At 42.5% G+C, this 103,871-nt stretch overlaps 2 protein-coding genes across 2 annotated transcripts; both read left to right on the forward strand.

Moving 5' to 3' along the window:
* The first annotated feature begins 5,912 nt into the window (after nucleotides 1-5,912).
* Nucleotides 5,913-58,752, forward strand: LOC102937323 (cytosolic phospholipase A2 epsilon). Its single transcript, XM_037900427.2, has 20 exons — nucleotides 5,913-5,960; nucleotides 21,750-21,822; nucleotides 28,208-28,344; nucleotides 32,060-32,191; nucleotides 33,475-33,515; nucleotides 36,047-36,089; nucleotides 36,956-37,013; nucleotides 38,646-38,812; nucleotides 38,931-39,017; nucleotides 40,967-41,004; nucleotides 44,079-44,226; nucleotides 45,612-45,748; nucleotides 48,492-48,714; nucleotides 49,607-49,721; nucleotides 51,313-51,450; nucleotides 54,580-54,687; nucleotides 55,334-55,525; nucleotides 56,163-56,329; nucleotides 58,027-58,213; nucleotides 58,544-58,752. Exons 2-20 carry the CDS (start codon nucleotides 21,750-21,752, stop codon nucleotides 58,750-58,752), a joined length of 2,400 nt encoding a protein of 799 aa, XP_037756355.2. The 5' UTR covers nucleotides 5,913-5,960.
* A 5,121-nt stretch (nucleotides 58,753-63,873) lies between these two features.
* On the forward strand, nucleotides 63,874-103,265 carry LOC102937553 (cytosolic phospholipase A2 epsilon). Its single transcript, XM_007055802.4, has 21 exons — nucleotides 63,874-64,491; nucleotides 65,129-65,215; nucleotides 68,726-68,798; nucleotides 69,551-69,687; nucleotides 70,079-70,210; nucleotides 73,189-73,229; nucleotides 73,963-74,005; nucleotides 75,007-75,079; nucleotides 77,690-77,859; nucleotides 77,981-78,067; nucleotides 79,258-79,295; nucleotides 79,986-80,121; nucleotides 92,913-93,049; nucleotides 93,499-93,721; nucleotides 94,526-94,640; nucleotides 95,040-95,177; nucleotides 98,090-98,197; nucleotides 98,829-99,020; nucleotides 100,459-100,625; nucleotides 101,022-101,208; nucleotides 102,144-103,265. Exons 1-21 carry the CDS (start codon nucleotides 64,378-64,380, stop codon nucleotides 102,350-102,352), a joined length of 2,607 nt encoding a protein of 868 aa, XP_007055864.2. The 5' UTR covers nucleotides 63,874-64,377; the 3' UTR covers nucleotides 102,353-103,265.
* The last annotated feature ends 606 nt before the right edge of the window (nucleotides 103,266-103,871 follow it).

The raw sequence follows: 103,871 nt of genomic DNA on the forward strand, positions 1-103,871 counted from the left end.
CTTGAATGCTGTTCTGTCCTCCAGTTCCCCTAATACTAAGCCCGATATTTACCCAGAAAACTGTGACATTAATTGTTTACATTGATGATCACTTTTAAAATTTTTGTAATAAGCACAGATCAATTCCTGGGAAACTTTAAACAAACTAAAAACTGAAAAGAAAGGGCCAAGCCTATGTGGTAGACAGCTGATCAAGGGCACCACACTTTTTTGTTCAGTGAACTTGTGTAACATGTACAACTGGAAGTTCGGGCACATGTTCACAGCCTGACTTGGGCAGCTGCTGGCAGTGACAGCGTGAGATTTATGGGCAAGAATGGCACTGCTGCTGCTACAAGTCCCCAGGAAAGAGAGACGTAAGGATAGCACTATCAGAAACAGGGAAATAGCATGACAAGGAAGAGGAGGTGGAGTGGGAAAGGGGGAGAGACAGTGCTATCTGGCTTGTTGTCAACATCATTACAGCTTCCCTCAGCCAGGGCAGGCAGTTCTGAATACATTGTACTGTCCCTGGACTTAGTGAGTGGGGCACACAGCTCAGGACCAGTTGCTTTCCTCCTTATTGTCTAAAAAAGCTTTCAGTAAAAGGAAGAGCATTTTGACAAGCTGATGATTCTGACCAGCTACAACATGCAGAATAACAGATGGCTAACTCTTCAGGCATTCGCAAAAAGAAAAGAAGTACTTGTGCCACCTTAGTGACTAACCAATTTATTTGAGCATAAGCTTTCGTGAGCTACAGCTCACTTCTGAGCTGTTTGCGAACACAGACTAACACGGCTGCTACTCTGAAACCTGTCTTCAGGCATTGCGTACGATAATCAAACAGAAAAGACAACAGGAAAAACAGATGCCATTCCAAGTGCCTTAATATTTTTTGAAAGATATTTGTATAACTTTTACCATAAGGAGGGACCAAAGTGTTCTGTTGAATGACCAATTCAGATCCACAGACTACTCGGATTTTCCTTAGATTGCAGTTCATTGACTGATTGGTATCAGTCATACCTAAAAAGTACTCACGTATTTGTTGTGGATACACATTGATCTCTGTATTTATAGGTAAACATATATACTTTAAAAAGAACAAGATTCAGTACAACAGAGGCCAATGAAGCAAGTGAAAAGAGTTCTGTAATCGTGTTAATAATTTAAAGGATTTTTAATTGAGATTCTATCTGCATTAGAAATAACGGGAGAGGTCATTTTAGAAGTGTCAAAAATACTTCAGCAGCATTTTATAAGTTGTCATCAATGATATTAACAGATTCCAAGGTAAAGATATGATGCTGGTTTATAATGTCTTTTTCAGGCTTCCTGGAAGGGCTAGAAAAGGCAGTTTTACAAGATATAGACAAGAATCCAAAGAAATTGCATAAACTCAGTGCTATGGATATGCTGTGCCTCTTTGTTTATAATTATTCAATATTTATGTGTTTGAGGAGGCACTGAGAAGACTATTAAACCCCCAATCTGGCAAAGCATTTAAACAACAGGACTTGAATTTAAAGTTAAGATGTACTTAAGTACTTTGCTAGATTGGACCTGCACTCTTGGTTGGATGCTGAGGGATAGTCATTAAGGGCCTGATCCAAAGCTAATTGTAGTCAGTGGAAAGATTTGAATTTGCTTCAATAAGCTTTGGATCAGGCCAGGTTTTCAAAGGTGTTGAGTTTCCACAACACCCATTAAAGTCAACAGGAGCTGCTGGTGCTCAGCGTCTCTGGGGAGCAAACAGAAATATGTCCATATATCTTTTAAAACAAATTGCTACTGTTCTTCAGAGTTACGGATGATAAATGGTAATGATACAAGACATGGAGAGGAAACTGAAATATATTAGAGATGAGGGAACTATTTGTGGCAAACTAATATTTAGAGAATTTCATCTTTTTCTTTTCAGGCAGCATTCGTGAACAGACTTGGATTTTTCCCAGTGTGTTCATTACTGAAGAGTATTCAAGGCCTGTTTCATTCAAATGTATTTCAGCCTATTTGTTTCTTGCAAAATTCACTCATAGCCTGCACTTGCTCTTTGTTCCTACCCTTGTCACAAGGCTGCCTTCTGAGGGCCAGCTTCTAAGTACTGTCACGGGAAGCATAGTGAGTGTGGGGCTGGTGCTGGAGGAGCATGTCACGGGCACAGCGGCGGTATTTTAGGCAGCTGCAGACAGCCTGCCATATCTTAGACGGGCCTCCAGAGTTATCTAAATTACGCCAGAGGCCGCAGCTGAGCCCAGTGCAGGATCAGGAAGGTGCCAAGGTGGCTTAAAGTCACCCTAGCCCCCACTCTCTCTCAGGCTACATCTACACTTGGAGCTAGGGGTGCGATTCCCAGCTCGAGTAGCCATACTAGCGCTAGCTTATAGTAGGGTAGCTGTGGTGGCATGGGCAGGGGTCTGGGCTAGCCACCCTGCATACACATCCACTGGGTCTGGGTGGGTTTGTACTCAGAGCGGGTAGCCCTTGCTTTAGCTTGCCACTGCCTGTGAGCCCATGGGTACACTTCTGTTTTTAGCATGCTTGAAAACTAGCATGAGGGTGTCTACTCAAGCTGGGAACCCCCATCTCCAAGTGTAGACATAGCCTCAGAGGCACAGCGCAAGCCAACGGAGTCTTTAATTCTCCCAGGGAGAGAGTAGAAGCATCTTGTGCAATTAGGACACGCTGGATCACTAGGATTTGGGAATGTTTTGGACTTTTAAAACCCATTCTTTTACCAAATCTCTAGTCAGGCTTTGCCTCAGAAATAACTGCTAGAAATTGTATATTGTAAATTAAAAGCTGGGGGAAGATTTAAAATTAACTTTTCTCTTCTCATATTTACACACAGTACTTGCATGTGATATGTGAGTGTGCTGGCCTAACTATGAAGGACATGGCCATACCCTTGTCTGGTCTATTTAATTGCCCCTGTGCTAGGGCTGCAACCAGGGTTTTTGCGTGATCTTAGCTGTGATGGATGTGGCACTCAACCTGTATGCTTCATTTACTTATGTCAGGGCCAGGGCTGTAGAGCCAGGTTTTTAAAGGTATCTAGGCACCTAAAGATGCAGGTAGGCACCTACTGGGATTTTCAAAAGCTCCTATACACCCAGCTCCCACTGATTTTAACACAGTGGACAGGCTAGCCAGCTCATCAGGGTTTCAGTGCATATGTTGCTATGTCCACTGACATTCTACCGGACTGACCAACCTGGGGATACCTGGTCAACTGCCTATAATCGGAGCACAGGTCTTTGTTTCCTCCTGGAGGGTGCTCCACAATCACGGGGCACTCTGTCTTTGTAGTGCCCCTATAGGGAAGCCCCACAAAGTCAGATTATGGCCTGGCTGTTTTTGAGTTCAGTTCCAGCAGGAGTTCTTACAGGTTCTGCTGGGAGTGTCCATGAGCTGAGGCAATCAGGTGCAGCTGAACCTAGAGTGCTGCGAAGCTTAAACAGGTGGATGGCTTGGCTACTTTTATACTGGATAGTGAGATCTATGTATGTAGGTATGCATGCCTGCCTAGCTGCCAAGGCAAGGAACTCTAGAAGCAGAAGAACGTACTGGGTTAATAGAGAGTTCTGTCTGTGAAGAAGGCTTTTTCTTTTTAATTGAAATTGCATATGCCCAGAGATTGTGGTGGATCTTTTTGTTTGTGTTCTTTTGGTTGAACAAGAACCTTCTAATAAACCTGAAACTGCATATAGCTTAATTTTTTTTATTGAATTTACTTTAGCTAACAGGCCTCCTGCAAAATAAAATAATAATAATAATAATAATTATTAATTCCTGCTTCGTAAAACCTGATCCTACTACATTGCCTTTCTGTGGAGACCTTAAAAACTGAGCTTCTGTCTGCTTCGATGTTATTCATTTACCTGCCCTTTCGGTCTAGTAGAGATTTGACCAAACGTACTCAGCCTAAATTTCCCCTCCTCTATTCTGAGTACTGGGGTGGTGGGAGGTTGTTTAACTCGCTCCACAACAAAGATAGCTGCATTTCGTTCTACAGACACATGCAGACACCGAGAGAAGGTTTTTCAGATCTTATTAGATTAAAAGTGCTTTACAAAGAATGGGGGACCCTTTTGGTCTGGTCTCCCATGCCTGCTAGAGCTGCTTGGAGCCTGGAATTCCCGTTTTGTGGGAAATTTGAAAATGTTGGAGAAATTTTCTTTCCACATCAGAATGAAAACTTAAAATTTCAATATTCCCTGTGGAATAGGGGGTTGTGAAATTGGGTTTGGAAAGAAAGCAAACAATCCCGTTTGTATTGAGCTTTGTGAAATGTTTCCCAGGCTCCCAAGCTGCCCAGGGCTCCAGATGCCCACCTTGTGGGATGCTGAGAAGCCAGGAGCCTGCAAGTCCAAAGAACAGGGCTTCAAGGGTACGTCTACACAGCAAGTGGCAGCCTGCAGCAATAAGTCTCAGTGCTTTGGTCCATGGACTTGGGCTTGCACTATGATGCAAAAAATAGTTGCACAGACTCATGCTTGGGCTGGAGCTTGGAAGCCCAACCCCTCGCTAGGCTTCGGAACCTGAGCTCCAGCCCGAGCTGCTGCGTTTGTACTGCTATTTTCAAGAGCCCGAGCCCGAGCCCGAGCCCGAGTCTTTCAACCCAGACTCTGGGACTTGCTGCTGCAGGCTGCCACTTGCTGTACTAGATGTATCCCCCCAGGGTCCTAGTTCCACTGGCAGCCCACCACGTGGGCTGCAGAGGAGACAGCTCAGATTTCAGGAAACCAGGTAGATTTCCCGCAGAAACCTGCATGATTTCTGTCCAAATTTTGCTGAAAACAAGATGGTTCTGCAGACCATTTCCATTCTGACAAATCAGCATTTTACAGTCGAAAAAAATTCCATTGGAAAATTTCCTACTGGCTCTATTGCCCAATATAGCTGCAAAATAAATCTTCCCAGTTTACAGTCATCCAGTGCATTCAATCACACTCTATAGTAGTGGGAGGAGGCTGGGAGAGGCCATCGTTCCTTGCAGGGATGAGATGGGTGGAGCTGTAAGTCAATTTATAAAACAACTTCTCACTGACTCCTACCAGTGTAAAGACTGCAAACATGTTTCAGGAGCCACTGCCGGCTCATGTGCCAGTAGTAACATATGACTTGCTTGCAACAGAGACCAAAAAGGCAGCATGTGCCAGTTCATCTCAGGTAAGAAAGCCCTATCACCAAATTTGTTTAAGGTTTGAATTCAGATGTGTACAGCACAAAGCAGGTAGTACGAGTCCTGCCTTATTATAGTATTTATGTACCAGCTGCTGTGCAGGATTCTTTCCAGATAGGAAGCAAGACAATATGTCCCAGCCTGAAGAGTGAAATCCTGGCTTCACTGAAATCAAGGGCAAAATTTACATTGACTTCAATGCAGCTAAGATTTCATCCTTGATGTCTAAACGAGACATGGTACCAGGCGATGGGGAAAGAAGAGGAAGGGAAACAAAAGAAGAGAGAGCGATTAGGAATTCAGCTCATCTGTGTTGTTTTGTTTTGCATTTTTCATCATTTTTATTTTTATTTTAAATATAAGTAGAGGAAGTAGGAAGCACAGAACTGAGATTTGAGATAAAAAGCAAAACTTTATTGCAGGGTTAGTCTACAGGAAGCAGGTTTGTGGTTGCTTTGATGTCCCACAGCTGAGAGGAGTCTTCCTCCATTGTTTCATAGAAAAGGGTGGCACTTACATGGGGTTTGCACCCCACTTATGCCAATTAAAGCATGTTTGTGCAAAATGACCAGGTGGTAGGGACACCATTGTGAGTACTGAAACATAGTGGGTCATAATGAACAGCCATTCCAATTTGGGGGTTCAGCAGCTATGAACTCATGATAAAGCTTGACAATGTTTTTATTTTTTCCCCTTCTCTTTTCAGGATCTAAACATTAAAACAAATCCTTTGGGAAATGTCAAAACTAAGCATGGGAGTCACTGTGCAGCGCAGGAGAATACTGAATTTAAGGTACTGTAAATTAGAGGATTTCAAAACCAGGCTCGTATAGCTGAAGGGAGGAAAGGTTGGGACATAATCGCATATCAATTTAAATTGACAACTCGTGACAACAATTCAAGTTTCGTGGGTGAAACTTCCTTGGGTTTAGCATTTGAAACATCTTATTTCATTTTGGGAATTTGAAAATTGCTCTCTGTATTTCTCTTTGCATTTGATTTGATGCATGGAAAATGTCCCCCCTCTCGTTACCTTTATTCCTCATAAAAGGTGGAATTTCTTCTCGAAAATATTTCTTGTTACTGACTCTGAGTCACATTCAGCAGTGGTGTAAGTAGATGCCACCTCATCAGCTTCAATAGAGTCATCTCTGATCACGTGTATTACTTTCATGACATGGTGCTTAAATGACTTTTGGGTGCTTAAACCTCGATTTCCAGGATATTTGGTCACCCTCAGCTCTTCTGGAAGGAAAACCAGCATAACAAAGGGCTTCAGAGGGAGGAGGATATTTTGGATACATCAGTATTGCTTCTGGGATTCCTAGGAAGTCAGTGATAGATCCATTTTTTACTTATCAGTGACACTGGTGAGAATTCTGCTGGGGTGCGATTCCCAGGGTGAGGAGACATACCCACACTATCTCTGATTGAGCTAGTGCGCTAAAAATAGTGTAGTTGTTGCAGTGCAAGTGGCAGGAGGGACTAGCTGGCCGGAGTCCATGCCTAACATCTTGGACAGACATGAACTTGGGGCAGCTAGCGTGTTTTCAGCACATGAGCTTGGTCAGAGCTAGCACTGGTATGTCTCCTTAAGCAGGGAATCACACCCCCAGCTGAAAGTGTAGACATACCCTCTATTACACTGTTTGCTGTCTGTCTGTGCAGTAATGCTGTAGTCAGCTCAAAACTGAATAAGAGGGATTTAAATGAAGATCTAATTCAGGTTCAGCAATGGTATACAAAATAGAACGTTACTGAGGACCCTGGAAACCTAGGGACATTTGTTTCCACATTCTATGCAGTTAAAAAGTCTGAGAAAATCTGTGCTGTTAAATGTTGCAATACAGCTATTGTACTAATAACAAAACCCTGATTTGTGAGTGGAAATATCAGTTTGGTTTCTTGTGAATCACAAGTTGTTCATTTGGTGGATGGTCAGCTGATATTATTGAAAATATTTATGAATTCTGTAAGTTTCACAAATGATTATCTGAAAAGTCATGCTGGAATTTTGTTATTCTACTGTTTAAAAAGTTTGAGACATCCAGTTGTGGAGCAGAAATAATGCCATTTGACTTTGATAACGAATCATGCAACACAAATAATGAATACTCAGAGAAAATTGGTATTTCACTGAACAATTTTAGCCTATATGTATATGTCTAAATAATGAATACACACACACACATCTGGATTTGTTTGCATAGAACTCAACAAAAACACTAACCCAGGAACCTATCCTTGCAACAAAGCCCGATGCCAACTCTGTCCACATATTTATTCAAGTGACACCATCATAGGACCTAATCACATTAGCCACGCCATCAGGGGCTTGTTCATCTGCACATCTACCAATGTGATATATGCCACCATGTGCCAGCAATGCCCCTCTGCCATGTACATTGGCCAAACTGGACAGCCTCTACGCAAAAGAATAAATGGACACTAATCTGACATCAGGAATCATAACAATCAAAAACGATAAGAGAACACTTCAACCTCTCTGGCCACTCAGTAAAAGACTTAAGGGTGGCAATTTTGCAACAGAAAAGCTTCAAAAACAGACTGCAATGAGAAACTGCTAAGCTTGAATTAATATGCAAACTAGATTCCATTAACTTGGGTTCGAATAGAGACTGGGAGTGGCTGGGTCATTACACATATTGAATCTATTTCCCCATGTTAAGTATCCTCACACCTTCTTGTCAACTGTCTAAATGGACCATCTTGATTATCACTACAAAAGTTTTTTTCTCCTGCTGATAATAGCTCATCTTAATTAATTAGCCTCTTACAGTTTGTATGGCAACTTCCACCTTCTCTGTATGTGTGTGTATATATCGTCTTACTATATGTTCCACTCTATGCATCCGACGAAGTGGGCTGTAGCCCACGAAAGCTTATGCTCTAATAAATTTGTTAGTCTCTAAGGTGCCACAAGTACTCCTGTTCTTTTTGCGGATACAGACTAATACGGCTGCTACTCTGAAACCTGATTCAAAAAAGGGTACTGAATTCATCACAAATAGTTTGACCAGCTGTAATAACCATTCAGTTTGTTCAAAATAACATCAATCAATTACAACAATGAAAGTATGCTTAAGGGGCAAATTTTTACTGGGGTATTTGCAGGTGTAATGCAAAGGATAAATATAAGGGTAATTAACCGCTGGAACAAATTACCAAGGATGTGGTAGATTTGTCATCACTTGAAATCTTTAAATCAAGATTGAATGTCTTTCTAAAAGATATCTATCCTTCAGCGTCAAGTTATTGGGCATGATTGGGAACCACAAAGTAAAATTCTATAGACTGCAATGAAGAAGGTCAAACTAGACCTTCTCCATAGCAGATCTAAACTAGATTAAAATAATTTAGAATTAAATTGCTGAACCCCCAAAATTTCAAAGCATGGACTGTGGTGGTTACCCAGAGCCTCTGGCAACATAAGCATGGCCTTCCAGGCCTCCCCAGGCCCTGCTTGCTCTTAACAGGTTAACAATAGGCACACTCTGGTGCTCAGAGTGTCTCCCTGGAGTGCCCAGCCCCAGATCCACTGGACACTCACAGAATTCCCAGATCCTCTGTTCCCAAAGGAATAGTACACTGCAGCTTATCGCTCGCTGGAGAACACAGCTCTGCATAACGCCTGACACCTAGATTTGTTCATAAAGAAATCAAATATAAGTTTATTTAACAAAGACAAATAGTCAAATGATAGCAAATAAAATATTAGAAACAAAGGGTTACATATAAAATAAAATCATGAGATGCATATCCAAACCTGAACTTAACTAACGAGACATTGTCCTGTAATATAGAGCCAAAGCTCACCCAAAATCCGGTCTGGTGTATTACAGTCAGGCTGTGACCTTCCATTCATGAGACCCCATGCTGTCCTCTCGACTCCTCAGTGGAAAGATTCAGAGTTTATCTCTGTCTCTACAGTGACAGTCCAAAAAGCCATCGTCTTGCTTGCAAACAGAATAACCACCCACTGCTTGTGTTCTCCTGTTTAGGATCTCCCCTGCTGACTTTGAAATCATTTGATTAGCATTTGGCGCAGGCTGTACTTAGGCATTCATTGTGAGTATACAATACTCAGTTCACATGTAGGCAGACTGATAGATAAACATCTTCTGGCTGAAAGAAACCTGTTCTCACTGTTTGGTGGCCAGCCCCAAGTCACAGACCTTAAGAATATAATTTTCAGTATGTATACATAACTCCTCACATATTATCCATACACACATACCAGACCCAGGTGCTCCTTGTAACGCTTATGCACCCTGTGTCCTCTGCCAGTTGGCACCAACAGATTGCTGGGTCACATGGACATCTGCAGTTAGGGTATTCAAAATATCCTAACTCTGTCCTCCTAGAGATCCTTTCTACTATCTTCCCTTCTTTGCATCTGGAGTATTATCAGTGTGCACTACAAAACATAGTTTTATGATTAGTTTTGTGAATTAGTTTCTCTGGGTATGTCTACACTATGAAGTAGGGATGTGATTCCCAGCTCATATAGACATACTTGTGCTAGCTCTCATCTGAGTTGTTGTGCTAAGAATAGTAGTGTAGCCACATGGCCCACGCAGTGGCATGGGCTAATTGCCCCGACTAGGTACCACAGGCTTTAGGTGGGTTTGTACTTGGGGCAGCTAGCTTGTGCCACTAATGCCGGTGCCAATGCTACTGCGGCCAATCTACTATTTTTAGTGCGCTAGTTGGGATGAGATGAGAGCTTGCTCAAGCGTATGTAGGTGAGCTGGGAATCTCACGCCTACATCATAGTGCAGACGCAGCCTCTTATACACGGGCCCGCCTACACGAGAAGGGTGAGTTGGCTCAACCTAAACAGATATAACAGTATCCACATAGCCTTTTGCACCAGTTTAAGTTAAGCCTTAATTTAAACTGATGCCACTTTCTCATGTAGACAAGCTTTAAACATGATGCTTTGTCACTATACTAAACTTTCTGTGTAAATGCTATAATCTCATAATCTGAATTTAGGTGGTTTGTATGTGTTCGCTCTGTGTTTCATGTCACTTGGATAATTGACTTTTGTAGTGGTAATCACACATATTGAATCTATTTCCCCATGTTAAGTATCCTCACACCTTCTTGTCAACTGTCTAAATGGGCCATCTTGATTATCACTACAAGTTTTTTTTCTCCTGCTGATAATAGCTTCTTTTAATTAATTAGCCTCTTACTCCACCTTTTCATGTTCTCTGTATGTGTGTATATATATATATATTCTTACTATATGTTCCATTCTACGCATCCAATGAAGTGGGCTGTAGCCCACGAAAGCTTATGCTCAAATAAATTTGTTAGTCTCTAAGGTGCCACAAGTACTCCTGTTCTTTTTGCGGATACAGACTAACATGGCTGCTACTTTGAAACCTTTAAAAAAGCCAGCGAACCCTCTGTTTTTAGGGTGCCATCATCAGAAGACTATTTCTACCAAATTGGATGCAAACTAGACAAAAGTCATCTGTTCTCTGATGACACGTCTGGAGTTTCTTCTTGCAGAGCCAGACCTTGTCACAGTAATCTGTCTTTGTGACTTCTAGACTGGGACAGTGCAGTGTGTTGTATGTGGTGCTACTTGAAGAACACCTATATTCTTTGCCTGTTTAATCTTCTGTCTTCTCTTTTCCTTTCTCTCATCTATGAGCTTTTATCTGGTGCTCCTCACTGAAGTATATGAGTACTTTCAACCGAATGCAGCTGCTTGCCTGTTACGCAGAATCAGTTATATGGAACCATATTATATCATATTCCTGGACCAGCACAGGCTTCTTATTTGCTTCTGGGCACAATTCAAGGTGCTGACTTTGGTCTTTAATGAAGATGTATGTTATCTGGGTCCTGACTGTTCCTTTCCCTATATGCTACAATAACAATTAAGGTCAGCAGTGGCATTCAGGCTAACAGTCCCTAGATTTAAACAGTTGAAGACTTGTGCAGAGCCGGCTCCAGGCAGCAGCGAAGGAAGCAGGTGCCTGGGGCGGCCAATAGAAAAGGGCAGCACTCCGTCCGTCATCGGGGTGGCACATCCGGGTCTTCGGTGGCGGGCCCTGCAGTCCCTCTCTTCCTCTTCAGTGGCACTGCGGCGGCAGCTCAACCAGGCTTGGTGTTTTGTTTTGTTTTTCCCTTCGCTGCCTGGGGCAGCAAAAAAGCTGGAGCCGGCCCTGGACTTGTGGCAGGACTTTCATAGTGGAGCGTCCTTTACTAAGGAGTTTCCTTCCGCATTTGTACAACAAAACTCTAGTTTATTGACATTTAGCACATTGTGCAAAGCCCTTCTTTTCGCTCAGTTATTTTGCTTAGGGAAGAGGGTTTTTGTTTTCATTTGTGGGACTGTCCTATTCTTTTTGCTAAAAAATAATAGATTAAAAATAGTTTTCATTAGATTTTGTGCATAGTGCATTTAATAGCCCACATTTTCAAATAGACTTGTACCCAGTTAGATTGCATAGTGTTTGCATACAAATTCTAATATGTGCATGTGTGTACTTAGTTGTCAGATTGGCTTAGTACATGCAATGTTTCTTGCACCTACATTATGCAGGGTCATGTGCTTGTGCATGCTATTTTGCAGGCATTCAAATGAAGATGGTTTGACAATTAGTAGTAAATCACTCAAAGAATAAATGTTTCTGTTTTATCTCAAGTGCAACTTGAATTTGATGGCAAGATAATTAAAGTATTGTACATCACTCCCTTGTTCATTCCACTTTAGAATTCTGTTTGGGACCCTCCAAATTTTGACTCCATCATTAAAGCCTATCTATAAAAGAAAAGGAGTACTTGTGGCACCTTAGAGACTAACACATTTATTTGAGCATAAGCTTTTGTGAGCTACAGCTCACTGAATGCATCCGATGAAGTGAGCTGTAGCTCACGAAAGCTTATGCTCAAATAAATGTGTTAGTCTCTAAGTCCTCCTTTTCTTTTTGCGGATACAGACTAACACGGCTGCTACTCTGAAACCTATCTATAAAAGAAAGCTTTTCTATTTGTTACCAATAAGTGAAGCATGATATAATTGTAGCGTTAATGGTGTGTTATGCAGATTAGAATGGACCTGAAATTGCTTTTCTTTGAGTTTACATAGGCAGAGTAGCACAATTCAAATATTTTATCATATATATGTATAACTGATATTAATATTCATTATAATATTTATGAACCATCTTATATTTTTATGAAACTAGATCAAAGATATTGCGTTACAAGTGTCATACTGATTGTTTAAGCAATTTTCCCCTTCTGTTGACTAATTTAAGGGAATAAGTTAAAATAAAAATAACATTTTACACTTCTGTGTGCAAGGAGGAGTGGCAGGATTTAGAACACACATGAAAAAAGAGCAGATTTGATGTAACAAAGAGTCTATTTGTCGTCTTAACTCACTAGTGGGATAATTTTTTAACACAAAATTTGGCAACCATGTGGATTCATGACATTATTTACTGCATTTAAACTGTATTGAAGAGTATTCATATATTTTGGAAAACAAACCGAATCAAGGTTTGTAAACTGGAATATTTGAGTGAAAACACCAAACTTAACTATTATTTTTTAATCTGTGGAGTTCCTGAGCTCATGCGATGCAGACAGTTGTCCTTCCAAGTACACTGTAAGGCTCATCTATTTATTTGTCCAAGTATGCGTTTGGTGTGGACTTAAGTTGGGAGGTCTGCAAGTGATGGGGTATGGAGGGACAAGAGGATGATTGCCTATTATTGTTGCTAGTCATTGTCATAGTATTTTTATTTAAATTAAGGTGCCCACAGGCTGTCAGATTGTGAACATAATACATTTCTACATAAATAAAATGTAAAGGCTTTAAATAGCCTAGTCATTAGTGTCAATTTGAAATAAAAATATCACATTTGTGAGGTATAGTCAGAGTATCAGTTTGATGCATTAGCAGACTGTTTTGAGAAAATTTGACTTCACTCTTTCAATTAATGCACACATTGAGTGAAGTTCTTCTAGCCTTTCTTCATCTGAAAATGTCTCGACATCTACTCTGCCTGTATATTTGCCAGCATTCTAGGTAGTCTGTGAAATGTTGTAGGAGACACAGATGGCTGCTTCTGTCTGAGCTGAAATCAGCTCATAAAAATAATTATGATCTAGGACAGAGTGTGACGGTGCCCCCCATAAGGCTTTATGGAATTATGCTTATGAATGTATGTATATGACATAACTGGAATATGTTTTATGCTACATATGCCATGTAACATCTCTGTAGAAGTTATGATTTACTGAATCTATTAATCCTATTTGTATGCATGTATCATTTTTGTATTCGAAGCTATGAATATTGGCTGTATACTTGTCCGATTCTAAGTAGGTTTTAGTGAAGCAGTTGGTCAGCTTCCTGAGAAAAGACTATTCTCAGTAAGTGCCCAATCAAGAAACCCTTAAGCCAACAATGAACTTGGAGATGCCAATCCACATCTGAGCTTTCCCAGGAATGTGGCTTGTCTGGTAAGGAACTCAGTCATGCTTGGACATGTGACTTACCCAGGTGACTCCAAAACTCCATTTTGTAGCTGGACTTTGCATAGGAGAGAGGAAGGGGTCTCCACCCACAAGAGAAAGTCTATTTAAACCCCTGGGAGACCCCTCCATTTAGTCTTCAGCTGGCTAAAGAGAGAGCCTCTCCACCCCCAAAGATACCTGAAAGAAACTGGAACAAAGGATAGTAACTACAGGGGTTGTGAGTGATTGCTGGACCCAGACTAGAAGGAGATTAGTCTGTAAAAGAAAGCTTACTGGAACTGGTGAGGTTTTTATCTGTATTCAGTTTTATTACTGTACTAGACATAGACTTGCGTGTTTTATTTTATTTTGCTTGGTAATTCACTTTTTTCTGTCTGTTACTACTTGGAACCACTTAAATCCTACTTTCTGTATCTAATAAAATCACTTTTTACTTATTAATTAACCCAGAGTATGTATTAATACGGGGTGGTGGTGGGGGAACAGCTGTGCACCTCTCTCTATCAGTGTTATAGAGGGTGAACAATTTATGAGTTTACCCTGTATAACCTTTATACAGGGTAAAACAGATTTATTTAGGGTTTGGACACAATTGGGAGTTGGGCATCTGAGTGTTAAAGACAGGCACACTTCTGTAAGCTGCTCTCAGAGACTCGTAGATATTAAGGTCAGAAGGGACCATTATGATCATCTAGTCTGACCTCCTGCACAATGCAGGCCACAGAATCCCACCCACCCACTCCTGCAATAAATTTCTCACCTATGTCTGAGCTATTGAAGTCCTCAAATCATGGTTTAAAGACTTCAAGGTACAGAGAATCCTCCAGCAAGTGACCCGTGCCCCATGCTACAGAGGAAGGCGAAAACCCCGCCAGGGCCTCTTCCAATCTGCCCTGGAGGAAGATTTCTTCCTGACCCCAAATATGGCGATCAGCTGAAACCCTGAGCATGTGGGCAAGATTCACCAGCCAGATACCCAGGAAAGAATTCTGTGTCGTAACTCAGATCCCACCCCATCTAACATCCTATCACAGGCCATTGGGCCTATTTACCATGAATAGTTAAAGATCAATTAATTGCCAAAATCATGTTATCCCATCATACCATCTTCTCCATAAACTTATCGAGTTTAATCTTAAAGCCAGATAGATCTTTTGCCCCCACTGCTTCCCTTGGAAGGCTATTCCACAACTTCACTCCTCTGATGGTTAGAAACCTTCATCTAATTTCAAGTCTAAACGTCCCAATGGCCAGTTTATATCCATTTGTTCTTGTGTCCACATTGGTACTGAGCTTAAATAATTCCTCTCCCTCTCCGGTATTTCTACCAAATTGGATGCAAACTAGACAAAAGCAATCATATCTCCCTGCAACCTTCTTTTGGTTAGGCTAAACAAGCCAAGCTCTTTGAGTCTCCTCTCATAAGACAGGTTTTCCATTCCTCGGATCATCCTAGTAGCCCTTCTGTGGACCTGTTCCAGTTTGAATTCATCCTTCTTAAACATGGGAGACCAGAACTGCACACAGTATTCCAGATGAGGTCTCACCAGTGCCTTGTATAACAATACTAACACCTCCTTATCTTTACTGGAAATACCTCACCTGATGCATCCTAAGACTGCATTAGCTTTTTTGCGGCCATATCACATTGGCGGCTCATAGTCATCCTGTGGTCAACCAATACGCCAAGGTCCTCCTCTTCCTCCGTTACTTCTAATTGATGCGTCCCCAGTTTATAACTAAAATTCTTGTTATTAATCCCTAAATGCATGACCTTACACTTCTCACTATTAAATTTCATCCTATTACTATTACTCCAGTTTACAAGGTCATCCAGATCCTCCTGTATGATATCCCGGTCCTTCTCTAAATTGGCAATACCTCCCTGGTTTGTATCATCCGCAAACTTTATTAGCACACTCCCACATTTTGTGCCGAGGTCAGTAATAAAAAGATTAAATAAGATTGGTCCCAAAAACGATCCCTGAGGAACTCCACTGGTAACCTCCCTCCAGTCTGACAGTGCACCTTTCAGTATGACCCGCTGTAGTCTCCCTTTTAACCAATTCCTTATCCACCTTTCAATTTTCATATTGATCCCCATCTTTTCCAATTTAACTAATAATTCCCCATTTGGCACCGTATGAAATGCCTTACTGAAATCTAGGTAAATTAGATCCACTGCGTTTCCTTTGTCTAATAAATCTGTTACTTTCTCAAAGAAGGAGATCAGGTTGGTTTGGCATAATCTACCTTTTGTAAAACCATGTTGTATTTTGTCCCATTTACCATTGACCTCAATGTCCTTAACTACTTTCTCCTTCAAAATTTTTTCCAAGACCTTGCATACTACAGATGTCAAACTAACCGGCCTGTGGTTACCCGGATCACTTTTTTTTCCTTTCTTAAAAATAGGAACTATGTTAGCAATTCTCCAGTCATACGGTACAACCCCTGAGTTTACAGATTCATTAAAAATTCTTGCTAATGGGCTTGCAATTTCATGTGCCAATTCCTTTAATGTTCTTGGATGAAGATTATCTGGGCCCCCCGATTTAGTCCCATTAAGCTGTTCGAGTTTGGCTTCTACCTCAGATATGGTAATATCCACCTCCATATCCTCATTCCCATTTGTCATGCTACCATTATCCCTAACCTCCTCATTAGCTTTATTAAAGACTGAGGCAAAGTATTTGTTTAGATATTAGGCCATGCCTAGATTATCCTTAACCTCCACTCCATCCTCAGTGTTTAGCGGTCCCACTTCTTCTTTCTTTGTTTTCTTCTTATTTATATGGCTATAGAACCTTTTACTATTGGTTTTAATTCCCTTTGCAAGGTCCAACTCTACTTGACTTTTAGCCTTTCTCACTTTATCCCTACATGTTCTGGCCTCAGTAAGGTAGCTTTCTTTGCTGATCCCTCCCATCTTCCACTCCCTGTATGCTTTCTGCTGTTTCTTAATCACCTCTCTGAGATGCTTCCTCATCCAGCTTGGTCTACAACTCCTGCCTATGAATTTTTTCCCCTTTCTTGGGATGCAGGCTTCCGATAGCTTCTGCAGCTTTGACTTGAAGTAATCCCAGGCCTCCTCTGTCTTTAGATCCATAAATTCTTCAGTCCAATCCACTTCCCTAACTAATTTCCTTAATTTTTGAAAGTCAGCCCTTTTGAAATCAAAAACCCTAGTCGCAGATTTATTTTTGTTTATTCTTCCGTTCAGTTTGAACTGAATTAGCTCATGATCACTTGAACCAAGGTTGTCCCCTATAACCATTTCTTCTATGAGGTCCTCACTACTCACCAAAACCAAATCTAAAATGGCATCCCCTCTAGTCAGTTCAGCAACTACTTGATGAAGGAATCCATCAGCTATCACATCTAGGAAAATCTGAGCCCTATTATTATTACTAGCACTCGTCCTCCAGTCTATATCTGGGAAGTTAAAGTCTCCCATGATCACGCAATTTCCATCAGTATTTACTTCATTAAAAACATTAAAGAGGGCTCTATCCATAACCAAATTAGATCCCGGTGGTCTATAGCACACCCCGAGTACTATCACAGGGGAGGCTCTAGTAGTTTTCTTCCCCAGTGTGATTTTTGCCCAGACGGACTCTGTCTTATCCATTCCATCGCTTCTTATTTCTTTACATTCTACCTCATCCTTGATATACAATGCTACTCCACCATCTTTACCTTTATTTCTGTCTTTCCTAAACAGCACATACCCTTCAATAGCTGTAGTCCAGTCATGTCTACTATTCCACCATGTTTCTGTTATCCCTGTAATATCTGGTTTCACTTCCTGCACCAGTAGCTCTAGTTCCTCCATTTTGTTACCTAGGCTCCTCGCATTGGTGTACAAACATCTTAATTTTTGCTGTTTGGCCTCACTCACATTCTTTACCCGATTAGGCACGGACATTCTACAGCCAGTATGACCTATTAGACTGGTATCCACACTGCCCTTCCTCCTTATGTCCATTCTCCTATCCACGGCTGTATCCTTTCTCACTTTGTTTTCTTCCCTCCCAATGCTAAAATTCGGCGTGGAGATTACCTGGACATCTCCCAACCATCTCCCCCAGATTCCTAGTTTAAAGCTCTCTTAATCAGTTGTGCCAGTCTCCATCCTAGAAGTCTATTTCCTTCCCTACTCAGATGAAGTCCATCCCGAGAGAACTGTCCTCTGTCCATGAATGCCTCCCAGTGGCCATACATCCCAAAGCCCTCCTTATAACACCACTGCCTGAGTTATCTGTTGATAGTCATAATCTTGTCACACCTTTGTTGCCCTTCTCTAGGAACAGGCAGAATCCCACTGAAGATCATCTGAGCCTCCATTTCCTTAAGCGTCTTCCCCAGCCTGGCATAGTCTCCCTTGGTACGTTCCAGTGAGAATTTACCGGTATCATTTGTTCCCACATGAAGGACAATCAGTGGATTCTTTCCCGCTCCCTTTAGGATTCTTTTCAACCTCAGGTCCACATCCCATATCTTAGCACCTGGAAGACAGCACACCCTTCTATTCTCTGGATCAGCTCTGGTTACAGGCATGTCTATTGTTCTCAGTAAGGAGTCCCCGATCATGTAGACCTGCCTTTTCCTGGTGACGGTGCGATTCTCCAGTCTATCCCCTGTTCCCTCTGGCTGCAAGTTCTTTCCATTCCTATTCTTCCTTGTAATCCTCTTCAACCCATCCTGTATCCTCCTGGGGCTCATATTTGGTGTAGTCTCCATTGACTCTTCCCCTTTTCCTATAGGACTAGCTGCTCTTCTCTTCTTCCTTGCCCTTCCACCTTCAGTGACCACCTGCTGAGCCCCTTCTTCATTTTCCAACTCTGCAAACCTGTTCTTGAGCTCTATTTCTCCTTCACCAGCCCATCTTTTCCTCTGCCTGATTCTCTTAGTCTCATGCTTCCACTGTCCATTTTCTTCACCCAGCAGTCTCCACTCAGAATTCCTCAGTCCTGCTTCCATCTGCAAGTCTGAGCTTTTCCCTTCAGTTGCCTCATGTCTTTGCTCCATAATCTGCTCAAACCCCCTTCTAAACTCAACCAGACTTTTCAGCTACATCTCCAATCCTAAAATCTTCTCTTCCATCAGCTTTATCAGACGGCACTTCATGCAGACCAAACTCTTTCCAAGTACCCCCTCCAGGATCATGTACATACTGCAGCTTCCACATCCAGTCATCTTCATTGTGTCTTCCACTACATGGGTCACTCCCACTGCTGCCTCTGTATCTGTCATAGCCGTCCCACCTAAATCCTGTTAATCTGGGAAACACAAACCACACCAAAACACCACCACCCACAGCAAAAACAAACCCCAAACAAGCACCACAAGACAAACTCCCCTTTCAAACTCCCACTCAAACTCCCCTGTTTACATCTCTGTTTGCTGGCTCCTGGGCCGCTGCCTGACTGGCTGGCTACCTTTATAGGACCCCTAGTCAGAGAAGCCCCGCCCCCTAATCAGGGCTCAGCTTCTCTCCCAGCACAAAGCCCCAACAAGCCTCTACACATACAAATAAAAAACCAAATACAAATACCTTCTCCTCCAACAGAACTCCCACGGAAACTCCCCTGTTTACAGCTCTGTTTGCTGGCTCCTGTGCTGTCTCAGTTAAGCCCACAGCTGTTAGGAGATGTGGTTCAGACCTGGGTCAGGGTTTGCAGCAGGCTAGCGGGTCTGGCTCAAACCAGGCAGGGCACTGAAGTCCTAAGATGACAGGGCAGGAAAGCAGGAGCAGAAGTAGTCTTGACACATCAGGTGGCAGCTCCCAAGGGGTTTCTCTGATCCAACCTGTCACACAGAGGTTCTCAAACTTTAGCAACCCAAGGACCCCCATGTTGATTTAAATTTTTTGCGGACCCCCAAACCCTACCACTCAGCCCCCCACTCCACCCCTTCCCCCAAGTCACCACCCCTTCCCCACCTCTTTCCGCCCCCTCTCCACCCATACCTCTCCTCTTCCATGCCTCTTTCCACCCCCCTCCCCAAGCACGCTCCGTCCCCGCTCCTCCCCCTCCTTTCCGATGCCTCCTGCACGCCGCTGTTCCCTGGCGTGCAGGAGGCAGTGGGAGGGAGAAGAAGGAATTGATCAGTGGGGTCCGCGGGCCACAGTTTGAGAAATGCTAGTCTAGGATTTGGATGTATTTGCTCACTGTGGGAGGAAGGGTTCCTAGGAGTATGAGGAATACAGCAGCATCTGGGCCTTATCACCAAGTTTCTTGGTCACAGGAAATACTGAATTGTTTTGGGGCTCTGTCAGAGTCGCATTTTGCCAGGATGACTTGACTCTATGCAGCATATTCAAATACACCATCAGGAAACACCTTATTTTAGAAAAAAGGAAATCATATCATCCTGTCTTCATGTAGGTTTGTCAGTAGCTGCAAAGTATTGGAGACTGGCTTGATAAAAGACTATGGCTAGGATTTTCAAAGGAGCTTAAGGGAGTTGGGCACCATAACCCCACTCATTTTCAATAGGATTGATGCACCTAACTCCTCTAGCCATAAAGTCTTCTGGAGATACTCCTCAAGTGGATTTCTGGGTCTTAGTCTTTGGTGGAATTAGGCATTTGGGGTATATGGTGACTACAAAAAGAAGGATAAGAAACAAAGGGAAACTTTGAGGTTTTGAAGACCAGGAATAGTTCCCAACAAAAGAAAACTCTCAATTAGCTTTTTAGGAGTTTGGGATTTACCTGTTAGTGGTAGTGCGTTGGAAGAAGACTTCAAATCACAAAGGGATGCTGCAAACACCCTATTAAGCTAGAAGAACTTTTTATGGTAAGGGTTTCAGAGCACCGAAGGCCATATTATGAGCAACGTTGTTACCTTCCTTCTTATTTTCTTATTGTTTCTTGTCCTTTTAATGATTAAAGCCTGAAAACGGAGTGCATGGACAACTGGGTTTCCTGCTGTAGTGCACCTCGTGGAGCCTATGGCCCAGATTCTCAGGGTATGTCTACCGCCAATTCGGAGATGTAATTTCCAGCTCGTGTAGACTTACCCATGTTAGCTCTGATAGAGATAGCATGCTAAAAATGGAAGTGTAACCATGGCAGCTCAAGCAGTGGGATGAGCTAGCCACTCCAAGTACGTACCTAGGATTTCAGAGGGGTTTGTCCTCTGGCGGCCACCCCATCCCTCAGTTTGCGCCACGATAGTTAACACACTTCAGTTTTTACTGTGGTAGTTTGATGAGAGCTAGTTCTGCTTGAGCTAGAACTTACATCCCTGTGTTGGCATAATTGTTATGTTAAACAGGAATAAACTTGCTGATTTTATTTGAGTTTCATTTTGATATTCTGGCTTTGTTTGAATGTAAAATTCACACAGAAACTCAAGCAATACAAACCCATGTGACTCAAAACTGAAGGAAAGATTCTCACGAACTTCTGTACACTCATCATTGAGTTTAGCTCAAGTCTACAATGCAGTTACAACAAATTACTTCAAAGCAATAAATGCACCGTGGTGGGTATCACGAGGGAGGTATCAAAGTACCTAATTTGAGGTTAGAAGCAACCTGGGGACCAGGGAGTAAGTTTTGCCATCTAGAAGGCTCCAACACACTAAAAAGAGCTTTGCTAAGAATACCTGCCACTTTCCTGACTCCTGTATCTGAGAAGACCAAACCCTGTGTACTGCAACTGTTGGCAGCTGGTTCCGTAGAATTAAAATTGTACTATTTGTAAAAAGAAAAAAACAACTGCAATTTTTCCTTCTTTCCCCTAAAAACTCTGTGGAAAAAACCTAAACTCACAAGTGTGCCCTGAATTTGTCAGAAAAACACAGTTGCGTCATTGTTAACAATAAATAAATAAAGGAATCAATTCACGATTTGTTATGATGATCCCTGATTTTGTGAATCTCTATATATTGTTTCAGATATCAGTCTAGAAAATGATTGATTAACATGTTTTTGCTGAACATTTTATTGTCATACAGTACTTGATTAGGTTCTTCATTTGTTTAAATTTAAATTTAAATTTAAATTTAACCTTTGTCTTTCATATATCATTCTTTTACAGATGGAATTATCTCCTTGTTACTTGCTTACTGTAAGAATAATACGAATGAGAAATCTCCGTCGGGCAGATACACGTGAGTGTCTCTACTCTTCTGAGAAATTGGTCCTAGTTCTGAAAGTAATCAGTGCACAACTGAACACTGCAAACACCCTAAGTCAGAAAAGAAAGTAATTGATGTTACTAGCGTATACATAAACAGCTATAGTATTGCAGTATAGTTGATCATCAGAGTATTACCTGAGAACTAGTAGTTATGTTATTGTGCAAGTATAACGAGTCAAATGACTTTCCATGTGTAGCAAGAAAGACAATTTATTGTTCAAAACAAATTAAGAAGTGTCACAAGGTGTATTGTTTCCCAGGAATGAAAAAGTACTAGTTTTTCTTTTACATATATATCAATATCATAAACCATGTGTTTATGAAATAATCCAGCACCTCATATAAATAAAACATGATGGGCCAAATGCATCTTTGTTATTATGTCATTGAAATAAATGGAGCTACATCCGGGTTGAGATTGCTCTGGTTGGTTTTAAAGACAAATGTTCCTGTACTGTCTGGAGTTTCCGGAGTGCATTGAGATAGGAGTTCACGCATTTTGGACAATCTTGATTTTAAAAAGCAGCATTTTCATGCCCATCTGGCAACCTATTTTTCTCTAGCACACTTAAGAGAATCATCTTGACCTGTGAGTTTAGATGCACTTCATAAAGTTTGCTAAGATGCTTATTTACTTTGGGATCTAATAAGACAGCTCTTTCCTTTTATTTTAGACATTTAAAAAAAATGCATTTGACTCTTAGGTCAAAATAAAGCAGCCATACAAAACATAAAGGGCCACGTACAATGTCTATTCAAATCAATGGGAGCCTTCCCATTCACTCCATTTGGACATTGGATCAGGCCCAAAGTTTGTTTCGGCAACAGTTTATTACAGCTGACCACCTCAAGCTTGTGATATCAATAACTAGCTATTACTATTCCTCCATGCATATATGAAATAGCAGGCCAAATCCTCAGCTGCCCCAAGCACAGGAGAAGGTGGTTCGAAGCCACCTGGCTATCTCCCCTGCTTCTGGGCTGCCCAAAGGTATCTAAGGTGATGACTACACTAGAGACCTTACACCTTACTGTGTGGCCACTCTGTGCCGACAGGAGAGAGCTCTCCTGTTGACATAATTAGATCACCCCCAACACGTGGCAGTAGCTATGCTGGTGGAGAAGCTCTCCCACCAACATAGCGCTGTGCACACTGCTACTTATGCCGGCAAAACGTATATTGCTCAGCGGGGTGTTTTTTTCACACCCCTGAGCGGCACAAGTTTTGCTGACATAAGTGGTAGTGTCGACATGGAGCAAGTTAAGCTGGCTGCAGTGGTCATATAAGATCAATTATACCAGCTCAGGTTTCAACAGAGCACTCTGACCCTCACCCTCCCACCCTGACCATGCCCCTTACCTGCCTCTGTGTCCCTGATGTGCCTCTTCTAAAGAGTGGTGAGGGAGCAGGTGGTGTAGCGCTGCCTACTCTGGGTCTAAGCCGAGAGCCCTTCTCTGTTCCTCTGGGGAAGCTTTCAGACCACTTTGTATTGAGCAGACCCGGAGTTGAAGATTGAGCCCAGTATGCCTATGCAGTCTCTTTCTTCCAAAGGTCTATACTTTTTAGTCACGTTTTCTATCTTGGCTTCATGCCTACGTGTGGTTTGTGCTCGGAATCTGAACACTCCCAGATTCTTTACCCTTCTTGGGTGTGCTTAGCTCTCTGGTTCTTCAAACTAAACCTTGCAGTATCTATCTGCAATGTCTCTGACACTGTACATGGGCGCAGGGTTGAATTCAGAGGCGAATCTGAGGGAGTCCAGTGGGAATCGAAATTGGGGTAATTTTCACTTTTTTTCAGGACCCTCAATATACATGTTACAGCAGTGTGAGCTCTCGTAGACTAAGTAGTTCTTGTTTACTTAGACTGTCTCATCATCACCCACTTACCTGTATATACCTTGTGCTCCTGCCCTGCCACATTTCTTTTGAATTTGGCCCCTTGAGTCAAAGTAGAAATTGTATAACTCTCACACAGGTGGGGCTAGAAGAGAGGCGTACAGCAAAAAATGCAATTAATACAAGAGCATGAGTGCAAGCAGATCACCTCTGATTTAACTGGCACCTTGCACCTTCCTCCATTTCCTTGACATTTCACTTACATCAATTTAAATCCCCCTGTGCTCTCTTATGCATTGGTAAGTGGGTGAAGTAGTTACAAGAGACTCACAGTTTCAAAAATAGGCACTGAGTTTGGTGCCTAGCTTGAGACATTTTTGGCCTGATTTTCAGAGGTGCTGAGCACCTGCCGTTCCAGAGATAAGGGTGCTTCAGCAGCTCTGAAAATCAGGCCCAAGGTGGACACTAAAAAATGGAAATACCCCAAATCAATGGCCACTTTTGAAAATTTAGGCTCCGGGAGTCTGTAAGTGTAAGGCAGTCTAGCTTGTATCACTTTCCACATCACCTCTCCTCTTTGGATCTGTACTTGCAGTATGTTGTTTTACTTGATGACAGCAGAAAGCAACTCTATTTTTGCCTCAGTTTTTACCTCTCTGATCTTGATTCTGATCCACTTACATTAAATGAATAACAGAGTCCTTTCTAAAACTATTGCCCCAAAGCTAATGTTAATATTATTATTGGATAGCAGTGGCTGCTGACCCAATGGTGAATTCTCTTTACTTTCAAATGCTTATCTAGCAATCTCATAACGGGGCAGCTATATATTATTCTGTACATGGCATCTTTTAAAAATTCATGTGGAACAGAGAGCGATGGAATGGATTTTATGAAACAGGGAGGCGAAAAGACCTTGCCACTTGCAGGCAGGAAATGAGGTCTACAGTTGTCTCTTATCTATATCTGGGAAACTATTTTAAAATACAGATAGCCTGTAACCAGAAATTTCTCTTTGAACCAGTGCAGCTATGCTAGCATAGATAAAAGGATGTAGGACATGACCCTGTTTACAGTGTTTTGATTACAGTATGGAAGCAAAATGGCTTGGTCTTGGGACCCAGTTTGGCTCCCCAACTTCCTCAGGAACTGAAATATTACAGAATATTGTGTAGCACAGAAACTACCAGCATACACATACGTACAGTAGAAAAGAATAAAGACAGCATTGCCTGCCAGGCCACACTGAGGAAAAAAATACATGAGCCAGGGTGAAAGTAACACAATGGCAGGGCAGATAATTGTATATTTCAGAGGACTCTCCAGTACATACCCAACCAATTTAATAAAGCCAATATAACTGGTCTGAAGGAATACATAGTACCAAGCTGCATCTCTACAAAGATAGGTAAATCCTAACATGATATGCATGTAGCCAAAACCACTGTGGGCAATGTGTCTCACTTTCTATAGAAGAGTTTTGTCAAACACTGGTCATATTGACCAAGAATTGAATTATTACCCAGATTAAAAAGACGTGCTTTGCACATAGAAGATTGCAACATGGAATCTGGAGACAGCATGGAGTCACACACAAAAGACCAAATTTTATTTTTCCCATACTGTAGTATCCTGCACTTACTCTGGGACTATGAAACAGCAATTCTGGCACATTAAATCAGAAGTGTTTCATCAAGGGCTCTTTTAAACTCTTATGCATATCAACTGGCATAAGATAATATGGTTATGGGAAGAGGCTGCAAAATAGTATCAAAGTGAAAGTTTTAAATACACAGCTTTGCTAGTTAGCTCAAATCTATTGTCTATATTTAAGTCCCTTCATTTCTGGTTTTTATTGTTTTTAAATTTCCTGGGAATTTATCAATGTTTAATTCAAAAAATGGGTGAAAATCAGGGCAAAAATTAATGTCACCATTTTCTGGGTAAATGTCAGGGTTAATACTGGGGGCTAGGAGGACAGGAAAAAAGCAACACAGAGAAAAGTAAGAGTTTATTGTTTATAAAACCATTATCTTTAATCCACATTACAAAAATTAAACTTCTTTTTAAACAAAAACAGTTTACTATATTTTGACTTGAAGAGTTGCCCTTGATGTAAGGGGCTTCAGTGTGAATTCCTGGGTAATGTGGGCTCACAGCGGCTTTTCCAAAGTGTTTTTTTCCCAAGGCTTTTTCCACTATCTCAGAAAAGCCTCTTTCCTGCAGCCCAAAATGGTTGCTATTACCTGAAGGACACCAGAGTCAATAGTAATTGTACAGAACCCCCATCCCCAAGTTGTCATCTTTCCTGTCACAGAGGTGGGACACAGGGGCTGGAAGCCAGAAGAGAGCCGATCCCAATCACTGAGACACGGAGCCATCAGCAACAGGTCCTGTTTCCTTTTACCGGCCCTGGGGCAGGAAGGGCTCTGTCTGGCGGGTGAAGCAGATGGGGCTCTGTGCCTTGGCGTTCATCTCCAGATGGTGACATGTCTCTAGGCCCAGATACTCACAAGGCAAAAGGGCCAGGGAGTGCCCAGTGCATTGGGGGGAGCAGGGTGGGGGGAGTTCCTGACACTAATGGGGGGAGCCCACAGGGGTGGGAGCCAGTGGGGGGAAAGGCTTGTCTCATAGTCACTTGCTTCCCTGCTGCGCAGCTACAGCAGCCACCCCCGGCACTTACCCTTCTGTGCAGATGCACACTGTGCTGTCTGCCAGGGAGTCTCCAAGCAGGGAGCCCAGGTCCTGGTAGTTCAAGCGGGGACAAAATTTGGGTCAAAAGGAGCTGTCTATAAATTACATAATATATTAGTGGTTGGTGGGGCCTTAGCTTTCCGTACTTGTTTCAGTGTTACTAAGTGTTACAAGGCAGTGGGTCGGACTTGAAAATTACTCAAAAATATGTTATGTAGTTTATGGCCACCCTCAAAGCAGAAAAATCCAAAACCTGGGAATTTTTGGAGGTTTTTGGTTAAAACAGGAAAACAAAGGGCCCTAAATATACGTTATTGGTAGCTTGATGGTAGCTTTAGAAAGCTACAATTTAAATACAGCTGTGAGTCAGCACTGTATTTGTGGCAAAGAGAATCATGATAACAGTCTTCAAGTATATTGCAGCGAAGGAGATTTTAGGTCTGGTCTACGATACAGGCCTACAACTAAGTCTCTCAGAGGTGTGAAAAATCCACATGCCCCAAGTGACGTAGTTATACCAGCCTAACCATCTGTGTGGACAGTGCTCTCCTGCTGACATAGCTACCGCCGGAGGTGGATTAACTAAGCCGATGGGAGAGAGCTCTCTCCCATCAGTTTAGAGTGTCTTCATGACCGCCCTACAGCAGTGCAGCTGTGTAGATGTGCCCTTTGACATTAGGAGAAACTTCTTAATTATAAGAGAGACAAGGTGGGTGAGGTAATAGCTTTCATTGGACGAACTTCTCTTGGTGAGAGAGACAAGGCTTTGAGCCATACACAGCTTTTCTTCAGGTCTGGGAAAGTTACTCCCAGCGTCACTGCAAAATGCAAGGTGGAACAGATTGTTTAGCATAGGTAGTTAGCGCAAGTTGTAAGGGACCATTCAAGATAGAGTGGCATGTTAATACCTCTGCAGTTGTAGGACAAAAAGAGGGGGCTAGTGGGTTATTATTATTGACTAAGCCATAAATCCAGTGTCTCTGTTCAGTCCATGATTCATAGTATCTCGCAGAATAATGAATTTAGGCCCCCAGGCTTGTCTTTTGAAAGCATTGTGCAGGTTTCCTTTGAGGATGAGGACTGAGAGGTCAGAGCGATCGCTTTGTGAAAAGTGTTAATCCATAGGTGATAGGGTGTTTTTGTCTTTTATCATTTTCCTGTGAGTTAACGGGCCGTTCTACCTTGTTGCAACTGAAGTCAATGAAAGCTGTGCTCTGGACATATGAAGTGCTATATAATTCTAAGTACTATGAAAAACCAGCTCCTGGGCATTTCAAATTGGGCACCCAATTGGGACACTTTTACTTCAATCGCTGTGTGTCTCAGTTCCCCATCTGTAAAATGGGGGTAATAGCATCCCTTAATCATACAGAGGTGATGTTAAAAATAAATTAATTCAATTTTGTGAAGCACTCAGATAATATAGTGGTGGCAGGGGTTCTGTGGGAAAATAGGTTTCAGAGTAGCAGCCGTGTTAGTCTGTATTCGCAAAAAGAAAAGGAGTACTTGTGGCAACTCTAGCTCACAAAATCTTATGCTCAAATAAATTTGTTAGTCTCTAAGGTGCCACAAGTACTCCTTTTCTTTTTGTGGGAAAATAGTGTGTGATCATGAAATTAAAGACTGCATCACAATGCATATGCACATGAGAACTGAATTAAGGCACAGGCCCATTGCTGAGAAGTGTTATATATAAATTACCCTAATCTCTGTCTTTAAATAAATACAATTTAATTTTAGTGCAGTGCACTAATTTCTTCAGTGCCGCTTAAGACGGGGAGTATTGATACATTAACAGTTATGCTGTACCTCTTTTTATACAGTAAGCCATTCTGACTGCTACATCAGCCTGCAGTTGCCAACATCTACATGTGAAAAGATCCAGACCAAAACCGTCCACGACTGCAAAAACCCAGTGTGGAACGAAACATTTTACTTCAGGATCCAGAGTCAGATCAAGGTAAGAAACTGAGAATTCCCTCTTTCAGTAGCCTGGAGATTTGTTACCACTTAAGCAGAAGTAGGATTTTCAAGTCTTCTACAACCTACAGTTTAACACCCCAGATGAATAAAATACCCCCAGTAAAACTCTTTTGAGGTCACTTTCTCATTTTTGATAGCCATTGGTTTGGATAATTCATATTTTAAGTATCCGGGGTGAATTAAGATAGCTAAAATTCATTCTTAATAAAGAAATTGTTATTTTTCTGAGTTAATAAAAACTACACTAGTAAACAGGAGCTACAAAATTCAGGCTTATTCTAAAACTCCATTACCACGCAATCCCCTACAGGCACTGAATGACAACATGCTCTGTGTAACATGGAGGGAAACAGTGTATCATCATAACAAATTCAGTTATCCTAGGAATTGTTACCTAACAATAAGTGCTGGTAAATATTCAGAATTTTGACCCCATAGGAAATTCTCATATTCTGACATTTCTTTTAATTCCAAATAAAGGGGGGGGGGGATCAAAATATTGACTCTTTTTGGTGGCATGGAAAGTCCCAAAGAAATGTGGTTCGGAAACGCTGAAATGAAACATTTGCACATTTCCACAGCAAAATGTTTCATTTCAGTTTGTTGAATGAAATCAAAACATGTTGCTTCAGGTTGGCTCAACATTAGTCTGTGTCCCCCTGAGCTACTGCAGTGCCTTATGGGAGTAGTAATTTTGGTGTCTCATGCCCCCATTCACCTAAAAGGGCCAAAAGCCCCAGCAGGAGGGCATCTCCCCATATGCATCATGCTTGTTCAACCAGGGTGAGTCTTCAGAGCATCATGGGAGATGGAGTCTAACCAGGAAGTCCAGTCCATAGAGGAGAATGGAGGTGCAAGGCACCCAAACTACAAATCCTATGAGGCATTGCAGCAGTTCAAGCAAATACAGATTAATGTTGAATTAAACATTTCATTTAGATTTTTCCTAAAAGAAAATACAAAACTCCAGAAAAATCTAAATTTTCCCACAAAAGTTTTGATTTTGTGGAAACCACATTTTTCATAAAAACAAAAAACAACCAAAAAATAAACAACCCCCAAAAACATTTTGATGAAGAATTTCCAATCAGGTCTATTAACTACTACTGAATTGACTGATTCTTTAGTGGATGTTATATACACTAATGTTTTATCTACTCAATGCCTGACAAATTTTGAACCATTAAAGCATTGAGATTCCTCAGAGATTTTTACTTTGCTGTTCTATCTGCCATCAGAGTGATTCAGTCTCAGACCAGAATGCACTCCATTCAGCCGTGAAGCTGAGCCGGGAGGCCTGAATTGGTGAATTGTGTGCATTACAACTAAACTGACAAATATGTAAGCCAGAAAACGGGTAATGTGGGAAAGCTGGTTGTATTGGGATAGAGAGAGAGGCCAGTGACTAGTGTCACATAAGGAACCTAATTTTCTACAATGAATGTAAGTTCCCATACACATTTTGCTCTCAACAGAGGGTGGTGTTCTTTTATCCATAGAATACTCTTGCTGGAGAAGCCAGCACCACTGGTAAGTTCTGTCAGCTGAACTGCAGTGATTCAATGAATTTACAATTGCCAAATACTATGCTATATGTTGTCTCATTGTACTCATTTTTATACCATATCTATAATCTTAACAAAATTACTCTGTCAGAAGAAAATAATAATCTACAATTTATTTATTTTTTGCATATTGGTGTTTTTAAATGTTTATTAAATGACCAAAGGGATTCCAAGACCCAAATCTTTAAAAAACCAGCTAAGGTAGTAATGACACTTCAATTAACTGATGGTGAAACTACATTGTTAGAATAGTAACAATAACACTTAAAAGTTATATGCCACTTCTTATGTTCAAAAAGAAAAGGAGTACTTGTGGCACCTTAGAGACTAACCAATTTATTTGAGCATAAGCTTTTGTGAGCTACAGCTCACTTCATCGGATGCATACTGTGGAAACTGCAGAATGCAGTATGCATCCGATGAAGTGAGCTGTAGCTCACGAAATCTTATGCTCAAATAAATTGGTTAGTCTCTAAGATGCCACAAGTACTCCTTTTCTTTTTGCAAATACAGACTAACACGGCTGTTACTCTGAAACCTTCTTATGTTCAAAGTGCTTTATAAATATTAACTAGTTAAATATTATATTAACCAACTGTCGGAACATTTAGTTATTAAGAAATAAATATATGAAAACCTGGAAAATTTAAAGTTAAGGTTAAAGATCAATTTAAAAATATCAAACATTTACAAGTCAAAAATGTTATAGTGTAGGTTAAAAAGCCTTTGTTAGCAGCTTGGTATCAAGCTAAAGTGCTGGGTAAACTGCAGGATATTTGGAATATTTCTTTAGTAAAAGGTATTTAATTTTACAGCACACAAATGTCATGTAAATATAATTTCCTTATATGTGACAACAAAAGATGTACTTGGTATTGCTATGCAATTAGGCATAATAATATAAATCCCCACATACAGCATTAGAATTACATTTAGTAGGTACTTTACAATAGTAATTACTATGTCATCTGCATGCTGATGTCTAGAAAATAAACCACATATTCTTATTACAGATTACATGGCATTTGCTTTGGATCACTCTACCACTCAATGTAATTTGACATTAAATGAATTCTTACGGTAATCACTGCTACACAATTCATAGGCAGTGTTCACCTGCCTGCTCAGTGAGACTGTATCAGTTCGACCAAGTATGTGGCCCTGAGCTTTGTGCTAGAAGACAGGTTTTGCTCTTTAGTTACAGGCTACCCATAGCGGTCCTTCCCCTGATCGCACTGAAGTCAATAGCATCATTTGCATTGATGTCAATGGGAGCAAAATGGAGCCCAATATATGTGGCCTGTAACTTAGAGGCAAATCCTTCCCCCTCTTCCACAAAGTGAAAAGTCCCATATGCAATGAAACTGGTGTGTTCATACTGCACAGGAGCGGGATTTGTGGGGGCATGGGGCCCTATACAGTCCCATGCAGTGGAGGTTGGGCATGTGGCCAGCGCACCCACTGTCATGCAGATCCAGCAATCATTTCCCCCTGTCCAGCATGGAATGCAGGAGCAGCTGGGATTTGGCTTCTAATGAATTTTCTAGATTCCTTCAGGTTTTCCATTGTCTCTCTCATGATATCTTTCCTATGCAGGGAGGGCAATTAGGTTCCTGGCTGTCATGAAGTGTTAATATCTGACAATTCATTGGAGGGGCCTGACTTCTTACCTATGCTGTGGAAACAGAATGAATTCACTCACATATCTAACTTATAGCATTTAAACTGAACTGGGGAGGAAACTGTATTACTTAGATTTTGAATAGGAGTACTTGTGGCACCTTAGAGACTAAGAAATTTATTTGAGCATAAGCTTTCGTGAGCTACAGCGATGAAGTGAGCTGTAGCTCACGAAAGCTTATGCTCAAATAAATTTCTTAGTCTCTAAGGTGCCACAAGTACTCCTTTTCTTTTTGCGAATACAGACCTAACACGGCTGCTACTCTGAAACCTCAGATTTTGAATAGATTTCTTCAAAGTTGGATATTTGCAAAATTTCTGTATCCCTTCAATTTTCTTCCTCTCCTCGCACAAGGTAAAAATAGACTATCCCCAGGAGTCCCTGCTTCCTTGGCTCTGTGAAAGCCAGAATGCAGGATTTCTAAACTCCCTCATCTCCCTTCCCAGAACGTGCTAGAGCTGAGTGTCTACGATGAGGATGCCATTACCCAGGACGATCACCTCTTCACTGTGTACTTTGATGTGGCTAAACTTCCACTTGGAGAAAGAGTTCTTATGTACTTTAAGACTGACCCAAAGGTGAGGTCTGAAATAACAGGCAGGGCTGGGTGAGAAAAAGACCCTTGCCTGGGTTTCCTGCCAGCTACTCATAGAATATAGAATATCAGGATTGGAAGGGACCTCAGGAGGTCATCCAGTCCCACCCCCTGCTCAAAGCAGGACCAATCTCCCATTTTTGTCCCAGATCCCTAAATGGCCCCCTCAAGGATTAAACTCACAACCCTGGGTTTAGCAGGCCAATGCTCAAACCACTACTACTATTTTTCCTTCCTGTGTAAAGGATTGGCCAGCTATTCCTCCAGTATGTCTCAGCTACCGCACAGTAAAACTGTTTCACCATTAGACAGAGCAGTTTGGCCTCAGCGTACTTGGCCAGTGGAGCATGGCAAACATATGATGCTCTTGGCAAAGACCCTTTCTCCTGGTCTTGCCACCAAGAATGAACCTCCCAGAGACTGTCAACCCCAATGGCAGTAATCAGAGATCCATTGTCTGAGCTTTCCATTGACCCAGCAACTGTGTCATCTAGATCTGGTGCTAGTCTAAACTCAGCTAAAAATTATATACTCGGACACAATTTTCAAATACTGGCATCTGAATAAGATTTCTAAATCCCACATTTGGTCACTTAAATTGGCATTTAATAACATGAATTCCCATTTAAAAGGTAAATACAGGATCTAAATATATTTAAGTATCCATATTTGGAAGACTGGACTCTGTAGTTCACAAAAATTTTCTAAATGATTACATTACAATATCACGTATAGCTGAAATGGAGAGTCATACAGCAGGAAAGCTTAGCATCTAGACATCTGGCCATTGTCTTTATGTTTAAACAAATATCGTGGCATATTGGCGCTGTTGCTGCAAATATAAGGAACATTGGGCAGGAGAGTTAACAATGTCCCTGAATCATTCAGTAATAGCAGTTGTTTTTAAACGTTCCTCAGAGAGGTCAAAGATATGAGGTAACAGGACATATAATCCTGTTAACCTTCCCATATTAATAGCAAGAGCAGCTACTGGGTAGTAGAATAATGTCAAGAACATAAAAAAATTAAGACCTTAGAAGATGAAGCAAACTGTAAAGTAACTGATTTTATACCAAAAAACAAACGTGCAGAAGCTTCATAGAGTTTTAGGCCAGAAGGGACCATTAGAACATCTCATCTGACCCTCTATATTTCACAGGCCATTAAATTTCACCCACTTCCCCCTCTGTTGCATACCAGAGGACTAACCCTATAGGGAGAGAATAGCATATAGTGACATCACTCTTTTCTATTTTTTCTTTTTAGGCACAGGAGGAACTAGAAGTAGAATTTACCTTGGAGAACATGTAAGTGAAATACAAATTAATTAGAAGATGCATTTCAGAGAGTAACAAACCAGCAGGAAACCTGCTTCATATAATTGTTGCCTCCAAAGGAAATTGCCAGACCCATTGGATCCAGACCTCAGTAAATTCCCCACTGGAATCATGTATACAGTTTATCTGTATCAGCAGAATCTGGCAGTTTGTTCTATAATCTGATCACCTTTAATGTAAAGAAATTATTCCTGGCATTGGTGAGTCTCAGCACAACATCAATTTGTGGCCTAGGTATACTCTTCAGAAGACTTGTTTGTATCAATCTTTTCATGTATGCTCAAGCTCAGATGTGGTGGAAAATCTCTTGACTCGTACTTGTAAATCGAATAGTTTGGTTAATTTTTCATCCTAATTCTTACTCACAAAGCTGAGAATCCTTTGATTGCTCCCCACAGCACTGCTTCAGTCCTAGAAATTTCTCCCCTATATACTAAATTGAATAATAATAATAAAAATTAATAATGATAAATAAAAAATACAACATAGCTTTTTTCATCCATAGATCTCCATATGACAGGTGGGACACGTTGAGGTCACTCTCCTGCTTTAAATAGCTTTGCATACAGTGGGAACCCTTTGTTTCCAAACTTAGTTCCCATGCCAGTCAGTGGAAAAACATTGGTATTCCAGGATGGATTCCAGTACCAGGTGACTTGATCACAGGACCTTGCAGCCATAACTCAAAGGCTAGTTGTAACATCCTCAGGAAGCCTTCCCAGGAAAATGGGAGATTAGCATCTTCAAAGGCCTATTGTTCTGTCTAATGACTCCTCACAGCAAGCCATCTAGAGCAGTGGTTTTCAAACTGCGGGTCACGACCCAGTACTGGGCCACGGACTGTAAGGCACTGGGTCGCGGCAGCTCTGGTCAACACCACCAACCAGGCCATTAAAAGTCCCGTTGGCGGTGCTGCCCAGCTAAGGCAGGCTAGTCCCTACCTGTTCTGACATTGTGCTGCCCCCTGGAAGTGGCCAGCAGCAGGTCTGGCTTCTAGGTGGGGGGGCTATGGGGCTCCGCGCGCTGCCCCTGCCCCGAGCACTGGCTCCCCACTCCCATTGGCCGGTTCCCTGCTAATGGGAGCTGGGGGGTGGTGCCTGTGACTAGAAGCTGGACCTGCTGCTGGCCACTTTTGGGGCGCAGAGTGGTCTGCAGTGCTAGGACAGACAGGAAGCCTGCCTTAGCACCCCCGCTGCGCCACTGACTGGGAGCCGCCCGAGGTAAGCCTGTGCCCCAACCCCGCACCCCAACCCTCAGCCCTGAGCCCCCTGAACCCAGACCCCCTTCCTGTACCCCAATCCCTCATCTCTGGCCCCACCCCAGAACCTGCACCCCAGCCCAGATCCCTGACCATCTGCCGCACCCCAACCCCCTGCCCCACCCCTGAGCACCCCCCAAACCCAGAGCCCCCTCCTGTACCCCAAACCCCTTATCCCCAGCCCCACCCGAGGGCCTGCATCCCACGCCCAGAGCCAGGACAGGCAGGAAGCCTGCCTTAGCACCCCCGCTGCGCCACTGACTGGGAGCCGCCCGAGGTAAGCCTGTGCCCCAACCCCACACCCCAACCCCCAGCCCAGAGCCCCCTCCCACACCCTGAACCCCTCATTCCTGGCCCCACCCTGCAGCCCTCAGCCCTTCACCCCAACCCTCTGCCCTAGCCCGGAGCCTCTCCCAAACCCCTCATCCCCAGCTCCGTTGAGTCACGGGCATCAACAATTTTCTTCAGCTGGGTAGCCAGAAAAAAACGTTTGAAAACTACTGATCTAGACTGATTGCATTCTGACTGGTGGGTGTTCCCCAGGTGTAAACCCACTTGTAATTGATACATAGTCAATATTCCTAACTTCAGATACAGAAATGATACATGTATACAAATAGGATAATCATATTCAGTAAATCATAACCTTTCCAGTGATATCTCACATGCCTTATCTTGCCCAAAATACATCTTAGTTATGCCATAACCACATCATAACAATATCTCTATGAAGAATATGGGGGTGTAGTGTCACACTTAGAATCAAGACACTTCCCAGCATGTATATCCTGGTGGACTAGCATAATGTTGGTAGATTAAATGTATTTAACAACATGGACTGTCCTGAGAGGTGGAATTTAACTGGCTAAACTAAGATTCTAATTTACATGGTTACAGGACTATGATAGCACTGTGAAAAACTACTTAGCCCCAAGCATGATTGAAATTGTTTTTAAAGTGTGATTACTTCATATCAGTCAGTTTTAGCACAATGGTCAGGCTCTGCTTAGAAGACCCCCAGAGCAAGAATAACAGCAGCTGTAGCAGCTGTGCATAGTCAAAGCAAGCCTTGTGAGGAACTTTGCATCACATGGCTGCCACCGTTACTCTTGTTGCCTGGTCTTCACTATCACTCCCAACACTTCCATATGAGTGACAAGCAAGATAAACATCCAGGGGGAAAACGAGTGGTCATTTGATTTAACCTAGCAGTGAAATATGTATTTTTCATTTTCTTTCCTAGTTCAGGCCCTCCTGAAGCCATCATAACCAATGGAGCACTAGTGGTAACTTTTTGTTCTGTGATCTTTCCTGTCCTATAGCAATACTGGTAATATAGGTGGGACTAGAGAAGCTGTGAGCAGCTCCACAGTCAGCAGGCCAACACCCTCTCTTTTCTGATGAGATAGGCTGGGAATGAAGTAACTATGATTTCTCTGCTATTGCGGTTTCACACTATTTCTTAGAGAGTATATCCTAGAGTGTCCCATGATAGGAAAGGCTCCGACTGGAGTAGCTGTGAGTTACCTCAAGCCAGTACACCTCCAGAAATGTACAGAGTAACTCCTACTTGCAAAAACTGGAAGTGGTATGATTGGGAACCCCCTCACAGCCAGTTCACCCACTCCAGTCCCTACAGTGGCAGCCGCTGAGATAGGTGTAGCTATCAGCTCCCCTCAGACATCAATCTACCATAATTTCTTACAGTGACATAGGAACTACTGCCACTAAAACATTCATAACAATATTTTAGACAAGGGCTGTTTCCACTAATGACTCCTGTGCTCTCAGTAGATTTCTCTGATTAAGTTTTTGCCTTGTTTGGTCTTTTGTGTCCTCGTTAGGACCCTAAAAGTGCTGCCATTTTGCGTCCTGACACACTTAACTCTAGACACCATTTAGTTTGTCATCAACCCTCACTGATGACTAGATATAACTCCCCCAGAGCCTTTCACTTTCACTCATCCTTGACTAGAGGGCTTACTGCCTAGCAGTGCCAGGCAATTAAGCTCTTCCAGGGACTGAGAGTGCTGCCTGCACAGTGTTCAATCCCCATAGCCAGCTCAGATAGTAATAGATTAGGATAGTTAATGTAATCTCAAACTGAGACAGTCTCTGTGATGAGTTGTTTTATTGTTCTTCTCTGTTACAGTCTCGTGCACTTTGCTGTTTGGAAGTTCAGGTGGATGAGAAGAAGCGGCATAAATCAAGTAAGGTTATTGCTTTATTAACTGGCTGTTAAGAACCAGATACTTACCCTGCTATAGCGATATGTGTTCTATAGATCATTACAATAAATGCATGGAATAAAATAATATTTTCAAATGATACAAACTTTTTAACAACTACTGAAAGATGCATGATCTCTGTTCTGGCTTACATTGACTCCATCACATACATCTATGTGGCTGTATGCAAAGAGACTACATTAAAACAACACTAAAGAGGAGATTTTAGTCACACAAGTGTCAGGACATTCAGAGTTATGTTTCTATGATAGTAGCCTTAATTTTGGTCCCTTGCATTAGCTGATGTATATTACAACACGGTTTTCATTAGCAAACACGAAATAATTCAGAGCCCTAAGTTTTTGCATCTTTAATTACAGAAGGGAGCTCAGGGTCTTTGTATTGTATTATTTTAACCAGTATTATGAGATCATGCAATAAACAAATCCATTGTAGAGCATACATGCCATGGTGTGGAACTGGGGCAAGACCAAACACACAAACAAACAAAACCCATAAAGTTAGGCTCCTAAATCCAGATTTAGTGCAAGAACAATTTTCAGACGTGCTGAGCAGTCAGCATTAAGATGCTATAATAACCCATGCAAGAACTATAGGGAAGATTATTATAATACCAACTTATTGTATGTGAAGGAACTAAATATAAAGCAAATGGACCCAAAGAAATTAGTCTATGAGTCATTTAACTAGAACTCTTGGTTAGTGTGTATGATATAAAATGTTATAGTAGAAATTTGCTTCACTGGATTATATTGCACAAAAATTTCCATTAAAACCCCATGTGTATGAACCCCTTCAATACAAATCTCCTTCTTATCCTAATTTCAGCTACATCCCACCTACGTATATCGTTTGTCAAAAATCTTGCTTGATTATTTTAATCCCTTTGATTCAAATATTTTTGATGTCTCCTTGACATATTGAATACATCGCTCTGTATTATATGGCCTACATTTTAAAAAGTGATGGTGATGTTAATGTTAAACTGAAGACATCTGAAAAGGACCTGATTTTCAGTGGGCATGTGCTCAGTACTTCCTAAAAGTCAGGCCCCCTCAAGGTGTCTCAAATTGGGTACCCAGAATCAGGCATCACTTTTGAAAATGTAAGCCTATGTGTTTTGAGAGAGAAAAGAGCTTATTTCATACATTACAATCATGGAACAAGGACAATAAAATACAGCGTGCTGTGGAAAAGCTTTGAAGAAATTGTTTAGTGTATCATACAGACACTTATTACTACACACAGAAGTTGACTATTTTATGCAGATCACATTTAGTATTAAGAATTTAGTAGATGAGCTACAGCTGTGAACTGGAATTAACTACGTCTAGTTTTTTTAGTATGAAAAAGCATGGTAGTTATTTTCCATGAGCATTAGTTCTGTCACACTTGTATACATTAGGTTTCCTGTTGTTTATCTGAGTAGTAGGTTTCTTTCTAGTGAGATTATGTTTTTCTTGGTTTATTAAATAGACTCTTTGAATGCAATATAGAGAACTCCTAAGTGTTTTCTTAAATTTGATCACGTAAGCATAATTTTGCAGTCAGATAATATTAAGGTTCTCTGTGTGCTTTGTCTTTTTCCTTCAGGGAAAGACCTCTCCCTTACAGTGAAAGGTTCCCACGAAGGAACACAGTATCTCAGACTGGGCCCTGATGCCATCATTAGCCCTTCGTTTCCTACCAAGTTCCACTATGTCAAGTATATGGAGCCAACACTGAATGTTATGCTACCGAAGAAGAAGCGTTACAATGCTGTATGTTATAACTGTCCTTTATAAACATAATAGTAACATGTAGATAACATGATCTATTTTGATGGGGGAGCAGGGTAACCTTTTCCTTTTTGTGCAAATAAACTTTTTTTCCCCCCAGCGTACCTGTACCTACATTATAAACACAGGCTCCCCCGTCATGATGCTGAATTCGCTCGCCATGGGAGAGAGAGTAACAGTAGCAGAGGTGAGTTCTGGCTGCCAACCCTTAGGAATTAACAGTGACCCATTAAAAAATTATAATGTAAGAATAAAGGGCTAGATTATCCCCTCCTGCAGAAAAAACCTGCAGGAGGGTACTAAGAGGGTGAAAAACTCTATGAATTTCTCCTCAGACCTTGGAGAAAGGAACTGCTTCCTTCTGCATGGAGTTGGGATCTGTGCTGCAGGGATGACTACTGCCTCTCAGGTTTCAGAATGGTACCTATGTTAGCAAAAACAACGAGGAGTCCTTGTGGCACCTTAGAGACTAACACGTTTATTTGGGCGTAAGCTTTTGTGGGCTAAAACCCACTTCATCAGATGCATGGAGTGGAAAATACAGTAGGCAGGTATAAATACACAGCACGTGAAAAGATGGGAGTTGCCTTACCAAGTGAGGGGTCAGTGCTAACGAGACAATTCAATTAAGGTGGAAGTGGCCTATTCTCAACAGTTGACAAGAAGGGGTGAATACCAAGGGAGGGAAAAATCACTTTCGTAGTGATTTTGAGGCCAATGCAATCAAGGTGGTCCATTTCAAACAGTTGACAAGTTCTTACACCTTCTTGCTCCATCTCCACCTCCCATATACAGTTTGCTGAGCCCCTTCTCCACTGAGCAAGCATCCGTAAAGGGACATTTTGTGGGGCCAGTGAAGAGGGATGGTGCCACAGCAGTGTCTTTTCAGTGTCCAGATCTCCAAGAGACAATCTGGGCTGATGCTATTAAAAAAATACTGGTGCTGTGCAAATGTGTCTTGAACTGTCCTTTAAAAAGAGGAAAGGCAGGCTGGCCAGCAGGGAGTCCCAGTTCCCCAGCCTGTATGCATTCCGCCCCCTTAATTCCCCAGCCGCACTCCCTCCCCATCCCCAACTCTGCCACTCAGAACAGCTCCTCATCTGTACAGTAAGCTGGCCAGTCTGCCTTCATAGATTTAGAGGCAAGTGTTGTCCTTTTGCTTTAGAAGGTGACCTATGATGAAGATGAGTTTCTTGGTGCAGTTTATAATATCTGTCTTGCCATCACTGCTATCCATCTAGCTCTCTCTGTCTCAGAAGGGTGTATTGATGTCAACCATATGTACGGCACATCGCACTAAACAAACAAAAAATACAGACACACAAAGAAATATTATAAGGACTGTAACAACCAGATTTTTAAACAATAGAGGCTAAGTTTCACATGCAATAGGCTTGCATATATTTGCGCACGGAAATCTGTCTACTGCAAGTACTGGTAGAAAATGTATATGCAAATACCAATTAGCATGGTTATCATGTGCAGTTAATTGCTTTGCCTGTATAAATGTGGGCACATTTTTCCCAAAAATATTACTTCTAAGAAAAAATGAAATGTTTCTCAGTCTGGCAAACCTTTTCGAAACAACCTGGCATCCAATATGCTTCCTAACCACAGAAACAATCTCCAGTACTGGTACTTCAGGCTTTTGAGACTCGTACGCTAGATTTCCATTCCCTGCCTTAATCATGAGCCTTTCTGCTGGGGCCTGGTATATCTTATTTTCATTTGTGCACTGTCTAATACACAATAGATCTTTGACTGGTTCTAGTCAAAATCTTGCAGTTATGAGACTGAATTTGGGAGCTCCAAGATTGCACTCTTCATTGCGTTTGATGGTTTGCATAATTGAATGGGCACTGGAGGGAACTGGCAGGTGCCAGTTAGGTCACAGTCAGGTAAATTGGTACAGTTGTCTGAAACCTTTGGGAAATACTGAGCTACTCAGAATAAATTCTACTACAAATAAATTAGTGGTTTTGAAGCTATATACATCTCTTGGATTAGTGGGGGACTCAATTTTGTAGCTGCTGTGTCTTGTTGGGGAGGGAATAAATCTCACTCTCAAGGCTGAAGGGAAGGAAGGAAAGCTTAAAACTATGATTGTACCTTCATAGTGACATTCTTGTTTTTCAGGAGAAAAGATTTGATCTGCATGTGAAGGCAGAAGACTGGTAAGAGCTCTTCTCCTGTTTCTTTGAGTGCTAGTGACATTGTCAGCCAAGCTTTGCCACTTTCTGCATTTGTAAAAAAAACCAAACCTCTTTGGATTGAAAACTAGAATGTATTTTTTTAAAAGAATGCACAACACATACCCAGTATATGACACTGGACATTAGATAAAAGCTACATTAGACAGGGTAGCTAGCAATTTATGCACACACTGACTGATCTGTTGCCCACTTCCTTAGTGTTATCCATAACCTTATATAAATATATAGCTTTGGCAGATTAAGATCCCAATTCAAGAAAGCATCCCTATTCAGGAGAGTACTGAAGTACCTACTTAAAGTTAAATACATTCTTAAGTCCTTTCCTGAATAGTGCCTTCCTGAAGCAGGGTCTTAATCAATCACAATACAGCAAAGTTCATTCTTTTTCAGCATTTGAAAAAGGCTTTTTTAGTTCTGTGTACAGCAGTCACTGCAGAATAGCACTCACAGGGGAGTCCCTCACCACCACTGCCTTCTTGATCAACTGGTCTGACAGTAAGGACCAGTTTCTGCTGCTCAGTTTATGAAAATACCTCTGGGCTGCCAAACAATAAACTTATCTATAACTTTTAGAATGTGTAACTAATTTCAAAGCAGTCAAAAATTATACACCCACTATACCAAGCAGTTCCTTTTAGCGTTACATCTGCTTATTAATGTATTTATCTTCCAGCCACAGCAACAATAACAGCCCTGCATTACTGAGTTCACTAAATATAATCACTAAGGGGCAAACCCTTTCCAACTGCACTGAGCCCAAGTAGCTGGGTTCTGCAAGTGGGAAAAAGGAATTATCCCTCTGCTCCGGACCCTGGTTCAGCAGTGTAAAGTAGCTGCTCCGTGTTTACCAGCGCACTTCTAAGGCTGTCATAGCTCATGCTGTTGTAACCCACACACCTTCTGGGTGTGGTGTTCCATCCCATCTGGTGTCACCGAGATAGGGTGACCAGATAGCAAGTGTGAAAAATCAGAACAGGGGGTGAGGGGTAATATAAGAAAAAGCCCCCAAAATCAGGACTGTCCCTATAAAATTAGGACATCTGGTCACTCTACACCAAGACCACTTAGAGAGAGATTAATGAGTCTCCTTCAGCCTTCATAAGGGGCATATGGCTTTTAGCTCATGCAGTAGAGGCTCATGCACTAAGCTCCAGAGGTCCCAGGTTTGATCCCGACAATGACCAGGGTCTGCCAGTTTTACACTGTTCTCTCTTTCTCCCCTCCCCCGCTTCTGTCATGAATGTTCTGGTGGATCTGAATAGTGATGGGTCCGTTGCGTCCAGCCTAGCCCTGTCCTGCCCCCATTCTTTGCTCTGTGAGCCAGTCCTTAGGATGCACAGCAGCTCAGATTCCCTGTATAGAGTCCACAGATCTCATCCTCTCCATGCAGCAGAACCTTACAAGTAGCATTGTACCAATGGCCCTCTGCCACCACTGAGCTAGGGACAGGATTTTCCCTTAATATAGCGGGTGCAGCTAGATATGGGGATCTGCATCTGATGAGGAAAGGATAATCCTACCAATCACCATCAAAAACTATGTTAATATAAAATGAAAAATGGTGTCGTGCTGCATGACTTCTGACCTGCATGGCACACCAGCACTGGACTCTGCTGCAAATTGTGACTTCTGCACCAGCACAACATAGATTCAGAACGAGTTTGTATTGCATTAAATATTTAAATGAATATTACAATCAGTGCAGTGAACTTCTAAAATTGTTTATTGCAAGAGAAACCTTTTTATTCATTTCATAATGCAGCAGAAATTGCAGCTCCGATGCAGAATTTAGCACAGAAATAAGAAAGTTGTGTTGAATAATTTAGGTCCAGACTGTGGCAGACTACACAGGATTCTGCTTGTAACTAATATTTTGTTGTTAAATTTTTCAAGCCTTTAGTCCAAAAGTTAATTTCATTTGAAATGCTGAAGAAAATCCACTTATCTGTTTCTGAGTTATCTTGGTGAAGGAAAAAAATGTTTTCTATACCCCTTTTCATCTTTGCACTTGGATAACTTTAAAACGAGTTTTGTTTTTAAAATTTAAATTTGACATGCCCATAATCTTCCTCCGTAAGATTGTGCTTTGCAATTTTTGACTAAAACTAGACATGAAAGAAATCCACTAGTGCTTAGCTATGAAAAGCCATGCTTGAGTAGGAGGGTTAGAGTTTCTAGAGTGAAATCCTGGCCCCATTGAAATCAATGACAATACTCCCATTGACTTCAATAGGGCTAGGATTTAAACTGGGATTCTCAAACACGTGGCCCGCGGGGTTATTTGCTGCGGCCCACCAAGCTCCCGCCCCCTCCTCCCCGCCTAACTCCAGGTGCTTCCCGCCGCCAAACAGCTGTTGCCGGCACTTAGAGCTTTCCAGGAGGGAGTGGGGAGGAGCAGGGAACCGTCCACTCAGGGGAGGAGGTGGAGAAGAGGCGGGGCAGGGGCGGGGATTTGGGGAAGGGGTGGGAAGAGGCGGGGAAGGGGCAGGGCCTCATGGATGGGGTGGAGTGGGGGCAGGGGTAGCGAGGGGAGGGTATGAGCGATGCGGCCCTCGGGCCAATGCACTAGTCCTCATGTGGCCCTCGTGGTCATTTGTGTTTGAGATCCCTGATTTGTATCCTGTATGGACTGCTGCCAGTAGAGGGCGCCATGATTACATGTTAAAAACGTAAATGTGATTCTGTGGTAGTATTTAGCCACAAGAGGGTGATGACACTCCACCAATTTTGCAGTCATCATTCAGGAGGCTCCTTTGAAAATTTGGCCTGTTAGGTTTTTAACCTTAGAGGTGAAGCAGAATTTCCACTTCAATAAATTGCAACAATATATAACTTTAGCTAATTTTAGAAAATAAAATTAAAATATCTGCTAATACTGACATTATCTTCTTCTCTGCTTATTATATTACATCAACCTGATTATACAGGGGTGTGGAAAAGCTTTGTCTGTACATATGTGTAGGATTTTCTGTAGTGTAAGTCCTGAAATTGACTAGGAATATTAATATGTAATAAAAAGCATGTGTTTGTCCTAGTCCTTGTTCCTGCCCGCAAGACCTAGATGTGCGCTTAGGTTATGACCTGTGTGCAGAGGAGAAGGATTTCCTGAGTAAAAGAAAGAAGTATGTTGCTGCTGCCCTGAAAAATGTTCTCCAGCTAGAAGAGGACCTGCAGGACCACGAGGTATGTGCAGTGGAATCCTGGGTGTCCGCTCCCTCCTTCCCTAGTGTGAGTGCTCAGCAAACTGGACAGCAAATGTGGCTAATAAACAAATAATAGCTGGAGCACATGCAACCCCTATAGCTAAGTGTTTCTGTTCCAAAAGACTCTTAAGTTATGTTTTTGTAAGTATAAAAATTATTGTTGTTGACACTTTTTCTGAACAGATGTATCCTCTCAGTCGTTTGGGAGGTAAACTTGAAAGCTGGGTTAGATAGTTCCTGGTGTCTGGTGAAGGTTTCCTCGATTTCCGTATGGCTATGATGACAACACTGTGTGCGGGTCCCAGAGTGTATTGGTTCACATACCACCTTCTTAAAGCACTGCTGTGAAGTGACTGGATGGAACATTAAGCTTACATGCTGCCAGTGGTACACATACCAGAGTTTCAGAACCTCTGAATTCTCTGAGGCCAACTGCAAAGACCTCAGTTACTTAGCTAATTAAAGACTACTGTATCTAAATGCAATCTGTGTCTCAGGAGTTTGTACACTGCCGTGGCACATGTGAGACACACGTAACTCCTGGCCTGGCATCTGCTTGCCCAGCAGAGGGTCCCAGTGCTGCAGAGGCAGCACAATGAGGTCTTTATAAGGAGGCATATGTGTCTCTCGTATGTCTGGCCATTTGGAAATGTGTACACCATCTCCAGTGCTGGGGCTCATACCTGTATGTTCCATTCCGGACCATAAGTGGTCTTGAATGATAAATACCCATGCACATTAACTAAACTAATGAGCAAGTATTTAATGCATTGCTTGAATTCCATCAATTGTGGCATGGGTGATAAACCCCTTCAAGGGGGCTCAGTTAACCTCTCCAGTGAATATTTTTTAAAACCCTGCCCTCTGTTGCAAGCTTGTGAATTCCAAAAGCAAAATTTCTGTTCGTTTAAGTAACTTAATGATCCTGGGGGGGTGGGGAGAAGGTCCCTGTCAGGGTGATTAAACAACATTCCCTGCGCTGTATGAATTTTCTCACAGGTTGATAAGGGGATTTAAAAAAAGAAAGGGGGAATAGAATAGAATGGAGCAATGAGGAAATGAGATGGCTGGGGGTGAATACTACATTTCTTGCATGAATAAAAGCACCTGAACTTACTATGATTCCTGCCCTTCTCTATAGAGGCGTGGTTGACACACTGGATTTGGATCCATATCTGATTCCAAACTTACCCCGAGGAAAGATGTATTTGGATTTGCTGTTTCAGTTCTGATCCAATAAACAGAGAAAAAACTATGAAATGTTGGAACTGAACTGGGTCCAGTGTTCCATTTCCAGTCCATTTCCAGTTCTGAGTAATCATGTGTGCTTGGTTTGCACTATCTTTCTGTCTTTGTGTTGAACAGATTCCAGTGGTGGCCATCATGACAACAGGTGGTGGAATGAGATCATTTACAACAACATATGGCAGTCTATTGGGTCTCAAGAAATTAAATGTCTTAGACTGTGCAACATACCTGAGTGGTTTGTCTGGCACGACATGGTAAGCAGGACTCAATCAGGGTTTTTATTTAATCTTTCTGTAAGATGTTGATACAAAGAGCTCCGGTAAAAAATATCATGGAGATGTTAATAGCAGCTCTCCATCATAAAGATTGTAATCCTATTTTTATTATGGAGAGCCAGTAGCCTCTCCATAAGTAAAGGTGCAACCAGCTTCTATTATAAAACCTTATTTTAGCCCTTCCCCATAAGTTGTCTTGACATTTTGGTTTGGTCTGAAAATTGCCAGAATGGCTGTGAAGATTCTGCAAAGTCTGAAGAAAATCTAACAAACTGCTTTTCAGTTACAGGTCATTAAATATTACCTTGATTTGAAAGTTTGACTTTGTCTAACATTTCTTTACCTGCCTCTTGCTCAAAATGATTTATTACATCTTCCAGCTTTCCATCTACTGCAGTTAAAATCCTTTAATAAGTTGCACCAGCTGTATTTGAAGAAAATGGGTAGTGTTAAGCACTGTTAGGGATTTGTTGTTGTTTATAGCTTTCAGTCCAAACCTGTTTCCACGGTTGTCCGTTGCTGGTTGGGGCTACCACTACTACGAGGTGGGGCTGGTTGGCTGTACAGAGGAAGCATGGCAGTGCAGCGTGCATATTTGTCCTGTACACCATACATTTGGGATGGGATCAACTATCCCTCCCAGAGTTCTCTGGGGCAGTGCAGTGCCATTTCACCCTAAACATTGGTCTGTCTGTCTGGCACCCTTTGGCCCAGTCTGGGCTGTAATAAGATAAATGATGGCCTTAAAGTGGGGTGGTAGCACCACTGTAGTTAAGACTGAGACTAGCTGAGGTGTGGCCTGCACTAGAAAGTTTAATCAGTATGGTTTAACAGCTGATTTTTCTCTAAATCCTAAAATTCTAAAATGCTCTAAAATTCACATGCTTATTCTAATTGTCTAATATTTCCTTTTGTTTGTTTTAAACCTGCTGCCTATTAATTTCATTTGGTGACACCTGGTTCTTGTGTAATGAGAAGGAGTAAATAACACTTCCTTATTTACTTTCACCACACCAGTCATGATTTTATAGACCTCTATCATATCACTCCTTAGTCATTTCTTTCCCAAGATGAAAAGTCCCAATCTTTGTTAATCTCTCCTCATATGGGAGTTGTTCCATACCCCTAATAATTTTTGTTGACTTTTTCTGAACCTTTTTCAATTCCAGTATATCTTTTTTGATATGGGGTGATCACATCTGCACACAGTATTCAAGATGTGAGCATACCATGGGTTTATATAGAGGCAATATGATATTTTCTGTCTTATTATCTATCCCTTTCTTAATTATTCCCAATATTTTGCTAGCTTTTTTGACTGCTGCTGCACATTGAATGGATATTTTCAGAGAACTATCTACAATGACTTCAAGATCTCTTTCTTGAGTGGTAACAGCTAATTCAGACCCCATCATTTTATATATATAGTTGGTATTGTGTTTTCTAATGTGCATTATTTCCATTTGTCAACATTGAATTTCATCTGCCATTTTGTTGCCCAGTTACCCAATTTTGTGAGATCCCTTTGTAGCCCTTCGCAGTCTGCTTTGGATTTAACTATCTTGAATAGTTTTGTATCATCTGCAAATTTTGCCACATCACCATTTACCCCTTTTTCCAGATCATTAATGAATATATTGACTAGTAGTGATACCAGTACAGACCCCTGGGGGGACGCCACTATTTGTTTCTCTCCATTCTGGAAACTGACCATTTATTCATACCCTTTGCTTCCTATCTTTTAACCAGTTACCGATCCATGAGAGGACCTTCCCTCTTATCCCATGATAGCTTACTTTGCTTACAAGCCTTTGGTGTGGGACCTTGTTTTCTGAAAATCTAGGAGTTCTATATTCCCTTGTACACATACTTGTTGACCACCTCAAAGAATTCTAGTAGATTGGTGAAGCGTTATTTCCCTTTACAAAAACCATGTTGACTCTTCCTCAACAAATTATTTTCATCTAGTTGTCTGACAATTCTGTTCTTTACTATAGTTTCATCCAGTTGCCAGGTACTGAAGTCAGACTTACTGGTCTGTAATTGCCGGGGTCACCTCTGGAGCCCTTTTTAAAAATTGGCATCATGTTTGGTATCCTCCAGTCATTTGGTACGGAAATGACTTGCCCATCGTCACACAGAAACCCTGTAGTAAAGCCAGGATTTGAACCCATGTTGCTTATGGCCTAGGTCACTACGTTAACCACAAGACTACATTTTATCTCTCGTTTTCCTCTCACAAGGCCAGTAAGATCAAATGGGTTGCTAAGCATTAAGAAATGCATCCAGAACTGAGAGCCATATACTAAGGAGCGCCATAAAATTGATGCTGACTATAATGTGATGCCAGGATACTGTCATCAGTCAAAACTAACTTATATTTATCGTGAAAAATAAACATAGAAAATAAAATTTCAACTCTTTACAATAAATTATCCAATCTATGCAAACTAAAGATTCACTCCTATTAATTTTACTCTTTAAAATGCGGCAGTCATTGGAAAAAGGAAATATCAAACACTAGAAAAAATGTACTCACATGGGCCTTTTACAGAACAGTCATAGACACCTCAAATGATATTTTCCCCCACAAACTGCTATAAAAAAATCGAGTAGTGCACAAACTACAAGAAACACTTAAAACTGACACTCTAACAAAAGGACAGAATTTTTGTAGATTATTTTTTGTTAATGTTTTTTTTTCTATATTACCCTTCCCCAGGACCATGTCATGCTTGTATAAAGATGCTTATTGGTCACAGAAGGATCTAGATGAGAAAATCCGTGAAGCCCAGAAATGTGTGACCAAATGCAAGATGAGTTGTTTCTCTATGGATCGCATGAAATATTTTAACCAGCAGCTGTGTCAGCGTAAACGAGAGGGATACAGGACATCATTTATAGATCTGTGGGGGCTGATCATTGAGTATATGCTGCATGATGGGGTACAGTATCTATTTATTTTCTCAGAGAGCTGCAGATGTTTTCTCTATAAGAATTAGGAGCAATAAATCTGTGAGAAGAGATTGCATGCCCTGTGGTGCTGTAGAGTTATCTGCATCAGGAAATTCTATTGGAATCAAATTTATTTTGGAATGGTTAGGTATAAATGCATACCATATATCGGGCTGGCCAAACTTACTGACCCTCCGAGCCGCATATGACACTGTTCAGAAATTCGAGAGCCATGGTGCGCCAGCCGGAGTGGGGCTTCAGGCCCATGGGGCCCACCTGACGGGGATTCAGCCTCACTCCTGGTGAAGCCCAGAGCCCTGGAAGGCACTCGCCACCAGGCTGAAGACCCGAGACCCCCCTCTCCACAGGGCAGAAGCCCCAAGCTCCCCCTCAGTCTGGTAGGTGAAGAATGGGATGCGCATGGGGGCTCCGCGAGCTGCACATTAACTGTAAAAGAGCCTCATGCAGCTCATGAACCAGTTTGGTCACCCCTGCCGTACATTAAATAAATTGTATTTTGGCTGCAGGAACACGGAAAGTGCAGTAGATCCCCACTCCACCCTGGGGAGCAAATTGCTTGAAAGGGGTTGGGGAGATGACAGGGTTGTGGCTCTTCCCTTCCTTCCCTTCCTTGCACCAGCTCACAAAGCAAAGGTGAAACGTCAGGAAGTGCAGACTGTGTACACCTGCGTGCATTGAGTAGCCCAGGGGGATTGTATCTGCCTGAGGAACAATCACTGCCAGTGTTTCTCCTGGGGTGGCATGGTTCTGTGCCACCCTGCGTACAGGGCTGGGGCATAAATGCTGCAATCTAATTCGCAGTAGAGAGGTTCCTGTGTCATTTCCTGCATTCTCAGGTAACTATTTTTCTTCAAAAAACAGAAGGAGAACCATAAACTCTCAGACCAGCAGGAAGCGGTGAATGAGGGTCAGAACCCATTGCCCATCTATGTGGCAGTCAATGTCCGGGACAAGTATAGCACTCTAGATTTCAAAGGTAACTTTGATGTTCAAGTGATGTGTTTGATTATAAATCTACCAAGGTTTGAGTTTAGTCATAGGCATACCTGTTCAGTTGTTGTTGTTTGTTCTTTGCACTCTGGAAACACTTATAGACCGCAGCCCTATTTCTGCTGTACAGACATTTGCAGAGGGTATGTCTGTACTGCAATCAGGACAGCACATGTAGGCATACCCAAACTAGCCATAATGGAGCTAGTTTGCTAAAAAATAGCAGGGTAGCCATGGCAGCATAGGCAGCATAGCATGGGCTAGCCACCTGAGTACGTACCTAGGGCCCTGGGCAGGACTGTACTTGGGTGGCTAGTCCATGCCACCACCTGCGTCGTCAGACCCACACTGCTATTTTTAGTGACCTAGCATGATCAAAGCTAGTTCGGGTATAAATGCATGTGCTGCATTTGCGCCTCATGGTTGTTGTGTAGACATACCCAAAGAGGCAGCCCATGCCCTCCAAAGCTTACAGTTTTGGTACAAGAGGAGAGTTTTGGGGATTCCAAATTTCAGGATTAGAAGTGTAGAAATATCATAAGACAGGCTGTTCTCAGAATATGATCTGGCCTGATTAGAAGAAGAAACCATTGGAAATATTTTGAGAAATTAATGCTGTTTTCATGACCCAAGAGGACTTCACTGAATCTTGCTCATCACTACTTCAGTATTTTTCTCTTCAGCCAAGAAGAGAGAAAAGCAAATCAAGTACTGGGCTTCCTTTCACTGCTGAATTGGAAGTACTACACCCTCTTGGATGAAAAGGAAATTAATTCCCCATGTTCTTTCAGTCCTGGGCTTTCTTTACACTGCCATTAAAAGACCTCTACCCTGGATTTAAAGAGAACATCCCTGCTAGTGAAAGAGAAAATATCTGCCTTTATGATCATCAGTGTCACATATATGGAATCAAATCATTTACTTTGAACCAGATTTTCTAGGTAAACACAGAGAGTTGCACATATACATTTGTGTACACCTAATTTATGCACACAATAGGCCTGATTCTGCTAACTCCACCAATGTCAGGGGAGTTACCCTGGTGTAAAACCAGTGAAAGTGAAAGCAGAATTAGGCCTAGCGTGCACACACAAAACAATGACAGGTTTCAGAGTAGCAGCCGTGTTAGTCTGTATTCGCAAAAAGTCAAGGAATACTTGTGGCACCTTAGAGACTAACCAGTTTCTTTGAGCATAAGCTTTCGTGAGCTACAGCTCACTTCATCAGCTGCATCACGAAAGCTTATGGTCAAATAAATTGGTTAGTCTCTAAGGTGCCACAAGTACACAAAACCATGTATTTATGTGTGCACATGCCCAGCTAGTTGCCTAACTTGCACATAAGGTAACTGCACATGTAAAAGAGGCACACACAAATTCATGAACTCAGCTTCGTGCATCTGACTTTGAAAATCTGGCCTAGAAGATGGTGGTTTGTAAATTATACTTTGCAAAGATCAGATAGAAAACAGAAGGCTTATTCCATCTCAAACTCTTTGCTTAATTTAGTAGCAGTATCTCTCTTTCAAGTCATTTGGGAGACATTTCTGAATGTCTTTTTTGTGGCTCTGTTTGCAGAATGGGTTGAGTTCACTCCCTATGAGATGGGATTCCTGAAATATGGAGCATTTGTTCGAACGGAGGATTTGGGAAGCGAGTTCTTTATGGGACGTCTGTTAAACAGGCTCCCCGAAACCCGGATCTCTTACCTTCTTGGTGATGTATTGTCCTGCGAAATGTCAACCTACTGTAATAACACAAAACCATAACCAGAAAGTGGATATTTGTCGGTCTGTAACATTCAGTACTAGTATAGTGCCTGCCAAGAGATGCGTGTGCGTTCATATGTGTATCGATCTATCTATCATTACATCCAAATAAGTATGCTAAAGGAATGTTAAGATTGCAAAATAAAGTAATCAAAAGTTAGGAAATGCTACAATTAAAGTTGTCTGTGCAACTATAATTTGGCCTCCTTGTTCATATGCAATATGATAGAGTTGTACAACAAGTTTCGGTTCAGTGGCGAAACAGAAAAATCAAAACCAAACCAAATATTTTTCACATTTTTTGGTGAAACAAAAAAGTCAAAACAATTTGTTTCAGGTACCATGAAACATTTTACTTTACCCAAAATGAAACATTTCATTTTGATTTTGGTTATTTTTTAAATAATGTAAATTAAATTCAAAAGAAGTCATTTTGAATAGAAAAATTGTAACTTTTCATTTTAAAAATGTCAAAACAATAGATTTAGATTTTTTTCAGTATTTTGTTTTTTACAGAAACAATTCAGCAAATTTGACTGTGAAATGTTTCAGTTGACTAGAATCTGCATATTTTGGTGAAAAAAGTTTAAACTGAAAAATTTCATCCCGCTCTAATTATGATAGAGACTTCAATGACATGTTTGCATACTACTTTTCCACAGGACCCCTTCCTCCAACAGTCCATAGGGTGGATGGTGCTCACTCAATGAGCAACTATTCAATATTTTGTTTTCTCCTCATTTTTCAGTGTCTGGCCCTAGGCCTTATTTGCTGCACACCATTCAAACACTGCTCTGGATACAGAATTATTAATGAACTCATGGGCTTTTCTATGGTGCTTATCTCTGAAGTATTTGAGTGCTTCAAAACCATCATTTGAATTAGTTTCACAATATCCCGTGTGAAGTGAGAAGATGGTATTATTCCCAGTTATTCCCAGACGGGGAATTGAAGCACAAAGAGATTAAGATCAAAAGCATCCACTGATTTTGGGTGCCCAATTTGAGATGCCTAAGGCCTGATTTTTCAGAGTAGTTAGCATTAGATAGCACTTCATGTGTTCAAATCAATTTCCAGTGACTTCAGATGCAGCTGTGGGTGCTCAGTGCTTCTGCAAATCAGATGCAAGAGTCTCAAGTTGGGCACCCAGAAAGTGAGGCACACACAATTAGTGACAACGTGTGAGTAGTTTGGTTTACGTAACTTGCCCAACATCATACAGGAACTTTGTGGCAGAGGCAGAGATAGAAAAAAATTCTCCAGAGCAGCATTCAATTGCCTTATACAGGAGACCATCCTTTCTCATTCTGCAATACTCTGCCTCATTCACTACTCACCTTTCAATTTCTGCACCAGACAAGACATGGACTCCTTCACTACATAACCCTGATTCATCCTCAGAGCAAGTCCATCCTGTACATGAGGCAGGGTTCTGTGGAAAAAATATTATGTCATCATGTAATTGAGGATTCTATCATAATACATATGCACAACAGGGCAAATTAATGTTCCTTTAACATAGTGTTTTTGTATATAATTTCCCGGGTATTTAAAAAAAGCAAAATTAAAAACAGTAAATCCATCAGAGGATGTCATATTGACTACCACCTGGGTCATCAGCAGTGCTGGAAACTTTAGGACCACCACACAAGTCTCTGTCACTTGACCTAAGGGAATAACTGGTAGCAGTAGTAGGTTGTCATCCTTTATGTGAACCAGCCACTCAAGGAGGATGAGACACATACTTTGCAAGAGGGTTTTCATAGATATTTGCTGATGGCAGAAGGTGATAAGACTCAGGAATATTGGGTTCTATTCCTGGTCTGGATGGGAATGTTCTCTATTGGTCACACATACCTGTCTGTCCTGTCCCTGTCTCAGTCCTGTCTCTTCTTCCCTACCTCATTCCTGAATCTTTGTCCCAGGCTCTGCACCTGGCTGGTCCCAGCCTTCACTCCTTCGGGATCCTCATCCCAGTCTCCCCTTCCAGGATCTTCATCTGTTGTCAGTCCCTCACTACATCAGAGTTGCCTTCCCCAGTTTCCTCATTCCAGTATCCTCCAGCTCCTCATTAGAATGGAGTGATTTGAAAAAAAAAGTCTGAAGTTCAGGACATTTTGAGTTCTCAGTCCACAGCCAAGTTTAGCTTGACCCCGTGTCTCTAGCCAGCATGCAGCTAATGGAGATATGGGTTTATCACCAGTATTAAAAATGAGACTGTAATACATTCTGTGTACATGCTGACTCCCATCTTCTCTTCCTTGGGAAGCAGTAAGGGCTCAGCCTACATATCCTAAAAGCATGTTTAAAAGGAAGTCAAATGGAGTGTTTTGCTCAAAGATAATGTTAAAATGGTAGATGTGGTTCCAGATGGGACCGTTTGCGAGAGCTGTTCAGAGCAGCTCCCATCTGAGATGCCCGAAGTGCGAGTCTGAGACATATGAGAGGGTGTGGGCAGAAAAGTTGATCTTAGAAGGAAAAAAACGGTGGGTGGAATGCAGGGGGATGAGGAGGGTTTGGGGAGATGGCAGAACCCTTTAACACGTCAGGGGGACTTTCCCTGTTGATAGGGTAAACTGTGGGACAACCAGAGAATCCCCATTCAAAGGGGATTCAGGGCAACTCAAGGCTGGGATGACCTTTGCAGAGACAGGAGAGCCCTGCTCAGTGTAGTTAGGGAACCGCCAGGAAAGGTAAGTGGATAGGATGATCTCAGGCTTATTGCAATAAAGCTCTATTCAGCTTCCTGAGAGAGTATTTCTACACCTGGGTTTCTCTCCCATCACTTCCTTGGTTTCGAGTGCAACGTTACTCATTACTTAACTGTGGTAAGTTAGAGATCTAACACTCCCTGTGGTTGACGTCTTCAATTAGAGTTAAAGTCAGCACCTTTGAAGTGTCAAATACATTAAAACTTGAAGGTTTAGAAATGTTTGAATTGTGCTCCTCAGGCTCCTGCAAAAATTAAGTGGAAGAAAATTGAACAAGTTGATGGAGAAAGCAAAAGGCAGTTTTCAATTAGATGCTTCCAAATGTTCACTAAATTAGTTTCCATAAAATCTCTTTCCCTTCACAGGCATGTGGAGCAGTGTGTTTTCCCTGAACCTGTTATACGTCTGGAGTTTGTCCAACAGTTCAGAAGACTTCTGGCACAGGTGGACTCGAGACAGAGTAGTTGATATTGGTGAGACCTTTTTATACCTCAGCTTTGCCTTTCATTCATGTTTAAATTGGAGATTCATGCCTAGCTGACATATGAAGCCTGTCACATAGTGTGAACATATTCTCTCCAGGAAGGTTTTTTAAATACTGCAGAAGCCACAGATAGACCCAGGGGAATGCCTTATGCTGCTCTGCTAAGTTCTTTTGGCTGGGCTAGGAGCAGCACTGATGGGACCCTCCTCAGCTGAAAGAGAATTACCATGATGCATGGACTTAAAGGAGGAGGATGCAAATCAGGGGAAAATATTGCCGCAATTATGATAACTACCAAAACTACAGAGTGTGTTAAAAAGGGTTAAGCTTCAGCAGGCAGTTGAAAGTTGCCACACATCCTGCAGATGAAAAGGATGCAGTATCACATTTGCTGTTGAATCTCACAGACCAGCACACACACAGACCAGAACCAGTTTCAGAGACCAACGCAGAGAATAAAACTGGGCAATATTACAGCAACAACGGTACCATGGTTACTTTAAAAGTTATTGTTTGTTGTTGGTTAAATAAATCATCCTAACACCTGCCTCAACCATCACTGAAATACAAGGACAACACCCCAAAAATGATTATACGAAACCAAAGCTTTTCTCTCCTTGTCTCCCCTTGTACAGAGGAAGAGCCTGTGCTGCCTACGAGGCCACATGAGGTGAATACTCACATGCTCACTCCTGAAGGCCCTTTTTCCACTGCTCTTCGAGATGCTTTAACAGATCGCCTGTCAGTTGCTCAATATCACAATTTTCTCAAGGGCTTCCAGCTCCATAATGACTATCTGGGGAATGAGAAGTTTTGTAGATGGAAAGGTAATAGCACTGGTTTTTAACTGTGTCTTTTGAGGTGGCTTTGAGTGTGGAATTTAGTGAGGCGACCTGGGCTTGGAGGAGAGTGAATGAGCATCCATTTCTAACCCACCATAAGTAGCAAAATTTGAATCTAATTTAGAAAACAATTGTTTGACCAATCACCTGAATTGTGCAAGGCTGAAAATCTGTATTGATATCAGTTTGGTAGGGCTTAACTTCCATCTCCTTGGGGTACAGTCACTGTGTTTAACTAATAGACGTTTGACAAAGTTCATAGTTTTCTGTGAGCAGAAAGAAAGGACTAAGGCCCCAATCCAGCAAAGTATGCAAGTATGCGTTTAAAGATAAGCATGTGCTTATGGGCTTTGCGGGATTCTGGCCCTATAGGCAGGCAGAAGGAGAGAGTTGGGTGCCCCCTGCAGGTCAAGAATGGGGTGGAACTGTTTAAGAGAGCCAGGAATAGAACAACACAGAGAATCAATCCTAAATCAGAGAAGGTTGTTCCTTTAGGATAAAGCTGAGCTATAGTGGTATGGCAATGGGATGAGCCCTTTCATTTTCAACTCTGTTTTCTTCAAAGAAGTTGCAGATTTGCTCATACACTGTTTTTCTTATGACAAAAAAATTTTCCTTTTAGATACTGTGTTAGACATGTCTCCCAACCAGCTGAGTGAGCAACCAGATCTCCTTGGCATGGTAGATGCTGGATTTTTCATCAATACCAGCTGCGCACCACTTTTAAGGTCAGAGAGGAAAGTGGATGTCATCCTGCATTTAAGTTACAATGCAGGATCGCAGACTTTGGTGAGAGGAGTCAATTTATCATTTGTTTTCTCCAGTGATAGCCTTTTGCCTGTAACCTTCCAATACTTAATAGCTAGAAATATTATGTTATTTCAATTATTTTAACTAATTTATTAAATCAATTACATTTTAATCCCTCTATTTCCATTTCCAAGCAGTAGAAGAGGAAGGTGATTCCAGGAGAGAGAAAATTCAGCTGCCAGTGTCAGTGATATGAATCCTTGTTTCAGACCATTGATCTACACACTGCAGTTTATTAAAACGTCTCACTTCCATCTTCATGTGATCTCATCATCACAGACCTCTAGGGCTTAGAAACTGTAAAAAAATGGATACGGTTGTAGAATTCTTTTAGCAGCAGGGATTTGTGAGATGCATTTCACCTGCAGTGAGTCTTTCTGTGTAGCAGTTAATGAAATTGTTCCAATTCCCTCCTATTATGCTGGGAATGTCTGATGTTGATTTATGAAATTATTGAATCTTCCGAAAGACATCAGTCTGTTTTCCACCAGAGTTGTAAAAGAGACCTGTCATGATATACGCTGAATTGATTAGGACTTCATCTCAGACAAGATGGCTAATATTGTGGAAAACTCAAAGATGCTGCATCGGAATGCAGGGATCTTCTGTTGAGTCACATTAAACTCAGATTCTAGAAGTATGAATAAAGATGAAGAGTAATTTCTGCTTCCTCCAACTAGATATATATGTGTGTGTGTGTATATATATATATATATATATATATATATGATAGCCTCTCTGGAGCAGAAGAATTGTATAGGCTGGGAATGAGGGATACTACAGGGAAAGCTCTGGAAGCTATCTTTGGGGGAGAATTTAGGCAGAATCTTAGGTTTTGTGGTTAAGTTAATTAAGTTACCTATAAAGCCTTAGCGCAGGGAAAGAGAAAATTTGGATGTTTATATTAAGTGTATTTACTTTGTTAGAGGCTGCGTGGGAATACCACATGCTTACATTGACCATCTTTGTAACATCGGGCTATTGATATATTTGAATAGACTTTTTTTTCGTGACTGACGATAGCTATGGCCCTACTTTTCAAGTTATATGATACACAGTATGTATGCCTAACAAAGCATCATTTAATCTTTAAACATCCACTGGGATAAAATGAGTTTCATGCAGGAAGTATGCTGAGATTTTTAGCATGTTGATACAAACTATTTTCTATTTGTTTAGCATATATAGAGTAGTATATAGTACTACAAGATGCTAGACATGTGCATTTCAGGTTGTGAATCAAGTAAGATATATTATATTACTTGAGACAGAATATTGTAGCTAATGAAAATGTAATCTAATTTAAAATGGTATCATGATACTTATACACAAAGGTATGTGGTTTCATGCGCAAACCAAACTGTATTGTTTCCTGACTTTTGAGCACTTAACCATGAAACCAAAACATTTTCTTAATGTAGTTATTCGTCTAGCTTTAAAACTCTGTTTACAGTTTGTAACAGTTACTGAGTTCTATTTGCATCATATGATGATTTTGTGTTGAGTACTCTGTGGTGGGCGGCAGTGGGGGGACAGTACATAGTAGATGTCATTTAACATAGTCCATGGGTCTCAAACTACATGTAGCCTCACAGGTGTGCCAGGAGTATCTTATAGGTATCCTATAATCTTAACCTCTTTGGGATCTAATACTGTTCACTTCTGTAATGCTCTAGCCTCTGGACCAGGCCTGTAAGTACTATGCAGAGCAGAAAATCCCATTCCCAAAAGTTTTCCTGAGTGAGGAAGATAGGAAAAATCTAAAGGAGTGTTACCTGTTTCAAGATTCAGAAACCCCAGGAAGCCCCATTGTGGTTTTTTTCCCACTTGTGAATGACACCTTCCAATATTATAAAGCACCTGGTAAGTTAACAGCTGCAAAGCATTTAACTAAGGGTCACCGTGGCCAGTCTACCCATTGACTGGATCCCCATTTCTCATTTGATGACTCTTTCTACTGGCTGGGTCCCCACTGGTCATTTCAATTCTGTGAACCTCTCCACTGGTTAAAGTTACCATTTTCATTGTTACTCCTATCATCAACTGTCCCTTGCTGTGAGATGCTCAGCCCTTGTTTCAGTCTCATGTTTCACTCTGTCTCTCACAAATCTGTTTGTTATTAGTGTAAAATGTTGTCATCAAACTGCCATAAACCCAATACCACAGCAATCTCCTGTTGAATCTTTTTCCTAGGTGTGACGCGCTGCTGCTCAGAGACGGAGGGGGGCAAAGTTGATGTTACTAGCTGCTCTTCCCCATATGATACATTCTCAGTCAGATACACTGATGAGAATTACCGCTGGCTGGTAAATCTAAGTGAATACAACATCCTGAATAATGCACACCTGATTTTGCAAGCCTTGCGTACGGCGGTGGAACGGAAAAGGCAACATAAGAAGTAGATGCCATCCCAAATGGCTATATCTTCGGGGTTGAGATTTTTGTATTTCCCAGCACAGAGAAGGACCAAAGCTTGCTGATGATTGGCCATTACACGCCATAGAAGCTGCTTAGCTTGGATACCTCAGTGGATTCTCTTTCATCTCTGTGAAGTTGGAGGGGAGGGATAGCTCAGTGGTTTGAGCATTGGCCTGCTAAACCCAGGGTTGTGAGTTCAATCCTTGAGGGGGCCATTTAGGGATCTGGGGCAAAAATTGGGGATTGGTCCTGCTTTGAGCAGGGGGTTGGACTAGATGACCTCCTGAGATCCCTTCCAACCCTGATAGTCTATGATTTCTATGAAGTGGCTGACTTAGAAAACCAAAATTCACCATCTGTGAAGACTTTATACGTACTCTATTCCCTAATTAATTTAATTATAACAAAGCTGTTTGCAGAATGCTTTAAGATTATTCTAGAAAGCTAATAATGAAGTTTAAGTAATGCTAAGCTAATACAGTGTAATTTATGGCATATAGGAAATATACTTTAAATCCTTTTAAAATGTAAAAGTAAACCAGGACCACATAGGTGCAATTGTAACGCCCACAGACCCTGGTCATCAACGGGCGGGATTGAACCTGGGACCTCTGGAGCTTAGTGCATGAGCCTCTACCGCATGAGCTAAAAGCCAGCTTGCTGTTAGTTAAGGCTATAGAGCAGACTCATCAACTGCTTTCTCTTTAAGTGGTCTCAGTGCCACTAGATGGGACAGAACACCATGCCCATAAGGTGTGTGGGTTACACAATCACTGGGGGAATGGGAATGGTTGAATGAGTGGTTTCTGCCCTACAACTTTCCTTTCTCTAGTGTAGTTCACAGCAAGCTCTCTTGTGCCAATGAGGAAAACCGGAGATGCTCCTTTTCTTCCTTCCCTCCCACTGCTGCTAGTCTCTGTAATAGCCCCCGATTAAACCATTCCTTCACCTTCCCTGCTGTAGCTCCAGTGGTTGGTCTGGACATACCGATTCAGCTTCTTGCATAACCTGCAGCAGAGATAGAAGTGTTAGCTGCTGCAGGGCTTATTCCTCCTGCCTTCAGGGGGTGATGTAGGAAGCCTGTATAAAGATACCCCTTCTTTCCCACCAGTTATGTTCCCAATTCTGAGGTAACACTGAACCCAGGAGGGGGCACCAGAAAGCACTTAAGCAGGAGCCATGCATTCAGGAGTGGTGCATATACTGCATAAAGCAAAGTATCCACACCATGCAGGTGGCATTTGATCCCCGAAACTACTTTCAGTTTAGCAATTATCTTGAAGGTCTGTGTCAAAGTGTCTGGAAACACAATAAGGAGAAATGCCCCACACAGTCATACAAACAGAGCAGTGAATGGCTTCTAGTTGTGTAATGAGCCCTCTTAGATTGGGTGAATCAGACACATAGGTGTAGAGTAGGACACTGGAGAGTCAAACTCTGTACCTGCATGCTCCACCCCACTGGTAGCTTGGGGTGGATAGCACCTGTAAAAAGAGTGGTGTTAGCAGACCTATATCTGGGATCAAAGACTGACAGGGCTTGCCATGGGGTTGCATTAAAAAAAATACATATTTTTTTAAGGAAAGTGTCTTTCCACTACTGTGAGGGCACCTGGTGTTAGCTGTAAAATGACATACATACTGTAGCAGGCTCTGCATTTCACAAACAAGATATGTTGACAGTAATTCCCACTTTACTAATAAACTTAATGTCCTGATGCTGCAAATCTACAGCTCAGGGCCCAGATATCAGTTTTTAAGAACTCAGAGTTGTGAATAAATCTGTGTTTTTGTTCCTTTTCTGCAACACCTTCTACAGTAAGCTCACTAGCTTTAATCTCTGTACGCCACATCAGCAACATAAGAAATATCACCCATTTGAACCTCCAATCCCTGCTGTGAAGGAAACGATTGGTTGTTTTCAGCCATAGCACTTGCACAAGTTGGGATGAAATGTTAGTTATAAGCAAATATTTCATGTTTTTGTTATGTTGCACAATAAAGGGTTGCTTGCAAAAGGTAAAATCAGCCTCTGCTCATATATTCAACTGATGCACTTCAGAGACAAATTTCATGACCACATCATGTTCTTTGTCACAATAATACAGCCATTATTGGGACAAAGAGCATAATAAACAAAGCCTCATTATGAATATAGTGAATAAAAGAACAAATTATCCACAGTTGGGCCATTTCCAGCACAAATCCAGGTTTTCTCACCCTCCGCGCCCCCCCCCCCCAAACTCACTCTCCTGCTGGTAATAGCCCATCCAAAGTGACCACTCTCTTTGGATGGGCTATTACCAGCAGGAGAGTGAGTTTGTGTGTGGGGGGGGGGGGGGTGGCAGAGGGTGAGAAAATCTGGATTTGTGCTGGAAATGGCCCAACTTGATGATCACTTTAGATAAGCTATTACCAGCAGGAGAGTGGGGTGGGAGGAGGTATTGTTTCATGGTCTCTGTGTATATAATGTCTTCTGCAGTTTCCACAGTATGCATCCGATGAAGTGAGCTGTAGCTCACGAAAGCTCATGCTCAAATAAATTCGTTAGTCTCTAAGGTGCCACAAGTACTCCTTTTCTTTTTAATAAGCTCTGTGCAGCACTTTTGATAGACTTCCATCAGGCCTTTGATTCAGTGCCTTGAGCAAGCTTGTGGCATCTGATAAGCCAACTTAGTGCCCCTGGGTTGATAGAGTCATTCATAGAAGAGCTCTGTTATGGAACAGAAAACTGTGTTTTAATTCATGGTAGATACGTGACATGATTTCCTATTTCCAGGGGCGTTTGGCCAGGCTGCATCTGAAACCAGGCTGCAGCCAAACCAGCTTGAAGAACTAATTAAATATTGACACAGGTGGTGCTTTCTCTCCAGGAAGGTTATGTCCCTTTGGGATTTGCCTGGATTGTGATATAACTCCAGTTAATTGACTGCCAGTTAACTCAAATTCACTAACACATTTATAAATGCTAGTCCAGATTCTCCACAAACATTTATATACTAGCTTAAACCACAAATGTTTGTGTTTTAGAGCAAATGTATGTAGATTATCAAGACTCACTTTTGCAGATGTGCTAATTTACTCAGCAATCAATTAACTCTCATTAAAAGAGGGCCTCAAATTTTAGTCTAGACATAGCCTAAGGGCCTGTTTTTCTGTTTCCCTCCACATTAAGGAGTCAACTGTATCATTGCCAAGTGGATGTAGAATGCTGCCAACTCAAAATGGTACTGATTTACACTCATTTTGCCCTTATATAATGACTGCATAAGATGCAGAACAACAGAGAATCATGCCCTAACTGTACATTCTGAGGTCGCCAACGTCCATGATTAAACAAGGTAAAATTTAAGGATAACGATATTAAGCAAATACAACACATTACCTAACACTAGAAATTGGATTTTATTCTGGACTTTTTTGCATAAAATATCCTTAAATATAATTAAGATATGTTTAAAAAGAAAAGGAGTACTTGTGGCACATTTTTTTCCCCACTGCATGCATCTGATGAAGTGAGCTGTAGCCCACGAAAGCTTATGCTCAAATACATTTTTTAGTCTCTAAGGTGCCAAAAGTCCTCCTGTTCTTTTTGCGGATACAGACTAACATGGCTGCTACTCTGAAACCTAAGATATGGTTGAGTCAGAGGGATGCTGCTGGTGGTTGCTGTTTTGCACCGAATTCGGAATGGCAAGGAGTACACATGTTATACTTAGTAGTAGAGCTGCTCAGGAATTCGTCAAGAAATGCCAGTTCATCAGAACCAAAACTGTTGTGAAACAGACTTGGGTTCAACAAATTTCCCAATTTGAAAAAGATGCTGAGAAAAAAAGTTTCCGAATTATTGAGACATTTTGCTTCAACATTTTCTCAATTTCAGTTTTCTAGTTCAAGACTTTTTCATTTCCAAATGTAAGCTAATTAGACTGAAAAGGGTTTCAAAAAGGGTCAAAATCAAAAACATTTCTAAATTATTGAAATCAACTATTTGATTGACCAAAAATTAAAAAAAATGTTTTTCCGTCTGCGTATATTTTTGAGATTTCAAGGTTTCATCCTGATTTGAGGTGGGAAAATGTTTCAAACTTTTGAAAATATTAATGGGACAGAAAACTGTTTCCCATTCGCTCTACTTATCAGCAAGAGCGATGACAGAATGCGACCTAAATAAAAAGTGCATTTCACAATGCTATATTATTATAGCCTGCATACAGAGAAATTGCACAATGCATGCAGGTGTTATACTTTGCAGTGTTTTGAAATAACGTAGCCCATGGCAAGAATTACAATATTGTGCTGACTATGCCAATTGCCAAATGATTTCGCATGGCAGGCAGGGAAAGACTGTCTCTAATTTATGTAACCGATTTGTGATGTAATTATTGGTAATACTAGCTGCACCTATGTTTTAACATATTTGGAAATATACAAGCAGTTTCACATGCCTGGAAATTCTTCATTCAACTGCTCCACCCCAGACAAACCAGAAAGGGAACACAAGAATCACAGTTGTAGCTGATGCTGGCAACTGGCCCATAGTTCTGTTCTTTTACAGAGTAGCAAACCCTGGTGAATTTCAGATCTCTGCATAAGTGATGGCATTGTCTTCAAGTTCTGAGCAGGCACTGAAAGAGATGATAACCCACCCTTATTATAGGAAGCCTCACGTAATCATCTGGAGTGGTCACAAGTCATTCCCCAGCATTCAGCTCCTCCCTGATGCCAAGTGAACAAACAGGCCCAAGAGAAAAAGCTCCCAACTGTGGTGGCAGGGCATATACTGAAAAAGTTGGCCTCTGAATTAGATTCTAAGTCCTTGTTCCCAGATACTACATCTGTAGCCGTTAGAAGATCTGGTCTTTGAGGTTGCTGAGCTATGTAATTCAGACATCAGCTTGAACTTGTCCCTTGAACTCCTGATCACTCCTTCAGTGATTCAAGCACTAATGACAGACGCAGAGGCTAATGAGCACCAAACAAGCAAACACAGTGGAGAGGAATCCCTTACCAGCAATGTAGGTCAGGGATCTTGGGGACACTCAGAACAGTTTTAAGCAGTTCAGCTCAAGAGGCCAGCAGTTTCTTGTTCCTGGCCAATGCTATAACTATTATTCACATCCAGCTGTTTTGACCTCTCATGAAGATACAGAAGACCAGTGTCTTTGATAGCTCCTTGTCTTCAAGTTCATGTGGGGTTTGGGCCCTACCATGCTGTCTGCTAATTGGTTACCGCTGTCTACAATCAGAGGTACTTGCGTTTCAGTGGTGCTCTAAGTGCATAGTTTGCACAGGGCTTTTTTTGGATTCCTTTGAGAGGAAAAGTGCAGTATAAAGGGGAAAAAAATAAATTTTGTTATTTATTACTATTTCCTAAAATCCCCATCACTGGGAAGAATAGGGCACTGTGGCTTCAGCATCTCCGGTCCTCCAACCACTGTATCTGCAAAGGAAATCTTCCCCCTTTGCAGTCACCCAAAAGACTCACCTTCCTAGGGTGAGGAAACGGGGGAAGATTCTTTTCGTTTGCGAAGTCAGAGAAGGGTGAGGCTCTGAGTCAGTTTATAAAACAGCTGGTCAGCTGCTTCTGCTGGTTTAAAAACTATAAATATGTTTCAAGAGTCACTACCTTTGAATACTGGATGTGGTATTCAAGTGCCATTGATCTCGTTGGACTTGCGTGTAACAGATATCGCAATGGAATCATGTGCCAGTTTACCTCAGGTAAGAATGCTTGAAATTCCGGTCCATTGAGGTGTGTACAGCACAAAGCAGGTGCTGTTCGTCCTGCTTGGTCGTTCATTATTGTGTGTCGCTCTTTCCAGACGGGGGAGAAGGTCCTTGCCTCAGGGAATTTAGAATCTCAATGAGAAATGACAACAGGCTGGGAAGAGAGGGGAAACCTCTTTGGAGAGAGAGAATTCACTTACAAAGATATCAGATCACCTGGGGCTTTTTGTGTGTTTCATGTTTTTCTTGTTTTGATACGTTATTTTAAACTGTGATATGATTAGCCCCTAGGGAGGGAGCAGGCAGCTGAGATTCAGGTGGAAAGCAAGGCGGGTGAGTCTACAGGGGCAGGTTTACTGTTCCTTTTATAGAGACAGATGAGAGGAGCCTTCATCCTCTGCTGTTTCGTACAAACAGCCTACATTCATACCAATTAAAGTAACTAGGGTGTACAAAATGACAGTATTTGGTGCATCAGACGAGCATTGCCACATTCTGGGGCTCTGTGATCCACAGCTCTGAATCTGGCCTTTTCAGCCTTTATTATAGCGGTTATGCATTTATAATAGTGAATGATATTGGATGGTGAGAAGTTTCTTTTCAGTGTTACCATTTCTCTCTCTTGCTTCAGGACCTGAACACTAAGACTAATCCATTGGGAATGAGAGAAGCCAAGGAGAGGGATCTGTGCACAGTGCAGCGGACTGCTGACAATAAGGTACTATACATGAGAATTTCAGAATCAAACCATGTTAGGGTTGTTTCTGCCGGTGGAGGGAAGGGGAGGACAAATTTATTCACTGATAATTTGAATAGCTCCTTAATGGCTAAGCAATCCCAGCTTCGTGGGTGAAACATGCTGATGTTTAACATCTAAATCATTCTTTGTTCGTATTAAAGTTCTGTAGCTTTGGTGCATGGAAAATTTTAGTATCTCCATTACTTGAAAAGGGATTGGTTTAAATGGACTTTCTACTGTAAAATATGTGTTACTACAGACGAGGACAAATTTACTGCTGGTGTGAGGGGTAATTGACATCAGTGAAGTGGGGCTATTTGCACCTTCAATGAATCTGGCGCAGTGTCTCATTGGTTTTTCAAATGGTGTAAACCCAGTTTTATGGGTCAACATTACTTCTGGCCTGTGCTGGAGGGAAAGTCATCACAACACAGAGCTTCAGGGGGAATTAATACACATTATATTAAATCCTCCAACGGGAAGTCAGGGTACCAGCTTTACTCAAGAAGACACCTCTTCACGCTGGCAAACTCTCCAGTTTTCACCCTGTCTCTAACCTTCCCTTCTGTTGGTGGAGTGTATTGAGATGGTGACGCTAGTGTCATCCAGAATCCTTGCATTTCACTTGGTCCCTGGCTTTAGACCTGGGCATGGTACAGAGACCACACTGGTCTCAATAGTTGGTGATCTCTTCTGAGGAATATATTCATGTGTCTGTGCTGTTTATCCCTTTTGCCTTAGGTGCAAATTGGAATTGTTCACCTGTGTGTACAAGAGTTTGCACCTGCAAAATGTGCTTTTGTTTACCCAAGTGGAGGTTGATGACTAAAAATCAGGCCCTATAAACCAATCTGTCAAACACAACTCTGATGTATTTGAAGTGCCACTTAACCGTAGAATCATAGAAATGTAGGGCTGGAAGGGACTTGGAGAGGTCATCTAGTCCAGCCCTCTGTACAGGCGCAGGACAAACCAAACCTGGATATTTATATTTTATATATGTTAATATTTGATAAGACCTAATCCTGCATCACTGAAGTGAATGGGAGTTTTGCCACTGACTGCAATGGGTGCTGGATTAAGTCCATAGTGCATAAGAGAGTTAAAAAATGGTCCTATTGCTCCCTGTCCATCCACTGTAGAATACACTTCTATTACGGAGCCTCTGAATGTGGCATGGCTGAATAGATTAAAAACTATATATGTAAATGACAGACTTTGTGTTTGTTAGCAATAAAGGGAATATGCTAACACTGAATAATAATTCTCAGATCATGAAGGATTTGAATGGTTTTCTCTCGAATCTCCATGGGAAAATTAGCAGAATTAGAATCAGAGAATCAGAGAATAGCAGGGTTGGAAGGGACCTCAGGAGGTCATCTAGTCCAACCCTCTGTTCAAAGCAGGACCAATCCCCAATTTTTGCCCCACATCCCTAAATGGCTCCCGTAAGGATTGAACTCACAACCCTGGGTTTAGCAGGCCAATTAAGAGAATCTAGCTCTCTAATGTCATGGCATTTATTAAACTATTTAGGAAACACCACCTATTTTTGTCAGGTGGGATCACAAAATATTGAGTTACAAACATCATACTGATCTTTTAAGAAATTTCCCCCTTCTGTTCATTAATTAGATGTAACACATTAATAGAAAAATAACGCTGCACTTCTCTAGAGTCTTTCATCCACAGCTTAAAAATTGCTTTACAAACTTTGAACCAAATCCTTCAAGCCTTCTTTAGGAAAAACTGCCATGGATTTAAATGGGAGATTTGCATTAGTAAAGACTGTGTGATTTGGTCCATTAATTATTTAAGCCCTCAAAATAGCCTCTGAGATCTCTTGAGTATATAACTTGCACTATGTACAGTGTGTTAAGTTGGAACGTTTTGAGTAATGATTTACTTCCAATTAATGTTGTGTCCTATTTTGTTTTTTTCCCTTTCTGGAACCTTTGAAATGGAGGGTTCATCGTAAGTAAAGTGTGAACTGAATGAAAAATATAAATAAAATGGGGGAAATGAAGACAACCCCAAGAGGGGAGCAATGTGAGAGGTTGGGGGAGAAATGTTAAATCTCACCCCAGGAGACACAGTCTGGTTAAAAGTAATTAAACAGCTGGGTAGAGGAGATGAGGGATTTTTATGTGAAACAGAGTTAAACATGGTAGTTTCACCTGAGTTTCACTTCACATTTCTGGTGCAAACTCCAAGGGTCCAAACCCAGGTAATTCAAAATTAAAGGAAAGATTCTCACAAATCTCTGGTTTCAGAGTAGCAGCCGTAGAGCTTAGCTCAGTGCTCTCATGCAGTTACAAGAAATCACTTCAAAGGAATCCATATTCCATGGTGAGTAGCATGAGGGAGGTATCAAAGTAGAGAGAACTGAAATTGAGACTAGAAGTAACCTGGGGACCCTGGAGTAAATATTGCCCGCTGGAGGCTTCAACACACTAAGAAGAGCTCTGCTGAGAATAGCAGCCACTTCCCCTGACTCCCAAACCATGTGTGCTGCACCAGTGGCAGCTGGATCTCAAAGAACTAAAATTGTACCATTTATAAAAACCTCTACAATTTTTCCTTTTCTCACCTAAAAACTACATGAAAAATCCAGCTCCCAACTAGGCCCTGAATTATACAAACTAACACAACTGGACTTTAGTTAGAAACCAAACCAAGCTCCCCTAAGGGGGCCATTTGGGGATCTGGGGCAAAAATTGGGGATTGGTCCTGCTTTGAGCAGGGGGTTGGACTAGATGACCTCCTGAGGTCCCTTCCAACCCTGATAGTCTATGAAATTGTATGAATCTGTGTCTCATATTGTTTTAATCACAGAATCTGGCTTAGATGATTAGTAGTAAAATATCTGGGGGTAGCCGTGTTAGTCTGTATCCAGAAAAACAACAAGGAGTCCGGTGGCACCTTAAAGACTACTGTGCAGAGAAACGCGGGCGACGGCGGGCAGAGAGCTCCTCTCTCTCTTCCTGTCCCGTGTCACCTTCCTCCTCCACAAAGCTCCTTTGCATGCCCCCTGCTGTCCCCTTCCTTTCCTCTCTGGGCTCTGCCCCGCTGGGCAGCGCCTAGCGCGATGGGCCACTGCACCCTGCCTGGGTACCCCAGTGACCTGCTGTGGATGTGCCTTTCTCCCCTTAGCCCCCTTCCTTCCCCGTCGGCATGTCCCTGGCGCTCCACAGCCATGTTGCTCAGACATCAGCAGGACCCCTCCCTGTCCCCCCCGGCAAGTTAAATGCAGGGACCCTTCCTGGTGCCCTTGGCTGTGAGGTTGTTGGCCCTGTGAACACGGTCCAGCTTAGCCCCCAGTTATCCTTCCCCAAATAGATTTGTTGACCATTTTATTATCATACAGAAGCTGCCTGAGCAGGTTGCTTATTTGTTAGGTATTTCTCCCTCCCTCATGACCATTTCTATCTACTAGATCTAACCCACATTTTAATGTTCACCCTGGCCTTTTGTATGTTTATTCTGCAGACAGAATCATCTCCTTGTTACTTGCTCACTGTAAGAGTCATAAGGGCGAGGAATCTCCATCAGACAGATACCTGTGAGTAACTTTCCTGATCTAGAGGTTCCACATAGTTCTGCACTGGGAATGGTGCTGAGCTGTTCTGCTCCAGGGGGACCTGTACTCCTCCAGGGAAGAAGAAGGCTTCCTAGACTTCCTCAGTGCCCAGAAGGAGCCCAACCACTGCTACACCCTTTTAAGAGATGCAGCATATTTACTTTTGTGTGCTGATCCAGGGTGAAGTGCCAGAGTGGAGGGGGAGCAGACAGGGCAATTGCCTGCACTTATTGCACACCTCTCCTCATGCTCAGAGGGAAATTGAGAAAGCAGTTCCTGCTCTCCACTGAAAGCAAGGACTGCAACTGTGTCTGACCCTTATGTAGGTTGTGCAAAGGGGGGGGAGGTTCCTTGGGCTCTCCCCCATACTGTGCCCTTACGTTAAGGCCAGGCATAGATTGGCGCAGTATAGCTATGTTTTTTCTCACAGGCTATATAAAATATTCATGCTTTTTTCCAAGAAAAATAATAAAAAGCTTAATAAGAAAATAACTGCTTCAATGTATAAAATGGAAAAGCTTCTTTTAAAAAAATGTGTTTATTGCTGCAGTTATATAAAGAAGGATCAAATTCCTCCTCTTCTCCATCCCTATTATCTGGACTGGGCTGGATATGTTGGACAGAAAAGAAAGCTTTCATTTTGTTCAATGTGTTCATTTCCCCTAGTGCCAATTAGCACTGCATAAATTGCTGTGTTGTCATTTAGCAAGGTTGTTTTTGTTTTTAATATGCAGTAAGCCAGTCTGATTGCTATGTGACCCTGTGGCTGCCGACAGCTTCGGCTGAAAAGTTCTGGACTAAAACCATCAACAACTGCAAAGACCCAGTCTGGAATGAAACCTTCTACTACAGAATCCAGAGCCAGGTCAAGGTAAGGCCTTGAGAACTCTCTCTTATCTGTGCTCTAGAAAGTTCTCTCCTGCAGAAAGGATTATGGTAATGTTCCTAGCTGGCACAAGATGTGAAAATGACACATCTCAACTCAAAAGTTTGCCATCTTGCACCAGGCAGTGGAAGCCAAATGTATCAGTCAGCCACATACCTAGCTTTGGGCTGGGGAAAACCCGCATTACTTAGAGTTAGAAGATGTCTTTTCAAAGGTAGATGTTTCCGTCATTTCCTCATTCCTCCTCTCTCCCACCATACACTCTCTTTCTCTCTCCCCCCCTCTTTGCGCAATATTTTCCCCAGGAGTCCCTGCTTCCTGGGCTCTGTGAAAGCCAGAATGCAGAATTTCTAAGCTCCCTCATCTCCGTTCCCAGAACGTGCTGGAGCTGGGTGTCTACGATGAGGATGATGTTACCCAGGACGATCACCTCTTCACTGTGCGCTTTGATGTGGCTAAACTTCCACTTGGAGAAAGTGTTCTCATGTACTTCAAGTCTGACCCACAGGTGAAGTATGAAATAACAGGGAGGGCTGGGTGAAAGGGACGCATTCTCCTGGGTTTTCTGCCTACACTACTATTTGTAATGTATTACTCTTTTCCTTCCTGCATGTTGGATTGCCCACCCTAGTAGTCTGTCATTCTAACCCTCTGGAAAGGCCTCTTTGCTGGCACTTCCTCCATTACACTGAAGGGTTTTGCCTCCATGCTCTTGGGCAATGGAGGCTGGCGGAAGTGGGATGCTCTTTGCAAAGCAGTCTCTTCAATGAGTTTGCCGCCAAAGATGACCCTAGTGGAGATTATTCTTCCCTCCAACGGGTATCACTTGAAGTTCTCTGTCACAACTTGTTGGCACCAACCCAGCAATTATGAGGTAGTAGTTCTGAGATCTGGAACTGATACTAGACTGTATCTAGTACTAGTTTATGCATAGCTTATAATTATACACCGTGACACTAATTTTGGCACATGGCTACCTAAACAAGATGTTTAAATTGCACAGCTGATTACTTAAATTGACAAATAGCTGTATAAAGTCCTATTTAAAGTCACATCTGGAAAGTTGTGACTTTTTTAACAAGTTTCCTAAATGACCAATTGCAATGTAATATACAGCTGGTGTGAACGGGCAATTAACAGGAAAGCTTGGTATCAAGAGATCTATCAGGTATCTTATGTCCAAGCCACCTCACTGGCATTGGTACTATCAGTGCTAAGGTAAAGAGTATTGGCTAGGTAGGAGAGAGGAGAATATCCTTTGGGTGTTTATGTGGAGAATCTCTGTGTACTTTCACAAGGTCAAAGCAACAGGGGCATAGGACTATAGTATTTATATAAAGTATCCCCACATGGACACAAACAGTGAGAACAGCTCCTGTGTTGCAAAATAATGTCAGGTACGGTGGGTTGTTTTTTTTTAAGACTTGAAAAGATGAAATAAGCTGCATCTGCTGCAAAAAATTGAAGGTGACTTTGCAACAGCACTTTCTGTACTGGGGTCAGGTTTATACACGCAACAGGGCTTTTCTGAACGGGAAGCATTATCATGTTCAGGGGTTCTTAACGTTTTTCATATCATGGACCAAATCTATTGGAGAGATTGTCACATTCGCCTCCCAACATCTCAGTCATCATCCCATTTGCGATCCCAAAACACGCCTGAGAGAGCTACAACAATTGCTTATATGCAAAAGTAATAGTTGGAAAGAATGTAGGTATGTTTTTAGCTGTCTTTAATGTGATAAGTGTATTGTCCTTTTTAAAAGACTATATTAATCACACAGAATCCTTTCACTCTTCAGTTATCCATCTCCTCCCACTCCTTTGGACATGGTTTCCTGCCACTTGATCCCCTTCTTCTCCAGGCCCCATCCATGCTGCCCTAATTCTAGATTTCCTTCTACTCTGCTGCCCTGGGCATATTGCCAAGTGACCTTGTCCTCCTCTTCCACTGTTCCCCTGCATGTTTCTAAGGGATGTCTACACTTCAAGTTGGGGGTGTCATTCCCAGCTCTGTTTGAGCTAGTGCACTAAAGAGAGTGTACCTGCAGCAGGAAGAGCAATGGGAAATATCTCATCGTGCAACGAGTGTAGCTGAATGCAGGTTAAGTTGAACAAGCCTTTATTAAACACTTTGGACTGCTCTGTCCATGTGACTGAGTTGCTTTCAGCCTAATTCTTAGTATGACCTCCTTTCTTTTTGTCCTCTCAAGAACAGTCCCTTCAGGGAACATGGCCATCTGACTCCACTCCATTGGGATATAAGATGGGGTGGGATCTGAGTTACCCAGGAAAGAATTTTCTGTAGTATCTGGCTGGTGAATCTTGCCCATATGCTCAGGGTTTAGCTGATCGCCATATTTGGGGTCAGGAAGGAATTTTCCTCCAGGGCAGATTGGAAGAGACCCTGGAGGTTTTTCGCCTTCCTCTGTAGCATGGGGCACGGGTCACTTGCTGGAGGATTCTCTGCTCCTTGAAGTCTTTAAACCACGATTTGAGGACTTCAATAGCTCAGACATAGGTGAGAGGTTTTTTGCAGGAGTGGTGGGTGAAATTCTGTGGCCTGCGTTGTGCAGGAGGTCAGACTAGATGATCATAATGGTCCCTTCTGACCTAAATATCTATGAATCATCACACATGAGGGGCTAACTGCTCTGAATATGTACGTAGTGTCTTAGCCAGGCCAAAGCGACACTCTATTTTTAGCACACTAGCTCAATCAGAGCTAGTGAGAGTACGTCTCCTCGAGCTGGGAATCACATCCCCCTTCCCCCTGTTTGAAGTGTAGACACACACACCCTCAATCTCCTTTCCTACTAGCAGTCTGTCTACATTGCAGCTGGGTGATGTGATTCCCACTGCGGGAAGACAGGCTCATGCTTGCTCAGCTGAAGCTAGCATGCTAAATATAGCCATGTGGAAGCTGCAGCATTGGCAGCAGTTTGAGCTAGCCAACCAAGCTCAGACGTACGGGGTCAGGGAGGCTTGTAGCCCAGTCTGCGGCATCCACACTGCTATGTTTAGCAGGCTAGCTCAGCTCAAGCTAGTGTGAGTCTGTCTACCCACGCTGGAAATCACACCTCCCAGCTGCAGTGTAGACATATACTAGAAGACTTCCTTATATTGACAGCCTCTAGCTCCTCTCCCACTGATGGGTTGCAACTCCAGTCCTACTGGTGGCAGTGATCCCAGACAGCATCTCATTCCCCCCACCCCTATTAGGTAACAGCAGCTCCCAGTCGAGGAAGGCACGCTAACACCTCTTCTTCGTTCACAGCTGCTTTTACAGACATCCAGGCCCTTCTTAGCAATAAAGAGCCTTAGTGCTTGTGTAAAAGCAGCTAGAAGCGAGGAGGAGAAGCCAGCACCAAGTGAACTGACAGGTATCCGTGGACCACCACTAAGTGCTCCACAGATCACTAGTAGTGCATGGGACACAGTTTGAGAACCTATGTTATAATAATCACGTTAACTTTCTTTCTTCAGAGAAAGGAGGAGCTGGAGGTGGAATTCAGACTGGAGAATATGTAAGTAAAAGCCAAATGCTATAGAATCTGTAAGGGACAGAAGCAACAATTCAGAGACTAATGAATGAATCCATTTCATTGGCCCAGAATGCATCATTCTTTGACACTACTACTAATAAGCATAGTTTACAATGAGATTTATGGTATCTGTAATATCAAAGAATGGCGCATTCTGGGAGAATCATCAGTGAATCATGAACAGGCAGGAGAATTTCACAGAGGGGGAAGAATGATTAAAAAGCTAGTTAAGTTTTTTTCTGTGCTGAATACCCATTAAGGCGTGATTAGTGGGACAGTCTTCACCTGTATCTGGTATTAACTCAAATTTCATTTTAGCTTCATAGTTTGTCTTTGAGATAAATGGGGCAATATTGTTCTCTTAATGGTATCTGTTTTGTCTGGAATACTTCTTTTACATTTGGAATCTTGATCCAATGAAGCCAACTGTAATCTCACTTTAGTGAATGTCAGAAAACAGTCACATGGTGTGGCCCAGTAGGAAATATTTGTTAGCTTGATGACTCGAATGGCATGAGCTTTAGTGGTTGTGCCATGGCAAAGCGCTATCGGGGGACTTGCACCATGAGATTTCTAGAATTATCCTTTGTTCAGACACAACGCTTCCAAAATTTAGCACAAAACTAAGATAAGCCAGATAACAGTTGGGAGAAAAGTGTCTCATTAAAATATATTGCACCCATTACTAAATATGCACTTTTCATTTTGTTTCTAGTTCGGATCCCTCTGAAACCATCGTGACTAATGGAGTTCTAGTGGTAACTTTTATGTTCTGTTATCATCCCTGTCCTGTAGCAGTATTCATAATGCAGGTGAGATGAGGGTTGCCAATTTTGATTGGACGTATTCCTAGAGGTTTCATCACATCTTTAATTGCTGGAGGCTCCAGGACAATCCTGGAGGATTGGCAACCCTCAGTGGGACTAGAGAAACTGTGTGCTGCTTCGCAGTCAGCAGGGCAAGGCACACTCCTGCAGAGAGAGGCTGAGACTGAAAATAGATGTGATTTCCCTCTTAGTCATCTGACTCACACCCATCTCCTCCCGTGTATCATGTTTGGAGAGCTGTGACTGGAGCAGCTGCGAGACCCACCAAGCCAGCACTCCTACAATAATGCAGAGTGATTCCTTCTGGCAAAAATTGGGAGTGGTATAGTGGTGAGTTGCCTCACAGCCAGCATTCTCACCTTATTGCCTGCAGTGGGAGGCACTGATCTCTGTAAAGCTATGAGCTCCCCCACAGACATTATTATTCAGTCCCATCCTCTGACACTGTATGAAATGGTGGAGGAACAATTTGCTTCCCCATAGTCTGTTCCTATACCATTCCCCCAAATTACTGGCACTTAATAACAATAACACTTCCCACAAGGGCTTTGCTTGCCAGTGATACTGGTTCTTAGTAGTTTTCTCTCATTATTATTTTTTCTCCTGAATTAGTCCTTTGTGCCCCTCTCTGTATCCTGAGAATGCTGTTAGTTTGGCCTGCCTCACACTCTTCAGAGAAGCTGTGTTGTAAGTCACAACCACCCATCCTTTCTTACAGCTGATGACTACATATGACTCCCTACAGTTATTCAGTTTCATTCATAATCAGATAGCAAGGTCATTGTAGAACATTTGGTTTTCCTAGGGGCTGAGCATGTTGCCTACGAAGCATTCAATTTGTCCATCAACAGTAATACACTAGGATGGGAAGCAGAACCTCAGATCATAATATTCTCCATCATGAGTTATTTTATTGTTCTTCTCGGTTACAGTCTCGCAAAGTCTGCTGTTTGGAAGTCCAGGTGGATGAGAGGAAGAGGGAAAAGAAAAGGAAGCCTTCATCACGTGAGATTTTTGCTTCATTAACTGGCTATAAGTAACCAGATATTGATTCTACTATAGTGATTGGCCATTCTATGAACCATTAAAATAAATAAATGGAATAAAATAATATTTCCACATGATACAACTTTCTTAACACCAATTTTAAAATGAATAATCCTTTATCGGTTACATGGACTGCATCCCATACATCTGTATAGTGAACTCCTTTAAAGTAACACTAAAGCTGAGATTTTAATCACGGAAGGGTTAGAGTTATGATTCTGACAGCAACCTTAATTTTGTTCACTTGTGTGAGCTGATGTCCATTACAAAAGGCTTTTCATTAAATGATTACACAGCTTAAGGGAAATAACTCGGAATACAACATAGAGAAAAGAGTACAATTTCTTTGCTTTACATTGTGTTGAACTGTTTTCCAAATATTGAATCATATTGTCCAGTGTGGTATTAATTTAATGAGAGAGAAATCTATCTAGGGCAAATATTCAAGTGTGTAGAATTAATATTGATTTTATAACTAGAATTGTCTGACCTTTCTGTGATTAAAATCTCAAGCATGGTGTTATGTAATATTATTTTTACATATTCTTTCCTTTGTTTGTTTATTTAAAAAACATATTACAAAATCAGTGAAAACTTCCAGTATATTACCTCATAATGTCTCCTTTAGAGGCCTTTTTTACAGATTTAGTCTAAAATGTATTGTTCATTTTTATATTGTATTAGCACTGGGGTGCCCCATTGTGCTAGGCATTAAACAAACACACCTGTCTAAACTAGGGAAAAGGCTTGTTTAAAAACACTTGTTAGTTAAGACATTTTAATTAACATTATTTCTAAAACCCATTAAGCACTTAGGCTCAGATGCTCAAAGGTATTCAGGCCCCTAACTCCCTTTGAAATCAAGCACCTAAATACCTTTGGCCCTGGGGCTGATCATGACCATTTTTAAAGGTGTGAAATCCTTTCTATACTTAGTTTTAAGTAGTGTTTAAAAATGTGGTATTTTAGCTAATAGGTTGGGTTTTTTAAAAACACAACCATCTCTTCCCCCCCCTACTCTATATAAGACTATAGTAAGAGATAGCCTGCAGTGAAGAGTTTACAGTCACAATGGACAGAACAAAGGAAGGATTGTGATTCCCATTTTACAGCTCAGGAAATGAGGCACAGAGAGATTAAGTGACTTACCCAAGGTCACACAAGAATTCTGTGGCACAGCTCAGAACTGAACTGAGATTTACTGAGTACCTTAACTACAAGGTCACCTCAGTCAAACAGTTGTGTTGCTATGGAAATAACAGCCCTTAAAGAATTTTAAGGCAAAGTGTAGTAATACAAACCTTTTATTTATAAAGGAACTAAAGCTACGACAGACATACCTAGATAAATTGCTCCATTCATTCATGGAACCAGACCTTTTTTAGTACTATTAGTGATTATCACATATGGTTAAGGCTGCAATTCTTTCACAGAGGTCACGGAAACCACAGATTCTGTGACTTTCTGCAACCTCCATGACTTCCTCACAAGCTGGTGTGGCTGACTTCAGGGCCGCCTGGCCAGCTGGCCCCAGGGCCTGCTGCTCTGGCACTCCACAGCCAGCCGTACTGGCCGCTGCTGGAGTGACCTGGGCCAAGCTGCTCCAGCAGTCCCTGGGGCCAGCTGCACAGGCCCCTGCTTGGGAGGCCCTGGGCAGCTGGCTCCATGGACCCGCCTGAGCAGCCCCTGGTGCGGCTGGTCCTGCGGACTGCCCGAGCAGCTGTCCTGGGGGCATCCCCAGGGAGCATCTGAATAGTGGTCCTGTGGGCTGCCCCATGGCCAGCTGCACCAGCTGCTGCTGGAGGGACCCAGAGCCAGCTGCACCGGCCGCTGCTCAGGTGGTGGCTCCAAGGACCACTGGAACAGCGGCCGGTCTGGCTGGCTTTGGAAAGAACCTGAGCAGTGGTCCTGGGGGTTCCTTGGGAACCCCTGAGCAGCAGCATTCCTGGGGTGGCTGAAGCAGCCCCAGAAGCCATCCAAAGAGCGGTCCCCAGGAGCAGCGGCTGGGGGACAGTCAACCCCCAGCACTGGAGCAGGTCCTCCCAGCAGGGGCCCCCGAAGCAGCAGGGCCCCAGAAGTAGAGATTTAGTCAGGGGTATTTTTGGTAAAAGTCATGGACAGGTCACAGGCCGTTAGGGTTTTATTTATTTATTGCCACTGACCTATCCATGACTTTTACCAAAAATACCCGTGACTAAATCTTAGCCTTACATATGGTACATTAGTATAGATTTGCTCTATTGGAATAAAATAAAAGCAAATAAATGGTTCCCATATCTCATGAAACCCCATGTATCTGAGCCCCTTCTCGTGCAACTTGATTTTATCCTAATTTCTGTCAATATGTCTAGGGTAAATTACCTACCCCAAAATTTCCTTGATTACCCAACCCCTATTTATCTAAATATTATAATAGAATAATATTGCTCAATATGTGGTCTCTCTGAGCTCAGTGTAGAGAACTTCTAATCAATTTAATGAAGGTGGGTTTTTTTTAACACCCCTATTATGCTATGTTTCCAGTCCAATAATAGTAACTTCTGTGTGTGCTTTGCCTCATTCCTTTAGGGAAAGACATCTCCCTCACAGTGAAAGGATCCCATGAAGACACCCAAGACCTTACATTGGCCTCTGATCCCATCATTAGATCCTCATGTCCCCCTAAGTTTCACTATGTCAAGTATAAGCAGTCAGCATTGGATGTTATTCTACCAAAGCAGAAACCATATTACTCCTTTGTAAGTTATCATTGGCCTTAATAAACTTAGTAGTAACTTTAAAGAAACACATGATTAGATAGCAAAATTAATCTATCTTCACTTTACTCCTTGTGGTATAAACTTCTATGTATTTCTTCAGTGTAGCTGTTCCTATAATACAAAGGCAGACTCGGCAAATGTGGCTCTCAATTCACTTCCCACAGGAGAGAAAGTAACAATAGCAGAGGTGAGTGCCTATTGTTAACTCTTAGGAATAAACACTGATCCATATCTGGATTATTACCAGTGTAACAATAATGGCCTAGGTTGCCTCCTTCCTTGGAAACAACATCGGAAAGGGGATAGGAGGAGGAGGAGAATGAGGATAATCCCCTCAATGAGTTTTTCTGGCATTATCCCTATGGTGAAAGAGGTTAGGGAAATTTGATTTCAAAGGCAGGACCCCTTCCCACCTCCATGAATCTTGGGAGCCAGATCTCTGTCTGTCCCCCAGGGTCAATTGACTCTCCACGTGTTCTGTTGTCTCTGACAGTGGAGCTCCAGCTGTAGCCATGCAACCATAGTGCTCCGGAATGCAATCATTGCAGCCGTTGCTCCGGAATGCAATCTTGTATTTATGCACCTGGGATTGGGAGTTCCAAGATTCCAATCTCATTGCCCTGGGCCTAAGTGAATGGAAGACGGAGGACAATGGCTGATATAGCAGAGATCTCAGCCCAGTACACGGGTGCAGTTGCCTGAAAAGGCTGGGAAGTTGGGAACTCCTGATTTATTCTATGATTCTGAAATTTTATGGTGATTAACAATAGGCTTTATGATTGTGTAAACCCATGTTAAAGGGCCACAGTTACGTGATGTTGCTAAGAGCCAAAATTTAGCTTTCGAAAAGAAAACACACTACTACTCACAAAAACCCTGGATTCTACAAAATCTAATAGCTATAATGAGATTTTCATGATTAGCCAAGCGAGTCACCTTGAACTGTCATTTATTCCACCAGTTCTCAACCAGTACTTGCCTCTTCAGGCTTTCGTGAGTGACACTCTAAACACTCCATCCTGATCTTAATGATAAATCACTGTGCTAGGTCTTGGGGCACTGCCACTCATCTCCTCCTGTCCGGGAGGAGGGCATTCTAACTAGCCATGAAACTACATCACACACAGGTGCATGGGAGGAGACAAACACTGGCTAGTACCGCCAAGGTGTTCATCTGTTTAGAATGGCAAAGTCACTGGAAAATGCTGAGCAGCTTTACAGAGAATAAATGAGTGGTGTTGAATCCATATACATAGCATCTCAGGTTGGTGTCTGCATTGCTGAAAAGGGACAAGATAAAACTCACTCAAAAGCTGAAGGGAGGGGAAACCTTAAAAATGTGATGGCACTTAATGTATTTGTATTCTTGGTTTTCAGGATAAAAAATTTGATTTGTATGTGAAGGCTACAGACTGGTAAGAGATCTATCGTCTTTGGATGTTAATGATTTTATCAGCTGAATTCTGCTCTCTCCCTGTCTGTTTATAGAAAAAGTTTGCTTACTGTATGTCAACAATTTGTGCAAACAAATTAAAAGCACACAACCTTTAATTAATTTATATAGAAAGCTGGAACTTTATATATAAAAAGAACACGGTATATTCTGAACCCAATATTTTCATCAGTTTAATGAGACTCATGTATAAGATAGAAGTAGTGGCAGAGTTAGCAATTTGATATCTGTATTTGCCCTGTTGTGTTGGTATCCTGTTCAGCACAATCCATAATCTGTCATGATGCTGTTTAGATATAAAGTTGATCAGTTAGTCAGCAAAGCTTATTCTACTACAGCTCTCAAAAAGGCATTGGGCTTTAAATACAGCCACTGGTTTATATCTAAAATATAGCAGGATCCTTCAGAAATTACTTATAGGAATTAATTTCCCCCCCTTTTTTTTCTTGCTTCTCTCTCTCTCTCTCTCTCTCTCTCTCTCTCGTGCTCATGTTAAATCAGTTTGTCTATATAGGACTGTGGGAAAGACTTTTCTGTCAGATGGACTCTTTTTGAAAATGGTTGATTGTCTGCACTGTAAGTTCTAAAATTGGCTGTCAGTAACAACATGCAATATGTGTGCCTGTGGTTTTTTTCCTGGTCTGTGCTCCAGCTCAGAAGACCTAGACGTGCGCTTAGGGTTTGACTTGTGCACAGAGGAGCAGGATTTTCTGTGTAAAAGGAAGAAATGTGTTGCTGCTGCTCTGAAAAAGGTTCTCCAGCTAGAGGAGGACCTGCAGGACGATGAGGTACGTGCAACAGAATCCCAGATGTTCCCCCTCAGCTCAAATGAGCACTCAGCAACTGGACACCTAATGTGATACATTTACTATTATCAAAACTTCTGAATGGTCAGGAGGCCCTCGATTCAAGCAGTGGCCCTCTGATACCAGTATTCTCATCCATCACATCAGTAGACTTAGTTGTCTTATCCCTCCCCTCCTCTGTCTCCAACACGCTTGACTCCTTTGCCACACAAAGTCCATCCCAATAAACCTCAGCCATGGCTCATTCCAAAAATCTGCTTCCTCCTTTCCTGTTCCCATGTCACCAAAAGCCTGTGCATGAAGTATCATGACCCCACTGTCTTACTCCAATCACATTTGTTCTCTCTTTTTTAGTTCTGTCACAGTCCTGGTCAAACAATACTACTTTTGTCTCATTGACACCCATGCCCACAATTCCTGTCATTCATTTGTTACCTTTGGCTTCCCTAAAATCTTCCCCCATTCTGCACCCTCCTTTCTTTCCATGAAAGATCCTGTCAATTTCACCAAACAGAAAATTGACACAGTCCTCCATGATCTCTGTCCTCCTTCTTCTTACTTGCCCCATCACCTTCTACTACCCTCTTCTTCCTTTCCTGACTACTCTCTCTACCAATCTCAGCAACTTCATCTCCTCCCGACTCCGACCTTTCCTTACTATCACCCCTCCTATACTTCTTCCTTAACCTATCACTGTGCTCTAGCTACTTTCCGTCACAATATAAGTATGTTCTAGTCTTTATCCATCATAAATGTACTTCTCACCACCTGCCTCTCTAATGACTGCCCGACCTCCTTTCCTCTTTCACCTCACAAATGACAGAATGCACCATTTACATTTGTTGCCCTGAATTAAATTTTCTTCTGCTTCATCTTGCATCCCATCCCAGCTAGTTATAATTTCTCCCTCCAGCAAAATTGCTCGCACTCAAAGATTTAATAATGTCAAAATCTCAGGCTCTACTCCATCCTCATCCTCCTTGTTCTCTCCAATGCTTTTGACACTATTCATAATCATCTCCTTCTTGACATTTTCCCTCCCTGAGCTTTTGTGATACTATCCTCACTTGGTTCTCTTCCTGCCTTACTATTTGATTCACTGTACCTCTTTCTGTATGTCTGTTTTGTCCCCAGGGAAAGAACCGTTCCTCTTTTTGTGTTCGTACCAAACAGTACATTTTAGGTACACTGGAAACAAATAACAATAATACTTGAACAAAAGCAACTTTTCCTTCTTCTTTGCCTTCACCTTGCCCCACTTAGTCGGGGTTGGAGGCTCTTGTTCTTTATCTCCAAGCATTCCTATTGAGTGCGTCTTCCAACATGTCCTCTTTACGAATATAGAACTACCTTTTTCTTGGTCTTCCTCATGGTCTTCGATCCATGACAACCAGATCTTATACTCTCTCACCAGCATACCCCATGTCTCATCATTTCATGTAACCCAGACATCTAGGTCAAAACTCCCTCAACTTTTCTATGATAGGGCTACCCACTTCATGGCTCATACGATTTCATTGTGTAGCCTATCAGCTCTTGTCTTACCCAGCATCCACCTGAGTATTCTTATTTCAGCAGTGTAACATCGTTGTTCTTCTGTCTTCCTACTTAGAGTATAGCAGTAAGAATATACTACTGAACAGGGTGGTGATAGTGACTGTGAAATGCTCAGGGAGATTATAAAAACAGAAAACCTAATAATAATGGGGAATTTCAATATCCCTTAATTTGACTGGCTACATGTCACCTCAGGACAGGATGAAGAGATAAAATGTTTAGACACCATTAATGAGTACTTCTTGGAGCAGCTAGTCCTGGAACCCTCAAGGGGAGAGGCAATTCTTGATTTAGTCCTAAGTGGAGCACAGTATCTGGTCCAAGAGGTGAATAAGCTGAACCACTAGGTAATAGCAACCACATTGTTATTAAATTTAACATTCTTGTTGGGGGAAAAATGTCAAAGAAACCCACCACAGTAGCATTTAACTTCAAAAAGGGAAACGACACAAAAATGAGAGAGCTAGTTAAATGGACATTAAAAGGAACAGTCACAAGATGGAAATGCCTCCAAGCTGCATGGAAACTATTTTAAAACACCATGTATACCCCAAAACTAAATGTACACCCCAAATTTAAAAAAACAGTCAGAGGATAAAAAATGCCACAATATCTAAACAACAGAGTAAAAGAGTCAGTTAAAGGCAAAAAAACTTCATTTAAAAACTGGAAGTTAAATCCTACAGAGGAAAATAGAAAGGAGCATAAACTCTGGCAAATCAAGTGTAAAAATATAATTAGGCAGTCCAAAAAAAGAATTTGAAGAGCAACTAACAAAAGACACAGAAACTAACTGCAAACATTTTTTAAGGACATCAGAAGCAGAAAGCCTGCCAAATAATCAGTGGGACCACTTGATGATCAAAGTACTAAAAAGCACTCAGGGAAGACAAAGCCATTGTGAAGAAGCTAAACACATTTTTTGCATCAGTCCTCACTGCAGAGGATGTGAGGGTGGCTCCCACACCTAAGCCATCCTTTTTAGGTGACAAATCTGAGGAACTCTCCAAAATTGAGGTGTCAATAGAGGAGGTATTGGAACAAATTGATAAACAGTAATAAGTTACCAGGACCAGATGTTTTCAGTCAAGAGTTCTGAAGGAACTCAAATATGAAAGTACAGAACTACTAACCGTGGTATGTAAGCTGTCGCTTAAATCAGACTCTGTACCAGGAGATGAGATGATAGCTAATGTAATGCTGATTTTTTTTAAATGTCTTCATTGGCAATCTCAGTCTGGTAAACCTAACTTCAGTACCAGGCAAATTGGTTGAAACTATTGTGAAGAAGAGAATTATCAGGCACATAGATGAACACGATACGCTTTTGTAAAGGGGAGTCATGCCTCACCAATCTATTAGAATTTTTTGAGCGTATCAACAAGCATGTGGATAATGATGAGCCAGGGGATATAGTGTACTAAGACTTTCAGAAAGCCTTTGATAAGGTCCGACAACACTGGCTTTTAAGCGAACTGTGCAGTCCTGGGATAAGAAGGAAGGTCCTCTCATAGATCAGTAACTGGTTAAGAGATAGGAAACAAAAAATAGGAAAGAAATGGTCAGTTTTCACAGTGGTGAGAGGTAAATAGCAAGGTCACCCAAAGATTTGTACTGGGACTAGTGCTGTTCAACATAGTCATGAATGATCTGGCAAATGGGTAAACAGTGAGGTGACAATGTTTGCAGATGATACAAAATAGTTAAGTCCACAGCAGACTGTGAAGAGTTACAAAGGGATCTCACAAAACTTGGTGACTGGGCAACACAATGGCAGATGAAATTGAATGCTGAAAAATGCAAAATAATACACATTGGAAAACATGATCCCAACTATACATACAAAATGATGGGGTCTAAATTAGCTATTACCACTGAAGGAAGATCCTGGAGTCGTTGTGGATAGTTCTCTGAAAACATCCACTCAATGTGCAGCGTCAGACAAAAAAGCTAACAGAATGTTTGGAATCATTAGGAAAAGGATAGATAATGAGTCAGAAAATATCATAATGCCCTTATATAAATCCATGGTACACCCAAGCATTAAATACTCCATATACTTCTGGTCACCCCATCTTGAAAAGATATATTAGAATTGGAAAAAATAAAATAATTAGAATTGCCAGAGAAGGGCAACAACAATATGGAACAACTTCCATATGAGGAGAGATTAAAAAGATGGGGACTGTTCATCTTACAAAAGACAGGTTTCAGAGTAACAGCCGTGTTAGTCTGTATTCGCAAAAAGAAAAGGAGTACTTGTGGCACCTTAGAGACTAACCAATTTATTTGAGCATAAGCTTTCTTGAGCTACAGCTCACTTCATCGGATGCATGCAGTGGAAAATACAGTGGGGAGATTTTATATACACAGAACATGAAACAATGGGTGTTACCAAACACCCATTTTTTCATGCTTTGTGTGTATAAAAAGATCTTGTGTACTTTCCACAGTATGCATCCGAAGTGAGCTGTAGCTCACGAAAGCTTATGCTCAAATAAATTGGTTAGTCTCTAAGGTGCCACAAGTACTCCTTTTCTTTTTGGAATTAATTTGCAAACTTGACACCATTAACTTAGGCTTGAATAAAGACCTGGGAGTGGATGTCATTGCACAAAGTAAAACTATTTCCCCATTTTTATTCCCCCCCTCCCGCCCTGTTCCTTATACATTCTTGTCAACTGCTGAAAATGGCCCACCTTGATTATCACTACAAAAGATGTGGGGGGTTTTTTTCTTCTCCGGCTTGTAGTAGCTCACCTTACCGGATCACTCTCGTTAGTGTGCATGGTAACACCCATTGTTTCATGTTCTGTGTATATAAAATCTCCCCACTGTATTTTCCACTGCATGCATCCGATGAAGTGAGCTGTAGCTCATGAAAGCTTATGCTCAAATAAATTGGTTAGTCTCTAAGGTGCCACAAGTACTCCTTTTCTTCTTACAAAAGAGACAACTAATAGGTAAGGCTATCATTTTGTCAAAGAGCTCGCAGAAGTCACGGAATCCGTGACTTCAGCCCACAGCGGCTGGGAGCTGCAGGGTCTTCCTGCCATCTGTGGCGGTCAGGAGCTGTGAGGTACTGTGGGGGCCCCAGGAGCTGTGAGCCGCTGTGGCTAGGGTGTCCAGGTGTCCAGTTTTTGACCGGAATATCTGGTTGAAAAGGGATCCTGCCCCAGCCCAGAGCACCCTCCTACATCCCAAACCCGTCATCCCGAGCTGGAGCCCTCACCCTCCCCCATAGCCCAATCCCTTGCCCCATCCCTGATGCCCCACCCCAGAGTCTACACCCCCAACCAGAGCCCTTAGACCCCCTGCACCCCAACTCCCTGCCCCAGCCCAGAGCTCCCTCCTGCACTCCAAACCCCTCAGCCCCTGTCTGGAGCCCTCTCCTGCACCCCAAATCCCTCATCCCTGGCACCACATCAGAACCCACACCCCCAGCCGGAGCCCTACCCCCCCCCTCCCCGCACCCCAACTCCCTGCCTCAGCCTGGAGCCCCCTCCCATACTCCAAACCCCTCAGTCCCAGCCTCCTACACCCCTAATCCCTCATCCTCGGCCCCACATCAGAGCCCTCACCCTCCCCTCCCTGCATCCTAACACTCTGCCCCAGCCTGGAGCCCCCTCCCACATCCTGAACCCCTCATTTCTTGCCCCACCCCAGAACCTGCACCCCCAGCCAAAGCCCTCACCCCTTCCACACCCCAGCCCCCTGAGCCAGCCCAGTGAAAATGAGTGAGTGAGGGTGGGAAGAGCAAGTGACAGAGGGAGGGGGGATGGAGTGAGTGGGGGTGGGTCCTCGGAGAAGGGGCAGGGAATGGGCAGGGCCTCAGAGGAGGGGAGGGGTAGGGGTGGGGCAAGGGTGTTCTGCTTTGTGTGAGTAGAAAGTGGGCAACCCTAGCTGCGGGCGGTGTGGGAATCCACAGCTCCTGGCTGCCACAGGCAGAGGAGGGCTCTGAGCTGAGCACCTCACAGCCACTGTGGGTGGCGGGGGCTCCCTGGAGCTCCGAGTGACCACGGGCAGTGGGGCTACCCCGCAGCTCTGAACTGTGGGCAGTGGGGGACTCAGAGCTCTGAGCCGGGGCCCCCACAGCTACCCAGCCGCTGCGGGCAGTGTGGGGACTCCACAGCTCCCCATTTTGTCATGGATATTTTTAAGTCACAGTCAGGTCATGGGCTTCTGTGAATTTTTCTTTATTGCCCGTGACCTGTCCGTGATTTTTATTAAAAATATCTGTGACAAAATCTTAGCCTTACTAATAGGAGTTATGATAGAGGTCTATAAAATCATGAATAATGTGGAGAAAGTGAATAGGGAAGTGTTATTTACCCGTTCACATAACAACAGAAGCAGGGGTCTCCCAATGAAATTAATGGACAGCAAGTTTAAAATAAACATAAGGAAGTATTTCTGCATACAATACACAGTCAACCTGTGGAACTTGTTGCCAGGGGATGGTGTGAAGGTCAAAAGTATAACTGGGTTCCAAAAAAGAATTAGATACGTTCATGCAGGATAGGTCCATCAGTAGCTATTAGCCAAGATAGTCAGGGACACAACCCAATGCTCTCGGTGTCCCTAAAACTCTGACTGCTGGAGGCTGGGACTGGATGACAGGTGATGGATCACTTGATAATAGCCCTGTTGTGCTCATTCTCTCTGAAGCATCTGGCACCTGTCACTATCAGAAGACAGGATACTGGGCTAGATGGACTATTGGTCTGACCAAGTATGGATATTCTTATGTTCTTTATTGGCCAGCATTCTTCATTGGCCAGCCATACATCACGACAGACCTAATCATGTCTTATACACCTTGCACTTTAGTTTACTTAGCATACTCTTACTGCAAAATAAGCCAGCTGCCTCCACTTGCACCAAGCGCTCTCCATGTGATTCCTAACATCTGCATCAACATTCCCATCATGGCTCAGCACTGAACTATGGTATTTGAATTGTTGCACACACTTTAACTCTATACCAACTAGTTTTACTGGCTTCTCATTGTCCCTCTTAATAAAGCATCACGTGGATTCCATCTTTTGTTAGTTAAACTATTTTCTTCTACTGCTGCCCTCCATTCTTCTAGATCTCTTTCCAGTTTGTATTTATCTTCATGGCACAATATAATGGCATTGGTGAAAAGCATGCTCCATACAGCCTCTCCCCAAACCCCTTGTGTGAAGGAGTCAATTACAATCGGGAATAGAAATAGATTTAGGACTGATCCTTGATGGAGACCTACCTTCACAGTGAATGGCTCACAGTCGTCACAACTGCTTCTTGCTGCTGTTGTGCTACCCTTGCAAATGTCCATAATAGTCTGAACATATGTCTCCAGCAGATGGTGCAAATGTAGACACCGCCATATCACTCGGGTCTCTGTGAACTCTGTAAGAAGCCTTCTCTAAGTCCACAACTAAATGAAATTTCTTGTATTTCTCCCTGTACTTCTCCTGCAATGTGTGGGCTGCAAACATTGCATCCAGCATTGACCCTTCTGGCATAAACTTGACTTGGTTGTCACTTATTGATGCTCCAGTTGCTTGAAGTGTCTTTTCTCACTAATTCTTTCCAGCCATTTCATCACATGACTCATTAACTTGAGGGGTCAGTGTGATGGGGTGTACCAGGCCCCCTGCTGGAGGCCCCACGGTCCTATTGCACCTTGCCCCAGGAAAGCAGTGGCAAAGGTCGGTCCTCCAGACCCGCCTAAAGAGGCTTCATAGAAGCAGACAATCACAGCCCAGCAGGCTCAGATAAAAGGAGCTGCAGGGCCTTAGCAGCTTAGTGCCTGGCTGGGACCAGAGGGCCAAGGAAGGGTCCTCTCTGGCCACAGGAGCCTGAGGGATAGCCAGTTTGTTCTGGCTGCATTTTGCTTAGCTGGGTTTGCAGGAAGAGAGAGGCCCCAAGAACCTTAACCCTGAAGTAAGGGTGAAGAAAAAATGGGCTAGATAGGAAGAGGCCCAGGGAAGAATCAGCAATGAATTGAGATTGAGCAGTGCATAGCTGCTGTTTTTAGGGTGCCTAGATTGGAACCTGGGTGTCAGGAGACCGGGTTGTAGGCAGTCAGGCCTAGTGGTTGGAGTCTGACAGCAGGACCCAGGGGTTGAGACAGGTCCAGAACCAGGAAGCAGGGCTAAAGGTCAGAACTGGAGTCAGAGTCCGAATGCCAGAGCCAAGGGTCAAGACAAAGTGGGTGTTGGGAATCAGAACCGAGGGTTGGAACTGGATTACCGGGAGTCAGAGAAGCCAGGAGCAAGGCTGGGACAGGATAGGAACAAGGCTGGGTACAGGGCAGGATCCGGGCTGGAGCAGTGGAGGACCAGAGCAGGAGCAGGGCTTTGCAAGAGATGCGCACAGGGAGGCAGAGGGTCTGTTGGCACGTGCTTTGAGCAGCCAGCGAGCTATTCATGCTGAGGTTCCTCAGCCAATCAGGCATGGCAGTCCATCAGGCAGCCTAGCTGGCTCATTAGGGTGTCAGGAGTACTGAGCAGTGTCGCCTGCAGGGTCTTACTCCTGCCACTGGAGTAGTGGGCAGGTCTGGGTTCCCCTATCGGCTAAAAGCAAAGCAATGTAAATCACATAAAAGGGCCAGGGCTGAGCTAGGAACCCAAACAAAGGGCTGCATTTAAAGGAGACCAGAGCCAGGACTGAAGACTCTTCTAAGCACAAATAGACTGTTCGTTTATCAGACAGTTTAATACCCCTAAGGGATTCATTTGGGCTTTGTGACTTGGTCGGAGGGCCAAGTGAGGTCAACAAAGCTACAGGAGGTGATAGCAGTGGAAAAAGCTTGCAGTACTGGAGCAGCAGCAGCAGGACGTGCACAAGAAGCAAGTGCCCCTCCCCATTACAGTTAGTAATTACTACATTCTTCCACATCCCCTTTATGCTTGAAGATAGAGACCATATGCTCTTCCCCCATTAGCTGGGTATTTTTTTCAGTCTGGAGGATTAATTTAAAGAAGTTCATCATCATCATCATCACCACCACTGCCTCATGGCCCAGTGATTTAAATACCTCAATTGCTACACCATCTGGTCCCTCTCCCTTCCCATGTGTCATCTTTGGTGCTGTCTGACTCACTAACACAGTGATAGCTCTTGTGAGGTTGTTGTTTGCACATACTTAGCTCAATGATTTCCTCAAATTCTCTCCATTGAGCAGTTTCTCATAAAACCACTGACGTCTCCTCATGATTTTGCTACCTTCCACCAGTACTCTTCCATTTTTGTTTTTGATACACTCCACAACTCCCAAATCCCTAGTGCTTCTTTGTCTGATCCTCATGAACCTCTATATTCCATTTTGCCCTTCCTTCCTCGATAATCCTACATATAAAGCTTTAAGTGCCTGATCCTTAGCTTCTGCAACCATTATTTTCACCTTTTTCTTTACCAGCCTATATTCCTCATAACTGTCCACTGTTCTTACTTTCTGCCATCACTTAAACCTTCCCTCCTTTTTTTCTTTTCTGTTTCCTGCACATCATTAGACCACTACCATATCTTCTTTCATTTGTCCACACACAGCTTGTGAGCTTTCTGTATTACATGTGGATATTTTTCTCCAAACCTCATTGGTATCATTGTGGCTGGTTTGGTCATTGTCTTACCTCTGTAGAACCTCATCCTTAAATCTCAGACTAACTTCCCTATCTGCAGGCCTCCACCACTTTAGCCTTTGTTCCACAGCTCATCTTTTAGTGTCCCCTCCCCCACCCCAATTGCCTTTTTCACCTAGAAGTCTGTTACATGCAACCTATGTTGCTCTGCAATCTGCTCTCCTGGGATCACTTTAAAGTCTCACATTTTTTTAGATCTCTTCTCCTTGTCAGGAAGTAATCTGTCTGGGACCTGTTGGCACTGCTCCTGTATATAACTAAGTGGTTCTCCCTCTTTGTGAAATATATATTGGCAACAATCAGGCCATGGGCTCTGGCTAACTCTAAGATATCCTCACCAGCTTCATTTCTGGTACCAAAGCTTCATCCTCTGGCAGTCGTTCTAGCTCTCACTGTGTTCTCTCATATCTATTGAGATCTGCTATGATAATCAGGTACTCAGAATGTGGTACTTCACTTATCACTTGGCCCATGCTATGTGGAACTCCACCTTCTCCTCTCTCATACAGCCAACCTGTGGCACATATCAGCATATAACATACAATTTTTGGTCTCCGTCAGTGCTGTTCTAACTTTCATCAGCTGGTCGCTCTTTCTTTGGATGTCCACTATCATATCCTGTAATATTTCTGCTACTATTATTCCTACGCTATTCCTCTTCGCTGCTGAGCATCATCTTGTAGCCTCCTTGATGTACGTGGATTTCAGTCCCTTCCATTTTGTCTCTTGTATACAGGCAATGTGCACTCTCCTTCCCTTCATCATCTCAACTACTACTTTTTGTTTCCTTTTCATTGTTCAGGCATTCAGGGAAACCAGACGTTACTCTTAGGCTTGCCACTTTTAGCCATATGTACCACAATATGGTAACTTGACCATTTTCCAGAGTCGTCAGACAAAGAGGTTGTGTGTCACTTCTGGGTAGGGTGACCATATTTCCCTATGCTGAATACAGGACACCTGGTAAAATTACTCATATTCAAGTGAGTTCAATGGCAATCAATAGGAACTATGCAGTACAAACATTCAAATTAACATCAAGTTGACTGAGCCCCTGTTAAAAAGAAATACTGAGTAGTTGGATTCTTTTTATTTACCTTCTTATCTTTAAGGCTTTAGGGTTCATATGGGGAGGGGTGACATCCCCCCCATCCACACTTCTGTACACCTCTCTCACACGGGGAGTGACCGACCTACCCCACCCTCCCTGCCTGGCGCTCTCTGCCCTCCATGCCTGGCTGGGCCCCTGGGATGGACCCGCCTCTCCTGGCATGGGAGGGATGGGAACCCCAGATTTGTGCCAGGGTTCACACCAGAATGTGACCAGCCGCAGCCTTTCCGCACTGTACGGGAGGGAAGGGACAGGAGCTGCTTCCAGCCACAGGGGAGGAGTGGGGGGGAAAGGAATGACCTGACAAAGGTCTTTGCAGAGCTCATTTCTTCTCTCCCCTTGTCCTTTCCTCCTCGCACAGTGTCAAAAGACAGCTAACACCTCCAGGCTGCTATTGGCCGCCAACATAATCCAACTGCCTCCGGCTACAGCGTGGGCTGGAAGGGGTTAAGCCCTAAGGATGCATTGTGCACCAGGGCCCAGGGAACCTGACTGCAGGGGCTTCATGGAACCTAGCCAGGGAAGTTGCTCAGCAGGGGAGGGTGTCTAGGGGGCGGAGCAGCCCCGCGCTCTCTGGGGGCAGGACCCTGGGCGAGGGGGGTTAGGAGAAGAGGGTGCTAAGCTCCTGCTCTGGGGCGGGAACAGGCTGGAAATCACTCCCTGCCCCCACTCCAGAGCTTAGCTGAAGGGCGGATAAGCTTCCCCATACCAGCGCTGTGCGGGGCATTGGCACATACAGGGCTTGGCTCCTCCTGACCAGTGCCCTGGGCCGGAGGGTCTTGGGCTTTCCCGGGGCACCAGCCCAGCCAGAGGCAGTGGGGGAAGGAAGGAGTCTGCTGGCCAGGCTGTTGATGAGCTGAGCACTCTGACCAGGGGCAGGTTCTCTTCACAGCGCTGGGAGCGGGATGCACCCCGCAGGGGAGATATGGAGGAGCAGCGGGGCTGTGGGGGGGCAAGGGACAAAGCAGGGAGAGGACAGCAAGAGGGGGAGCGTGTAAAGGGCCAATGGGTGGGCAGCAGAGGCAACATGTAACTGGCTGCCGCCTGGTGCCTGCCGCACTCACCAGCCACCACAGCGCACAGCCAGCACCGGCCGGAAATGGGATGGGGGGGCGGAGCCCTGGTGACCGAGAGCCAGCACGGGGGCAGGGGCTGCGCTGACAGACTAGCAGGGGGAGCGGCTGGCCCCACGTGCTGCATCTTTTCCTCGTCACCAGCCTTGCACATCTACCGCCATCATCGGCCACTGGGCCCCCACCCACTCACTGCTGGTGGGCAGGTGGCTGGCTAGCAGGAATCCAGCCAGCAGCAGGACCCGTCAGTACTGATGTGGGGGAGACAGAAAATATGGGACAGTTTGCCCATTTTTAAGAAAAAGTTGGGACACCTGCAGGAGGGCTTAAATATGGGACTGTCCCTTTAAAAATGGGACATCTGGTCACCCTACTTCTGGGGGACACCTTACCCTTTGTGTTGATATACTTATTGAAGATGAAGACCTGTGGAACATGTGTGAATGACACAACTTTTACAAACTGGTTAGCCACGCTTGACATTCTTGGTTTGAAATTGAAGTTTTTCCTTCTCCTAGGTGGACTGCCTGCATGGTTAGAGAGCCCCATCTGCCTTGGGCAAGCTGCTTATAATGCACCAGACCCTCATCCTCCCCCCACCCCCCCACACACTTCCAGTTAAAAACACCTCTGCCATGAGAAGGCAAGTGGTAGGAGTTTGGCTGTTAGAAGCTATGTATTGAGCCAGCTATATGAGGCATTTTCTAGGGCAGTAGTGGGCAACCTGTGGCCCACGGGCTGCAAATGGCCCGTCAGGGTAATCCAGTGGCAGGCTGTGAGACAGTTTGTTTACACTGACCATCCGCAGGCACGGCCGCCCGCAGCTCCCAGTGACTGCGGTTCACCATTCCCAGCCAACGGGAGCTGCAGGAAACAGTGGCCAGCACGTCCTTGCAGCCCGCAACGCTTCCCGCAGCTCCCTGTGGCCAGGAATGGCGACCCGCGGACACTGGGAACTGTCGATGGCCGTGCCAGCAGGTGGTCAATGTAAACAAACTGTCTTGCGGCCCGCCAGTGGATTACCCTGACGGGCCGCGTGCGGCCCATGGGCTGCAGGTTGCCCACCACTGTTCTACGGGGAGCTCATCCTTCGACCCATCTTGGCTTCAAAAACTCTTTAGGAGGAACAAAAGCAACTGAACTTATAATAAGTCCTTCCCTTCTCTATTCCAAATCTATTCCAAATAGAGAAGGCCTGAGCTACAGAGGTTGGGTCCAAATCAGATTCTAAACTTCTCCAGTGTCCAGGAGTCTGTGTATGTATTTCAATTTTGACCTTGTCAGAAGAAAGACTGTAGTTGTGATTTGGAACTGGATTGGGTCTAGTGTTTCATTTCAGGTTCTTCTAAATGTTCATATGTCATTTGCTTTGCAGTAACTTGCTCTCTTTGTATTGAACAGATTCCTGTGGTGGCCATCATGACAACAGGTGGTGGAATGAGATCACTGACAACGTCATATGGCAGTCTATTGGGTCTCCAGAAGTTAAATGTCATAGACTGTTCTATGTACCTGACTGGTTTGTCTGGCACAACATGGTAAGGAAGACGTGAGCAGAGTTTCTCTATGCTGCTGATACAAAGATCTATGCTAAAGAAATATTATGGAGCTGCCAGTAGCAGCTCTCCCGTAGCCAGCGTTGTGACCCAAGCCCTATTTTTGATCCATTTTGCCAGAAAAATCTCTTTTCTGGAGTGGGGAATTTTTATAGTTAATGTCAGCACAGAAGTATATGTTTAAAAAAATATTTTAGGGAAATTGGCCGGTCATTTTAAATTTACCAGGCAGGGGAAATGTAATGTTTGTGATTTTAAAAAAATGTAATGTTTTTTGGGGAACCTAGAACTCAAAGGCAGCATAGATTTAGGACATTAAACCTTTGGTGAAGTTTACATTAACCCTTCAAACTGAAAATGTTAAGTTTAGCACCTTCTCTAATAAACTCCTCAGTTTGTTTTTGTTTTTTCCCCTTCAATATATTTCCCAGGACTATGGCAAATTTGTACAGAGATGCTGATTGGTCACAGAAGGATCTGTCTGGGAAAATCAATGAAGCTCGAAAACATGTGACCAAATGCAAGATGGGTTCTTTTTCCATGGAGCGTATCAAGTATTATAACAAGCAGCTGTGTCAGCGGAAACAAGAAGGACACAGGACATCTTCTATAGATCTATGGGGGCTCATTGTTGAATATTTGTTACATGATGGGGTACAGTATGTCAAAGCATGGTTTTATTAAATCATTATGGTGATTAATATTGCACTAATAATCTTATCCTTATGGCTGAGGAAACACTTCCCTTAAAAGCCACTCAGTTTTCAGAGGCTTATAACTTTCTGAAACTGACCCATTTGGGACAATATTTTTTCATGCTTGTTCTCAATGCAGGGTGGGGGGAGTGACCATTTTCACTAGTAGGTTTTTGGATGCTTTTTGTTGGAAAAATCACATTTTGAAAACGTAATAGTTAAGTGCTGTAGGCATATTTTGAAGATGATTTCTTTAGAAATAATTAAATTATAAGTGTTTTAGAACAGCAAACAGTAGGCTATTATCCACTCATTTTTCACAGCACATGCAATTGCAGTATTCCTGATACAAGCATGCCCAGTCCTGTGTACAGCTGCAGTATTGTACATTAAACTAGGATGTCAGCTGGTTAGGAGACTCATTTTTAACTTAGACCACTCCAGAGTCTCTACGCTGTAGGCATCTCTTTCTCCTTTTTAGACATTCCCTATCATGTTGGTCTGAAAGTGCCATCAAATCATGTACCATGTAATTATCAAGAACTTGCAGCCATCATGGTTATCAGCTGTTCATGAGAATTTTGGAGAGTATGGAAGATCCCAGACATATTAACCCCTGCATACAGTGCAGTCATATAATGGAGAACGTGGCTGAAATGCAGGCATTTTACTGTATTCTAAGTACAGATATAGTGAGTAGATTCCTGTGTCAGTTCCTTCCCCCCACCCGCCCTCAATTTAGATACTTTTCTTGTAAAAACAGAAAGACAACCATAAACTCTCGGATCAGCGACAGGCAGTGCATCAGGGTCAGAACCCACTGCCCATCTACGTGGCAATCAATGTCAAGGACAACTATAGCACTTTGGATTTCAAAGGTAAAGATATTCCAGAGCTGTACTTGATCTTAAGTCTAGGAAGCGGCTCAGTTTTGTGTGTAAGACCTCATATAGATTACATAAAACCCCCTCTAAATTAAAGACCAGATCATGGCCTGGTAAAAATTGGCATAGTTCCACTGAAGTCAATGGAGCTTCATCAGCTTATACCAGCTGGCATTTTGTAATCACTAGTTTTAATTTTTGTGATGTTTCTATATTTCTGGTGTTTGTGCCGGATCAGAAATGTTTGGAATAAACTTTCAGTGGTTCAACCTTTTTTTTAACGCATTGTATCCATTTGATAACAGCATAACTCTTTATCCTCAGCACGGGGTCTGCTCTAAAAGATTTGTTGGGGTTTTGTTTTTGTCTTTTTGTTTGTGGCTCTGTTTGCAGAATGGCTGGAATTCACCCCATATGAAGTTGGATTCATGAAATATGGAGCCTTCATTCGCTCTGAGGACTTTGGAAGCGAGTTTTTCATGGGTCGGCTGATGAAGAGGCTCCCAGAATCCCGGATCTCCTACTTAGAAGGTGATTTATTGTCCTGGAAAATTATATAAACCGGGCACTGGTGAATCACTGGTATGTGATTGGCAGCAATGGTACAGTATCACCTGCCAGAATATGTGCCAGTACCTTATATGAATTAACATTTAATAAAATGGTTTCCTTTGCATTGTTAAAGCAGGAAACTTAAAATAACAGGTGAATGGCAACCACTAGACTTTAAACATTTTCTATCTGAAATTTTCTAATTGATTTTGCATAACAATACAGTTTACCACCAGTCCAAGAGTGAAATCCTGGCCCACTGTGAAGTCAATAGGAATTTTCCATTTATTTCAACTGGACCAGGATTTCATCCAGAGGCCGTATCTACACTGTACACTCGGGGTGTGATTCTCAGCTCGCACACACATATGCTAGCTCTTATCTGAGTTAGCATGCTAAAAATAGTGTAGCCATGGTGCCAAGGGCAGTGGCAGTGGTGGCATGGATTAGCCACCCTGAATATGTACCTGTGTGTGTGTGTAGTTCGTCGGTTCGACAGTGATGTTTTCATTCTATCTCTTTTTGTGGATTCCGCAGTGACTCTGAAGTCCCAAATGTGACGCGCATGCTCGTGACCATATAGGGCAGACAGTCATTGGGGAGCATCTTGGTAGCTATAGCGGTAGTATGACGCTTTTCCCTGGCAGCTAACAATTGATTATTTCTGTCCTCTTCAAAGGCTTGGAAAGCTCTGAGTGTTGTGTGCTGCCCTGCTGATCTATTTAACTCAGCCTTCTCAAGATCTTTCGGTTTAATTGCACCAAAGTGTATGCTGTTCTTGATGCTGTCCTTGTAGTGCTTTCTGGGGCGGCCTTGATTCCGGTGTCCTTGTGCCAATTCTCCATAGAAAATTTTTCTAGGGAGTCGATATTCAGACATCCTAATGATGTGTCCAACCCAGTGTAGTTGGGCTTTTATCCGCATGGCCTCAATACTTGTGGCATTTGGCTTTTGGGGAACCTCCAGCTTGGTTATTTTGTCCTGCCAGCGGATCCCCATAATGGCATGCAGAGACCGCATATGGAAAGCCTCTAGCTGTTGGATATGCCATATGTATGGTGTCCAGCTCTCACAGCCATAGAGGAGAGATGTGAGCATAAAAGCATTATAAAGTTTTATTTTTGTTGAGAGGGTTATGTTGTGGGATTTCAGGACTTTGTTACATAGCTTTCCTAATGACTGAGAAGCTTTCTGTATCCTGTTCGTGATCTGTTTAGTGAGAGACCCCTCATTGGAGATATTGCTGCTGTGATGGGTAAAATTGTCAACTTGCTTTAGTTGGATTCCATTACTGGAGGTGCTGGGGGATATGGCAGAGAGCAGTGAAGATAATTGATGCAACACCACAGTTTTCTCAAGGCTGATTGTGAGGCCAAACAATTTTGATGCTTCAGTGAAGCGATCTACAATGAACTGCAGATCTCCCTCTGGGTGTGGTAGGAGAACATAAGCATCTACAAAGACTGCCTCTCTTAGTAGTAGTTCTGTTGCTTTCCTTTTTGCTTTAAGCCTCATAAGATTGAAGACTGAGCCGTTGTGTCCGTATCTGATGTATATGCCTCGGTTGAGCCCATCTGTAGCATGGTTGAGAACTTGGGTGAAGAAGAGGCTGAACAGTGCAGGGGGCAAGGACACAGCCTGGTCTGAGTCCATTTGAAATGGGAAAGGAGCCAGTGAGATCTCCATCTCTGTAACAGTGTGACAAAAGGTGACTAAATCTCACAAGTTCAGTGAAACGGGAATGCTCTGCAACACAAACACACCAGTGACATTTAGAAAATAATATAATAAAACTTGACCCTTCTGAGAATCTGACATACCAGTGCTGCCTGTATTTCAAAATTCTGCAGCGTTAATACACTCCTTGACGGGGGGAGAGAAATTAAGAGCTGTAAGCAACAGAGAAAAGAAAGATGCTGTGGGAAGGACGAGAATGGGTGATCTGGAGAGATACAAGAAGGCTTCCATCTTATGCGGGATTTGACCTGTAACCTTCACTGTGACAGACGATATGAATTAGAGCTAGGCAAAATTGTACTATTCAGGCAGAGACCTGTAAAGAACTGCACTGTCTGAGGAATTACTCGGGCGGGCTGGCGGGGTGGGGGTGGAAGTGCGGCATTGTGCCCCAGGAGTCATAAATTCCTTTTCAAGTCTCAGTTGTGCACGATTATGCAAGCTGCACCATGCTTTAAAGTGGTTAAAATTGTTCCCTTGGTGCACCAGGCCTGGTCTACAGAGAGAGCAGCATACATGAAAAGAGAGCATCCCTGTATTTCCGAGAGCGCAGGCACTGTCATGGCCCCTTTCAAGGCATAGGCAAGAGAGGAAAAGTGCTTGCATCCCGCCTGCACACCCGCACAAAGCCAGACACAATCTGGTTCTTAGAATCTAAAGACCCCCAAGTCAGATATTAAAAGCAGAAGTTTGGAATTGTGCAGACAGATGCCTGCAAAAAATAGAAGGTAACGGAACAACTTCAGATGGAAGGATAAAAAGGCAATTTTCAATTAAATGCTCCCACGACTGGAGCATAAAGGTCTCCATAAAATCTCTAGCATGGCCCACTCTCATAATTTTATCACAAATCTTGAGTTATTTGGTGTTTTTTTTTCTTGAAGCCTACAATCATGGGAGTACATGAGAATTGCAACTTTCATTTAAAAAAAATATTTCTTAGCCCTCATGGCTTTAAAGCAAACCTTGAAAATGTTCACAAAGAGTGCCCTAAAGATTTAAAAAAGCAGAAAACAAATATAAAGAACTCAACGTTTATTATTTAAAAACAAATCTCATGATTTTTAATCCAATCTTTTATGATTTTGGAGGGCCTGACTTAGGATTTTTTAATGTTTAGGGTTGGCAATACTGATATCGCTCTCCTTTCACAGGCATGTGGAGTAGTTTATTTTCCCTGAATCTGTTATATATCTGGAATTTGTCACACACTTCAGAGGACTTTTGGCACAGGTGGACCCGAGACAGAGTAAATGATATTGGTAAGTTACTTTATACCATTGCCTTACCATTTATTTATCATTACGCTTCACAACCATCTGTTGTATAAACCATGCACTTGCTTTTTGGAGTTTTATTTTTACAAATCTGCAGACGCATCATATCTTGCCTGGAAGGAACAAGTTTCAAAAGACTAATATTGACTACCATCATGGGATCATTTCTGAATAACCCATAGACTGCCCTTTGATCATGAGCAATAATCACTGAATATGTAAGAGAGTAAATATATTCAGGAATAACGATCCTGGTTTGCAGATAATTGGTGACACAAAAAACACCACATGAATATTTGCTGAATTTTTAATTCGACAAATACAGTTCAACTTGGCTTATTTTTCAGGATTATGATTTGTAGGTGGTGTGGCATTGAATGGCTTATTGGATGCTGAGGCTTTGTTTTTAATCCAGCCCTGGGGTATCTTAAGAAATTTTGTCTTAATAGAGCAAAAAAATATTTATCTACCTTTTATTAAGGTGCTCGTGAGACCTTTCATCATGGACACCATAAACTAATAGTGTAGAGATTGTTATTGTTTGTTATTGCTATTTTGGGGGCTCCTCAAAAACATTTATTTAGGCAAACAAACCCTTTAATTACTTCTTTTGCAGAGGAAGAGTCCGTCCTATCTATGAGGCCACACGAACAGAAGACTCAAGTATTCACCACGGCAAGCCCCCTCTCCCGTGCTCTTCGTAGTGCCATTACAGAGCGCACGTCAGTTGCCCAGTACCACAGTTTCCTGAAAGGCCTCCAGCTGCATAATGACTACCTAGAGAATGACAAGTTTTGTAGATGGAAAGGTAATAGCACTTACCTTTCAGCAGCATCCTTTGAAGGAATTTGGGGTCTGCAATATAGTGAGGAGATCTGCATGACTTGGGAGAGAATGAACGGATTTTATTTAACAACAAAACAAAACAGACAATGCCCACTTCCCCCTCGAAACCCCCCCTGCTTCCCTTCATATCAAAGTTTGAATCTACTTTTAAACAGAATTATTTGATGAATCAATTGAACTATACAGGGCTGAAAATCTTTAGTGACATGGATTTGATGGGGTTCAAGCTCATTTCTCTTTGGGCTGTAGCCAGTTGATTAAATCTCCATAGTTTGGCTCAGTGTGTTGGCAGCATTCATAGTCTTTATGAACAGAGAGGAGACATTAAGGCCCAGAGTCTCAAAGGTATTTAGGCACCTAACTCCAATGGGAGTTTGAGCGTCTGTGCCTTAATGGGTAGACAGAAGAAATCCTTGATCAGTAGAAGAGGGTGCCACTGCAGGTCAAAAGGACCAAATGCCGGCTTCCTAGAGACCCCCGATCTGCTTTTTTAATGCTCCAGTAAAGGATCTGCATTTTAAACAGAACGACAAATTAATTTATTTTTTACTGTTAGCAGCTAAATTCTGTGAGTATGTCTACGCTGCAATTAGACACCCGTGGCTGGCCCATACTGGCTTCTGGGGCTCGCGCTGCAGGGCTGTTTAATTGCAGTGAAGACTTCCAGGCTCTGGGACTCTCACAGGGTACCAGAGCCTGGCCTCCAGCCCAAGCCCAGTAGTCTTCACTGCAATTAAACAGACCCACAGCTTGAGCCCTGTGAGCGTGTCAGCTGGCACAGGCTAGCTGTAGGTTTTTAATTGCAATGTAAACATACACTGTATTGCACATTATTGGAAAAATGTGACCCGTCCTATGGCACTGTGGTAAAGTAAAATATAGACTGATCTTGTAATGGAAAAGCTTTCAAAGCCAGTACATCCATGAGAGAAATACCAAAAGGTATTTAGGAATTTGGTCACCCTTTCTAGTGTATTCATAGGAGAAGGGCTCCCAAGCCAGCAATCCAGAATCTTTATCCAAGTTCTTTGAATATTAATCTGATCCTGAACATGTAATGTGCAATGTAGTGTGTTAATGTTTTCTTGTAACTTTGCCTTAATAAAAAAAAATCAAATAAATGCATCCAAAAGAAAAACAAGTGGGAGGGAGGATGGTGGGCTAGCACAGTTTGAATGAGCCAGGTATAGAATGAACATGGAGAGTCTGACATCAGAAAAAATAGTTGTTCTAATTTAAGGCTGAGCAACAGTGATGTAAATAGTTTGTCAAATGTCTAATGAAATTAGAGATGTGGAATGGGGCTGCAGACCCTTTTTTCTTGAACACTGTGTTCATCAGAGCATCAGCAAACCGCTCTTCTGCGATTTCCCTTACGGCAAGAAATATATTCCTTTTAGATACTGTGCTGGACACATCACCCAACCAGCTGACTGAAACAGCAGAGTACTTGTCCCTGGTAGATACTGGATTCTTCATCAATACCAGCTGCCCTCCACTTCTGAGGCCAGAGAGGAAAGTGGACGTCATCCTGCATTTAAATTATAGTGCAGGATCACAGATACTGGTGAGAGAAATCAGTGTTTTCTGTTTTCTCCATTGATAGTCATTTATCTGTAAGTTTTTAACGATATTGTTCCTATTAAAAGCCCTGTGTTAAGTATTCTGAACCACAGTATTTTAGCTTAATGCTGTAGCTTAAAGTTGTATTCACACCCTGTAACCTAACCATTTTCTTTTGTGGTACTGAGTGTTTTTTGTTGAGTACTCCAGGAAAAATTTAAAAACCTGTCCATGTGTTTTCATATAATGCATGTTTCTCAAACCACATTCTTTCCAACAGGAAAGCCAGTCCTATCCCAGAGGTAGCCTAGTACAATTTAGTCTTAGTTGCTGTGCTTTTAGGAAATCCTGATCTCAGCCTAGTCTCTGGATTCTCATATTGTTCTCTTCCTTGATCCAGCCTCTGGATCAGTCCTGTAAGTACTACTCAGAACAAGGAATCCCATTCCCCAAAGTTGTGCTGAGCGAAGAAGAGAGGAAAAAGCTAAAGGAGTGCTACCTCTTTGATGATGCCGAAACTCCAGGAGCTCCCATATTGCTATTTTTCCCATTAGTGAATGACACCTACCAAAGTTACAAAGCACCTGGTAAGTTATCAACAGTAGCCAAACATTCAGCGAAGGCCATCCTGGCTAGCTTGTCAACTGATTGAATCTCACTCTTTAATTCATTCCTCTCCACTTGTTCATTTCCCTACAACAAACCTCTCCATTGCCTAACTTACCATTTTTACTTAGATCTACTACATATTTCTTATTAAGAAGAATAGGACCCTGTTTTATTTCTGTATTCACTTTCATCTGTTATACACCCCTAGTTATCTTGCTGTATATTAGTGTAAATTGTTGTAATAAAAATGCAAAATCTTTAAACTAAGGTGAAAGGAAATGTACATTTAAGGAGAAAACCCAAAATAATTACAAGCTTTCTTCTCTTTTAGCAGACTTTTCTTTCCTTCTTTTGGTGTCTCTAATATTGGGTCTCTGTCCCAAGTACTAAAAGGCTGGTGTCACAGCTCTGAGCCTTGATGGGTATGAGAGCTTTGTTTTCCTTGTAAATAACCTGTTCACTGACTGAATCGCTATTCCTCTTTTCAGTAGGAATAGCCTTTCCATTGAACGGGGCACTGTTTCACCTATTAAATACCTTTTGAGGCTTCTACTCTTCTTTCAGTTCCATTCCCCTTCTCCAAATCCTGCCATTTGCCATGTCAGTATTTCCCTTTCCTGCTTGAGTCACAGATGTGAAGACGTCTCTAAGACTGTTATGAGCAGACAACAGGAGACACTCATAGGGATAGTCACTTATACCCCTCCCTTCAGCACATCAGGCAACTGACATTCCCCTGATCCAGGGATCAAATTACTGGATTGCAACAGAAACACTTGTAAAACATGCCCAGAGCATTTAAATGGGTGAGCGCTCTTAGTGCAGAGAAATCTCCCTCTCTGGGCTGTTACTGGTGGTACATGACAGAGATAAGCCCAATACTACAGCAATTTCCTGTTGAATTTTTCCCTAGGTGTGAAGCGCTCCAGCTCAGAGATGGAGGAGGGCAAAGTTGATCTCACCAGTTGCTTTTCCCCCTATTCTACATATTCAGTCACATACAAGGAGCAAGATTATGATCAGCTGATTAAACTGACTGAATACAACATCCTGAATAACAAACACCTGATTCTTCAAGCCTTGCGTAAAGCAGTGGAACGGAAAAGGCAACATAAAAAATAGTCACCATGCCACCATGCCACCATGCCTTTATCCCTGGGAGGATGTTTTTGTATCCTCTGGCATATGGATAACCACAGCTTTTCTGAAGATTTCAATGGATTCCAGTTTGACCCTATTAACTGGCTGTCCCTGATGAGCAAAGGTCACCAAATAAGGAGAGATCTTCCTTGTTCCCCAAAGAATTTCATTGCTACAAAATTAATTTAGGAGAATAAAGTGCAATTTGTGGCATGTTGGAAATACAGTACATGGGTAGCCATACACAAGGAGCTGCAGTGGTGGTGGCATGGTCTAAATGCCTAGAGAGTGAGTTTAAAAATATATAAGTCCAAACTACAGTGTACACACTGGATTCAATTAATCTTTAAATAATACTAGTTTGGCCTTGTTTTAGTGGCTGTTCTGTGAACTATTGTCCATGTGCCAGAATGTGACTTGTTGCGCGAAGGTGCACTGTAGGGAAGAAGACTAGGAATCTTGCCAGTCAACCCATTCAAGGCTCAAGGACAGCTACCATCCCTTTGCTGAGGGGGAACACAAGGACTGCCTCTTAGATACTTACAGGTGGTCTTTAAGGTATAGTCTTGTTTTTGTTCCGAGATTGCTGCAGACCTCCCCCTTGGTGCCTACAGGGTTAGGCAGCAGCCAAGTGGGGATTTTGTTTGGATTGCAGTGGAGCCTAAAACTGGGATTTAGGTTTGTCTGAGGTTTAAGTTCCTAAGTACCTTTGTGGATCTGGTCCCTAGTTCTTGTAACACACACTGCTTAAGTTTATCTTGAACTGCCACTTCACATTGGTTTTTCAACATACAAACTGAAACTTCTAGTCTTTAAAGTAACATAGGTGCCCTTGTCATTATTATCTGTTTTTAATCAACAGTTCTAATTTAAAATAAAAATATATCCTGACTTGACCATTGTCTGGGACTTGATGGTATTTAAGGGTGATTTTAAAGGCAAACTGACCTAGAGTGCACTTTCCTTTTCTTCTTCACTCCATACCTGTGTAAAGCAACCTAGCAGGTGGTCATATATAACCACATGATCGGACAATTCTTTTTTATCACTACTCTTCTGTGTGGAGTCAGAGCATTAGAACCATGTGAATACTAGTTGGCATAGCCTGTTCAATCTGGCATCAATATGTTTAACAGCAGCTTCAAGTGTGTAGCTCTTATTTTTCTACAGCTCTGGTGATGGAGACTCAGAAGTATTGACTCCTTCAAATTCGTCTCCCCTCAGCACGCATTTCCTCTTTGGAGGGTCCTGATTGACTTTCATTTCTGAGTTTTAGTATAGAACTTTCAAGCTTTTGTAAATTCTCAGACAAGAGATCGACTCCTTGAAAAATAAGAGACTTCAGTCACAATTTTGATTAAAACCAGCATGAAATAAGATGTGCCTACATATTTATCTATCTTGATCTCCTTGAAAGGTTTTATTTTATATGCATTTCTGAGAGATTTCCCTAGGAGATTTTACAATTGCTTTGATAAAGTTTTTCATTGGTTATTAATAC

The sequence above is a fragment of the Chelonia mydas genome, chromosome 6, assembly GCF_015237465.2.
Source record: "Chelonia mydas isolate rCheMyd1 chromosome 6, rCheMyd1.pri.v2, whole genome shotgun sequence".
Lineage (NCBI taxonomy): Eukaryota > Metazoa > Chordata > Testudines > Cheloniidae > Chelonia > Chelonia mydas.

Bases quoted from the DNA above. Each gene is read 5' to 3' on its own strand.
- LOC102937323 (XM_037900427.2), top strand. From the start codon at position 21,750: ATGGAATTATCTCCTTGTTACTTGCTTACTGTAAGAATAATACGAATG. The intron at 21,823-28,207 runs GTGAGTGTCTCT...CTTTTTATACAG, and splicing joins TCTCCGTCGGGCAGATACAC to TAAGCCATTCTGACTGCTAC. The intron at 41,005-44,078 runs GTAAGAGCTCTT...TGTTTGTCCTAG, and splicing joins CATGTGAAGGCAGAAGACTG to TCCTTGTTCCTGCCCGCAAG.
- LOC102937553 (XM_007055802.4), top strand. From the start codon at position 64,378: ATGTTTCAAGAGTCACTACCTTTGAATACTGGATGTGGTATTCAAGTG. The intron at 69,688-70,078 runs GTAAGGCCTTGA...CTCCGTTCCCAG, and splicing joins GAATCCAGAGCCAGGTCAAG to AACGTGCTGGAGCTGGGTGT. The intron at 77,860-77,980 runs GTAAGTTATCAT...GTATTTCTTCAG, and splicing joins AGAAACCATATTACTCCTTT to TGTAGCTGTTCCTATAATAC.